The 144179-nt window shown below is 40.3% G+C and overlaps 1 protein-coding gene across 1 annotated transcript; it reads left to right on the plus strand.

Moving 5' to 3' along the window:
- Window positions 1–16895: 16895 nt before the first annotated feature.
- Window positions 16896–86538, plus strand: KCNRG (potassium channel regulator). Its single transcript, XM_053705028.1, has 2 exons — window positions 16896–17570; window positions 86286–86538. Exons 1-2 carry the CDS (start codon window positions 16990–16992, stop codon window positions 86536–86538), a joined length of 834 nt encoding a protein of 277 aa, XP_053561003.1. The 5' UTR covers window positions 16896–16989.
- The last annotated feature ends 57641 nt before the right edge of the window (window positions 86539–144179 follow it).

The following is a 144179-nucleotide window of genomic DNA, read 5'->3' on the forward strand; positions in this document are numbered from 1 at the left end:
GAAAGAATTTTTTTGGGTTTAATGTCCCTTTAATGAATTAAACATTTGCACCTATACTAGATGTGCTGGACGCATTAAAGGGACATGAAACCAATTTTTTTTTCTTTCCTAATTCAGATAGAGAATACAATTTTAAAAAAGTTTCTAATTTACTTCCATTATCAAATTTACTTTGTTCTCATGTTATTTTGTTGAAGAGATACCTAGGTACGTAGCGTGCACATGCCTGAAACATTATGTGACAGGAAATAGTGCTGCCATCTAGTGCTCCTGCTAATGTATAACATTGTTGTAAAATTACTGCCATATAGTGCTGCAGACACGTGCACACTCCTGAGCTTATATCTCTGCTTTTCAACAACTGGTAACAAGAATATGAAGAAAATTTGAAGTCAATTGTTTAAAATTGTATGTTCTATCTGAATCATGAAAGAAAAAAATTGCTAAAAAGTAAATAACATAATTTATGTAATAACTTACCTGATAAATTAATTTCTTTCATGGTGGCGAGAGTCCACAAGATAGTTACTAATGGGATATACATTCCTACCAGGAGAGGGCCAAGTTTCCCAAACTTCAAATGCCTATAAATACACCTCCCACCTCACTCATACCTCAGTTTAACGTATAGCCAAGTTAGTGAGGTGTATAAGGAGTAAAAGCAGAAAAAAGAGGAACAGGATAAATTAATGTGCTTTATAAAAAAAAAAATCATAACCCCCCAAAAATGGGTGGGTCTCGTGGACTCTCGCCACCATGAAAGAAATGAATTTATCTGTAAGTTCTTACATAATATATTATTATTTTGTTTTCTTTCATATAGGTGGTGAGAGTCCACAAGCTAGTTACTGATGGGATATAATAGCCAAGATGTGAAAGTCCACAAGTAACTATGGAGGGAGGGATAAATAAAAACAGCTATTTCCACTGAGAAATTAAATTTAAAAAATTAATAATTATGTTTTCTTAAAAATTCAAAAAGGGGGGGGGCGTGTCTACGCTGCGGCCATGGACGGTCGCAATTTCAGGAGCTCCTGACAAGATGTTGAAGATCCGCCAATCATCTTCACCACATGAAGACATCTTTACATAAAACTGCTATATACACTCACCTCATACTGTTCATGATTGCAGATCCCTGAACTAGACAGCTGAGGCCTAAGGCGGCAGACATAACCAGTTCTCAGCACCCCCCCTGGAACATAAGAGCGGGGTACCACAGTAGCTAGACTGCTGCAACACCTCAAAGCTTCAAACATATTGCCACTATCAGACCTGAGGAACAGAATTCTAAGATTGAGCTGGTGAGCATCGCAAATACCACCAATATGGCGGCGCTGGAAATATGGGAACAACATGTACAATCTCTTCTAGACCTACATTTCTGGGAGCTAAAACAAAGCCTGCAAAAAGTGTTTTGCCTATGGATTCAACCCCACACACTACTTCTGGACTCTATTTTAATTATCCCAAAGACGGATTGCGGATCCTATGCTAGGGATCAAAGGATTAAAGATGGGTCACTGCAACATAATACAGAGAGACCGCAAGTATAATCCACCACGCTTAGCATCTCCCAAGCTGAATATAAAACGGTGAGCGTGAATCAAAGTCCTGTTATCAAGTTGTAAACGGCTAATAGGGACAAAAACAGCGCTTACCCTATTAAGGATCCTGAGACAACAGGGCTTAGCATGTCAGAAGTGCTTCTCTATGCTGTTGATTGGAACATCTTTTACACAGTACTGGCCTGCCTAACTTTAACATATGGCCACATTGTAATGGTGAAACACCAGTGGTGCATTTTAATTACACCGCATGCAGCAGGTGTAGGCTAAATAACACTTTCCTCCAGTGATCCCAAGCTCACTCATAATGGTGAGACTTTTCCACTTGAACACTATGCTCCTCTTTCAAAAGGATAACATTCTGAGTCTGAAATGCCACCATAGGGAGCCCCTACCTAGGCATGCCGACTGAGTCTTTGTCAGTACATTGTGGGGCAATTTAATATTCAATGTTCAAATATTGCTGGTTAATAAATGTGATAGAGATAACAGTTTTATATGCACGCTATTGGCTAGGATAATGCATATGTTAAATCTTATACTGATATGAGGGACTTTTATTTTTATCATACACCATTCTCCCTTACTCCACTAGCAAGGAGTACTCATCCGATAGTTTACTGCACCAGTTAGATATCAAGAACTTATATCTTGCTGTTCATATCTTCTTGGACACGATAGCTATTGTTACTTAGAGAATCTTACACATTGCAAATAAGTAATTGTTTAATGTTGTTACCTCGGCTGCAACATCCTCTTTTGTGAGTTATATAAGATAGTTCAGTGTTTTTTAGAGTGATCTATGGCTAGCTATAACAGGAGTTTATACCACCCTAAGATTCTTTGTCTCTAATCACTAAGTTGTACCAACATTAAGTTCCATACTACTATATACATATATTGAAGCCTTACCTGTTCACTATACCTGTCCTATTTTTGAGTGTAATAAGACAATATCTTAGAGTTCCTTACGATAATCTATGGAGAATGTTATCCGTTTATCCTATAGATCTTCTTATATCCTCCCTCCTCACCCACTGTACATTATAACACTGTATAATGGTCATAATTTTCCAATAGGTCATTGGTTTAATAAGTTCATCTGCACTTGGTTTCCTAATTTTGCTCCATCAATGGCCGAGATGGAGTGAAATATGTATTTGAAGCCATGTCCTTTTCATACTGATACTCACAATATACTACTAGATACTAATTGTAAGATAGAGAAGACCTTACACAGAACATCACATCAATATAGGACATCTTCAAAGTGATTTAATGGAAACACATGTACATAAGGTTTTATTGTCTGATTTCTTTATTTTTTTCTTTTTATAACAAAAGAGCTTCATGAGAGTGATAATTGAACAATGTATCCTCATATTCAATATGCTAATTGCTCTTCACTGTTTTGATAAAGTAGTGTAGTTATTTACTAAATTGTGATTAGAGGAACACATATTACTCCAGTCTTGGTTACACGGAACAAAAATCGAGGTAATACGCTGGCATATTTCTACACCTTAATTGCACATTGATCATTGGTCCATCAGCCACAAATGGCTTACCTATCTCAGCGTACTAGCTGACAGCTTGTAGTCCCTTACATATGCATATGTCCTAGCTAATTCCTGATAGATCTTTATATGTCATTATATAAGTACATTGTTTAAGTGTTATTTTTGCAACTGTTGGCGTCTAATTTGACAGCTTAGTTATACGTTTGCCCTACATATCTATACAATTTAACATGCATTGTGTTCATAAAATAGCTTCCAGTTTGTAAGTTTTGGGTTTTGGTTGCTACTGGATCTATATATCAGTTTTTAATATATACGACTGCAATCTTACCCATTCATTTAGCCATGTTAGTTAACGCAACTAACTGGAAGATATGAAACTCATTACCCTCCAGACAACACCAAACATTGTTTATATTACCATGTTCCCAACTAGCTTGTACTCCAACATATGATCTAGCTAAACCATGATAAATCCCTATATGTTATTATATATGCACATTGTCTAGGGATCTACGTACACTAGATATGATCTTTTGAAACAGCAGATCATAGCAGATATTAAGATATATTCATCTCACTTATATTATTGTTTGTTTCTATATATATCCATAGTTTATGTGTTTTTTGATAGGCTTTATATTATATATACTATTTCTTTCTGGGGATTCTATATTTGTAAGGCATAATGATTATACGCAAGGGTTTACTATACTCTTCCATCATAGAAAAATAAATATAAAATCTGAGGTTACCATAATGAGACCCAAGAGCGGTCTCCTCATTCTATTATACCCTTCCTTACATTAATTTATGTTCCTTCATTTAAGGTCCAAAAGTGGCCTTCTAGGTTTGTTATGGAAGGTTTCCTTATAAACAGGCACTATGTATTAATCCTGCCATTTATAACTGTTAACTATTCCTTTGTTGAGCTGTGTTAAAAGGTACAACTTATAATTATACAACAAAGTTATAATGTATATTCTCTTTTTTGTGCTATATGGCAATTTACTTTGTACATTTCAATTGTTTGTATGCCTGACTTAAGTACCTGAATAAAAATTAAATAAAAAAAAATAAAAAATAAATAAAATTAAGTCATAGGCAATAGAATCAAACTGAGACAGCTGCCTGAAGAACCTTTCAACCAAAAGCTGCTTCCAAAGAAGCAAAAACGTAAAAATGGTAAAATTTAGTAAAGGTATGCAAAGAAGACCAAGTGGCTGCTTTGCAGATTTGATCAACTGAAGCTTCATTCTGGAAAGTCCAAGATGTAGCAACTGATCTTGTAGAATGAGCTGTTATTCTCCGAGGCGGAGACTGCCCCGCCTCCAAATAAGTTTTGTGAATCTGAAATTTCAACCAAGATGCCAAAGAAATGGCAGAGCCTTTCTGACCTTTTCTGGAACCAGAAAAAATAACAAATAGACTAGAAGTCTTTATGAAATCTTTAATAGCATCAACATAATATTTCAAAGCTCTTACCACATCCAAAGAATGTAAAGATCTTCATTCTTAGGATTAGGACACAAGGAAGGAACAATAATTTCCCTATTAATGTTGTTAGAATTCACAACTTTAGGCAAAAAATTTAAATAAAGTCCTCAAAACAGCTTTATTTTGATGGAAAATAAGATAAGGAGACTCGCAAGAGAGAGCAGACAATTCAGAAACTCTTCTAGCCAAGAGGAATAATACTTTCCAAGAAATTAGTTTAATGTCCAAAGAATGCTTAGGCTCAAAATGGGGAGCCTGCAAAGTCTTTAATACCAAATTTAGACTCCAAGGAGGAGAGATAGATTTAATATCAGGTTTGATATGAGTCAAAGCCTGTACGAAACAGTGAACACCAAGTAGATTTGCAAACTTTCTGTGAAATAAAACAGAAAGAGGAGATATTTGTCCTTTCAAAGTATTGGTTCGACAAACCTTTATCCAAACCATTCTGAAGAAATTGAAGAATCCTAGGAATTCTAAAAGAATGCCAAGAATAACCATGAATGGAACACCATGAAATATGTTTTCCAAACCTTGTGATATATTTATGATACAAGCTTGTAAGCCTGTTTCAAGGTAGTGTTAATCACAGTGTCAGAGAAACCTCTATGACTAAGGACTAAGTGTTAATTTTCCATGTCTTCAAATTTAGAGATTTCAGATGCAGATGGAAAATTGGGCCTTGAGACAGAAGGTCTGGTCTTAAAGGAAGTGACCAAGGTTGGCAACTGGACATTCAGACAAGATCCGCATACTAGAACCTGTGAGGCCATGCTGGTGCTATCAGAAACACATAAGATTGTTCTATTATGATCTTTGAGATCACTCTTGGAAGAAGAACCAGAGGCGGAAAAATGTAAGCAGGTTGGTAAAACCAAGGAACTGCTAGAGCATCCATCATTTTCGCCTGAGGATCCTTGAACCTGGAGAGGTATTCAGGAAGTTTCTTGTTCAGACAAGAGGCCATCAGATCTATGTCTGGAAGACCCCACATCTGCACAATCTGATAGAATACATCTGGATGGAGAGACCACTCCCCCGGATGTAGAGTTTGACGGCTAAGATAATCTGCTTCCCAATTGTCTACACCTGGTATATGAATCACAGTAATAAGACAAGAGTTTGATTCCATCCAATAAAGTATTATAGATACTTCTTTCATTGCTAAGGGACTGCGAGTACACCCTTGATGATTGACATATACCCCTGTTGTGACATTGTCTGTTTAAAAACCGAATATACGATTCTCTCTTTAATAGAGACCAAGCCTGAAGAGCTCTGAAAATAGCACAGAGTTCTAAGATATTGATTGGTAACCTCGCCTTTCGAGGATTCAAAACTCCTTGTGCTGTCAGAGACCCCCAAACAGTCAGAGAGAGTTGAGTGTTGGGATTTAAGTATATAATTTGTGATATCTGAGTATAATCCCTGCACCATTGGTGCAACATGCAAAGCTGTAGAGGTCTCATATGAAAACAAGCAAAAGGGATGGCATCCGATGATGCAATCTTGAGACCTAAAACTTCCATGCACATAACCACTGAAGAGAATTATAAAGACTGAAGGTTTAGACAAGCTGAAACCAATCTCAAACATTTCTTTTCTGTTAGATTCAGTGTCAGGGTTACTGCTTGCTAATGATCTGTCCCTTTAAGAGCCTCCTATATCAAGCACTTCCCCCCAGCATTCATTGCTGGTTAATTGAGAAAGGATTCACAGCACAAGCGTTACACTGAGAGTTTTCCTCACTCTCCAACAGCCTCATAAATTCTTATTTGAAGAGTTACTAATAACATCTCTTATTTTTCATTCCTACATCTAGCAGCTCTTCTACTCAATTCAACACTGGAAGATATTTCATACTATAAGGAAATCAAACTAACTCGACATCAAACCTTGAAGCATTTACAAGGTAACAGGATTCAAGCAGCTTCATACACAGCACAGCAAGTAGCGGTGACGTCATCAGCTGCAGCCGCAACCGCTCTCCCTCTGAGTACCACGCTGCTGTTCATAACAAACGGACAAGTAACAATTCCTGTGTTCTCAGGTCAGACCTAATTATTTTATTATTAATCGTTATCCTTACTTAATTTGATGAACTTTACCTGCCTAATTAAGGAATACTATATTTTACGTTACTGCTTAATTTGAACTGTTTGCATTATCAAATGCCCTGAAAGTAATACAGTTTATGAAGTTAATAAACTGTCACTTATTGGGCAAATAGTAATACATAATATGAAGCACTGACAACGAATTCATCAAGCTTCTTTTATGTTACAAACCTACTTTTGAGGAAATTGTTGGTTCTTATTTATAAAACAAAATTAAATGCTTGTTCAAATTGCTACAAATACAGACTATTACAGAATTAACCAGCCATAAGGAAGAAAGGATTTAGTGTTTGTGTACACAGAATTATCCTATACTAAACATATACTTTCAACAGCAATTATGGAACAAGATCTTTTAAGTGATAAAGTTCAAGTCCTGTCAGACAGATTAGAAGCTCTATCAGGTTCTTTCCATGAATTACAAGTGGAAAATCAGGCTTTGAAGGCCTGTTTAAGAGAGACTCTGGCACCTAAACCTGCAAGTGCAGATTCTATCCCTGAACCTATGGTCTCCCCCCCAGAAAAATTCTCTGGTGACCGTTCAAGATTCAGAGAGTTTAAAAACTCCTGCTTGTTGCTTTTTCAATTAAAGCCACGTACTTATCCCACAGAAAGATCAAGAGTGCTCACTGTGATATCATATTTGAGGGGGGAACCTAGGGCTTGGGTTGACTCTTTTTTTTAAAATGATGATGCAATACTGGGATCTCTAGATGAATTCTTTAATCAAATGTCAGCATTATATGATGACCCTTTCAAACAGGTCACAGCTGAAAACTTACTTAGATCTTTAAAACAAAAAAAGAACCCAGTGGAGTCTTACATCACACAATTTAAAATTTCTGCCCGTGATTCGGGATGGAATGAGGTCTCCCTTAAAACTCAATATATCGTTTAGGATTGTCTGAGGATATAAAGGATGAACTTTCACGCACAGGTATTCCAGATTCATTGGAAGATTTCTTTTCTCTCACTATTAACATAGATAGACGGCTTAGGGAACGCCGCTCTGAAAAGGCTAGCGGTACAAAAAGCTTTCTCTCCACACCTGTTTATCAAACTAAGGAATCACCACAACCTATGGACATAGGCTTCATAAAGGGTCCCCTCTCCTCTCAGGAAAAGACTAGGAGGAAGTTGCATAGTTTGTGCATGTATTGTGCCTGCCCTACACATGAAGTAAAGGACTGCCCAGTTCTGGCTAGGAATAAGAAGGGTAGGTTGCCTAACATCTCTGAATCCCTGTTGATGAAAACCATTAAACCATCATATTTAACTATCCCTATTATTTTACAGTGGGATCAAATCAGGATAACAACTGAAGCTATCCTGGACACCGGTTCATGTAGAAATTTTGTTGATTTTTCTTTTGTGAAACAGAATAAAATACCTCTGGTCTCTAAGAAAACTCCAGTCTCTGTGAAGGTCATTGATGGCTCTTTTTTAAAATCAGGTCCTGTCACACACCAAACTACACCATTACAGGTAATATCTTGCACACACATCACAGAAACACTCACTTTCGATGTCATATCTTCACCAATGTTTAATGTAATCCTTGGTATAAATTGGTTTTGTAAACACAAACCAACTATAAACTGGAATGACCTCAGTTTATCTTTTCCTCATCTCACTCAAAATAGTGAGACATCATCAGATTTAATTATGCTACAGGTTGAGGATAATATTTTACCCAAACAATATGCAGACTTCTCAGATGTTTTTAATAAAAAAGAAGCTGAATGTTTGCCCCCTCATAGGGATTACGATTGTCCTATTGATTTACTCCCAGGAGTTTCAATTCCCTATGGACATATCTACCCCCTTTCTAAACCAGAACTAGAACACCTTAAAAATTATATCGATGAGAACCTCCGAAAAGGTTTTATAAGACCTAGTACCTCTCCTGCAGGTGCAGGCATATTTTTTGTTACCAATAAAGATGGCACGTTAAGACCAATTATTGATTACAGGGAATTGAACAGGCGTACCAGAAAAAACAGGTACCCCCTACCTTTAATCCCTGAATTAATTGAAAGATTAAGGGGGGCCTCAATTTTCACTAAATTGGATCTTCGAGGTGCCTATAATCTTATACGAATGAGAGCTGGCGACGAATGGCTCACTGCTTTTCGGACTAGATATGGGCTATTCGAATATACAGTGATGCCATTCGGTCTGTGCAATGCCCCAGCAACATTCCAATGCTTAATCAATGATCTTTTCAGAGATATTTTGGATGTATATGTTGTTGTCTATTTGGACGATATTCTAGTTTACTCACAAAATTTAGATCAACATAGAATGCATGTTAGAGAGGTTCTCACTAGGTTACGAAAAAATAACCTATACGCTAAACTAGAAAAATGTATATTTGAATCAAATAATATCTCTTTTTTGGGTTATAACATCTCTCCTGAAGGAATCAAGATGCAAGATGACAAGGTTCAGGCCATTCATAATTGGCCAACTCCTCAATGTAAGAAAGATGTTCAACGTTTCCTTGGCTTCTCAAATTATTATAGGAAATTCATTCCTGGATTTGCTGCTATTACCAAACCTCTTACTGAACTCACCAAATTGAATCATCCTTTCAGGTGGACAAGCCATACTCAACAGGTATTTGACCTTTTAAAAAATAAATTCACTACAGCACCCATTCTCCAATACCCGGATTTAGAAAAGCAATTCATCCTGGAAGTTGACGCTTCTGAGTTCGCAATAGGGGCAATCCTCTCTCAAAGGAAATCATTCAAAGAACCCTTACATCCGGTCGCATTCTTCTCTAGATTGATGCAACCAGCAGAGTTAAATTATCCAGTTGGCGAGAAAGAATTACTTGCAATAAAGTGTTCCTTCAATCACTGGAGGCACTTGCTTGAGGGTGCAACACAACCAACTGTCATATATACTGACCACAAAAATCTGCAATATCTTCAGTCTAATCGAACTCTATCCTCCAGACAATTACGCTGGAGTCTTTACTTCTCTCGTTTCCATTACATCATTACCTACAGGCCTGGTACAAAAAATGGCAAGGCTGACGCCCTCTCTAGACAAGGTCCTAAACCTATAATACCATGCATTCCTACTACTATTGTTCCTAAGGACTCTATCATTGGAGTTATAACAAGTCTAACTACAGTGATAAAAGATGCTACTGCTATTGATCCATCAGTACCTCATACAGATCTTACTTACAATTCTGATGGCTTACTCTATAAGGACGGGAAGCTATACATACCTCCAAATCTTAGATCTTCAATCTTGAAAACAGTTCATGAGTCCCCCCTTGCTGGACACATGGGAAGGGATAAAACTTTGGATTTACTTAAGAGATCTTTTTGGTGGCCTACTCTTAACTTCGATCTCAAAGAATATATTTCTAAATGTGTTATATGTGCAACCTCCAAACCTTCTAAACAACTCCCTGTGGGTCTTTTACAGCCTTTACCTGTACCTCAAGTACCCTGGGAGGCGGTATCCCTGGACTTTATCGTGGACTTACCTGTCTCTAACAAATATACCACTATAATGGTTGTCACCGATCTATTCTCAAAGATGGCACATTTCATACCGGTTACCTCCCTACCCACTTCCAAGTTCACCAGTGAATTGTTCATTCAAAACATTGTAAGACTGCATGGAATACCTAAAACCATCCTTAGTGACCGTGGAACCCAATTCACATCTAAGTTCTGGAGAAATTTGTGTGCTGCTCTGCATATAGAACAAAAACTCACCACTGCTTACCATCCTCAGACGAATGGGCAGACGGAGAGGGTGAACCAGTGGCTAGAGCAATACCTACGTTGTTTCTGCTCTCACCAACAAGATTCTTGGGCCACCTACTTGCCCCTAGCAGAATTTGCCTATAATAATAATAAGAGTTCTACAACTGGCACATCACCATTTTTTATAAATTATGGTTTACATCCAAATTTCACACTACTTCCGAAGATTGACACCCCATGTCCTCAGGTGAATGATCTGGTTAATGACATTTCTGCTAACTTTTCTTCAATTCGTGAACATATTCTTCAGGCACAGGCATCACAACGCAGGTACTACGATCTTCGCCACAGACCTAGTCCTCAATATTCCGTAGGACAACAAGTATGGCTCTCCACTAAGAACCTCAAGATACCTTATCCTTGTAGGAAACTAGGTAAACTCTTTTTGGGTCCTTACCCTATCGTCAGGGTAAATGGTCCAACAACAGTTACACTCCAACTACCATCAACTTTTAAGATACATCCAACTTTCCATGTGTCTCTTATCAAACCTTGCAACCTACCCATAACAAATATTACATCAGAAGACCCAATACCTTCTGCTAATCTTGATTGCCAGTATGAGGTTCATAGCATACTGGATTCTAGACTACGTCGTGGGAATCTTTTCTATTTGGTTCATTGGAAAGGTTTTGGCCATGAGGATGATTCCTGGGAGCCTGCCTCGAACATATCTGCTCCACGTCTGATTTCCCTCTTCCATAGACGTAACCCTGATCGTCCTAGGCCTTGAACCTCGCTGTGGTTCTTTTTGTGGGGGGCTCTGTCAGGGTTACTGCTTGCTAATGATCTGTCCCTTTAAGAGCCTCCTATATCAAGCACTTCCCCCCAGCATACATTGCTGGTTAATTGAGAAAGGATTCACAGCACAAGCGTTACACTGAGAGTTTTCCTCACTCTCCAACAGCCTCATAAATTCTTATTTGAAGAGTTACTAATAACATCTCTTATTTTTCATTCCTACATCTAGCAGCTCTTCTACTCAATTCAACACTGGAAGATATTTCATACTATAAGGAAATCAAACTAACTCAACATCAAACCTTGAAGCATTTACAAGGTAACAGGATTCAAGCAGCTTCATACACAGCACAGCAAGTAGCGGTGACGTCATCAGCTGCAGCCGCAACCGCTCTCCCTCTGAGTACCACGCTGCTGTTCATAACAAACGGACAAGTAACAATTCCTGTGTTCTCAGGTCAGACCTAATTATTTTATTATTAATCGTTATCCTTACTTAATTTGATGAACTTTACCTGCCTAATTAAGGAATACTATATTTTACGTTACTGCTTAATTTGAACTGTTTGCATTATCAAATGCCCTGAAAGTAATACAGTTTATGAAGTTAATAAACTGTCACTTATTGGGCAAATAGTAATACATAATATGAAGCACTGACAACAAATTCATCAAGCTTCTTTTATGTTACAAACCTACTTTTGAGGAAATTGTTGGTTCTTATTTATAAAACAAAATTAAATGCTTGTTCAAATTGCTACAAATACAGACTATTACATTCAGTGTCCATGACTCTATCCCTATCTGGAAACCTAAAAAGGTGACCTTTGTCTGAGGAATCAAGAAACCCTTTGGTAAATTGATCCTCCAAACATGTCTTTTTAGAAAAGAGAATCTCAGAAATCTATAGTGTACCTTAATAAAGCCTTATGGATACTTCTATTATACTGCATAAAAATGTGATTATCAACATTCAATGAGACTAACATAATACTTAGCATCCTAATTTATAAATAAATTACTAGCTCCAAAAAAATCCTGTATGTTTCACAGACTCCACAATCCTTGACAAATATTTAGCCACCAAAATAAAGTCGCTAAAAAAGAGCACTGAATTACTGACTCAAGGCATGTATACAAACAGCATATAACAACTTTACTTAAAAAATACCCAATCCATAGCGGAGTGTCTTATATAATAAAAGTATATACTTACCGTGTAAGACACCCATACCAGCACTTTTTTTTTATGGTTCATACCAGACTGCTGATGTGACATGTCAAAAGTACTTTGCTTATATATATATATATTTTTTTTTTTTAAACTGTGCCAGACCGTGCCGGTGTCATGTGACATGCCAAGCTATTGCCATGTGCTGTTTTACATGTGCACTGTGGTGCAATGAATGCAAAGCCCTAACTCGGCATCCAGCCATTTCCACTGCATCAGAAAAGGTCCGACTGGGGTTACCACTGTTACCAGGTAACTGCTCTGGTTGTGGGGAGTGTTTCTGGGTAGGGCTGACTGTAACCGCATGCAGCTGGAGCGGCAGGCACGTGAGAATTTGAGCATCTGTGCAGCTGCATACACTGCTCTCTTCAGTCTTGAGGCTGTGTGACTCATCTCACACTGTATCCATGCAGCCTTGGACAGACAGCATTCAGTCTACTGGTCCCCTTAGCCCTGCTCTTTCTGCTGTGGCCCTAAGATCAACTAACTGAAGTTTGTTAGGGGAACAGTGCTTTGTAGAAAGGTGTCAGTGGGAAGAATAAGTGAGTGCACACACGCCCCTCCCCATACAGCATTGTCTAGTGCAGGGTGAGAGGGAACTTGTTCCTAGCAAAGAAGCGGCATGTGCTGCTGTGGCTGATGTATATTGTCATGCTGATACTTCACACATTAATGTAAGGTTTATTTTTATAGTTTTTATTTTCTCTCCGTCTCAGATTTTACAGCTTCCCATAGTAGTTCTGCTGTTCCAGTCAGTAAACTTATATTTGTCTGCACCTCCATGCTTCCTCCTCAGTCTTTACCTTGCTTTGCTCCTGTTGGCTGCCCTAAATTTCTTTAACCAGCAAACCTCACACCAGAATCACATTCAAAAGAATATTAAATGAATCCACAGTGGAGGAAATTATATATTTATTTACTTATTAGTACTGCTTAGGTCCAGTTTCACATATTGCAATTTATTTCATTTTTTTAAAATGATTAGCCCAGCAGTGGATGATCCACCGCTGGGCTAATAATAAAAATAAAAAAATTGATTTTGTTGTTTTTTGGGATGTTGGGGTGGAGAGCGAAATTGCGTGGGGTGGGGGGGGGGGGGAAAGAACATTTTTGCCCACACATACATTTGTATATATACACACATACATACACATATACAGTATACATTTATATATATATATATATATATATATATATATATCCACCATGTGTGTCTGCACTCCCAATGCTGTAGAGTCATCGACCAGGGTGCAAAGTCAATCAAGTACACAGTCTTTATCCAATAAGGGACTGCACTCGCTGGGTTTAGTTCAAAGAACCTTTTAAGTCTTTATTACGGTAATGTTTCGGGGTTCGCAGACCCCTTGCTCAGACCAGACAACAATGCAAGTGAACAAAGTGTGCAATATATAGCACTAGCCCCACCCATCACATAATTAGTGAACATTGCGCCAAAAACACAATCACCATGGTAACACATAAACAAGGCCTAATACCCATAAAACCAACATAAAACTACATACAATACAAATATCTAAAATTACCTCAATCATATTAGACAATAGTAAATACATATATTGAGTTAAATATATAGACATATGAAGGCTTGGTATAAGTCAGTGGTAATGTAAGCAAACAAGCATGAATTTTCAAACCACAGATCAAAGCAAGCACCATAGAAAAAGAATGTCTGTTTAAACTTGATGGTACATTACTAGAGAATCATCCCTGTGTCTAGACGCAAGGATCAACAGATCAGATGTAGTTGTAATAAACATACGAATACTATCACTGTAATGGCCAAAGGAGCCTAAATGTTATGTGGAAAAAATAACCTCTTGTAGGATCGCAAATAACCCGCTGCTGCGGTAGCAATGTATTTAGAATAAGGCCCAGATGAGACCTGTGTATGTATTAAGCTAAAAAATGCATCAGCTGTCTGTAGTGTATCAGGAACACTTATGTAGACCTAGGCAACAAAGAATAAAATGCAGTGTGAGTTTACTATGAGAGTGAGAGTACTTTTAAAAGTAAAGGGATGATATGGTATATGAAAAGGAGCAGGACTGGGAAGAGATCAAAGGGGAATGTGTTTGTGTGTATATACTGTATATATACATTTTTATATATATGTATGTGCATGTTTATATATGTATGTATGTGTATATATGTGTGTGTGCACGTACGCATATTTGTATGTATGCATATGTGTTTGTATGAACATATATATATATATATATATATATGTATGTGTGTGTGCGTGCGTGTATATATGTGTGTATGTGTGCAAAGTCGTTTGTGCTTAAAGGGATAGCAAAAGCCAAATTTAAACTTGCATGACTCCAGTAGAGTATGTAAGAGACACTGTTACACACAATTATAAATATTATATATATTATATATTTTGAATCTATTTTGAATCTATTGGGCCTGCTAAAAAATATATATACATCACTCAATGAAATATGACTTACATTAGTGTTTTACATTTAAGCAGCAAAAAAGATCAACAGGGTCAATCCATTTCAATAATTGTCAAGTTGGTTGCTTGATCATTATTTTGGGGTGATTACCTCTATGTATTGGTATCACAAAACCCCCAGTTTTTAAATGTTATTTTAATCGCGGCGGCCATCTTTGTGTCATGGAGCACGACAACTTTTAGATGTTTATGGAAATCTCAATATCTCAACTCAGGATGGCAATGCAAACATTTTAAAGCTGTATCTTGGATTGTGCATGAGATCAATATTTACCTGACCACTTATATTACAAGCACAGTGAGAGCACTAATGCCTTTGCATTATAAATATCGGGTGCACTAAAAAGGTTTCTTATCATCCACTTGTAATACAAAGTGTGCCTTATTGTGTTTGTGAGGCAAAGATAATGCTCCCATGCAATACATTGTGCTACAGTTGAATTCTAGCCCAGTATTTGTACTTGAAAAATGTCCTCTATAAATGTGATTGTGACGCAAAATAAATATTAGATTATAAAATAAAAATAAAAAATTCTCAATATGTTCCTATAGGAAACAAAAATATAGAAAATGACTTTCTAGTATCAATTATGAAAGCTTTGTGCATTATACATTATGTAGTGGCAGATGTGTTCCTACTTGATGGTGTATACATATGTAAAATAAATTACACATCTGTTGCATAAATACAATAGATATGTGCTCTGCACCAGAGATATAGGGGTCTATCACAAACATTTAGAAAAACATCAACTGATTTATATTTCTTTATCTTTGCTAAAATGGATATAGATGAGCCCTCAGTAGGTTGCAGTTTGCACAGATTGCTAATCTGATAAAAAGGAGGATGTTTTTTATTTTGTAATTTATTTTTTTACTGCAGTTTGTGTTTTGAACTATACTTATAATGATGCATCCATGTAAAAAAGCTTAAAGGGACCCTCAAGTCAAAATTAAACTTTCATTTTTCAGATAGAGCATGCCATTTTAAACAACTTTTCAATTTACTTCCATTAACAAAATGTGCACAGTTTTTATATTTTAACTTTGAGTCACCAGCTCCTACTGAGCATGTGCAAGAATTCACAGAATAAGTATGTATGCATTTGTTATTGACTGATAGCTGTCACATGGTATGTGTATGCATTTGTGATTTGCTGATGACTGTCACATGTACAGGGGGAGTGGAAAAAGACATAACTTAAAACTGTCAGAAAAATAATTCTACTACTCATTTGAAGTTCAGACTAAGTGCTATTACATTGTTTTGTTATCTTGCATTTGCTGATTATGCAAATCTACTGTATTGACTGGTCCTTTAAAGGGAAGTGAAAAGCAAAATTAAACTTCCGTGATTCAGACAGAGCATGCAGTTTTAAGATGTTTCAATTTACTTCTACTATCAAATGCACTTTGTTCTCTTGGTATTCTTTGTTACAAAGCATACCTAGGTAGGATTAGGCGCAATAGTGCACTTCTGTGAGCTAGCTGGTGATTGGTGGTCACACACATATACTTATTGTCATTGGCTCAGTAGATGTTTTCAGATAGCGCCCAGTAATGTATTGCTTCTCTGACAATGTGGTAATCCTTTTGTAGGGGATGAGCACATAGTTATATACAAGCACTAGTGCAGTAATGAGTTTAGAATGTTAGAGCATCCCCTTGTTGCACTTTTATATCCCTTTTAAACCTAGGTTTTTTTTAATGCCTGGAACTTTCCAAATAGTGGCAATTCTGTGGGTTGTATGAAGGGTTAAAACAAAAAATGCCATTAACTCTACACCTGTTTCAGTATTTTTGTGGCTTTATAGTCTTGAGTAGTGAATGTTTTATGTAAAATAGCTTTTACTTTGTTAGTGAACTGATGTCAGTAAACTGCCCAGGCAACTTGTAAACAGCTTTACAGCTCTGCTTTGTTGTGCGTATAGTTGCCTAGCAAAGATAAGAGTGGCATAATGGTAGCTCTGTATCTTGCACTCAACCTTAGTAACTTTAGTGTTCGTCTATAAAGAAAGTTCTCTTTGCACCTGAGAGAAATGAGTAATCAAGAGGTGGTCACCCTAAACGTGGGGGGCATGAAGTTCAGTACTCTTTCTTCAACCCTCCTGCGGTTTCCAGAGTCCAGATTTGCGCACATGGTAGATGGCAGCGATAGAGAGTTCAGAATGGTAAATGGACACTGTTTTATAGACAGAGATGGGACTCTCTTCAGCTACATCCTGGATTATCTGCGGACTTCTCAGCTGTCGCTGCCATCGGATTTCAGTGATTACGAGAAACTGCAGAGAGAAGCAGAATTTTATCAGCTCCCTAACCTGTCAGAGCAACTGAGCCAGGACAGCGTGTTTCGTCCTAGGTTGGAAATCCTAGAAGTTCGCTTTGTGGTGCAGGAAACCCATGCATTTTTCCGCCTTTTTTGCTCTTGTAACAGCACAATCGAGACGCTGGCGGACAGAATACTAATGTTTGCAGAGCAGCCGCTGGGGGGACAAGGCTGGAACTTCCCCTTCTCTTCTCAGAAGCCTCTGGTCCCTGTCCCTCTGCAGAGACCTTCGCACCATGACCTGGTGTTTCAGTGTGGAACAGACTTCTCCGCTGGAGAGCAGTTTGGAGCCAGGTGACAGCATTTATATTCCCATTTACTTAAATTGTTTTACTTAAAACTCTATGAGAAACAGTAACATTAGAGTTTATCTTACTGTGCTATATCATCTGACAAACACCCCGTCTGACAAACATCTCCAACACAGACAAGAATGAGAACACATTTAGTTCTAGCAGGTGTAATATTGCAAAGTGAGTTTAGTTTAAAGGGACATAAACCCCCCCCCCCCAAAAAAAAAAAAAAAATCTTTCATTATTCAGATAGAAAATACAACTTTAAAAAAAGTTTTCCATTGACTTCTATTATTAAATTTGCTTTGTTCTCAGGTTATTCTTTGTTGAAGAGATATCTAGATATGTAGTGTGCACATGCCTGGGGCACTACATGACAGGAATAGTGCTGCCATCTAGTGCTCTTGCAAATGTACAGCATTGTTGCAAAACTGCTGCCATATATTGCTGCAGAGAAGGAGCTTACATCCTTTCTTTTCAACAAAGGATAACAAAACAAAAATGAAGACAATTTGATAATAGACATAAATTGTAAATTTATTAAAAATTGTATTTTCTACCTGAACCATTAAAGAAATATGTTGGTGTTTTATGTCCCTTTAATACTACCTGCTGTAGAACCGGTTTAATGGGGCAACAGTGTAAAATATTTAAAGGGACCCTTAACACCTGACTTCTAATAATCCCAAAAACCTACTTTTTCTTATTAAACAAAATAAAGTAATCACTGCTGCCTATTTTATCTGTTCCTCTTAGCCCAAACTTTTGAAGGAGATTGTTTTAAAATACAGTGTTGAGGCAGTGCTTGATTTCCTATGTAAGCTGCCATATTGTAGCGTGCGTTACAGGGCTCAGTAGTCACATGATACACACACCATATTATCTATGCATACACAGTACTTAGAGGAAGGAATCACATCTCTCTCTCCCTGCAGCGTGTGAGCTGCAGTGTCTGAAAAGTTATTTCTCAGTGAGGGTATAAATATATTTCATAATTTCCCTGTTAATGTATATAAAACATGTTATGCAGAAATTTAAATAAAATACTTATAACTACTGTGTTTATGTTTTTAACTCCCCCCACACACACAGGTTTTTTCTCTCCTCAAACTCTGTCCGTAAAGTTTTATGCTCAGTAAGCACTTACCAGAGCCGGTTCCTGTGTTATTATTGTAAAACTACTGACTGCTCTGGGAGGGAGGGGGATAGGGAGGAGGAAGCTCCCACGGACTGCATGCTGCATATCATTAGTTCAAAAGACTTCTTCTTTTCATGACCTCTCCTCCTGAATGTAAATCACTAAGGACTGACACCCAGCATAAGACGTTTAGCAAGGATCGTATGCATTATCTATCTAGTGAGCACACTGCTAGCTAATGCATACGATCCTTGCTAAACGTCTTATGCTGGGTGTCAGTCCTTAGTGATTTACATTCAGGAGGAGAGGTCATGAAAAGAAGAAGTCTTTTGAACTAATGATATGCAGCATGCAGTCCGTGGGAGCTTCCTCCTCCCTATCCCCCTCCCTCCCAGAGCAGTCAGTAGTTTTACAATAATAACACAGGAACCGGCTCTGGTAAGTGCTTACTGAGCATAAAACTTTACGGACAGAGTTTGAGGAGAGAAAAAACCTGTGTGTGTGGGGGGAGTTAAAAACATAAACACAGTAGTTATAAGTATTTTATTTAAATTTCTGCATAACATGTTTTATATACATTAACAGGGAAATTATGAAATATATTTATACCCTCACTGAGAAATAACTTTTCAGACACTGCAGCTCACACGCTGCAGGGAGAGAGAGATGTGATTCCTTCCTCTAAGTACTGTGTATGCATAGATAATATGGTGTGTGTATCATGTGACTACTGAGCCCTGTAACGCACGCTACAATATGGCAGCTTACATAGGAAATCAAGCACTGCCTCAACACTGTATTTTAAAACAATCTCCTTCAAAAGTTTGGGCTAAGAGGAACAGATAAAATAGGCAGCAGTGATTACTTTATTTTGTTTAATAAGAAAAAGTAGGTTTCAGCAATTTTTATCAGGTGTTTAATGTCCCTTTAATTTAAAGGGATATTGTGCATGCACATCCCTAACTGAATGTTAAATATTTTAGAGTAAAAAAAGTGATAGGAACGTGCACATTATGCATGATTCAGATTTACTATTTTCAAATTTAGTTTGTTCTCTTGGTATCCTTGGTTGAAAAATAATATGTACATATCCTATACTACTGGGAAATACCTGGCGATTAGTGGCTACACACTATTCTTGTCATTGGCTCACCAGATGTTTTCAGATAGCGCCAAGGAATGCATTGCTGCTCAAGAGCTCACTTTAACTATGTGTTTAATCCAGGTGAAATAGTGCAATGATAAAAAAACATAGAGCATGCACTTTTTGCACTTTTATATCCTTTTAATTAAAAACTGATAAAATGTAAGATTACTGGATGAGTCTTCCAATTCCCATTGTGGTATTCGCTTGACTGAGAAAACCACAGCACAAGTCTGAGACAGTTTATTAAAAAAATGCCTGCAGCACGTTGTAAATATTCTGTTTAGATGAAAAAAATAAAATAAAGGGAAAGAGATGGGGAGCTACACTACAGAAAAAAGGGGGATCCCTAAATAATGATCGCGGGAGGGGTGGAAAGGGGGGGGACCACTACAGAAAAATAAAACATTTAAAAAAAAAACAAACATTTTATAGGTACTGAGACAGCTGCCAGTACCTAAGATGGCGGGCACTAGTTAGAGGGAGGACGTTAGGGAGCTGTTTGAGAGGGATCAATGAGGTCGGAGGGTAGGGGGAATTCGACATTGCCGAAAACAAAACAAAAAATTAATAAAATTAAAAAAAAATTGTTTAAATTATCATATTGGCAGACTGTCTGCCAATACATAAGATAGGGTGACCTGTGTGTGTGTGTGTGTGTGTGTGTGTGTGTGTGTGTGGGGGGGGGGGGTGAGGAAGGAGAGCTGTTTAGGAGGGATCAGGGGGTGGGAAGTGTTAGGTGGGAGGGTAATCTCTACACTAAAGCTAAAATTAAAGGGACAGTTCACCCAAAAATTGTCTCCCCTTTAAATTGTTCCCAATGATTCATTTTACCTGCTGGAGTGTTTTAAATTGTTTACCAGTAGCTCCTTTACCCCTATTTTGGCATTTGAAATAGCTGATTTAGCCTGTGGTATCCCAACCTATACTGAAAGTTTATATACTGGAGTATATTTTATTGAATAGCCTAAGTAAACACAGCCAGCAGAATAGATTACACTCTCAATGGGGGGCATGATCGTTAAGTAATAAAATTATAAATTTCCATTGTTCTCTCTAAGTATTGAGCTTTGGATTTCTAGAGAAATATAAGATAAGGAAGCAAGTCTGTGTAGATAAAAGTGATAACATAATGAGATCTGATATTACCTGAAGCTCAACCCTTTGCAACAGACTGTGGTTTAAAAGAACAAAACCAGCTACTTCATATACAAAAATAAACCCGAAAAATTAAATTTCTCATAAATTTTATGCTCTGCAGCTGGTATAACAAGTCATTGAAAATACATTCATATAAAAACAATTTTACAGTGTACTGTCCCTTTAACCTTACAAGCTACCTAAATAACCCCTTCACTGCAGGGAATAATAGAAGTGTGGTGTGCAGCTGCAATTAGCAGCCTTCTAATTACCAAAAAGCAATGACAAAACCATATATGTTTGCTATTTCTGAACAAAGGGGATCCCAGAGAAGCTTTTACAATCATATGTGCCATGATTGCACAAGCAATTAGTAAATCATTTCTGTGAGAAACCCAAAGTTTCTAAAAAAAAAAAAATGTACAATTTATTTTTTTATTTGATTGCATTTGGCAGGGAAATGGTTGCATGAAATATACCAAAATGGGCCTAGATGAATAACTTGGGTTGTTTACTTAAAATATATATATAGTGGAAATAACCAGGTCTAAATAAATTCTTCCTTGAAAAGGAAAGATAAAAATCTATCTTTGGAGACCCTGTCTGCTGACAATGGCTTAAAGTGAATGTAAAGTTTGTGGAACGAGTGCCTGGTTTTTAAAAATCCAATTAAAAACAGGGGCACTTTCATTCATTAAACGTTACATTTCACTGGTTTTGTTAAAATACTTACCTTTCCCTCTTGAAAGCCGCTCCAGGGCTTCTCCAGCCCGTCACAAGCCTCTTCATATGTCAGCAATGACGATTCCGGCATCCTCCAATCACGGCTTTCCCCCTGGGGAATCATTGCCTAAAGCAACGCCGTGATTGGAGGAAGGCCGGGATCGTCATTTCTGACGTAGAAAGAGGCTTGTGACGGGCGGGGGAAGCCCTGGAGCAGCTTTCATGAAGAAAAGGTAAGTACAGTATTTTAACAAAACGAGTGAAATGTAAAGTTTGATGAATAAAAATGCCCCTGGTTCATCAAAATTTACATTCACTTTTAAATCATAAAGCCTTCTGGTCAGTGCTGCTAAAGTCATATACTTAGCATAAAAAAAAAAAAAAATCACCTACAGATAACAACCTGAGGTGTTTGCGTCGGAAACTATAAGGGCATCCTAAGTAGTTCTGATCTCTGATGATATAGAAGAACCTGATAATGTAACTTTAGGATGGCTTTCAGACACAGAACATTTGCACATACTTGGAGGAGGTATAGCCACCACAACTACAGAGCGCACAAACCTTTACATCCTGGAGCAAAATCTAAAACACTCCCTTGTATTGAGGAAACAGAGGGAGAACAGATTTCTTTAGAGGCAAGAGCAGCATTAGACTGTTAGGATGCCGAATGTGATCTATTCAGGAATTGCAAAGCTGAACTGGAGCACAAGTGAAATAATCAGCTGATTACTAAACATGGTTATTTTACCTGCTCTAATTCATGGTAATCCTGAAAATCTGGCCTGTTGGGGAGGCCTGAGAACAGGTTTAAAAACAAGTGCTCTAAGGATAATGTAAGGTAGTCGGGACAAATTTCTATGCTCATTGAAATACACAGACAAATAAAATAAATGAAGACAGTCACCAGATTTCTTATTCTACTGTAAATACATGTTAAAATAGTAAATAAAATAGCTATTGCCACATAATAAAGTTTCCATAATTACTAGACCAAGTTTGAAAAATCTAAGTAATAAAGGTGGAATTAGTCTGTTACATGTGTATGTCCCCTGGCTATGATAAATCTCGGAGTGAGTGCATGAAAATGTCTTCACTTACATTAAGATGCACCCACTCTACAGTGCATACCAGCCGCAGAAATAACTGCTTCCAGTAGAAAACTGTAAACCTAACAGCGGAGGATCTGTGTTTGGAGTATATTGATGACCTAACAGGAGGAGTCTAAGGGACCGGTCTCCACGACTCCTGTGGCAGGCTTGTGACTAACTAGTCACTGGATGTAACTGTGTCACTGCTCAATAATCCAATCTCCCCCTCTGTCTGAAGTAGCAGCTGAGGGGAAAATGGGCCTCAAATAAGTCTGTGGACCCCTCTAAACGAAGAACCTAGAACACCTCAATTCTTCACCTTCCTCCTGTGGAGGCAATGATAAGGCTGGAATACCAGATAAGTGGGAAGGACCCTTAGAGCTATTGGAATTTTGCCTCCTCCTAGTGGCCAGGAGCTGAATCTCAGGAGTAATGGTTTGTGGACTCATCACTTTATGAAAGAAATATAAATAAATAAAACTATAGCCAAGACAGAAGCTGAACAAATGATAACAGGAAGAGGTGTAATCCTTGAACATATCTGTTACTTTTCGCTTTCTCTACGGATTTAAGCAATTTCTAGATCTTGGCCCATATTCCTGGGTAATACCAGACTCCCGTCCTACTTTGTTTGTCCACTTTCTTGGTTGGACATTATTAAGAGTAATATAGCTTTCTGAAGAATAGATATGTTTCTGATTAATTATACTCTTTTGGGAACAGAGATTAATAATGATATCAAGGATATTATAATCTCAGACCACGCTGTTATTGCTTTTCATTTAAAAATAAGCCTCTAAAAGAAAAACAAGCTGGGAATCTGTTTTCCCTACATTTAGATTTAGAAATTGGCTGATCCATAAGTGGAGGGAGTTTTATCATTTTAATGCTGCAGACTTTCCCAAAACATTTTGGGAAACCATTAAACGGATACTAAACCCAATTTTTTTACTTTCATGATTCAGATAGAGCATGCAATTTTAAGCAACTTTCTTATTTACTCCTATTATCAATGTTTCTTTGTTCTATTGCTATCTTTATTTAAAAAGCAGGAATGTAAAGCGTAGGAGCCAGCCCATTTTTGGTTCAGAACCTGGGTTATGCTTGCTTATTGGTTGGCTGAATGTAGTCACCAAAAAAGCAAAAGCTATCGAGGGTGCTAAACCTAAAATGGGCCGGCTCCTAAGCTTTACATTCCTGCTTTTTAAATAAAGATATCAAGAGAACAAAGAAAAATTGATAGCATAATTAAATTAAAAAGTTGCTTAAAATTGTCTGAATCATGGAAGAAAACATTTGAGTTTAGTTATACCTTTAAGGCCTTATGTAAGGGAGAAATTAAGGCATATTTGATAAAAAACATAATTTATGTAAGAACTTACCTGATAAATTCATTTCTTTCATATTAGCAAGAGTCCATGAGCTAGTGACGTATGGGATATACATTCCTACCAGGAGGGGCAAAGTTTCCCAAACCTTAAAATGCCTATAAATACACCCCTCACCACACCCACAATTCAGTTTAACGAATAGCCAAGAAGTGGGGTGATAAGAAAAAAGTGCGAAAGCATACAAAATAAGGAATTGGAATAATTGTGCTTTATACAAAAAAATCAAAACCACCACAAAAAAGGGCGGGCCTCATGGACTCTTGCTAATATGAAAGAAATGAATTTATCAGGTAAGTTCTTACATAAATTATGTTTTCTTTCATGTAATTAGCAAGAGTCCATGAGCTAGTGACGTATGGGATAATGATTACCCAAGATGTGGATCTTTCCACACAAGAGTCACTAGAGAGGGAGGGATAAAATAAAGACAGCCAATTCCTGCTGAAAATAATCCACACCCAGAATAAAATTTTTAATGAAAAAACATAAGCAGAAGATTCAAACTGAAACCACTGCCTGAAGTACGTTTCTACCAAAAACTGCTTCAGAAGAAGAAAACACATCAAAATGGTAGAATTTAGTAAAAGTATGCAAAGAGGACCAAGTTGCTGTTTTGCAAATCTGATCAACCGAAGCTTCATTCTTAAACGCCCAGGAAGTAGAAACTAACCTAGTAGAATGAGCTGTAATCCTTTGAGGCGGAGTGTTACCCGACTCAACATAGGCATGATGAAATAAAGATTTCAACCAAGATGCCAAAGAAATGGCAGAAGCTTTCTGGTTTTTTCTAGAACCGGAAAAGATGACAAATAGACTAGAAGTCTTTCGGAAAGACTTAATAGCTTCAACATAATATTACAAAGCTCTAACAGCATCCAAAGAATGCAATGATTTCTCCTTAGAATTCATAGGATTAGGACATAATGAAGGAACCACAATTTCTCTACTAATGTTGTTAGAATTCACAACCTTAGGTAAAAAATTCAAAAGAAGTTCGCAGCACCGCCTTATCCTGATGCAAAATCAGAAAAGGAGACTCACAAAAAAGAGTAGATAATTCAGAGACTCTTCTGGCAGAAGAGATGGCCAAAAGAAACAAAACTTTCCAAAAAAGTAATATAATGACCAAAGAATGCATGGGTTCAAAAGGAGGAGCTTGAAGAGCCCCCAGAACCAAATTCAAACTCCAAGGAGGAGAAATTGACTTAATGACAGGTTTTATACGAACCAAAGCTTGTACAAAACAATGAATATCAGGAAGATTAGCAATCCTTCTGTGAAAAAGAACAGAAAGAGCAGAGATTTGTCTTTCAAGAAACTTGCGGACAAACCTTTATCTAAACCATCCTGAAGAAATATAAGTCTTCCAGACTCTATAATATATCTCTCTAGATACAGATTTACGAGCCTGTCACATAGTATCAATCACAGAGTCAGAGAAACCTCTTTGACCAAGAATCAAGCGTTCAAACTCCACACCTTAAAATTAAGGTTTTGAGATCCTGATGGAAAAAAGAACCTTGAGACAGAAAGACTGGTCTTAACGGAAGAGTCCACAGCTGGCAAGAGGCCATCCGGACAAGATCCGCATACCAAAACCTGTGAGGCCATGCTGGAGCTACCAGCAGGACAAACGAGCATTCCTTTAGAATATTGGAGAATACCCTTGGAAGAAGAACTAGAGGCGGAAAGATATAGGCAGGATGACACTTGTAAGGAAGAGATAATGCATCCACTGCCTCCGCCCGAGGATCCCTGGATCCGGACAGATACCAGGGAAGTTTCTTGTTTAGATGAGAAGCCATCAGATCTATTTCTGGGAGTTCCCACATTTGAACACTCTGAGGAAATACCTCTGAGTGAAGACCATTCGCCCAGGTGCAACGTTTGGCGACTGAGATAATCCGCTTTCCAATTGTCCATACCTGGGATATGAACCGCAGAGATTAGACAGGAGCTGGATTCCGCCCAAACCAAAATTCGAGATACTTCTTTCATAGCCAGAGGACTGTGAGTCCCTCCTTGATGATTGATGTATGCCACAGTTGTGACATTGTCTATCTGAAAACAAATGAACAACTCTCTCTTCAGAAGAGGCCAAGACTGAAGAGCTCTGAAATTGCGCGGAGTTCCAAAATATTGATCGGAAATCTCACCTCCTGAGATTCCCAAACCCTTTGTGCCGTCAGATACCCCCACACAGCTCCCCAACCTGTAAGACTTGCATCTGTTGAGATTATAGTCCAGGTCGGAAGAACAAAGAAGCCCCCTGAACTAAACGATGGTGATCTGTCCACCATGTCAGAGAGTGTCGTATAATCGGTTTAAAGATATTAATTGAGATATCTTTGAGTAATCCCTGCACCATTGGTTCAGCATACAGAGCTGAAGAGGTCGCATGTGAAAACGAGCAAAGGAGATCGCATCTGATGCGGCAGTCCTAAGACCTAAAATTTCCATGCATAAGGCTACCAAAGGGAATGATTGTGACTGAAGGTTTTGACAAGCTGAAATCAATGTTAACTTCTCTTGTCTGACAAGGACAGAGTCATAGACACTGAATCTATTCTAGAAACCTAAAAAGGTTACCCTTGTCTGAGGAATCAATGAACTGATTGGTAAATTGATCCTCCAACCATGAACTTGAAGAAACAACACAAGTTGATTCGTATGAGATTCTTCGAAAATGAGAAGACTGAGCAAGTACCCAGATATCGTCCAATAAGGAAATACCAAAACCCTGTTCACTGATTAAGGAAAGAAGGGCACCGAGAACCTTTGAAAAAAATTCTTGGAACTGAGGCTAGGCCAAACGGTAGAGCCACAAAACTGGTAATGCTTGTCTAAAAAGAGAATCTCAGACACTAAAAGTGATCTGGATGAATCGGAATATGCAGATACACATCCTGTAAATCTATTGTAGACATATAATGCCCTTGCTAAACAAAAGGCAGGACAGTCCTACAGAAACTGAATGTTGGTATCCTTACATAACGATTCAATATTGATAGATCCGGAACTGGTCTGAAGGAATTGACCTTCTTTGGTACAATGAAGAGATAAAATAAAACCCCAGCCCCTGTTCCAGAACTGGAACTGGCATAATTACTCCAGCCAACTCTAGATCTGAAACACATTTCAGAAATGCTGAGCCTTTGCTGTGTTAACTGGGACACGGGAAAGAAAAAAATCTCTTAGCAGGAGGCCTTAACTGAAGCCAATTCTGTACCTTTCTGAAACAATGTTCTGAAACCAGAAATTGAGAACGGAATTGATCAAAATTTCTTTGAAGAAAACGTAATCTGCCCCATACCAGCTGAGCTGGAATAAGGTCCGCACCTTCATGGGTACTTAGGAGCTGGCTATAGGTTTTCTATAAGGCTTGGATATATTCCAAACTGGAAATAGTTTCCAAACTGATACCGCTCCTGAGGATGAAGGATCAGGCTTTTGTTCCTTATTGTGAGGAAAGGAACGAAAATGATTATTAGACCTAAATTTACCTTAGATTTTTTATCCTTTGGTAAAAAAGTTCCCTTCCTTCCAGAAACAGTTGAAATAATAATTTATTACCCTGGAAAGAAAAGGAAAGCAAAGTTGACTTAGAAGACATATCAGCATTCCAAGTTTAATCCATAAAGCTTTTCTAGCTAAAATAGCTAGAGACATATACCTGACATCAACTCTAATGATATCAAAAGATGGTATCACCAATAAAATTATTAGCATGATATAGAATAATAATAATGCTATAAAATTATGATCTGTTACTTGTTGCGCTAAAGCTTCTAACCAAAAAGTTGAAGCTGCAGCAACATCCGCTAAAAATATAGCAGGTCTAAGAAGATTACCTGAACATAAGTAAGCTTTTCTTAGAAAGGATTCAATTTTCCTATCTAAAGGATCCTTAAATGAATTACTATCTGCCGTAGGAATAGTAGCACATTTAGCAGGAGTAGAGACAGCCCCATAACCTTAGGGATTTTGTCCCAAAAAAACTCTAATCTGTCAGATGGCACAGGATATAATTGCTTAAACGTTTAGAAGGAGTAAAAGAATTACCCAAATTATTCCATTCCCTGGAAATTACTTCAGAAATAGCATCAGGGAGATTAAACACTTCTGGAATAACTACAGGAGATTTAAAAACCTTATTTAAACGTTTAGATTTAGTATCAAGAGGACCAGAATCCTCTATTTCTAATGCAATTAATACTTCTTTAAATAAAGAACAAATAAATTCCATCTTGAACAAATAACATAATTTATGTAAGAACTTACCTGATAAATTCATTTCTTTCATATTAGCAAGAGTCCATGAGCTAGTGACGTATGGGATATACATTCCTACCAGGAGGGGCAAAGTTTCCCAAACCTCAAAATGCCTATAAATACACCCCTCACCACACCCACAATTCAGTTTAACGAATAGCCAAGAAGTGGGGTGATAAAAAAGTGCGAAAGCATATAAAATAAGGAATTGGAATAATTGTGCTTTATACAAAATCATAACCACCACAAAAAAAGGGCGGGCCTCATGGACTCTTGCTAATATGAAAGAAATGAATTTATCAGGTAAGTTCTTACATAAATTATGTTTTCTTTCATGTAATTAGCAAGAGTCCATGAGCTAGTGACGTATGGGATAATGACTACCCAAGATGTGGATCTTTCCACACAAGAGTCACTAGAGAGGGAGGGATAAAATAAAGACAGCCAATTCCTGCTGAAAATAATCCACACCCAAAATAAAGTTTAACGAAAAACATAAGCAGAAGATTCAAACTGAAACCGCTGCCTGAAGTACTTTTCTACCAAAAACTGCTTCAGAAGAAGAAAATACATCAAAATGGTAGAATTTAGTAAAAGTATGCAAAGAGGACCAAGTTGCTGCTTTGCAGATCTGGTCAACCGAAGCTTCATTCCTAAACGCCCAGGAAGTAGAAACTGACCTAGTAGAATGAGCTGTAATTCTCTGAGGCGGAGTTTTACCCGACTCAACATAGGCAAGATGAATTAAAGATTTCAACCAAGATGCCAAAGAAATGGCAGAAGCTTTCTGGCCTTTTCTAGAACCGGAAAAGATAACAAATAGACTAGAAGTCTTACGAAAAGATTTCGTAGCTTCAACATAATATTTCAAAGCTCTAACAACATCCAAAGAATGCAACAATTTCTCCTTAGAATTCTTAGGATTAGGACATAATGAAGGAACCACAATTTCTCTACTAATGTTGTTGGAATTCACAACTTTAGGTAAAAATTCAAAAGAAGTTCGCAATACCGCCTTATCCTGATGAAAAATCAGAAAAGGAGACTCACAAGAAAGAGCAGATAATTCAGAAACTCTTCTGGCAGAAGAGATGGCCAAAAGGAACAAAACTTTCCAAGAAAGTAATTTAATGTCCAATGAATGCATAGGTTCAAACGGAGGAGCTTGAAGAGCTCCCAGAACCAAATTCAAACTCCAAGGAGAAGAAATTGACTTAATGACAGGTTTTATACGAACCAAAGCTTGTACAAAACAATGAATATCAGGAAGAATAGCAATCTTTCTGTGAAAAAGAACAGAAAGAGCAGAGATTTGTCCTTTCAAAGAACTTGCGGACAAACCCTTATCTAAACCATCCTGAAGGAACTGTAAAATTCTCGGTATTCTAAAAGAATGCCAGGAAAAAAGATGAGAAAGACACCAAGAAATATAAGTCTTCCAGACTCTATAATATATCTTTCGAGATACAGATTTACGAGCCTGTAACATAGTATTAATCACAGAGTCAGAGAAACCTCTTTGACCAAGAATCAAGCGTTCAATCTCCATACCTTTAAATTTAAGGATTTCAGATCCTGATGGAAAAAAGGACCTTGTGACAGAAGGTCTGGTCTTAACGGAAGAGTCCACGGTTGGCAAGAGGCCATCCGGACAAGATCCGCATACCAAAACCTGTGAGGCCATGCCGGAGCTACCAGCAGAACAAACGAGCAGTCCTTCAGAATCTTGGAGATTACTCTTGGAAGAAGAACTAGAGGCGGAAAGATATAGGCAGGATGATACTTCCAAGGAAGTGATAATGCATCCACTGCCTCCGCCTGAGGATCCCGGGATCTGGACAGATACCTGGGAAGTTTCTTGTTTAGATGGGACGCCATCAGATCTATTTCTGGAAGTTCCCACATTTGAACAATCTGAAGAAATACCTGTGGGTGAAGAGACCATTCGCCCGGATGCAACGTTTGGCGACTGAGATAATCCGCTTCCCAATTGTCTACACCTGGGATATGAACCGTAGAGATTAGACAGGAGCTGGATTCCGCCCAAACCAAAATTCGAGATACTTCTTTCATAGCCAGAGGACTGTGAGTCCCTCCTTGATGATTGATGTATGCCACAGTTGTGACATTGTCTGTCTGAAAACAAATGAACGATTCTCTCTTCAGAAGAGGCCAAAACTGAAGAGCTCTGAAAATTGCACGGAGTTCCAAAATATTGATCGGTAATCTCACCTCCTGAGATTCCCAAACTCCTTGTGCCGTCAGAGATCCCCACACAGCTCCCCAACCTGTGAGACTTGCATCTGTTGAAATTACAGTCCAGGTCAGAAGCACAAAAGAAGCCCCCTGAATTAAACAATGGTGATCTGTCCACCATGTTAGAGAGTGTCGAACAATCGGTTTTAAAGATATTAATTGAGATATCTTCGTGTAATCCTTGCACCATTGCTTCAGCATACAGAGCTGAAGAGGTCGCATGTGAAAACGAGCAAAGGGGATCGCGTCCGATGCAGCAGTCATAAGACCTAGAATTTCCATGCATAAGGCTACCGAAGGGAATAATTGTGACTGAAGGTTTCGACAAGCTGCAATCAACTTAGACGTCTCTTGTCTGTTAAAGACAGAGTCATGGACACTGAATCCATCTGGAAACCCAGAAAGGTTACCCTTGTCTGAGGAATCAAAGAACTTTTTGGTAAATTGATCCTCCAACCATGATCTTGAAGAAACAACACAAGTCGATTCGTATGAGATTCTGCTAAATGAAAAGACTGAGCAAGTACCAAGATATCGTCCAAATAAGGAAATACCACAATACCCTGTTCTCTGATTACAGACAGCAGGGCACCGAGAACCTTTGTAAAAATTCTTGGAGCTGTAGCTAGGCCAAACGGCAGAGCCACAAACTGGTAATGCTTGTCCAGAAACGAGAATCTCAGGAACTGATAATGATCTGGATGAATCGGAATATGCAGATATGCATCCTGTAAATCTATTGTGGACATATAATTCCCTTGCTGAACAAAAGGTAAGATAGTCCTTACAGTTACCATCTTGAACGTTGGTATCCTTACATAACGATTCAATATTTTTAGATCCAGAACTGGTCTGAAAGAATTCTCCTTCTTTGGTACAATGAAGAGATTTGAATAAAACCCCATCCCCTGTTCCGGAACTGGAACTGGCATAATTACTCCAGTCAACTCTAGATCTGAAACACATTTCAGAAATGCTTGAGCTTTTACTGGATTTACTGGGACACGGAAAAGAAAAAATCTCTTTGCAGGAGGTCTCAACTTGAAACCAATTCTGTACCCTTCTGAAACAATGCTCTGAATCCAAAGATTGTGAACAGAATTGATCCAAATTTCCTTGAAAAAACGTAACCTGCCCCCTACCAGCTGAGCTGGAATGAGGGCCGCACCTTCATGTGGACTTAGAAGCAGGCTTTGCCTTTCTAGCTGGCTTGGATTTATTCCAGACTGGAGATGGTCTCCAAACTGAAACTGCTCCTGAGGATGAAGGATCAGGCTTTTGTTCTTTGTTGAAACGAAAGGAACGAAAACGATTATTAGCCCTGTTTTTACCTTTAGATTTTTTATCCTGTGGTAAAAAAGTTCCTTTCCCACCAGTAACAGTTGAAATAATGGAATCCAACTGAGAACCAAATAATTTGTTACCCTGGAAAGAAATGGAAAGTAAAGTTGATTTAGAAGCCATATCAGCATTCCAAGTTTTAAGCCATAAAGCTCTTCTAGCTAAAATAGCTAGAGACATAAACCTGACATCAACTCTGATAATATCAAAAATGGCATCACAGATAAAATTATTAGCATGCTGTAGAAGAATAATAATATCATGAGAATCACGATGTGTTACTTGTTGCGCTAAAGTTTCCAACCAAAAAGTTGAAGCTGCAGCAACATCAGCCAAAGATATAGCAGGTCTAAGAAGATTACCTGAACACAGATAAGCTTTTCTTAGAAAGGATTCAATTTTCCTATCTAGAGGATCCTTAAACGAAGTACCATCTGACGTAGGAATAGTAGTACGTTTAGCAAGGGTAGAAATAGCCCCATCAACTTTAGGGATCTTGTCCCAAAATTCTAATCTGTCAGACGGCACAGGATATAATTGCTTAAAACGTTTAGAAGGAGTAAATGAATTACCCAAATTATCCCATTCTTTGGGAATTACTGCAGAAATAGCATTAGGAACAGGAAAAACTTCTGGAATAACCACAGGAGCTTTAAATACCTTATCCAAACGTTTAGAATTAGTATCAAGAGGACCAGAATCCTCTATTTCTAAAGCAATTAGTACTTCTTTAAGTAAAGAACGAATAAATTCCATTTTAAATAAATATGAAGATTTATCAGCATCAACCTCTGAGACAGAATCCTCTGAACCAGAGGAATCATCAGAATCAGAATGATGATGTTCAGTTAAAAATTCATCTGTAGGGAGAGAAGTTTTAAAAGATTTTTTACGTTTACTAGAAGGAGAAATAACAGACATAGCCTTCTTTATGGATTCAGAAACAAAATCTCTTATATTATCAGGAACATTCTGCACCTTAGATGTTGAAGGAACTGCAACAGGCAATGGTACTTTACTAAAGGAAATATTATCTGCTTTAACAAGTTTGTCATGACAATCAATACAAACAACAGCTGGAGGAATAGCTACCAAAAGTTTACAGCAGATACACTTAGCTTTGGTAGATTCAGCACTTGACAGCGATTTTCCTGTAGTATCTTCTCACTCAGATGCAACGTGAGACATCTTGCAATATGTAAGAGAAAAAACAACATATATATAAAGCAAAATTGATCGAATTCCTTAAATGACAGTTTCAGGAATGGGAAAAAATGCCAAAGAACAAGCTTCTAGCAACCAGAAGCAATAAAAAAATGAGACTTAAATAATGTGGAGACAAAAGTGACGCCCATATTTTTTCACGCCAAATAAGACGCGCACATTATTTGGCGCCTAAATGCTTTTTGGCGCCAAAAATGACGCCACATCGGGAACGCCGACATTTTTGGCGCAAAATAACGTCAAAAAATGACGCAACTTCCGGCGACACGTATGACGCCGGAAACGGAAATAGAATTTTTGCGCCAAAAAAGTCCGCGCCAAGAATGACGCAATAAAATGAAGCATTTTCAGCCCCCGCGAGCCTAACAGCCCACAGGGAAAAAGTCAAATTTTAAGGTAAGAAAAATGTTAAATTAAAATGCATTATCCCAAATATGAAACTGACTGTCTGAAAATAAGGAAAGTTGAACATTCTGAGTCAAGGCAAATAAATGTTTGAATACATATATTTAGAACTTTATAAACAAAGTGCCCAACCATAGCTAGGAGTGTCACAGAAAATAAGACTTACTTACCCCAGGACACTCATCTACATATAGCAGATAGCCAAACCAGTACTGAAACGAGAATCAGCAGAGGTAATGGTATATATAAGAGTATATCGTCGATCTGAAAAGGGAGGTAAGAGATGAATCTCTACGACCGATAACAGAGAACCTATGAAATAGACCCCTTAGAAGGAGATCACTGCATTCAAATAGGCAATACTCTCCTCACATCCCTCTGACATTCACTGCACGCTGAGAGGAAAACCGGGCTCCAACTTGCTGCGGAGCGCATATCAACGTAGAATCTAGCACAAACTTACTTCACCACCTCCATCGGAGGCAAAGTTTGTAAAACTGAATTGTGGGTGTGGTGAGGGGTGTATTTATAGGCATTTTGAGGTTTGGGAAACTTTGCCCCTCCTGGTAGGAATGTATATCCCATACGTCACTAGCTCATGGACTCTTGCTAATTACATGAAAGAAACAAAGATTTATCAGCATCAACCTCTGAGACAGAAACCTCTGAACCAGAAGAACCATTATCAGTATCAGAATGATGATGTTCATTTAAAAATTCATCTGAAAAAAGAGAAGTTTTAAAAGACTTTTATGTAAACTAGAAGGAGAAATAACAGACATAGCCTTCTTAATGGATTTAAAAAATAAAATCTCTTATGTTTATCAGGAACACTCTGAAAATTAGATGTTGACGGAACAGCAACAGGTAATGTAACAGTACTAAAGGAAATTTTATCTGGATTAATAAGTTTGTCATGACATGCAATACAAACAACAGCTGGAGAAACAGATACCAAAAATTATAGCAGATACACTTAGCTTGGTAGCTCCAGCACTAGACAGCGATTTTCCTGTAGTATCTTCTGACTCAGATGCAACGTGAGACATCTTGCAATATGTAAGAGAAAAAACAACATATAAAGCAAAATTGATCAAATTCCTTAAATGACAGTTTCAGGAATGGGAAAAAAATGCCAAAGAACAAGCTTCTAGCAACCAGAAGCAATGAAAAAATAAGACTTAAATAATGTGGAGACAAAAGCGACGCCCTTATTTTTTAGCGCCAAATAAGACACCCACATCATTTGGCGCCTAAATGCTTTTGGCGTCAAAAATGACGCCACATCCGGAACGCCGACATTTTTGGCGCAAAATAACGTCAAAAAATGACGCAACTTCCGGCGACACGTATGACGCCGGAAACGGAAAAATAATTTTTGCGCCAAAAAAGTCAGCGCCAAGAATGACGCAATAAAATGAAGCATTTTCAGCCCCCGCGAGCCTAACAGCCCACAGGAAAAAAAGAGTCAAATTTTTGAAGGTAAGAAAAAATTATTAATTCAAATGCATTTATCCCAAATATGAAACTGACTGTCTGAAAAATAAGGAAAGTTGAACATTCTGAGTCAAGGCAAATAAATGTTTGAATACATATATTTAGAACTTTATAAATAAAGTGCCCAACCATAGCTTAGAGTGTCACAGAAAATAAGATTTACTTACCCCAGGACACTCATCTACATGTTTGTAGAAAGCCAAACCAGTACTGAAACGAGAATCAGCAGAGGTAATGGTATATATAAGAGTATATCGTCGATCTGAAAAGGGAGGTAAGAGATGAATCTCTACGACCGATAACAGAGAACCTATGAAATAGACCCCGTAGAAGGAGATCACTGCATTCAAATAGGCAATACTCTCCTCACATCCCTCTGACATTCACTGCACGCTGAGAGGAAAACTGGGCTCCAACTTGCTGCGGAGCGCATATCAACGTAGAATCTAGCACAAACTTACTTCACCACCTCCATCGGAGGCAAAGTTTGTAAAACTGAATTGTGGGTGTGGTGAGGGGTGTATTTATAGGCATTTTAAGGTTTGGGAAACTTTGCCCCTCCTGGTAGGAATGTATATCCCATACGTCACTAGCTCATGGACTCTTGCTAATTACATGAAAGAAAGGAGAAAAGTCTTAAGAGAAAGTGAGACTCAATTAGCGAATTAACTAACAAATTTATTTTTAAGCTATGTTGAGAACTCACTGGGAGAAATATCAAAAGGCAAAAGTGGAAAGAGAGACTTTCCTTAACCAACAATTAATGCACACAGAACTTACAAATAAAGCACTGTTTCCTACTTTTAACTAGATTGGCCAAAAATGTATTAAAGAGAAAAACTATATAGGAGCAATAAGATGTTAACCCAAAAGACATCCAAAAACAATTTCACTCTCTTTCAGAAGTTATATTCAGCAGATAAAATACTTTACTGTAGTAAAGATATACAAAATTGTAACTTCTATTGCTCTCAATTTCTATTGGGGAAATTCATATTAAAGAAAGATGGAGACCTACAGGCCCATTTATCAAAGGGCTTGCGGACCTGATCCGACACTGCGGATCAGGTCCGCAAGACCTCGCTAAATGCGGAGAGCAATACGCTCTCCGCATTTAACATTGCACCAGCAGCTCACAAGAGCTGCTGGTGCAACGCCGCCCCCTGCTGACTCGCGGCCAATCGGCCGCCAGCAGGGAGCTGTCAATCAACCCGATCGTATTCGATCGGGTTGATGTCCGGCGATTCCTGTCCGCCTGTTCAGAGCAGGCGGACAGGGTTATGGAGCAGCGGTCTTTAGACCGCTGCTTCATAAGTTGTGTTTCTGGCGAGTCTGAAGACTCGCCAGAAACACGGCCCTTCAAGCTCCGTACGGAGCTTGATAAATGGGCCTGTTAGCATTTCCTTATATTAAATTATATAATTGGGCATGTATGGCCCTTGATTAAATAACTAAAGCTTACTATATTTCCCACTATGACAAAAAAGAGGCCTTGATTTCTCCCTATTCTGTTAAAGGAATAGGGTAGTCAAAATTAAACTTTTATGATTCAGATAGAAAGTTGTTTAATTTTGCATGCTCTAATTTACTGTAATTTTTCTTTGTTCTCTTGCTATCTTCATTTGAATGCAAGCATAAGAGCCGGCCCATTTATGGTGCAGAACCTGGGTTATGCTTGTTTATTGGTGGTTACTAGTGATGTTGCGAACCTAAAAATTTGGGTTCGCAAACTGCGAACGTGAACTCCCGCAAAAGTTTGCGAACCAGCGAACCGGGCGAACCCCCATAGACTTCAATGGGCAGGCGAATTTTAAAACCCACAGGGACTCTTTCTGGCCACAATAGTGATGGGAAAGTTGTTTCAAGGGTACTAACACCTGGACTGTGGCATGCCGGAGGGGGATCCATGGCAAAACTCCCACGGAAAATTACATAGTTGATGCAGAGTCAGGTGATTTATGCCCTTTATGGATTAAAACCAAACATTCCTAAATTGTTTGGAATAACGTGCTTTAAAACATCAGGTATGATGTTGTATCGATCAGGTAGTGTAAGGTTTACGCCCGCTTCACAGTGACAGACCAAACTCCCGCAGCGGGTACAACATCAACATCATCATAACGTACGTCCATGTGTGTAATGCTGCCTGACAGACATATCCCTGTTATCTACATCCTCTGGCAATAATGGTTGCGCATCACTCATTTCTTCCAACTAATGTGTAAATAACTCCTCTGACAGATCAAGTGAAGCGGCTGTGGTGCTAGTGTTGGTGGTGGCGGCAGGCGGGCGAGTGGTAACTTGAGAGGTGCTACCCAAAGATAAGCTGGAGGAGGATGGTGCGTCAAGGTTCGGAGCGGAAGCTATAGAAGATTGGGTGTCCTGTGTTAAAAAGTCAACTATGTCCTCAGAACTTTTCGAGTTCATGATACGTGGGCATTATTCTAGGGCCAAAGGGAATCACAGCACCACGACCACAACGGCACCTGCGGGGTGGCCTGCCTCTGCCTGTCATTTATTTTTAAATGTACACTTACACTACTGTTAAACAAGATATGAGTGGTGCCACTGGGCAAGTGGGCACAGTATACGCTGTGAGCCTGACACAAAAAAGCAGACTGATGTTTCACAGTCCAAAAAGTTTTTATTTTTTTAAATGTACACTTACACTACTATTAAACAAGATATGAGTGGTGGAACTGGGCAAGTGGGCACATTATACGCTGTGAGCCTGACACAAAAAAGCAGACTGATGTTTCACAGTCCAAAAAGTTTTTATTTTTTTAAATGTACACTTACACTACTATTAAACAAGATATGAGTGGTGGCACTGGGCAAGTGGGCACAGTATACGATGTGAGCCTGGCACACACGCTGGCAGGCAGGCAACTGCAATTAGATTACACAAGCAGACTGATGTTTCACAGTCAAAAAAGTTTTTTTTTTTAAATTTACACTACTGTTACACCAGATATGAGTGGTGGCACTGGGCAAGTGGGCACAGTATACGCTGTGAGCCTGGCACACACGCTGGCAGGCAGGCAACTGCAATTAGATTACACTAGCAGACTGATGTTTCACAGTCAAAAAAGTTTTTTTTTTAAATTTACACTACTGTTACACCAGATATGAGTGGTGGCACTGGGCCTGGCACACACGCTGGCAGGCAGGCAACTGCAATTAGATTACACTAGCAGACTGATGTTTCACAGTAAAAAAAGTTTTTTTTTTTATAATTTACACTACTGTTACACCAGATATGAGTGGTGGCACTGGACAAGTGGCTTGGCAGGCAGGCAGGCAGGCAGGCAACTGCAATTAAATTACACAGGAAAAAAACAAAAAAACAGACTGATGTTCTAGCCCTAAAAAACATAATTTATGTAAGAACTTACCTGATAAATTCATTTCTTTCATATTAACAAGAGTCCATGAGCTAGTGACGTATGGGATATACATTCCTACCAGGAGGGGCAAAGTTTCCCAAACCTTAAAATGCCTATAAATACACCCCTCACCACACCCACAAATCAGTTTAACGAATAGCCAAGAAGTGGGGTGATAAGAAAAAAGTGCGAAGCATATAAAATAAGGAATTGGAATAATTGTGCTTTATACAAAAAAATCATAACCACCACAAAAAAGGGTGGGCCTCATGGACTCTTGTTAATATGAAAGAAATGAATTTATCAGGTAAGTTCTTACATAAATTATGTTTTCTTTCATGTAATTAACAAGAGTCCATGAGCTAGTGACGTATGGGATAATGAATACCCAAGATGTGGATCTTTCCACACAAGAGTCACTAGAGAGGGAGGGATAAAATAAAGACAGCCAATTCCTGCTGAAAATAGTCCACACCCAAAATAAAGTTTAATGAAAAACATAAGCAGAAGATTCAAACCGAAACCACTGCCTGAAGTACCTTTCTACCAAAAACTGCTTCAGAAGAAGAGAATACATCAAAATGGTAGAATTTAGTAAAAGTATGCAAAGAGGACCAAGTCGCTGCTTTGCAAATCTGATCAACTGAAGCTTCATTCCTAAACGCCCAGGAAGTAGAAACTGACCTAGTAGAATGAGCTGTAATCCTCTGAGGCGGAGTCTTACCTGATTTAACATAGGCAAGATGAATTAAAGATTTCAACCAGGATGCCAAAGAAATGGCAGAAGCTTTCTGGCCTTTTCTAGAACCAGAAAAGATGACAAATAGACTAGAAGTCTTTCGGAAAGATTTAGTAGCTTCAACATAATATTTCAAAGCTCTAACAACATCCAAAGAATGTAACGATTTCTCCTTAGAATTCTTAGGATTAGGACATAATGAAGGAACCACGATTTCTCTACTAATGTTGTTGGAATTCACAACCTTAGGTAAAAATTCAAAAGAAGTTCGCAACACCGCCTTATCCTGATGAAAAATCAGAAAAGGAGACTCACAAGAAAGAGCAGATAATTCAGAAACTCTTCTGGCAGAAGAGATGGCCAAAAGGAACAAAACTTTCCAAGAAAGCAATTTAATGTCCAATGAATGCATAGGTTCAAACGGAGGAGCTTGAAGAGCTCCCAGAACCAAATTCAAACTCCATGGAGGAGAAATTGACTTAATGACAGGTTTTATACGAACCAAAGCTTGTACAAAACAATGAATATCAGGAAGAATAGCAATCTTTCTGTGAAAAAGAACAGAAAGAGCAGAGATTTGTCCTTTCAAGGAACTTGCGGACAAACCCTTATCTAAACCATCCTGAAGAAATTGTAATATTCTCGGAATTCTAAAAGAATACCAAGAAAAATGATGAGTAAGACACCAAGAAATATAAGTCTTCCAGACTCTATAATATATCTCTCTAGATACAGATTTACGAGCCTGTAACATAGTATCAATCACAGAGTCAGAGAAACCTCTTTGACTAAGAATCAAGCGTTCAATCTCCATACCTTTAAGTTTAAGGATTTCAGATCCGGATGGAAAAAAGGACCTTGCGACAGAAGGTCTGGTCTTAACGGAAGAGTCCATGGTTGGCAAGATGCCATCCGGACAAGATCCGCATACCAAAACCTGTGAGGCCATGCCGGAGCTATTAGCAGAACAAACGAGCATTCCCTCAGAATCTTGGAGATTACTCTTGGAAGAAGAACTAGAGGCGGAAAGATATAGGCAGGATGATACTTCCAAGGAAGTGATAATGCATCCACTGCCTCCGCCTGAGGATCCCGGGATCTGGACAGATACCTGGGAAGTTTCTTGTTTAGATGAGAGGCCATCAGATCTATCTCTGGAAGCCCCCACATTTGAACAATCTGAAGAAATACTTCTGGGTGAAGAGACCATTCGCCCGGATGCAACGTTTGGCGACTGAGATAATCCGCTTCCCAATTGTCTACACCTGGGATATGAACCGCAGAGATTAGACAGGAGCTGGATTCCGCCCAAACCAAAATTCGAGATACTTCTTTCATAGCCAGAGGACTGTGAGTCTCTCCTTGATGATTGATGTATGCCACAGTTGTGACATTGTCTGTCTGAAAACAAATGAACGATTCTCTCTTCAGAAGAGGCCAAAACTGAAGAGCTCTGAAAATTGCACGGAGTTCCAAAATATTGATCGGTAATCTCACCTCCTGAGATTCCCAAACTCCCTGTGCCGTCAGAGATCCCCACACAGCTCCCCAACCTGTGAGACTTGCATCTGATGAAATTAGAGTCCAGGTCGGAAGAACAAAAGAAGCCCCCTGAATTAAACGATGGTGATCTGTCCACCACGTTAGAGAGTGTCGAACAATCGGTTTTAAAGATATTAATTGAGATATCTTCGTGTAATCCCTGCACCATTGGTTCAGCATACAGAGCTGAAGAGGTCGCATGTGAAAACGAGCAAAGGGGATCGCGTCCGATGCAGCAGTCATAAGACCTAGAATTTCCATGCATAAGGCTACCGAAGGGAATGATTGTGACTGAAGGTTTCGACAAGCTGTAATCAATTTTAGACGTCTCTTGTCTGTTAAAGACAGAGTCATGGACACTGAATCTATCTGGAAACCCAGAAAGGTTACCCTTGTTTGAGGAATCAAAGAACTTTTTGGTAAATTGATCCTCCAACCATGATCTTGAAGAAACAACACAAGTCGATTCGTATGAGACTCTGCTAAATGTAAAGACTGAGCAAGTACCAAGATATCGTCCAAATAAGGAAATACCACAATACCCTGTTCTCTGATTACAGACAGAAGGGCACCGAGAATCTTTGTGAAAATTCTTGGAGCTGTAGCAAGGCCAAACGGTAGAGCCACAAATTGGTAATGCTTGTCTAGAAAAGAGAATCTCAGGAACTGAAAATGATCTGGATGAATCGGAATATGCAGATATGCATCCTGTAAATCTATTGTGGACATATAATTCCCTTGCTGAACAAAAGGCAATATAGTCCTTACAGTTACCATCTTGAACGTTGGTATCCTTACATAACGATTCAATAATTTTAGATCCAGAACTGGTCTGAAGGAATTCTCCTTCTTTGGTACAATGAAGAGATTTGAATAAAACCCCATCCCCTGTTCCGGAACTGGAACTGGCATAATTACTCCAGCCAACTCTAGATCTGAAACACAATTCAGAAATGCTTGAGCTTTCACTGGATTTACTGGGACACGGGAAAGAAAAAATCTCTTTGCAGGAGGTCTCATCTTGAAACCAATTCTGTACCCTTCTGAAACAATGCTCTGAATCCAAAGATTGTGAACAGAATTGATCCAAATTTCTTTGAAAAAACGTAACCTGCCCCCTACCAGCTGAACTGGAATGAGGGCCGTACCTTCATGTGAACTTAGAAGCAGGCTTTGCCTTTCTAGCAGGCTTGGATTTATTCCAGACTGGAGATGGTTTCCAAACTGAAACTGCTCCTGAGGACGAAGGATCAGGCTTTTGTTCTTTGTTGAAACGAAAGGAACGAAAACGATTGTTAGCCCTGTTTTTACCTTTAGATTTTTTATCCTGTGGTAAAAAAGTTCCTTTCCCACCAGTAACAGTTGAAATAATAGAATCCAACTGAGAACCAAATAATTTGTTTCCCTGGAAAGAAATGGAAAGTAGAGTTGATTTAGAAGCCATATCAGCATTCCAAGTCTTAAGCCATAAAGCTCTTCTGGCTAAGATAGCTAGAGACATAAACCTAACATCAACTCTAATAATATCAAAAATGGCATCACAGATAAAATTATTAGCATGCTGAAGAAGAATAATAATATCATGAGAATCACGATTTGCTACTTGTTGCGCTAGGGTTTCCAACCAAAAAGTTGAAGCTGCAGCAACATCAGCCAATGATATAGCAGGTCTAAGAAGATTACCTGAACACAGATAAGCTTTTCTTAGAAAGGATTCAATTTTTCTATCTAAAGGATCCTTAAACGAGGTACCATCTGACGTAGGAATGGTAGTACGTTTAGCAAGGGTAGAAATAGCCCCATCAACTTTAGGGATTTTGTCCCAAAATTCTAACCTGTCAGGCGGAACAGGATATAATTGCTTAAAACGTTTAGAAGGAGTAAATGAATTACCCAATTTATCCCATTCTTTGGAAATCACTGCAGAAATAGCATTAGGAACAGGAAAAACTTCTGGAATAACCGCAGGAGCTTTAAAAACCTTATCCAAACGTATAGAATTAGTATCAAGAGGACTAGAATCCTCTATTTCTAAAGCAATTAGTACGTCTTTAAGTAAAGAGCGAATAAATTCCATCTTAAATAAATATGAAGATTTATCAGCATCAATCTCTGAGATAGAATCCTTTGAACCAGAAGAGTCCAAAGAATCAGAATGATGGTGTTCATTTAAAAATTCATCTGTAGAGAGAGAAGATTTAAAAGACTTTTTACGTTTACTAGAAGGAGAAATAACAGACAAAGCCTTCTTTATGGATTCAGAAACAAAATCTCTTATGTTATCAGGAACATTCTGCACCTTAGATGTTGAGGGAACTGCAACAGGCAATGGTACATTACTAAAGGAAATATTATCTGCTTTAACAAGTTTGTCATGACAATTATTACAAACAACAGCTGGAGGAATAGCTACCAAAAGTTTACAGCAGATACACTTAGCTTTGGTAGATCCAGCAGGCAGTGATTTTCCTGTAGTATCTTCTGGCTCAGATGCAACGTGAGACATCTTGCAATATGTAAGAGAAAAAACAACATATAAAGCAAAATAGATCAAATTCCTTATAAGACAGTTTCAGGAATGGGAAAGAATGCCAAATATCAAGCTTCTAGCAACCAGAAGCAAATGAAAAATGAGACTGAAATAATGTGGAGACAAAAGCGACGCCCATATTTTTTAGCGCCAAATAAGACGCCCACATTATTTGGCGCCTAAATGCTTTTGGCGCCAAAAATGACGCCACATCCGGAACGCCGACATTTTTGGCGCAAAATAACGTCAAAAAAATGACGTAACTTCCGGCGACACGAATGACGCCGGAAACGGAAAAGAATTTTTGCGCCAAAAAAGTCCGCGCCAAGAATGACGCAATAAAATGAAGCATTTTCAGCCCCCGCGAGCCTAACAGCCCACAGGGAAAAAAGTCAAATTTTTGAGGTAAGAAAAATATGATAATTCAATGCATAATCCCAAATATGAAACTGACTGTCTGAAAATAAGGAAAGTTGAACATTCTGAGTCAAGGCAAATAAATGTTTGAATACATATATTTAGAACTTTATAAATAAAGTGCCCAACCATAGCTTAGAGTGTCACAGAAAATAAGACTTACTTACCCCAGGACACTCATCTACATGTTTGTAGAAAGCCAAACCAGTACTGAAACGAGAATCAGTAGAGGTAATGGTAAATATAAGAGTATATCGTCGATCTGAAAAGGGAGGTAAGAGATGAATCTCTACGACCGATAACAGAGAACCTTATGAAATAGACCCCGTAGAAGGAGATCACTGCATTCAATAGGCAATACTCTCTTCACATCCCTCTGACATTCACTGCACGCTGAGAGGAAAACCGGGCTCCAACTTGCTGCGGAGCGCATATCAACGTAGAATCTAGCACAAACTTACTTCACCACCTCCCTTGGAGGCAAAGTTTGTAAAACTGATTTGTGGGTGTGGTGAGGGGTGTATTTATAGGCATTTTAAGGTTTGGGAAACTTTGCCCCTCCTGGTAGGAATGTATATCCCATACGTCACTAGCTCATGGACTCTTGTTAATTACATGAAAGAAAGGGTTACAGCAGAGATCAGATGAGTCCTTCAGGACTGTAGTGGACACTGAATACACTAGCCTAGCTATCAATTTCCCTATTAAATCAGCAGCAGCTACACTGTCCCTCCTCTCACTAAGAATGCAGCTTCCAAATGAATCTAAAATGGATGCTGTCCAGGAGGTAGGAGGGTCTGGGAGGGAGTGTCTGCTGCTGATTGGCTGGAATGTGTCTTCTGACTGTGAGGTAGAGGGTCAAAGTATTACTCAATGATGACGAATAGGGGGCGGATCGAACATCGCATATGTTCGCCCGCCGCGGCGAATGCGAACATGCTATGTTCGCCGCGAACTATTCGCAACATCACTAGTGGTTACATTTAGATACCAATCAGAAAGCGCTATCCAGGTGCTGAACCAGATTTGGGCTGTCTCCTATGCTTACATTCTTGCTTTTCAAATAAAGATAGCAAGAGAACGAAGAAAAAATTATAATAGGAGTAATTTAAAAAGTTCCTTAAAATCGCATGCTCTATCTGAATCATGAAAGTTTAACTTTGACTAGACTATCCCTTTAAGGCTTTACTACATATGCCTAAAATTGAGCATTTTAAGAAAATGGTGCCCAGATATACTGGAATGAAATGTGTAATGATGTTCAGATTGATAATTCTGTCTATCGATAAGGGGCAACCCTGGATTTGATCCAGGACTTAGTTTTATTGTGTTTAGAATATGGTCTCAAATGATTAAAATATTTCTCTTAATTTATAGATCCGCAGACCAAAGTAATTTGATCTGAATAATGAGGATTTTTTTTTGCCTACTTACAAGTAAGACATTACATAGTTGGAGAAGAATACCTGGTCCTTGGAGATTCTGGAGCCTATTTTTAAAATGTATAACTCTGTGCTCCATTCCATGGGGGAGATTTATCAAGTAGCCGATGCTGCTTGCTCTGGCTGATGTTTCTGGCTCATTAAGAAGAAGCGGTCATAACATACAATCGGGATAATTGACATCCCCTGCTAGAGGCCGATTCAACGTAAATGTGCAGGGGTCGGCATTGCACAAGAAATGCTTGTGCAATGTTAAATGCCGACAGCGCCATTTGTTAAATCAGCCCCCATATACAGGGAGTGCAGAATTATTAGGCAAATGAGTATTTTGACCACATCATCCTCTTTATGCATGTTGTCTTACTCCAAGCTGTATAGGCTCGAAAGCCTACTACCAATTAAGCATATTAGGTGATGTGCATCTCTGTAATGAGAAGGGGTGTGGTCTAATGACATCAACACCCTATATCAGGTGTGCATAATTATTAGGCAACTTCCTTTCCTTTGGCAAAATGGGTCAAAAGAAGGACTTGACAGGCTCAGAAAAGTCAAAAATAGTGAGATATCTTGCAGAGGGATGCACCACTCTTAAAATTGCAAAGCTTCTGAAGCGTGATCATCGAACAATCAAGCGTTTCATTCAAAATAGTCAACAGGGTCTCAAGAAGCGTGTGGAAAAACCAAGGCGCAAAATAACTGCCCATGAACTGAGAAAAGTCAAGCGTGCAGCTGCCAAGATGCCACTTGCCACCAGTTTGGCCATATTTCAGAGCTGCAACATCACTGGAGTGCCCAAAAGCACAAGGTGTGCAATACTCAGAGACATGGCCAAGGTAAGAAAGGCTGAAAGACGACCACCACTGAACAAGACACACAAGCTGAAACGTCAAGACTGGGCCAAGAAATATCTCAAGACTGATTTTTCTAAGGTTTTATGGACTGATGAAATGAGAGTGAGTCTTGATGGGCCAGATGGATGGGCCCGTGGCTGGATTGGTAAAGGGCAGAGAGCTCCAGTCCGACTCAGACGCCAGCAAGGTGGAGGTGGAGTACTGGTTTGGGCTGGTATCATCAAAGATGAGCTTGTGGGGCCTTTTCGGGTTGAGGATGGAGTCAAGCTCAACTCCCAGTCCTACTGCCAGTTTCTGGAAGACACCTTCTTCAAGCAGTGGTACAGGAAGAAGTCTGCATCCTTCAAGAAAAACATGATTTTCATGCAGGACAATGCTCCATCACACGCATCCAAGTACTCCACAGCGTGGCTGGCAAGAAAGGGTATAAAAGAAGAAAATCTAATGACATGGCCTCCTTGTTCACCTGATCTGAACCCCATTGAGAACCTGTGGTCCATCATCAAATGTGAGATTTACAAGGAGGGAAAACAGTACACCTCTCTGAACAGTGTCTGGGAGGCTGTGGTTGCTGCTGCACGCAATGTTGATGGTGAACAGATCAAAACACTGACAGAATCCATGGATGGCAGGCTTTTGAGTGTCCTTGCAAAGAAAGGTGGCTATATTGGTCACTGATTTGTTTTTGTTTTGTTTTTGAATGTCAGAAATGTATATTTGTGAATGTTGAGATGTTATATTGGTTTCACTGGTAAAAATAAATAATTGAAATGGGTATATATTTGTTTTTTGTTAAGTTGCCTAATAATTATGCACAGTAATAGTCACCTGCACACACAGATATCCCCCTAAAATAGCTATAACTAAAAACAAACTAAAATCTACTTCCAAAACTATTCAGCTTTGATATTAATGAGTTTTTTGGGTTCATTGAGAACATGGTTGTTGTTCAATAATAAAATTAATCCTCAAAAATACAACTTGCCTAATAATTCTGCACTCCCTGTATTTGACATATAAAACACTGATTGCAAAGACTGCTCATCTAAATCTGATTAGGTTGTATCAAAAATGGGTTAAAGATTTTGAGGATTTAAATATGGACGATTTTAGGAAAAAAAATCTTCTTAACTGCCAAAAATACCACCTCTATCACATGGAAAGAAACACATATGAGATTGTTATATAGATTATATTTTACCCTTAGTATGATGTCCAAATTGCATGCCCAAGAGAAAATGTTGTGTGCTCTGGCTGCAGTGCCCCTGAAGCAGATTTTATTCATTCTTTTTGGTTTTGTCCCAAGCTTCAGAAGTTTTGGCTGCAGGTAGCCTTTTGGTTGAACAGATTCTTTACTACAAAAAATAGATTTAGTTGCTTTCATGTTTTTTTTCTTAGTTAATGAGCCTTTTTACCAGAACAAGCATTTAATTAATACTGCAATATTAATGGCCAGCCAGATGATCCTTAGATCATGGAAGAAGAAGGGCACTCCTAGCCTTTCTGCCTTTATTAAAAATATGACGTATGAAATGATTATGGAACAATATGATCCATTAATCTTTACAGAGAATAAGATGAAAGCCTCTCTCGCTAACTGGGAAAAGGGGATCATGTCCATATCCCATTCCGTACATCCCTTCTTTTTCTACAACAGATACAATCGAGGTGTTACCCCACATCTTGGAGACTGTCGTGAATGTGATATTATGCCTTTTCTCCCCACTTCTCTCTCTCTTTTTTGTTGTTTGAGTTAATAAAAATGGAAAAGAGAAAACAGGGGAGATTAATATTCAGACTGATAAGCATTTAAAAATGTTTCCGTGTATAAGCCTTTGGATACTTATTGAATACTTGGTTATTTATACTCTTATTTGTCTAATTAAATTTATATGAGCTATCTGATTGATATTGTTTGTTAAACTACATTCTCCTGATTTAAAAAAAATATATATATATATAACAATTTATGTAAGAACTTACCTGATAAATTCATTTCTTTCATATTAGCAAGAGTCCATGAGCTAGTGACGTATGGGATATACATTCCTACCAGGAGGGGCAAAGTTTCCCAAACCTCAAAACGCCTATAAATACACCCCTCACCACACCCACAATTCAGTTTAACGAATAGCCAAGAAGTGGGGCGATAAGAAAGATGCGAAAGCATCAAAATAAGGAATTGGAATAATTGTGCTTTATACAAAAAAATCATAACCACCACAAAAAGGGTGGGTCTCATGGACTCTTGCTAATATGAAAGAAATGAATTTATCAGGTAAGTTCTTACATAAATTATGTTTTCTTTCATGTAATTAGCAAGAGTCCATGAGCTAGTGACGTATGGGATAGTAGATACCCAAGATGTGGAACTTCCACGCAAGAGTCACTAGAGAGGGAGGGATAAAATAAAGACAGCCAATTCCGCTGAAAAAATAATCCACAACCCAAATCAAAAGTTTTAATCTAAATAATGAAAAAAACTGAAATCATAAGCAGAAGAATCAAACTGAAACAGCTGCCTGAAGTACTTTTCTACCAAAAACTGCTGAAGAAGAACAGAAAACATCAAAATGGTAGAATTTAGTAAAAGTATGCAAAGAAGACCAAGTTGTAAAAACCTAAATCACTGAAGGGGGCGCTCAAGATGCAGTATAATCATTAATCTAGAACAAAAGTATATATGATGGGGCAATGTTAAGCTATCATAGATGAGTATATACACAATAAAGGCAGAAAACAGTAAATTCTTAGATACTGTAGTGAAAATACACTTGCAATTGTGAAAAATTAAACAGTCCTTTATATGTTCTTCAAATGATAACGATTGCTGTAGCGGCTGCCTCCTCCTCACTGGATGGTCCAGGTGGTACTATATGAGATAAAACAGAATGGAGGGGCGCCTCATGTGTGGTATCATCTATTAATTAACAACGAGTCACAGAACTATTGCCAAATGGGTACTCACAAATTTGGAGAGCACACTTATGTGCTGGTAGGGGCAGGCTGCAGAATTAGAAAGGTGTGACAGCTCACCCACTTGAAGGCGCTCTTGGCGTAAGATGGTGGTGCTATAAGGGAGACAAGAAATACGGGCACCACATGTGCAGACTATTAGTGGTACAACCACAACAGATTCCTTAATGTGGAGGGTACTCACATATTCCCAGAGCACACCAATGTGCTTGTAGAAGCAGGCTGCAGATTGGTAGAGGTGTGGCAGCTCACCCAAACTCTAGGTATCTTGATATTTGTATGATAATGTGTTCCCTCAGGTGCTGGGCTGGTCTCTCATAGGTGAACAATGGCAGATGGTGGGTAGAAATGAATCCACTCAAAGGATAAAAGATATATCCAAATTTATTTAAAAAAGCATAAACGTTTAAAAACAACAGCACAATGATTGCTGATGAGAGTGGATAACAGGGTGTCCAATAATCACCCAATCATGCAACGCGTTTCACGGTTCACAGACCGTTTCATCAGGCATAAAAAATCATAATAAATCATGCTACCCTTCACTGCCTTATATACCTCACTAATGAACAGAACAAAACACCTCTTTTTGCTGGAGAATGATTGATGTGGTACACCTGTGTGGGTTAGTCCAAATCACTGGCCTAGAGGTGAAAAATCCCTCTTGACTCTGTAAACACTCACCTATGTTTGCATTTATTAATCTATTCTCTGCAGTACAATTATCTGGTGGAATAAACTTCATAACTAATAATTGTTATTAAAAAAGCTCCAAACTGGTGAACATGTAAATAGGTTCCCTTACTGGGATAGATGATCCCTCCCACCCCTTTTATTTTACATATTTGAGGTGGTATAACCCTTCCAAAGATATTTTGGGAGTCTGTATTTGACAACACTATGATTGATGTGGTACACCTGTGTGGGTTAGTCCAAATCACTGGCCTAGAGGTGAAAAATCCCTCTTGACTCTGTAAACACTCACCTATGTTTGCATTTATTAATCTATTCTCTGCAGTACTATTATCTGGTGGAATAAACTTCATAACTAATCATTGTTATTAAAAAGCTCCAAACTGGTGAACATGTAGATAGGTTCCCTTACTGGGATAGATGATCCCTCCCACCCCTTTTAATTTACACATTTGAGGTGGTATAACCCTTCCAAAGATATTTTGGGAGTCTGTATTTGACAACACTATGTAATGAAAAGTTATATCGAAATTCGTGTCAATTTAAATGTTTACTTCAATTTGTCTAGTTTAAACTACTAGTAGCAACTAAAACTGTATAATTCCTACTTTGTTATGAACACATACAGATCGTGTAGCGGTTCTATGTTGTTATTTACTAGCCTGAACACTCTTATTCTATTGGTCAAAGCTGCTATGTGGGCAGTGGCCGCGTGACGTGGAGGCTGACCGCCACCACCCACTTGTTACCCAGAACCAGTAATTGTTCATATTGTCATTTGACAGGGTGCCATCTATGATAGACGCCCCCTGAGTCTCTAAGATTTGACAGTCTGCCTTGTAGCCATCTCAACGGTCCAATGACCGAACATGACGGCTAGAGTTCTGTTTACAAGCCCCAATCGCAACAGCCAAAAAGCCCTTCTTATAGAAGTATAGAGATCGTCAGCCTCGCAACCGTAGTTGCGGAAATATCTGATTTGTATGCAATGATAACCCAACCGAGGACCTGCTTACAGTTTTCCTCAAAAGTGTGTGTGTGTGTAGCCTGGCCAATCACTTTCTTAATCCAGATTGCAGTTTTCCTCAAAAGTGAGTGTGTGTAAACTAGCCCATCACTCTCTTAGTGCAAATTAGTGTGTGATTGGCTGACATGTCAGTATGTGCATAGCGATTGTTGCGATACTCACAACAGTGTCACTCTAGTTCTTTATTGTAGAGTGTGTTATATTGTTTGTATGGATCGGGAGTAAGTGATTTTCCTTTTTTACTACGTGTGTGTTACGAATTTCGATATAACTTTTCATTACATAGTGTTGTCAAATACAGACTCCCAAAATATCTTTGGAAGGGTTATACCACCTCAAATGTGTAAAATAAAAGGGGTGGGAGGGATCATCTATCCCAGTAAGGGAACCTATCTACATGTTCACCAGTTTGGAGCTTTTTAATAACAATGATTAGTTATGAAGTTTATTCCACCAGATAATTGTACTGCAGAGAATAGATTAATAAATGCAAACATAGGTGAGTGTTTACAGAGTCAAGAGGGATTTTTCACCTCTAGGCCAGTGATTTGGACTAACCCACACAGGTGTACCACATCAATCATAGTGTTGTCAAATACAGTCTCCCAAAATATCTTTGGAAGGGTTATACCACCTCAAATGTGTAAAATAAAAGGGGTGGGAGGGATCATCTATCCCAGTAAGGGAACCTATTTACATGTTCACCAGTTTGGAGCTTTTTTAATAACAATTATTAGTTATGAAGTTTATTCCACCAGATAATTGTACTGCAGAGAATAGATTAATAAATGCAAACATAGGTGAGTGTTTACAGAGTCAAGACGGATTTTTCACCTCTAGGCCAGTGATTTCGACTAACCCACACAGGTGTACCACATCAATCATTCTCCAGCAAAAAGAGGTGTTTTGTTCTGTTCATTAGTGAGGTATATAAGGCAGTGAAGGGTAGCATGATTTATTATGATTTTTTATGCCTGATGAAACGGTCTGTGAACCGTGAAACACGTTGCATGATTGGGTGGTTATTGGACACCCTGTTATCCACTCTCATCAGCAATCATTGTGCTGTTTTTAAACTTTTATGCTTTTTTAAATAAATTTGGATATAGCTTTTATCCTTTGAGTGGATTCATTTCTACCCACCATCTGCCATTGTTCACCTATGAGAGACCAGCCCAGCACCTGAGGGAACACATTATCATACAAATATCAAGATACCTAGAGTTTGGGTGAGCTGCCACACCTCTACCAATCTGCAGCCTGCTTCTACAAGCACATTGGTGTGCTCTGGGAATATGTGAGTATCCTCCACATTAAGGAATCTGTTGTGGTTGTACCACTAATAGTCTGCACATGTGGTGCCCGTATTTCTTGTCTCCCTTATAGCACCACCATCTTACGCCAAGAGCGCCTTCAAGTGGGTGAGCTGTCACACCTTTCTAATTTTGCAGCCTGCCCCTACCAGCACATAAGTGTGCTCTCCAAATTTGTGAGTACCCATTTGGCAATAGTTCTGTGACTCGTTGTTAATTAATAGATGATACCACACATGAGGCGCCCCTCCATTCTGTTTTATCTCATAAAGAAGACCAAGTTGCTGCTTTGCAAATCTGATCAACAGAAGCTTCATTCCTAATAGCCCAGGAAGTAGAAACTGACCTAGTAGAATGAACCGTAATCCTTTGAGGCGGGGACTTACCCGACTCCACATAAGCATGATGAATCAAAGACTTTAACCAAGATGCCAAAGAAATGGCTGAAGCTTTCTGACCTTTCCTGGAACCAGAAAAGATAACAAATAGACTAGAAGTCTTTCTAAAATCTTTAGTAGCTTCAACATAATATTTCAAAGCTCTTACTACATCCAAAGAATGTAAAGATCTCTCCTTTGAATTCTTAGGATTAGGGCACAATGAAGGGACAACAATTTCTCTACTAATGTTGTTAGAATTCACAACCTTAGGTAAAAATTGAAATGAAGTCCGCAACACTGCCTTATCCTGATGAAAAATCAGAAAAGGAGATTCACAAGAAATAGCAGACAACTCAGAAACTCTTCTAGCAGAAGAGATAGCCAAAAGGAACAAAAAACTTTCCAAGAAAGTAATTTAATATCCAGAGAATGCATAGGTTCAAACGGAGGAGCCTGTAAAGCCCTCAGAACCAAATTAAGACTCCAAGGAGGAGAGATTGACTTAATGACAGGCTTGATACGAACCAAAGCCTGTACAAAACAATGAATATCAGGAAAATTAGCAATCTTTCTGTGAAAAAGAACAGAAAGAGCAGAGATTTGTCCTTTCAAAGAACTTCTAGATAAACCTTTATCCAAACCATCCTGAAGAAACTGTAACATTCTAGGAATTCTAAAAGAATGCCAAGAGAATTTATGAGAAGAACACCAAGAAATGTAAGTCTTCCAGACTCGATAATAAATCTTCCGAGACACAGATTTACGAGCCTGTAACATAGTATTAATTACTGAGTCAGAGAAACCTCTATGACTAAGAATCAAGCGTTCAATTTCCATATCTTCAAATTTAATGATTTGAGATCCTGATGGAAAAAAGGGCCTTGAGATAGGTCTGGTCTTAACGGAAGTGTCCAAGGTTGGCAACTGGCCATCCGAATGAAATCCGCATACCAAAACCTGTGAGGCCAAGCTGGAGCCACCAGCAGTACAAACGAACGTTCCATTAGAATTTTGGAGATCACTCTTGGAAGAAGAACTAGAGGCGGAAAGATATAGGCAGGATGATAATTCCAAGGAAGCGACAATGCATCCACTGCTTCCGCCTGAGGATCCCTGGATCTGGACAGATACCTGGGAAGTTTTTTGTTTAGATGAGAGGCCATCAGATCTATTTCTGGAAGTCCCCAGATTTGAACAATCTGAAGAAATACCTCTGGGTGAAGAGACTATTCGCCCGGATGTAACGTCTGGCGACTGAGATAATCCGCTTCCCAATTGTCTACACCTGGGATGTGAACCGCAGAAATTAGACAGGAGCTGGATTCCGCCCATACAAGTATCCGAGATACTTCTTTCATAGCTTGAGGACTGTGAGTCCCACCTTGATGATTGACATACGCCACGGTTGTGACATTGTCCGTCTGAAAACAAATAAACGATTCCCTCTTCAGGAGAGGCCAGAACTGGAGAGCTCTGAAAATCACACGGAGTTCCAAAATGTTGATTGGTAATCTCGCCTCCTGAGATTCCCAAACCCCCTGCGCTGTCAGAGATCCCCATACAGCTCCCCAACCTGAAAGACTCGCATCTGTTGAGATCACAGTCCAGGTTGGACGAACAAAAGAGGCCCCTTGAATTAAACGATGGTGATTCAAACACCAAGTCAGAGAAGATCGAACATTGGGATTTAAGGATATTATTTATGATATCCTTGTATAATCCCTGCACCACTGGTTCAGCATACAAAGCTGAAGAGATCTCATGTGAAAACGAGCAAAGGGGATCGCGTCCGATGCAGCAGTCATGAGACCTAGAATTTACATGCAAAAAGCTACCGAAGGGAATGACTGAGACTGAAGGTTTCGACAAGCTGAAACCAACTTCAGACGTCTCTTTTCTGTTAGAGACAAAGTCATGGACACTGAATCTATTTGAAAGCCCAAAAAGGTTACCTTTGTCTGAGGAATCAAGAACTCTTTGGTAAATTGATCCTCCAACCATGTCTTTGAAGAAACAACACAAGTTGATTCGTATGAGATTCTGCAGAATGTAAAGACTGAGCAAGTACCAAGATATCGTCCAAATAAGGAAATACCGCAATACCCTGTTCTCTGATGACAGAGAGAAGGGCACCGAGAACCTTTGAAAAGATCCTTGGAGCTGTTGCTAGGCCAAACGGAAGGGCAACAAACTGGTAATGCTTGTCTAGAAAAGAGAATCTAAGAAACTGATAGTGATCTGGATGAATTGAAATAACATAATTTATGTAAGAACTTACCTGATAAATTCATTTCTTTCATATTAGCAAGAGTCCATGAGCTAGTGACGTATGGGATATACATTCCTACCAGGAGGGGCAAAGTTTCCCAAACCTTAAAATGCCTATAAATACACCCCTCACCACACCCACAATTCAGTTTAACGAATAGCCAAGAAGTGGGGTGATAAGAAAAAAGTGCGAAAGCATATAAAATAAGGAATTGGAATAATTGTGCTTTATACAAAAAAATCAAAACCACCACAAAAAAGGGCAGGCCTCATGGACTCTTGCTAATATGAAAGAAATGAATTTATCAGGTAAGTTCTTACATAAATTATGTTTTCTTTCATGTAATTAGCAAGAGTCCATGAGCTAGTGACGTATGGGATAATGATTACCCAAGATGTGGATCTTTCCACACAAGAGTCACTAGAGAGGGAGGGATAAAATAAAGACAGCCAATTCCTGCTGAAAATAATCCACACCCAGAATAAAATTTTTAATGAAAAAACATAAGCAGAAGATTCAAACTGAAACCACTGCCTGAAGTACGTTTCTACCAAAAACTGCTTCAGAAGAAGAAAACACATCAAAATGGTAGAATTTAGTAAAAGTATGCAAAGAGGACCAAGTTGCTGGTTTGCAAATCTGATCAATCGAAGCTTCATTCTTAAACGCCCAGGAAGTAGAAACTAACCTAGTAGAATGAGCTGTAATCCTTTGAGGCGGAGTGTTACCCGACTCAACATAGGCATGATGAAATAAAGATTTCAACCAAGATGCCAAAGAAATGGCAGAAGCTTTCTGATCTTTTCTAGAACCGGAAAAGATGACAAATAGACTAGAAGTCTTTCGGAAAGACTTAATAGCTTCAAAATAATATTACAAAGCTCTAACAGCATCCAAAGAATGCAATGATTTCTCCTTAGAATTCATAGGATTAGGACATAATGAAGGAACCACAATTTCTCTACTAATGTTGTTAGAATTCACAACCTTAGGTAAAAAATTCAAAAGAAGTTCGCAGCACCGCCTTATCCTGATGCAAAATCAGAAAAGGAGACTCACAAAAAAGAGTAGATAATTCAGAGACTCTTCTGGCAGAAGAGATGGCCAAAAGAAACAAAACTTTCCAAGAAAGTAATATAATGACCAAAGAATGCATGGGTTCAAAAGGAGGAGCTTGAAGAGCCCCCAGAACCAAATTTAAACTCCAAGGAGGAGAAATTGACTTAATGACAGGTTTTATACGAACCAAAGCTTGTACAAAACAATGAATATCAGGAAGATTAGCAATCCTTCTGTGAAAAAGAACAGAAAGAGCAGAGATTTGTCTTTCAAGAAACTTGCGGACAAACCTTTATCTAAACCATCCTGAAGAAATATAAATCTTCCAGACTCTATAATATATCTCTCTAGATACAGATTTACGAGCCTGTCACATAGTATCAATCACAGAGTCAGAGAAACCTCTTTGACCAAGAATCAAGCGTTCAAACTCCACACCTTAAAATTAAGGTTTTGAGATCCTGATGGAAAAAAGAACCTTGAGACAGAAAGACTGGTCTTAACGGAAGAGTCCACAGCTGGCAAGAGGCCATCCGGACAAGATCCGCATACCAAAACCTGTGAGGCCATGCTGGAGCTACCAGCAGGACAAACGAGCATTCCTTAGAATACTGGAGAATACTCTTGGAAGAAGAACTAGAGGCGGAAAGATATAGGCAGGATGACACTTTTAAGGAAGAGATAATGCATCCACTGCCGCCGCCCGAGGATCCCTGGATCCGGACAGATACCAGGGAAGTTTCTTGTTTAGATGAGAAGCCATCAGATCTATTTCTGGGAGTTCCCACATTTGAACAATCTGAGGAAATACCTCTGGGTGAAGACCATTCGCCCAGGTGCAACGTTTGGCGACTGAGATAATCCGCTTTCCAATTGTCCATACCTGGGATATGAACCGCAGAGATTAGACAGGAGCTGGATTCCGCCCAAACCAAAATTCGAGATACTTCTTTCATAACCAGAGGACTGTGAGTCCCTCCTTGATGATTGATGTATGCCACAGTTGTGACATTGTCTATCTGAAAACAAATGAACAACTCTCTCTTCAGAAGAGGCCAAGACTGAAGAGCTCTGAAATTGCACGGAGTTCCAAAATATTGATCGGAAATCTCACCTCCTGAGATTCCCAAACCCCTTGTGCCGTCAGATACCCCCACACAGCTCCCCAACCTGTAAGACTTGCATCTGTTGAGATTATAGTCCAGGTCGGAAGAACAAAGAAGCCCCCTGAACTAAACGATGGTGAACTGTCCACCATGTCAGAGAGTGTCGTATAATCGGTTTAAAGATATTAAGTGAGATATCTTTGAGTAATCCCTGCACCATTGGTTCAGCATACAGAGCTGAAGAGGTCGCATGTGAAAACGAGCAAAGGAGATCGCATCTGATGCGGCAGTCCTAAGACCTAAAATTTCCATGCATAAGGCTACCAAAGGGAATGATTGTTACTGAAGGTTTTGACAAGCTGAAATCAATGTTAAACTTCTCTTGTCTGACAAGGACAGAGTCATAGACACTGAATCTATTCTAGAAACCTAAAAAGGTTACCCTTGTCTGAGGAATCAATGAACTGATTAGTAAATTGATCCTCCAACCATGAACTTGAAGAAACAACACAAGTCGATTCATATGAGATTCTTCGAAAATGAGAAGACTGAGCAAGTACCCAGATATCGTCCAATAAGGAAATACCAAAACCCTGTTCTCTGATTACAGAAAGAAGGGCACCGAGAATCTTTGAAAAAAATTCTTGGAACTGAGGCTAGGCCAAACGGTAGAGCCACAAAACTGGTAATGCTTGTCTAAAAAGAGAATCTCAGACACTAAAAGTGATCTGGATGAATCGGAATATGCAGATACACATCCTGTAAATCTATTGTAGACATATAATGCCCTTGCTAAACAAAAGGCAGGACAGTCCTACAGAAACTGAATGTCGGTATCCTTACATAACGATTCAATATTGATAGATCCGGAACTGGTCTGAAGGAATTGACCTTCTTTGGTACAATGAAGAGATAAAATAAAACCCCAGCCCCTGTTCCAGAACTGGAACTGGCATAATTACTCCAGCCAACTCTAGATCTGAAACACATTTCAGAAATGCTGAGCCTTTGCTGTGTTAACTGGGACATGGGAAAGAAAAAAATCTCTTAGCAGGAGGCCTTAACTGAAGCCAATGCTGTACCTTTCTGAAACAATGTTCTAAAACCAGAAATTGAGAACGGAATTGATCAAAATTTCTTTGAAGAAAACGTAATCTGCCCCATACCAGCTGAGCTGGAATAAGGTCCGCACCTTCATGGGTACTTAGGAGCTGGCTATAGGTTTTCTATAAGGCTTGGATATATTCCAAACTGGAAATAGTTTCCAAACTGATACCGCTCCTGAGGATGAAGGATCAGGCTTTTGTTCCTTATTGTGAGGAAAGGAACGAAAAATGATTATTAGACCTAAATTTACCTTAGATTTTTTATCCTTTGGTAAAAAAGTTCCCTTCCTTCCAGAAACAGTTGAAATAATAATTTATTACCCTGGAAAGAAAAGGAAAGCAAAGTTGACTTAGAAGACATATCAGCATTCCAAGTTTAATCCATAAAGCTTTTTCTAGCTAAAATAGCTAGAGACATATACCTGACATCAACTCTAATGATATCAAAAGATGGTATCACCAATAAAATTATTAGCATGTTATAGAATAATAATAATGCTATAAAATTATGATCTGTTACTTGTTGCGCTAAAGCTTCTAACCAAAAAGTTGAAGCTGCAGCAACATCCGCTAAAAATATAGCAGGTCTAAGAAGATTACCTGAACATAAGTAAGCTTTTCTTAGAAAAGATTCAATTTTCCTATCTAAAGGATCCTAAAAATGAATTACTATCTACCGTAGGAATAGTAGCACATTTAGCAGGAGTAGAGACAGCCCCATAACCTTAGGGATTTTGTCCCCAAAAAAAACTCTAATCTGTCAGATGGCATAGGATATAATTGCTTAAACGTTTAGAAGGAGTAAATGAATTACCCAAATTATTCCATTCCCTGGAAATTACTTCAGAAATAGCATCAGGGACATTAAACACTTCTGGAATAACTACAGGAGATTTAAAAACCTTAATTAAACGTTTAGATTTAGTATCAAGAGGACCAGAATCCTCTATTTCTAATGCAATTAATACTTCTTTAAATAAAGAACGAATAAATTCCATCTTGAACAAATACAAAAAGATTTATCAGCATCAACCTCTGAGACAGAAACCTCTGAACCAGAAGAACCATTATCAGTATCAGAATGATGATGTTCATTTAAAAATTCATCTGAAAAAAGCGAAGTTTTAAAAGACTTTTATGTAAACTAGAAGGAGAAATAACAGACATAGCCTTCTTAATGGATTTAAAAAAATAAAATCTCTTATGTTTATCAGGAACACTCTGAAAATTAGATGTTGACGGAACAGCAACAGGTAATGTAACAGTACTAAAGGAAATTTTATCTGCATTAATAAGTTTGTCATGACATGCAATACAAACAACAGCTGGAGAAACAGATACAAAAAATTATAGCAGATACACTTAGCTTGATAGCTCCAGCAGTAGACAGCGATTTTCCTGTAGTATCTTCTGACTCAGATGCAACGTGAGACATCTTGCAATATGTAAGAGAAAAAACAACATATAAAGCAAAATTGATCAAACTCCTTAAATGGCAGTTTCAGGAATGGGAAAAAAATGCCAAAGAACAAGCTTCTAGCAACCAGAAGCAATGAAAAAATAAGACTTAAATAATGTGGAGACAAAAGCGACGCCCTTATTTTTTAGCGCCAAATAAGACGCCCACATTATTTGGCGCCACATCCAGAACGCCGACATTTTTGGCGCAAAATAAAGAAGAAAAAAAATGACGCAACTTCCGGCGACACGTATGACGCCTGAAATGGAAAAGAATTTTTGCGCCAAGAATGACGCAATAAAATGAAGCATTTTCAGCCCCCGCGAGCCTAACAGCCCACAGGAAAAAAAGAGTCAAATTTTTGAAGGTAAGAAAAAATGATTAATTCAAATGCATTATCCCAAATATGAAACTGACTGTCTGAAAAATAAGGAAAGTTGAACATTCTGAGTCAAGGCAAATAAATGTTTGAATACATATATTTAGAACTTTATAAACAAAGTGCCCAACCATAGCTTAGAGTGTCACAGAAAATAAGATTTACTTACCCCAGGACACTCATCTACATGTTTGTAGAAAGCCAAACCAGTACTGAAACGAGAATCAGCAGAGGTAATGGTATATATAAGAGTATATCGTCGATCTGAAAAGGGAGGTAAGAGATGAATCTCTACGACCGATAACAGAGAACCTATGAAATAGACCCCGTAGAAGGAGATCACTGCATTCAAATAGGCAATACTCTCCTCACATCCCTCTGACATTCACTGCACGCTGAGAGGAAAACCGGGCTCCAACTTGCTGCGGAGCGCATATCAACGTAGAATCTAGCACAAACTTACTTCACCACCTCCATCGGAGGCAAAGTTTGTAAAACTGAATTGTGGGTGTGGTGAGGGGTGTATTTATAGGCATTTTAAGGTTTGGGAAACTTTGCCCCTCCTGGTAGGAATGTATATCCCATACGTCACTAGCTCATGGACTCTTGCTAATTACATGAAAGAAATGAAGATATGCATCCTGTAAATCTATTGTGGACATATAATGCCCTTGCTGAACAAAAGGCAGATTAGTCCTTATAGTCACCATTTTGAATGTTGGTATTCTTACATAACGATTCAATATTTTTAGATCCAGAACCGGTCTGAAAGAATTCTCCTTCTTTGGTACAATGAATAGATTTGAGTAAAACCCCAGACCCCGTTCCAGAACTGGAACTGGCACAATTACCCCAGCCAACTCTAGATCTGAAACACATTTCAGAAATGCCTGAGCCTTTACTAGGTTTACTGGAATGCGAGAGAGAAAAAAATCTTCTCACAGGAGATCTTATCTTGAAACCTATTCTGTATCCTTGAGAAACAATGTTCTGAATCCAAAGACTGTGAACCGAATTGATCCAAATATCTTTGAAAAATCGTAACCTGCCCCCTACCAGCTGTGCTGGAATGAGGGCCGCACCTTCATGCGGATTTGGGAGCTGCTTTTGACTTTCTAAAAGGCTTGGATTTATTCCAGACTGGAGAAGGCTTCCAAACGGAAACCGTTCCTTTAGGGGAAGGGTCAGACTTCTGTTCCTTGTTCTGACGAAAGGAACGAAAACGATTAGCCCTGAATTTACCTTTAGATTTTTTGTCCTGCGGCAAAAAGGATCCTTTCCCCCCCAGTAACAGTTGAAATAATAGAATCCAACTGTGAACCAAATAATTTATTACCTTGGAAAGAAAGAGAAAGCAAAGTTGACTTAGAAGTCATATCTGCATGCCAAGATTTAAGCCATAAAGCTCTTCTAGTTAAAATAGCTAAATACATATACCTGACATCAATTCTAATGACATCAAAAATGGCATCACAAATAAAGTTATTAGCATGTTGAAGAAGTTTAACAATGCTATAAACATTGTGGTCTGACACTTGTTGTGCTAAAGCCTCCAACCAGAAAGTTGAAGCTGCAGCAACATCAGCCAAAGAAATTGCAGGTCTAAGAAGATTACCTGAACATAAATAAGCTCTCCTTAGAAAGGATTCAATCTTCCTGTCTAAAGGATCCTTAAAGCAAGTACTATCCGCCGTAGAAATAGTAGTACGTTTAGCAAGAGTAGAAATAGCCCCATCAACTTTAGGGATTTTATCCCAAAATTCTAATCTATCAGATGGCACAGGGTACAATTTCTTAAACCTTTGAGAAGGAGTAAATGAAGTACCCAGACTATTCCATTCCCTAGAAATTACTTCTGAATTAGCATCAGGAACTGGAAAAACTTCAGGAATAACTACATGAGGTTTAAAAACCGAATTTAAACGCTTAGTAGATTTAGTATCAAGAGGACTAGACTCTTCCATATCTAATGCAATTAGCACTTCTTTAAGTAAAGAACGAATAAACTCCATCTTAAATAAATATGAAGATTTATCAGTGTCAATATCTGAGGTAGACAGAGCCTTCCTAATAGATTTAGAAACAAATTCTTTTACAGTAACAGGGACATCCTGAACATTAGATGTTGAAGGAACAACAACAGGTAATGGATTATTACTAATGGAAATACAATCTGCATTAGAAAGTTTATCATGACAGTTATCACAAACAACAGCTGGAGGAACAGATACCAAAAGTTTACAACAGATGCACTTAACTTTGGTAGAACCAGCATCAGGCAGCGTCTTTCCAGAAGTAGATTCTGATCCAGGGTCATGTTGAGACATCTTGCAATATGTAATAGAAAAAACAACATATAAAGCAAAATGATCAAATTACTTAAATGACAGTTTCAGGAATGGGAAAAAAATGCCAAATGAACAAGCCTCTAGCAACCAGAAGCAATGAAAAATGAGAATAATGTGAAAAAAAAGGTGGAGACAAGAATGACGCCCCATTTTTTGGCGCCAAGAATGACGCCCACATTATTGGCGCCAAGTACAACGCCCATATTTTTTGGCGCCAAGTATGACGCCCCTTCCTGTGACGCCAAAAAAAAGACGCCCACAATTTTGGCGCAAAAAAACGTCTGAACGTCAAAAAAATGACGCAACTATGCATAAACTTCCGGCATCAATTAGGGCACCGGAAATGAATTTTTTTGCGCCAAAAAAGTCTGCGCCAAGAATGACGCAATAAATTGAAGGTCAATTGAAAAAAATTCTTTAAAGGTAAGAAAAAAATATTTCATAAGCATTATCCCAATAATGAAACTGACTGTCTGAAAATAAGGAATACTGATTATCCTGAATCAAGGCAAATATAAGTTTAAAGACATATATTTAGAACTTTACATATAAAGTGCCCAACTGTATATATATATATATATATATATATATATATATATATATATATATACATACACACACACACACACACACACAGAGAGAGAGAGTGTAATAGAGCTTTCTGACAGGATATAAGATCTTGTTGTCTGTGAAGATCTTGATTGCTGGCGTCTGTTGTCACTATCACTCACGAGGGTCTGCGGAAGGAAGTCCCCTGGGACAGATGATCCAGCGACAACCACCAGAGAATCTCTGATTTCTTGATCTAGATTTATCTGAGGAGATAAATCCGCATAATCCCCATTCCACTGTCCGAGCATGCACAGCTGCAGCGGTCTGAGATGAAAGCGAGCAAACGGAATGATGTCCATTGGCGCTAGCATTAATCCGAATGGACTGAAGTGCTCGGCAAGTATTTAGAATCTTTGACTTTCTGACCTCCGTCAGAAATATTTTCATGGCTACCGAGTCAATCAGAGTTCCCAAGAAAGGAACCCTTGTCTGTGGGACAAGTGAACTTTTCTCTATGTTCACCTTCCAGTCGTGAGTTCTCAGAAAAGACAGCACTGTGTCCATGTGAGATTTTGTCAGATGATATGTTGACGCCTGGATCAGAATATCGTCCAGATAAGGCGCCACCACTATGCCTCTCGGTCTGAGAACCTGATGGAAAAACGGACCTTGAGATAGTAGGTCCGGCCGTAACGGAAATGGCCAAGGCGGGCAACTGGACATCCGAACCAGATCCGCATACCTAGCTGTTGCTAGGCCAAATAGAAGAGCAACAAATTGGTAATGCTTGTTTAGAAAAGAGAATCTCAGAAACTGATAATGTTCTGGATGAATCGGAATATGAAGGTATGCATCCTGCAAGTCTATTGTGGACATATAATGTCCTTGCTGAACAAAAGGCAGAATAGTCCTTATAGTCACCATCTTGAAAGTTGGTACTCTTACATAACGATTCAAAAATTTTCAGATCCAGAACTGGTCTGAATAAATTTTCCTTCTTTGGTACAATGAATAGATTTGAATAAAACCCCAAACCTTGTTCCTGAAGAGGAACTGGCATGATTACCCCTGAAGACTCCAGGTCTGAAACACTTCAGGAAAGCCTGAGCTTTTACTGGATTTACTGGGATACGCGCGAGAAAAAATCTTCTCACAGGAGGTCTTACTCTGAATCCTATTCGATACCCTTGAGAGACAATGCTCTGAAACCATTGATTTTGGACAGATTTTATCCAAATATCTTGAAAAACCTTAATCTGCCCCCTACCAGCTGAGCTGGAATGAGAGCCGCACCTTAATGCGGACTTAGGGGCTGACTTGGTTTCCTAAATGGCTTGGATTTATTCCAATTTGAGGAAGGCTTCCAATTGGAAGCAGACTCCTTGGGGGGAAGATTGAGTTTTTGTTCCTTATTCTAACGAAAGGAACGAAAATGGTTAGAAGCCTTATATTAACCCTTAGGTTTTTAATCCTGTGGCAGAAAAAACATAAAATTTATGCTTACATGATAAATTTATTTCTCTTGTGGTGTATCCAGTCCATGGATCATCCATTACTTGTGGGATATTCTCCTTCCCAACAGGAAGTTGCAAGAGGATCACCCACAGCAGAGCTGCTATATAGCTCCTCCCCTAACTGCCATATCCAGTCATTCGACCGAAAACAAGCAGAGAAAGGAGAAACCCTAGGGTGCAGTGGTGACTGTAGTTTAAAATTAAAAAATACCTGCCTTAAAATGACAGGGCGGGCCGTGGACTGGATACACCACAATAGAAATAAATTTATCAGGTAAGCATAAATTATGTTTTCTCTTGTAAGGTGTATCCAGTCCACAGATCATCCATTACTTGCGGGATACCAATGCCAAAGCTAAAGTACACGGATGAAGGGAGGGACAAGGCAGGTACTTAAACGGAAGGTACCACTGCCTGTAAAACCTTTCTCCCAAAAATAGCCTCCGAAGAAGCAAAAGTATCAAATTTGTAGAATTTTGAAAAGTATGAAGCGAAGACCAAGTCACCGCCTTGCAAATCTGTTCAACAGAAGCCTCATTTTTAAAGGCCCATGTGGAAGCCACAGCTCTAGTAGAATGAGCTGTAATCCTTTCCGGAGGCTGCTGGCCAGCAGTCTCATAGGCTAAGCGGATTATGCTTCTTAGCCAAAAAGAAAGATTTCCGAAGCCTTTTGACCTCTCCTCTGTCCAGAGTAGACAACAAACAAAGCAGATGTTTGACGAAAATCTTTAGTAGCTTGTAAGTAAAACTTTAAAGCACGAACCACGTCCAGATTGTGTAATAGACGTTCTTTCTTTGAAGAAGGATTAGGACACAAAGACGGAACAACAATCTCTTGATTGATATTCTTATTAGATACCACCTTAGGTAAAAACCCAGGTTTGGTACGCAGAACTACCTTATCTGCATGGAAGATCAGATAAGGAGAATCACATTGTAAGGCAGATAACTCGGAAACTCTACGAGCTGAGGAAATAGCTACGAAAAAAAGAACTTTCCAAGATAAAAGTTTGATATCTATGGAATGAAGAGGTTCAAACGGAACCCCCTGAAGAACTTTAAGAACCAAATTTAAGCTCCAAGGTGGAGCAACAGGTTTAAACACAGGCTTGATTCTAACTAAAGCCTGACAAAATGCCTGAACGTCTGGGACATTCGCCAGACGCTTGTGCAAAAGAATAGATAGTGCAGAAATCTGTCCCTTTAAGGAACTAGCTGACAATCCTTTCTCCAATCCTTCTTGGAGAAAAGATAATATCCTGGGAATCCTGACCTTACTCTATGAGTAGCCCTTGGATTCACACCAATAAAGATATTTACGCCATATCTTATGATAGATTTTCCTGGTGACAGGCTTTCGTGCCTGAATTAAGGTATCAATGACTGACTCGGAGAAACCATGCTTTGATAAAATCAAGCGTTCAATCTCCAGGCAGTCAGCCTCAGAGAAATTAGATTTGGATGGTTGAAAGGACCTTGAAGTAGAAGGTCCCGTCTCAGTGGCAGAGTCCATGGTGGAAAAGATGACATGTCCACCAGATCTGCATACCAAGTCCTGCGTGGCCACGCAGGCACTATCAAGATCACCGATGCTCTCTCCTGCTTGATTTTGGCAATCAGACAAGGGAGCAGAGGAAACGGTGGAAACACATAAGCCAGGATGAAGGACCAAGGCGCTGCTAGAGCATCTATCAGCGTTGCCTTGGGGTCCCTGGACCTGGATCCGTAACAAGGAAGCTTGGCATTCTGGCGAGACGCCATGAGATCCAGTTCTGGTTTGCCCCAACGATGAACCAATTGTGCAAACACCTCCGGATGGAGTTCCCACTCCCCCGGATGAAAAGTCTGTCGACATAGAAAATCCGCCTCCCAGTTCTCTACACCTGGGATATGGATAGCTGATAGGTGGCAAGAGTGAATCTCTGCCCAGCGAATTATCTTTGAGACTTCTAACATCGCTAGGGGACTCCTTGTTCCCTCTTGATGGTTGATATAAGCCACAGTCGTGATGTTGTCCGACTGAAATCTGATTAATCTCATTGTCGCTAGCTGAGGCCAAGCCTGAAGAGCATTGAATATCGCTCTTAGTTCCAAAATGTTTATTGGAAGGAGTGACTCCTCCTGACTCCACGATCCCTGAGCCTTCAGGGAATTCCAGACTGCACCCCAACCTAGAAGGCTGGCATCTGTCGTTACAATTGTCCAATCTGGCCTGCGAAAGGTCATACCTTTGGACAGATGGACCCGAGATAGCCACCAGAGAAGAGAATCCCTGGTCTCTTGATCCAGATTTAGTAGAAGGGACAAATCTTTTTTTTTTTTTACAGTGTGTATAATAAGCTAACAGAGCATTGCACCCACTTGCAAATGGATGATTAACCCCTTAGTTCAAAAAACGAATCAAGAAAACGATAGACATTTTTTAACAGTCACACCAAACTGCCACAGCCTTGCTGTGGGCCTACCTTCCCCAACAAATGATTTTGGAAAGCCTAAGAGCCCTTTAGAGATGTCCTATAGCATTCAGGGGGCTCCTGGAGGAAGCTGGATGTCTCAGTCTGTAAAAGTTACTGCGCAAAAAAGCGCTAAATTAGGCCCCTCCCACTCATAGTAACACAGTGGAAAGCCTCAGGAAACTGTTTCTAGGCAAATTTAAGCCAGCCATGTGAAAAAAACTAGGCCCCAATAAAGTTTTATCACCAAAGTATATATAAAAACGTTTAAACATGCCAGCAAACGTTTTATATTGTAAATATAAAAGAGTATTACCTCAGAAAGTAAGCATGATACCAGTCACTATTAAATCACTGTATTCAGGCTTACCTTACATAGATTTGGCATCAGCAGCATTTTCTAGCATTCACATCTTCTAGGAAAATCTTAACTGCACATACCTCATAGCAGGATAACCTGCACGCCATTCCCCCGCTGAAGTTATCTCTCTCTTCAGTCATGTGTGAGAACAGCAATGGATCTTAGTTACAACCTGCTAAGATCATAGAAATCACAGGCAGATTCTTCTATTTTTCTGCCTGGAACAAAATAGTACAACTCCGGTACCATTTAAAAATAATAAACTCTTGATTGAAGCAAAATAACAGCTACATTTCACCACTTCTCTCTTACGACCTCCATGTTTGTTGAGAGTTGCAAGAGAATGACTGGATATGGCAGTTAGGGGAGGAGCTATATAGCAGCTCTGCTGTGGGTGATCCTCTTGCAACTTTCTGTTGGGAAGGAGAATATCCCACAAGTAATGGATGATCCGTGGACTGGATACACCTTACAAGAGAAAACTCCCTTCCCCCAGTGACAGTTGAAATAATAGAATCCAACTGAGAACCAAATAAATTATTACCTTGGAAAGAAAGTTATAGTAATCTAAATTTAGATGTCATATCAGCATTCCAAGATTTAAGCCACAAAGCTCTTCTAGCTAAAATAGCTAAGAACATGGATCTAACATCAATTTTGATATCATCAAAAATTGCATCACAATAAAATGATTAGCATATTGCAATAGACGAATAATGCTAGATAAGTCAGAATCCAATTGCTGTTGCGCTAAATTCTCCAACCAGAAGGTTGATACAGCCGCAACATCAGCCAAAGAAATTGCAGGTCTGAGAAGATGACCTGAATATAAATAGGCCTTCCTTAGATAAGATTCAAGCTTCCTATCTAAAGGATCCTTAAAAGGAAGTACTATCTTCCATAGGAATAGTGGTACGTTTAGCAAGAGTAGAAATAGCCCCATCAACTTTGGGGATTTTTCCCCAAATTTCTATAGATTTTGCTGGTAAAGGATACAATTTTTTAAACCTTGAAGAAGGAATAAAAGAAGTACCTGGCTTATTCTATTCCCTAGAAATCATATCAGAAATAGCCTCAGGAATAGGAAACCCCCCCCCTGGAGAATCCACAGGAGGTTAAAAACAGCATTTAAACGTTTATTAGACTGAACGTCAATAGGACTGGTTACCTAAATATCCAAAATAATTAACACTTCTTTTAATAAATAACGCATATACTCTATTTTAAATAAATAAGTAGATTTGTCAGTGTCAATGTCTGAGGAAGGATCTTCTGTATCAGACAGATCCTCATCAGAAAAGGATAAATTATGATGTTGGTCATTTGAAATTGAATCAACTAAATGAGAAGTTTTAAAAGACCTTTACGTTTATTAGAAGGTGGAAATACAGACAAAACCTTCAAAATAGAATCAGAAACAAATTCTTTAAAATTTACAGGTATATCATGCACATTAGAAGTTGAAGGAACTACAACTAGCAATGTGCTATTACTGATGGATACACTAACTGCATGTAAAAGTTTATCATGACAACTATTACAAATGACATTCAGCGAAATAATTTCAACAATTTTACAACAAATGCACTTAGCTTTGGTAGGACCGATGTCAGGCAGCAATGTTCCAGCAGAAACTTCTGAGGCAGGATCAGATAAAGACATCTTGCAAAATGTAAGAGAAAAAAACAACATAAAAAAGCAAAATTATCTATTTCCTTATATGACAGTTTCAGGAATGGGATAAAAGGCAAATAGCATAGGCCTCTGATAGAGAAAAAAATCAAGAGGCAAACATCAATGGGGTATTGAAATAATGAAAAAGTTTGGCGCCAAGTATGACGCACAACGTAACGTAAACTTTTTGGCGCCAAAAATAACCGGAAATGACACACTCGCGTCACTAATGACGCAACCGTGTGAAAGGTCTCTGCGTCAAGTATGACGCCGGAAATGACGAAGTTTCGTCATAGACTTATTTTTCCACGCCAAAAATAATAAAACTGAATTGTGGGTGTGGTGAGGGGTGTATTTATAGGCATTTTGAGGTTTGGGAAACTTTGCCCCTCCTGGTAGGATTGTATATCCCATATGTCACTAGCTCATGGACTCTTGCCAATTACATGAAAGAAATTCTGGTATTGACTATTCCCTTTAATGATTATGCCCCTTTAAGGTCTATTTCTTTAAACAAAACATTTGGGTTTCAGGTAGAGCATACAAGTTTTAGATTTCAGATTGTTTGGAGTGGAATAGGTCTGTGCAAGGAGGGAGGGGCAAGCATTAAAACTGAAATATGTTATTGTTTTAGTAAAATAAAACTATTTAAATTGTTCTTAATAACGTAATAATTGTTCTCCTTCCAATAAAGTATAGTTGAAAAGTTGATCAAATATGAATGATTAACCTATTAAACTGGAGAGAGTTCACCTCCCAATAATTTTTTTTTAAAAAATACATTTTTTATTGAGGTTTTGCGCATGAAAAGAAAAACATACAATAAATGTTGTAATAAGAATGACAGCATTTTCAGAGTATACAATATAAATATATAAACAGAAAGTAAACTGATTGCTAAAATATAGATACCTGGAACCTCTACTCTATATTTGTAAGTATTGTGAGTGACTAATTAGCTGGCCTCATGTGGGCCCTTAAATTTATGAAGGACTGTTGGAGTATGCTAGTCTTATTGATAACTCTATTGGGTCTCAGCGGACAAGAGCTTCTCTAAGTTGAGGGGGGAGGGGGTGGAGCCTTCTAATGTTACCATAAGAAAAATTATGAAGGGGGAAATGAGAGGAGGATATGCAGCAAGGATATAGGGGTAGGTGTGTCTGATTAATATTATCTGGAAAGGTATGGGAAAAAAGTGCGATTCTAATAAGGTTTTTACTAGGGGTATATGAGAGGTCTAGATTCTCAGACTATTGTGTTGAGGCTTTTATAAAATGTAACCCAGATTAAATATCCATATATAAGAGATGCCTGTTAACATATCTATTCCAGATTACTAGTCTAGGAGCAGCTTCAGAGTGTGTTGTAAACATAATATATTGTTAACACAGAAGTACCTTCTATAACCATAATCTACTTCTATGATGCATATGGAACAATAACATACACAACATCTCGACTTGAAATTGTGAATATATACGTAAGAGATAAAACTTAATAATAATATTGATGCTTATCAATATTATTCCCCAACTATCTTTATCTTTCTGAAGAACCAATAGGGATAGCTGTTCAGGCTTAAGAGGCAGGAAGTAGGGGTAGCTGGTCATGTTCATGATTAAGGAATTGACCGAAACATGTAGGACAGACTGGTTCCTGAAAATGTGCTGTCTATTCTTTTGCTTTTAAAACCCTGTTGCCTTTTATGGATACTTTGCATTGTATGGAGATAATGAAGAATTAAAAGTTTATGCTTTTAAGGATCGCAGTGTATCTTTTTCTATTTTGTCTGTTATTCTATTACTTACACACTGCTGGATCCTTGAAGACAGAGGACAGAGCTGCAAGGCGAATGAGACGCTGAAAATTGGAGCTGCATGTTGAGAGCACAGCAGGAGCAGCTGATTGCTAACTACGGTGGCCTGGATGCGACACGCTGACGTCACACGCCGGCTGGCGTGGTGCAGTGGAGAACAGACTGATTCCCGGGTGATTGGTTTGGATCCGACAGCTACTAGCAAGAAGTATTTGACGCGGCCCGGACTAGGAGACGGAGGAAGCGGTAAGCCTGAAGAGAGTAAACTGAATCAGGTGAGCGATCCGCAAATCTCAGTGTGTGTCTCCCAGAATGTCCGGAGCTAGAAAGTAAAAGTGTCGATTGGCTTGCTACGCTGTAAGTGGATTCTCACAAGCTGGGGACAATTTGTTTATTAGCAGTGTCTGGAGGGGAAACAAAGATTTTTCTCTATACCTTTTGAGCACAACCCTGTGAGTCTGTTGGGGGCAACATTGTTAGGAGTGGCATTGAACTGTTTTGCATTATATCCCTCTAAGACTCGGGTTGTTGCTGTCCTCAATTCATATATCCATATTATTTGGTACACATAGTTTCAAGTGGCCAAGTGTTACTAGCAAAGATGGCAATAGGGTTATTTTCTTTGAAATCTATCTCTGATTTGGACTCAGAAAGATTAACATTGGAGGATACGTTTGTTAAACAAACTGAACTGCTTTCTATCAGTGATGTGTTTTTGGCTATGGAGCGCACCTTAATTAAAGAGTACAGAATATGGTGGGACCAGAGAGCATTGGAGAAATACTTGACTTTGGACTTGATCCCTAGGGGGTTAAGAATGCGTAAATTCCCCACCTTCCAGGTTGAAGACCCTGAGTTTATGCAAGAATGGAACGATATATTGAGTGATTGCTCTAAGAGACTCATGCAATTGATTATTAAGTTTAAACAATGTCAGTTGATTAAAATCAGGGAAGAGTTGAATCATATACAGACACAATTGAATGAGTACTTGGAGCATCCTAAATATAAGGATTTTGATAAATTATTGAGTGAAACAATTGTCAAGTTTAGGGGTGAGATTGATAACTTTAAACTTAAGAAATTTGTAAGAGACAATAATGACTACACCAATAATAAAGTTTATACTTGGAACAGTAGGTCAGGCTCCAGAACAAACAGACATAGGGCTAGAAAGAATAAAAGTGCCATGAAGGTGGTAACTGGAGGGGAAGGTAAAAAAGTGACCTTTTCAGATAAGGACAGCACAGATGAGGATAATGACTGTAGGTCTGATGATTATGGTGCAGGTGACTCTAGTGGATACTCAGGCGATGAAGTGCAAATTATGGTACCTAAGGGTGTTCTAAAGAAGGTAGATACAGCACAAAGCTCAAATTTGAGAACGCCAGGGGGTACAGGTAGGGTCCCAAGCACCAGGAAGAGTCAAAACAATGCAGATATAAGACAGCAGGAATTCCTCAGCGACAGTGAGAGTGATGTTAGACCACCGGCATTTGTACCCCAGACAGCAGAGACTAGTCAGGAACAGGTTTTTCGGCTAAGCCCAAAAACAATAGAAGGAGGCAGAAACATAGGTCTAGGAGAGAAAGGGAAAGCCAGGGCACAACCAAGAAGAAATGCACGCAACAAATACAAAATATGACTGTCATTAATTTATCTGATGTTGTACTTACTGACCCACAGATTGAAGTGCTTAGTTTGGGTTTGGGGTTTGTTCCCACCAATAAATTTGACTTATTTGAAACCATTGTTGACATAAACCGATTAGTGAGAGATTTGACCCTCAAAAAGTTTTTCTGGGGGTCTGCCGATCAAGAGGGAGAATTAGAGAGTGAAAGTAATGTTAACACACAGGATACTGTTGAAGCTCCCCCCAATATCTCTGATATCATAGACTTCAGAGAAGGTGTTGATTTTTTGACCCTACATGAGCTGGGTACTTTAAGCTCCCAGCCTGATTTAGCAGTTAAGAAAACCCATGCGGGGTTCAAACCCCGATCAATTTTCTATCCCACCAGAACCAGAGGACCCTTTATTGAAGCTTTTCACCGCAGGGTAGAGGAGGATTTAGTCAAACTTTCAGAACAGAGCCATAGGGCTATATATAATCTGAATCGAACCCAGAAGTTGGCATTGGAACAACTTGGGAAGCAGGATGACATTGTCATCAAGCAAGCGGATAAGGGGGGCTCAATAGTGGTGATGGGGAGAGAAAAATATGTTGAAGAAGCTTTGAGACAGTTGACAGACACCCAGGTTTATCAGGAACTCAGCTTTAATCCCACTGAGCGATTTGGGATTGAGCTGAGACATCTTTTGGATGATGGGCTGATGAAGGGAATCATTGACCATGAGACTTTTGAGTATTTGATGGTATCAAAACCAGTTATACCGATCTTCCATCACCTCCCCAAGGTCCATAAGACCTTGGTGGGGGTGAAGGGCAGACCAATTGTCTCAGGTATAGGGTCACTCTTTGAGAAACTCTCAGGTTGGATTGAGTCCCTTCTACAGCCTGTTGTACATCTTTTACCATCCTATTTAAAGGATACTACACATCTTATTAGGGCTATGGAAAGCATTAAATGGGAAGAGAACTATACATGGTTAACGGTGGATGTGGTGGGCCTCTATTCAGCCATTCCTCATGAATATGGCATTGAGGCCGTTGGGTATATGCTAAGACATTTCAGTAATTACCATGAGGAATTGATTAAATTTGTGATAGAGGCCCTCACATTCCTTTTGACACATAATTACTTCCGCTTTGAACGCACCTTTTATCTCCAGAGACGTGGGACAGCGATGGGGGCAAAGTTTGCCCCATCATACGCCAACCTTTTTATGGGTTGGTGGGAGCTGTCCCACGTCTTTGGGGTTAATAACCCATTTAGAGATAAGATCAGATCATATAAACGCTTTATAGATGATCTCCTTTTCATATGGGTAGGCGAGGCTGTTGAAGTGCAGGATTTTTTGACCTATCTTAATTCCAATAGAGTGGGTTTGGAATTCACTGCCCAAGTAGGGACAAATACGATACCTTATTTGGATGTAGAACTTAGGGGGAATATCGCCAGTGGTGAAGTTTCTACTTCCCTATATCGTAAACCGATCACATCTAACTCCTTACTCCATGCTAGGAGTAACCATCCCCGTCATACGGGGTTTGGGGTGGCCAAGGGACAGTTCATGAGAATAAGGCGGAACTGTTCCTTGGAGGAGGATTTTGTGAAAGAAAGTGAAACACTCAAGAGTCTTCTGGCTGAGAGAGGCTATTCCCAGAAAACCATTAATAGAGCTCATCTGGAAGTAGCTAGAATGGATAGGGGTGAGATATTGAGGGGTAACACCAGACAAAGGAGGAGTTATGACTCAAGTAGACCTACCCTGGTTACTACCTATAGCCCACAATTTAAGGAAATTACTAACGTAGTAAGTAAACATCTGCCTATTTTAACAGCGGAGGATAGTTTGAAGGACTATGTGTCCAAGGGCTGTAACTTTGTATCTAAAAGAGCATGCACAATTGGAAACCTGGTGGCACCAAGTGTACCAAGGGAGAAGGATAGGGCCAAAAGTAGTTGGCTCAGTGTGAAAGGGCACTTTAAATGCCATTTCACAAAATGCATAGCTTGCCAACATAGCAGGGTTACATCCACCTTTCAATCTGCAACAACAAATCGGGTGTTCAATTTGGCTAATTGCACAAATTGTAGAACCTCCTTTGTGGTATATTTGGTAGATTGCACTCAATGCAATGGGCAGTACATAGGATGTACCACTAGGGAGGTTCGCTCCAGAATCAGAGAGCATCTAAATGACATTTCCCACGATAAAGACAGCTCAGGCCTCTCACAACACTTCATTTCTGTACATGGGGGTGATGTAACTACACTCTCATGGCAGGTAATAGAAAGTGTACATAACCCCCCAAGAGGGGGCGATAGGGCAGCACGGTTGATGCTGCGTGAAGCTTTTTGGATCTTCAAAATGAAGTTGAGAAGACCAAATGGCTACAATATAGAGGGGGATGTGATAAACTTTTGGAGGAAGTAGAAGTTCAGTGATTTTAATTAACCTCCTAAAGTTCCCTACTTTAACTAGTTTTGTAGAATTTAGTCACTACTAACATGTATGCACTGGTTGAGGGAAGGATAACCAAAAATCTAGTAAATTCAAATAGATGAATGTGATAGGACTGACACTAGTGTAGTTAACTGGAAATTGTTGCCATAAAACCAATTAAGGTACTGGATATTAGTGCAATTATATACTTATAAATCGCTAAAAATGTTAATAGTGTATACATGTATTATAAAGTGTACATGTTCACATGTTTCACTCTTTGAAACTTAAAAGGAGTGTATTTGCAATGTTAATTTCCAAAATATAGCAGCTGTTAACTAAACTGGAAGGGGTTAACTTTATCTTTCTGAAGAACCAATAGGGATAGCTGTTCAGGCTTAAGAGGCAGGAAGTAGGGGTAGCTGGTCATGTTCATGATTAAGGAATTGACCGAAACATGTAGGACAGACTGGTTCCTGAAAATGTGCTGTCTATTCTTTTGCTTTTAAAACCCTGTTGCCTTTTATGGATACTTTGCATTGTATGGAGATAATGAAGAATTAAAAGTTTATGCTTTTAAGGATCGCAGTGTATCTTTTTCTATTTTGTCTGTTATTTTATAAAATGTAACCCAGATTAAATATCCATATATAAGAGATGCCTGTTAACATATCTATTCCAGATTACTAGTCTAGGAGCAGCTTCAGAGTGTGTTGTAAACATAATATATTGTTAACACAGAAGTACCTTCTATAACCATAATCTACTTCTATGATGCATATGGAACAATAACATACACAACATCTCGACTTGAAATTGTGAATATATACGTAAGAGATAAAACTTAATAATAATATTGATGCTTATCAATATTATTCCCCAACTAAGATTACTAATAATAAAATATGAGAACCGGGGGGCGGGGCTAGGCAACAGCAGAGCTAAGACGCAAAAACTAGGAGCTCCTCATGTACTACTAATATTTTAATGAATATCTGATTATTTTGGAGACATTGCTATACTAACTATAGCATTTAGATTCTAACAGAGGATTCTGCATCACTGGATGTCTATATTATATATTTCTTTTCACTGGAAGCCCTGGATTGGATTGTTGAAGATTTTTACGGCCTTCATACTAATTTTCGACTTCCTTTCCCCCCGGTGACTCGGGTAACGCAGCTCCAACTAAACTATAGCACTTCGCTTCTGATCTGAAGATGAGGGAAGCCGATAGCACAATATTGCAACTACTGATGCGCCTAGACCAGAAGATGAGTAAGAGATTTGACAATCTCCGGTCCCTTGTGAAATCTGCGTTCCAGAGTACAGAGGCATCGGAGGATGGCGCAGTTGTCACTACCGATACTGAAGTACACTCACTTAAATTGCAGGAGGAGATCGCTACTACTCGGAGATTACCACATATGGCTGTGAAACCTGGGTCTCCTAGCTTGATGTTATCTATGGGGGATGCGGCCGGCCCCCTGTTGGAAAATGGACGCCATCTTGAGACGCAGCAGGAACTCACCATAGAGAGCCTGACACAGCCGATTATAATCTGCCCTGTCTTAGCAGAGGAGACGCCTGACAGTGAGGTTCAGCACAGTGCGATTCTCTCTAAAACCTTTAGCACTCGGCTTCGCATGGAATGTCCGTGCCAGCTTACCGGGACTTTTACGGGGAGCACAGTGTCCCGCCGGGATCTTGAGGTGAAAGCTTCCTTAAGCCATCTGTTCCTTCCAGTAGAGGATTTCACATATGGCCTGATCTGGCGGAGACTGGATGCAGTTTGTGAGCTGGAGGATGAACACGCTGCACTTGATGTATACATAGCTTCCTTTCTACAGTCACGCCGAGTTGGCATAGGTTAGAAATGCAAACATTGGACTGTAGTGGAGAGCGACTTGAGACAGACAGCTCTTCTATGTGTGGTCATTATGTATGTACTCTGGTAACACAGCACGGATCAATATTTTGACTGTCTGCAACAAACTTTGTATATGTTTAGGTGTGTATTTCATATAATGTTGCGAGCTGGGGATCCAGTGCACAATATATTTCGACAACCCTTTTACCTCTCTAAGCACTACACTTATAAGTCACAATTTCAGTGTATTTTTGCTTGAGTAACATCACTATATATCCTTAGCCAAACATGGGTGAGAATAGTGGAATTGGATTCGCAGAGGTCATGTGACATTACCTGTAATACTCAAAATTAGGGGAGCTGGTTTAGAACTCCATAACCCATATTGTGCCATCTTATGGCCTTCTTGAGGCCCTTGAATGAAGATTAATTAATATCTAAGTGCCACCCACTACTCATAGATGCCCTCACGATCTGAAAGCTGGTATTGCGGCTTTTTGCCGTATATATTAGTACTCCTTACACTTGGTGACTCCAGGTATTTGTATTTCCCTGATAGAGTATAGTGGTTCCATTTGTCACATACTTCGGTTGTCCATTTTCACTACTATATCTCAGGATATCCCGGTGTGAGGCTTCGGTCTTATTCTACTTTGTCAGGCGCTCCATATATTATCTATTACTGCTGTTATAAATATTGAGCTCATGTGGGGAAGTACTTCTATTATACCAAGTTTATTACTACATACTATATAAACAATACTAACTGTACTAGTATTATAGCTACAAAGAGGAGTTAGATTATTGTTCAGTGCACGCATCTTCATGAGTTTCTACTTTTAAGCCTCAAGTATTTACTTCTCGCTACCCTTACTAAGTCTCCACATGCACTGTTTCCACCTATATAACCTTTTATTATTGCATATGCCCATACTAGTTATGTATCTCTCTCTATACACAAACTCAAAGGTTTATTCTGAATTGTTCATTTACACCCTTATGCGCTGTTGCACCTATTTTGCAAACATACTCCACAAGCAACATACAGATGAATTATTCTGGGGTACATTTCAAGGAGCTGAATCTCATTTATATGTTCTCCCTATATATGAATTCCACCTTTTATATACCAAAGCTACATGTGAGGGATTCATTGTAAGCCTTATTATATTTATACTTCTAGATAATGATGCCCCCCATGCTGAATTTCTTGTTAGAACAACTCAGATGTTCCTGTTGGGCTCCTCTCCTTCCTTTCCCGCCGGTACTTGTTGCCTGCGGGTCATACCCCTACTCCTTTTCCCCACATCGCATATTGTTGGCACTTCCCTAGGAGTGGAGCTCATCTAGAAGCCCCCTATATTTTATATTTCATATATATTAATACCCCCCATGCACATAGTTTTATCAGGAGCTTCCCTCATCCATTATATACATAAAAATCTAGAGACCCAAGACATTACCGGGCAGTCGTACTATCTAGCCCTACCCCCCTCATAAAAGCGGTGTTTATCCGCTATTGATACTATAATGATATAAGTTGCTCTTATTTTTTTTGTTTACAGAGAAACTGAGGACGATTTTCTCAACTCACCCTCTAATTTTGTGCATTTAGTAGGAGCAACTTGTTATGACTCCACATAATTTGTAAATTTTCAGATAATAAATACATCTATTTTATAATTAACATATCATTCTATAAGATGTATAAGTTGTTATGGTTGTTCAAGTTTTATAACTTTGTTGTGTGTTTATATAGGAAACAAAAGGAAAAATGAGGTAATACTTGATTATGTGTATTTTATTTTGTATTCGCATACAATGTCCTTTATTTTCATTATGTTTTATGTACTTATGGAGAGATACATATATAATGTAGGAATTAAGATTTTTTTCACTCTCTTATATGAAAAGGTTTCATTGTCCAATGGGTAAACAATGTCTTGTATGCAAAATTTATCAAAATGATACAGAATGTATATTATGTTTATGCTTTTTCTTTCTCTTATTGCCTCAATAAAAAACTTTGATTTAAAAAAAAAAAAAAAATATGAGAACCATTCATGTAGTGTGACAATATAATAAAGATCAGTCGGCTCCTATTAAGGAGCATATGTAAAGTCCTATGAATGATCTGTTAGTTTAGCAGCCTAAGCTTTATATCTTATTCCCTCTTTAAGCTAATGAAACAGGGAGATAGCTTTAATAAACCTAAATAAGGTTGCAAATATCTAGAAGGATCCTGAAAGTGTGTAGATGCTGTTGTAGATAAGACATTATTGTATTATCCTTGTATAGCGTTAAATATGTCAAATGTATAGCTAGTCAGATAGAGGGGTCACATATCTATTGGTCAGGTTTCCCTAATTTATAACCTGGGCAAATGGAGGGTAGGGGACAGGGTATAGGTAGTGTTAATTATATAGGGGTCCCTTGGTAATAACTAAAGGGAAGCAGTCGCCATTTGATCTCGGACCAGACAGACTATTATGTAGAATGCAAGCCTGTGTCATATCTCCTGTATGAAATAGTGAAAAGACATAACATTGGGGTATTCTTTCCAGTACGATTAAGGAAATTAGTCTTTAATACATGAGCTAATAAATTGCTTAGGGTGTTGTTCTAACCTTTATATGTTGCAATTGTTATTTAGGCGTCCTGACAATATCAGTATCTTGCATCAAATGAGGACAGCTCTATATTGTGATAGCTAGGACTACATTAATAGGTGAATGCTGGCTGTAGGTATCCATATAGAAGTATTAGTAACTGTTCATGTATGTGAAAAGCCTAAATCCCAACAATGAGGTTCCTCTTGAAGCTCAAAAGTGATGAGGCTTATGTGGGGAATAGAGTGGCATGCAATAAATATAAATTTTATATCTGACATACCAGGAGCACAATTTTTATACTGTCACAGATAGTGAAATAAACAATAAAAACAATGTTTTGTGTTAAACAAGGTACAGGTATGAGTTCCCTTAACAACCTAAGAGTTCTCTCAACATATATAATTAATTAAAATACTGAGAAGCAAATATGTAGAACAATAAAATACCTGGTGTTTCAGAGTGTAATGGGTGCATATAGGTCAGTCTGTAGTAGTACCACCGGGCTCAGGACCACAGCTCCACCAGGTAGAATCTAAAGATTAGCTAGCCCATAACAAATCTGTATAGGTGATGGTAAAATAGGGGGTCCCTATGTATAAAAGATAAAGCACATATACTTGGGGAGGACTAAAATAAATCTGGTCATATAGTTGTAGTAATTGCTAAAGGGCTTAAATAAATAAAAGGGGACAATAATCTGCTTAACTGATTGCATGTATCAGCTAAGGGAAGGAGTAGGATATAAATAAATTAACCCCTATAAAGATAAAAGTAACTGGGTTATACCATTTGGAGTCAAAACCAGCAATAAACAATACAAATTGAGATAAGTATCACAATAGTACTATAAATATAAAATTAACTATTAAAGAAAGCAGAGTAACTGTGTTAAACAACAACAAAAAAAATGGTGGTTTCAAGAACTGGATAATCGTGTATATATATATATATATATATATATATATTATAAACAGATAGTAGTAGAGAACATAACACTTAGGAGTTTATATAATACCCTCACTTATCTAATGCCACTTCGGATGAGACATATGTATATGTGAAAGTTCCCTTCAAAAGAAACCCGGTTCACTAGTGTCCCACTCCTATTTTTCCTAGTAACAACCCAGTAGCTCAGGGAATTGCTAACAGGGTAGACTTATCATCCAGACTTTTGGAGATCATATATGCAACTTCATGTTGCCGAACAGGTACCCCACTCCGGGTTGTAGAAACATTCAAAAGGAACAACCTCCAGGAACCCAATGTAGTTGCAGTGTCACTATGAACTTTAAGCCATGAAGTCCATACATCATATACCTACGAATTGTAGAAGTTAGACAGCGTTTATCCCCTTTCTGTCGCTCTAGTGTCGGTAGGAGTCAGAGGCGGGTTAGCAGGGCTAGATATGACTTTTAAATTAGGTAAGTTTGGGTCTGCAGATTTAGCGATGACGCTTCTCTGTGTCAGATTCAAACGCCACAATAGCATATTAGTTGTGGGCTGAAGCCTTCACCCCCACACCGTCAGTACCGTTTTGTAAAGTCTCAGTATCAAGCTGACTGCTTACCGGATTCAATAGCGCTCTCAAGTGTCTCAATGTCTCCTCCTTTATCCAGGGGTTCTGTAGGATTACTGTATGTTAACAACTGTTTAAGATCAACATCCCGGGAACTAACACTGTATGATAGGATATACTCCTTATAGCTCTGATCATCTTGTGCTTTCCGCAATTTGCGCCGAGTTGCGAGCACCCTACAGGACTAAGGATATTTTCTAATGCTCACAGGTGAATCATAAGCTGACATCCGTTCATTTGATTCCTGGAGTGTAGTTAACCCAGTCATTATCTCCACATGGGAAGACCCATTCAGTTGCGAGGACAGATTGGAGTTCACAGAAGTGCATATCTAATAACGCTGCGACTTGTTGCAAGTGGAGTATAATCTCTGCCTCTATCTTTGTTAAGGCCTTGTATAGCTGTAAAACACTTCTGGGTGGTTTAGATTGTTTTTCGGTAAACTCTATAAACCTTATGATTAAGTGTGTGCCTTTTGGTATAGATTATCTGGGCACAATGCTTACTGTCTTGTCTTTGATGCTGGATGGATCCCTCCTGAGCTGAACACGGTATATAGTTGTATGTGGTGCTCGCGGTCCCAGCCGCGTGGTCTATGTGCGACAATGCGGTTGTCAATTTTACAGCTGTCTGGGACTCTGTCTTATTCTGGTGTTGTTCCCCTGTGCACAGCGTAGTTTAATCCTTACCGGCCAGGGTCTTGGAGGCTATGTTTTGATGGTCTCAGGCATTAGTTGCAGCCATGTGATGCTGGTGGTGAAGGCCCCAGACCCCGTCTCTCAGTTGAGCTCGTTGCTGCTGAGATAAAGTTGACTCAGGTGCTCCATGGTATGCTGAGGTGTTAACACATATTAATTAACCTTCTAGGACGTGTATCTAGGCTGATATTATAACATTTATGCTGGCTTGGTAGCGGAGCCTCAGTGAGATGTGACCATCTTGGTCGGCTGTTCGCTCCGCCCCCCACCCAATAATTTAATTAATTTTAATGATATATAACCAAATCAGTAATAGTCTGATATAACCGGAAAAATAATCTGAAAATGTATTTTATTATTATTCTTTATTTATAAAGCGCAAAATTCCTCAGCATTGTCTATCAGTACAAAAGATAAAAGTACAACGATTATGCAATATTTTTTAAGAGACAGGACAAAATGAATCAAACAAATACAGGAGGAATTGAGAGCCCTATTTCAATGGGAACTTACAATCTAGAAGGGTAGGAGGGTGAGAAACAGGAGGTGGGGACTGCAAAAAGGTGAGCATGATATTAGTGTGGAGTTAGATGAGGGAAATTATTAGGCAAGTGGAATTAATTTGTTACAGAGTTGGGTGATAGGCTTCCTTGAACAAAAATGTCTTCAGGGAGCATTTCAAGGAGGACAGATTAGGAGAAAGTCTGACAGCACGAGGAAGTGCGTTCCAGAGGCTAGGTTCCTCATGAGAGAAGTCCTGCAGTCTAGTATAGGAGGCGATGGTAGAAGAGGCAAGCAGGTGGTCATTGGTGGACCTTACGGCGCGGGTTGGAGTATATTTGTTGATTAGTCAGGACAGGTGGGCGGGCAGCATTGCTAAGAGCTTTGTAGGTCAGGGTGAGAGGTTTTTAATTCAATTAATTCTGCTGTGAATGGGGAGCCAGTTAAGGGACTCGCAGAGAGGTGCAGCAGATACAAAGCATTGGGAAAGGTGTATTAGCCTGGCAGAGGCATTTAGGATAGATTTAAGTGGCTTAGCTGCTTAGTGATGTCAGTGTTCAGAAACTAACACATTTTGGAGATATTGTGTAGGTGGTTATGGCAGGATGAAGAGAGCAATTGGATGTGGGGTCAAGTGTAACTCAGAGGCAGCAGACTTGAGTTGATGGGGAGATATTAATGCTGCCAACATTGATAGAAAAGTTATGGGAGGGGGGGTTAGAAGGAACTCAGTTTTGGACATGTTAAAGGGACAGTCTAGTCCAAAATCAACTCTTAAAGATATACATAAAGTAGACAGCCAAACCAGTACTGAAACAAAAATCAGTAGAGGTAATGGTATATAAGAGTATATCGTCGATCTGAAAAGGGAGGTAGGAGATGAATCTCTACGACCGATAACAGAGAACCTATGAAATAGATCGCTGTTAGGATGACCATTGCATTCAATAAGTAATACTCCCTTCACATCCCTCTGTCATTGACTGCACTCTGAGAGGAACCGGGCTTCAGCATGCTGAGAAGCGCATATCAACGTAGAAATCTAGTACAAACTTACTTCACCACCTCCATAGGAGGCAAAGTTTGTAAAACTGAATTGTGGGTGTGGTAGGGGGTGTATTTATAGGCATTTTGAGGTTTGGGAAACTTTGCCCTCCTGGTAGGATTGTATATCTCATATGTCACTAGCTCATGGACTCTTGCCAATTACATGAAAAAAATTATTTTTCAGATACATTAAATTGTGTCATTTTTAATACATTTGCAAAATAGCCTCAGAAACAGTAAAAACTTATAAAATGTCTGACTTAGTCTTAAACCAATCTGAGGAAGTTGGAGCAGGGTTTTCTATAATACCCAGAGTCTATAATACTTTTAGTTAAGTCTGGTACTATAGCAGAATCCATTGCAGCAGGGTCATCCATATAATCAAATATATTTTCCTTCACAGCTAGTCTCACTATAGTACACATCAGGTTTTGACACTTCCACAGAAGTAGTGGGGGTTTAGAAATGCTTCCACCATGTATTTCAGATTTCAGCAATACAGACTTTGCAAAATTCCTTGCTCTGAAAACAGGCTTAGATTTATCCTCAGGGCTAAAAAAAAAAAAAAAAAAAAGTATATACTTTAGGCTACTGAAATCCCCTGGGCAGCAATCTCAATCTGAACAGCCAAAATAAAAAAACAAATATTTGACTGTTTACAAAATGCAGTATAAAAGTGCCAATAAGACTATAAATAATATATACTTACAAAACTGTTATTCTTCCAACAAATGACAAATACAAATGGTGGCATTAAGCAGTACTCTATTCACTTCCCTCAGACAAACACTGCACTTAGAGAGGAACTGGGCTTCAATATGCTTAGAAGCACCTGTCACTGAAGAAATCAAGCACATCATGCTTCACCACCTGCTAAGGAGGTAACGTTTTTAAAACTGAGGTATGAGTGAGGTGGTCGGGGTATTTATGGGCTTTTGAGGTTTGGGAAACTTTGCCTCCTCCTGGTAGGAATGTATATATCATCAGTAACAAGCTTGTGGACTCTCGCCACCTAATGAAAGAAAATATTGCCTTAATTTTGCAGCATAAACTGTGTAAAAAAACTCTGAGATTAGCAGGACACAGAGTAAAAACATATACTACAATAAAAAATGAATTATTATTCAATAGCCAGCATTATACAAATGGACACATTGAGTCTTAGTGGGGAGGTAACGATGCACTATCTAGCACTGCGATCAGCAGCAGGAACTCCACATACAAGTCTGGATAGATGCTGGTAAATATCAAACCACGTAACCTCTCATAACATCACTTCCACTTGATTTAAGACCTACACATGGCTCCCTACACACTCCATTCGGAATGAAGCCCTTAATTGATCTGCTCAGGAATCGACCATACAGGAGACTTTGAAGGAAGCATGTTGTTGACTAAATATATGTAGTCTAGTAATTGAGCACAAAGGGTCGGAAAGGAAGTTTCCTAGTCCTTGTCCACATAACAATTGGACAGAACTAGAAGTAGCGACAGAGTGTTTGTTTTTTTTTATTCAAGGCGGGTTGGAACACGCATATTTTAAAATCTTTGTCACTAAACTGCACCACTACAAATACTCCACTGCTACAAATCACATGCTCACCTACTCTTTCTCCATCTTGCTGCTGTTAGTATCAGGGGACATCTCTCCTAATCCTGGACCCTCCCTCACTCACAATCTTACCCAGTCACACACACCTTACAGAAACTTTAACCAAAAGAACACAAATAACTATTTCTATCCGATGCCTCCCAAACGTGCACACTCCTTTCCTTTCACTTGTGCACTATGGAACTCTTGCTATATCTGCAACAAACTGTGTTGCTTTCCCATTTGTGACTGTAGCTGTGATTTAACTTATTTTTTTTGTTGCTTAAAACACAGTAAACAAGGGACAAGGAGGTACAAAAAATGCATACCTTAAAAGGTACACTAAACCCAAAAATATTCTTTTGCGATTCAGATAGAGCATGAAATTTTAAGCAACTTTCTAATTTACTCCTATTATCACATTTTCTTTATTCTCTTGGTATCTTTATTTGAAATGCAAGAATGTAAGTTTAGAGGCCAGACTATTTTTGGTGAACCTGGGTTGTTCTTGCTGATTTGTGGATAAATTCATCCACCAATAAAAAAAGTGCTGTCCAGAGCCTGAACCAAAAAGAAGCTTAGATGCCTTCTTTTTCAAATAAAGAAAAAATGATAATAGGAGTATTATAAAGTTTCTTTAAATTGCATGCTCTATCTGAATCACGAAAGGAAAAATTTGGGTTCAGTGTCCCTTTAATGAATTAGAGCATGCCATTTTGTATTAGTCTCTTTATAGAGAAATAATACCCATACATGCCAAATAACATGATGCAAGAAAATATCACCTGATCAACTCTTGTAAAAAGGAAGTTATTTCACCTCAACATTCCTTCAGCTTACCAGAACAAGTTCATTGTGATCCAGAGCTACTCCTTTTACTGTCATTTGCATAATGAAAAGCAACCCCCCCCCCCAAAAAAAAAAAAAAAAAAAACTTTGCAATGGGATGTGGCGTCTGAGGAAATTTTGAGGTAAAACATTTTGCTCTTTTACATATAGATGTTCAGGTGATATTTTCTAGTCAGCGTTTTTCAAATATACTGCATCACTTTCAAGTGATTTAAAATTTGGATATCATATTCATCTTATGGATCTGCTGGAGGTTTTTTTATTTTAATTTAGGTTTTGTTTTTTCAAGCACTCCAATAGAAATTTAACAAATACAAACTGACAAGTAGGACACTATGACAGTACCCAGTGAGATTTGATTAATATCCAGACAATATGGTATAGCTGTAATTAGGCACAATTCACTTGATATATGTCGAAAAGTCCAAGTTATAGTCCAGTGGAGTGGCGCTTGTATTGACCTAGGAATTTTTAATAAGCAATCCATACAAAAAAATAAAAAATTCTGCAACAGAGACTGATGTTTCCAATCATCAAGTATGTACGAGTTAATTTGGCCAGTACAATACATCATCCAATTTTTTTAGAAGAAAACCGGTACATCTAAATGGACAATGTTGCTTGCGTACATACTTACAGGAACCTGACACACATCAATTTATCTCAAAACATTTTTGCAACAATTATGCATTTCCTATCTTTGCCTAACTGACACCATAGATACAATATTGGGGCTTTGGTTGTGCTTGGGGACATGGATGAAAGGTTGTGGGGTATTAGATAAGTGAGTGTTAACTTGCATAATATTAATAAGGCTACCTATATCACACACTGCCTTATTCATGCTTTAGTAGCTGTAAAAATTAATCCTTGTTTTTTTAATTTAGGTACGTGTCTATAAAGCCTGACCAAAGAAAACTCATAAATGGAACCAATGTCCTTGGACTTCTACTAGACATTCTACTAAAAGAAGGGTTCTGTCTGATAAGCACCAGGTCTGGATCAGCTGAAGAAAAAGTGGAATGTTATACATTTGAGCGAAAGAAGAGGCCAGAAGTCCTCACTATTAACGAAGCTCACAAATCAGAAAAATATGTTACAGTCCAAGTTAAACAATCAAAATCAAACAAAAAAAGATGAAGGTGTGCTGATGGCCCACATAAACAAGAAGTGTTAAATTATTTTCTAGGTGTATCTCACGCATTACACCAGAAGGGTTAAAATTCTTGGTGAATGGAATGTCATTTTCATTAACATTTTGTTATATAAAAATGGCTTATTTAATATAACTGTTAACATAATCTTTTGTGTTCTTTTTGTCACCTTGAAATTATGGAACAAGCCTGGATTTTAAGTGTAACAGACAGTTGGCTTAGGCACTGTAAATGTTAAATCACAAAATTACCAGAAATGAAACCATACTTACCAACATTTTTGTATTTTGGTTTATTGTCTCTATGTAGCACTCCTCAACAGAAATTGGTCATTTAAAGAGAGAAAAAAAACAACATAATTTATACTTAACTGAGTGTCCACAATCCCTTACTCATGGGAATTACTTCTCTACTGCTAGAAGGAGGCAACATTTCCCAAAACCCAAGAGATCTATATAAACCCTTCCCACTAACACATACCTTAGTCTAATGTATAGCCAAGTTAGTGAGGTAAAAAAGGATTAAGTTACAAATGCTAAGATCATCAAACCTCAGGGCAGAAATCTTCTTCCATATCCCCCTGAGGAAAATAGTACGCACCAGTACCATTTAAAATAAAAAACTTCTTGATTGAAGAAACTAAAACTAACACCTCACTTTACCATGTCTTCCTAGTATAACACAGGCAAAGAGGATGACTGAGGGTTGAGGGGAGGGAGGGGCTATAAATACAGCTCTGCTGTGGTGCTTTTTGCCACTTCCTGTTAGCAGGAGGTTAATATCCCACAAGTAAGGATGAAATCCGTGGACTCGTCATATCTTTGTAAAAGAAAGTTAACTATTTTTTTAAAATTTGATCACAGTTGGGGAAATGGTGGCATGAAATATACTAAAATGGGCCTAGATCAATACTTTGGGTTCTCTACTAAAAAAAAATATATACTGTATATATAGTTTTGATAGGTAAATTAATAAAAAAAAAAAAAGGCTCTATTTCTTTTTAAATGGAGTGATGGCAAAAATGTTCAGGTCTTTTGGGGAAGTTTTAGTCTGAAATGCCCTGTCCTTAAAGTGAAGGTAAAGTTACGCTATTTGCTATCAACTATTATACTCAACGAATGAAATAAATATGTTTAATTCATCATTTTTTTTCCGAAACTAAACTAAGTTATAAGCTTTATAAATGACTTTTTTATTTGTCAGATATGCAGCCCGTTTTTTTTTTTTTTAACACAGCGGTCACGTTTTTATTTCAACCAGATGAAAATAAGGCCGTTAGGCGTCCGTGACTCTATGTCATACGTGTAATGCTCGTGGGATATTCCACTATCAGACCAAACTCGGCCAGTAGTCTTCTTAACTCGGCGTCAAGCTGGAATGATAGGGAATATCCCAGAGCAGAGAAAGTTTGCAAAATGAGGTAAGTAGTACTCACAATATGCAGGGTAGTCTTTGTCGGCAGCAGGTAGGAATCAGCGGTTAGGCAGTTCAAGGGTAAACCACTTGAAGGACTGGAAACAGATAGGATAGTCTTTGATGGCAACAGGCAGGGAATCAGTGGTTAGGCAGTTCAAGGGTAAACCACTTGAAGGACTGGAAAACAGACAGGATAGTCTCTGACGTCAACAGGTAGGGAATCCAGGGGTAAGGCAAGCAGAGTAATCAAAATAGACAGAGTGGTAAAGCAATCCAGCAATTCAGGGGTTAAGGCAAGCAACGTAGTCAAACAGGCAGAGTTCAGCAACAGAGAATCAATACAGCAATTCAGCATAAAGATATACAGCACCCAGGAGCACAAGAAGTAACACCTATACTTGGGCACAGGTGAGAGAGACTGAGGCCTTTATATAGGGAAGACAGGGCAGGTGGTGATGATGTCATCACCGTGCTGCAGTTACACTTCTTTATTCCTAGCAACAGGAGGAGTGCCTGTGTCCTTTGCAACGGCCACAGTAGAGCAGAGAGCAGCGTGAAAGAGCCACCTTCTCAAAGGGTACCTCCGTGACCCTACATAGGCTTGGTGGGATGTGCAGCATGAAATCTGGAGACCAAAGATCGAGCATGCACATCACGGGCAGGAACCCAGGAACGATCTGCCACGGAGTAGGACTTCCAGTGTACGAGGTACTGTAGTTGCCTGCTCCTGTATCTGGAGTCCAGGATCTTAGCAACCTCATACTCAGTGTCACCATGAACCAGGACCGGAGGAGGAGGTGGTTGGAGCCGAGTATCTGTTCTTGATGCAAGACTTGAGTAACGAGATGTGGAAGACAGGGTGTATGTGCAGGGTTCTGGGCAAGGCCACTTTGTAGGCAACAGGAGACAGTCTTTTAAGGACCTTGTAGGGGCCGATAAACCTAGGCCCTAATATGTGACTGGGTTGACGTAGACGAATATGTCGAGTAGAGACCCAAACACGGTCACCTACCGAAAAGGCACGAACAGAAGCTCTATGATGATCAGCAAACCTCTTGTATCTGGAGACAGCTGAACATAACAGAGAGCGAATATATTGCCAATGAGTAGTGAGGTTAGTAACGTGTGGTCTGCAGAAGAAACCCCTGTGGACTGAGCAGAAAGAGGAAAGACACGAGGTTGGTAACTTGCTGCGGCTTGAAATGGAGAACATCGTAGAGTAGAGTGCCAATGAGTGTTCTTTGCCAGCTTAGCTAGGGTCAACAATTCAGACCAGTTGGTATGGAGAGAATAAACAAAAGTTCTGAGATAGGCTTCAAGATCTTGATTCACTCTCTGTCAGCCCATTAGTTTGAGGATGGTAGCCGGACGACAAGGAAATGTTGGTTCCAATTAACTTGCAAAAGGTTTTCCAAAAGGCAGAGATGAATTGTGAAACTCTGTCGAAAACAATATTCACGGGAATGCCATGTAGTCGTACCACATGTAACAGAAAAAAGAGATGATAACTCTTGGGCAGATGGCAGTTTCTTTAAGGGTACAAAATGGGCAAGTCTGGAAAATCGATCTACCACAACCCAGATAATCATATGATGGTCAGAAGGAGGGACGTCCACAATGAAATCCATTCTTATTTGTGTCCATAGTTGTTTGGGAATGGACAACGGTTGGAATAAACCAGGAGGCAAGGATCAAGGAGTCTTGTTGGCAGCACAAGTCGTGCAGGCTTTCACATAATCCTGAGCTTCGGTCTTCATGGTAGGCCACCTTACATGCTTGGAAAGAAGTTTAAAAGTTCTTGTTAAACCAGGATGTCCTGAAAGTTTACTATCATGAGCCCAGGATAGTACAGGTTCAGAGGTACAAAGATGATATCGGGAGCCGTGGGGGCTTCAGGAGGCTTTCTAGACTGGGCACATTGAAGTCTTTTAAGCAACCACACAGGAGAGGGGAAACTGACGGGAAAGGGCATCAGCCTTTTTATTTTTGGTCCCAGGAAGATAAGAGACCACAAAGTTAAAACGGGAAAAGAACAAGGCCCACCTGGCCTGTCGAGGATTGAGTCTATGAGCAATCTCAAGGTACGTCAGATTCTTGTGGTCAGTGAGAATCTGAATGGTATTGGCGGTACCCTCTAGCCAATGACACCATTCAGTCAGAGCCATCTTAATGGCTAAGAGTTCAAAATTACCCACGCCATAGTTCTTCTCTGCAGGAGTAAAAAGGCTACATAGTGCAACTTGGAGGATAAAGGATCCCTTTGGGTTAGGACGGCTCCAGCTCCAACCTCGGAGGCGTCAACCTCTAAAGTGAACTGCAGGTCAGGATCAGGATCGTGGAGCACAGGTGCAGAACAAAAGGCCATTTTCAGGTGAGAGAAGGCATCCATGGCTTCGGGAGGCCAGTTTTTGCAGTCTGTTTCGTTTAGTTAACTCAGTGAGGGGAGCAACTATTTGGGAGTTTTTTTTAATAAACTTGCTGTAATAATTAGAGAACCCCAAGAATCTCTTTAGTTCCTTTAATGAGGTGGGTTGAGGCCATTCCAGGACTGCGGTGAGCTTAGAAGGATCCATGGCAAAACCCTCCTTGAGATAACATAGCCAAGGAACTGGATCTGAACTTGGTCAAATTCACATTTCTCCAGTTTGGCTACCAGGGAATTGTCTGAGGCAAAGAAATACCTGTCTCACATGTTCATGATGATCCTCAAGGGTGGAGGAGAAAATAAGGATGTCATCCAGATAGACAATGACAGTGTGATTGAGGTCGTCACGGAAGACATCATTGACAAATGCCTGGAAGACAGCAGGGGCATTACACAGCCCAAAAGGCATTACAAGGTATTCATAATGCCCTGATCTTGTGTTGAAGGCAGTCTTCCATTCATGCCCTGGGAATATACGAAGAAGATTATATGCCCCACGTAGATCCAACTTAGTGAAGTAGCAAGCATTCTGGAGCGAATCATAAAGTTAAGTGATTAACAGAAGTGATTCTTGATAGTGATGTTGTTAAGGGCTCTATAGTCGATACAGGGTCTGAGCCCACCATCCTTCTTACTGATAAAAAAGAAGCCAACCCCGACTGGAGAAGAGGAAGGGCGAATAAAACCTTTAGCTAGGTTCTCTTGAATATACTCCTCCATGGCCTTGGTTTCAGCTTTGGAGAGTAGATAAGTCCTCCCCCTTTAGGAAGTGGGGCTCCAGGAAAGAGGTCAATTTTGCAGTCGAAAGGACAGTGGGGTGGGGTGGCAGCACATCTGCTGCTTTCTTTTCAAACCCATTAGTAAAATCTGCATAAATTGAGGGTAAGCTTGAAGGGGTCTGTAGGCTGGCAATGGGGATGTGGCGTAATGGAGTAAATTTAGCCAGACAGGAGTGGAAGCAGGATGTACCCCAGGAGGCCAACTGTCCCTCAGTCCAGTCGAACTGTGGATTGTGTATATGGAGCCAAGGAAGACCAAGAATTACTTGTCTTGCTGGAGAATGAATGACATTGACCTGCAACTGTTAGGTATGAAGGACTCCCACGGTCATGGTTGGGGGTGCCGATTCAAAATGAATTAAACCTGATCCAAGGGTAGTGCCATCCAGAGCAGTTAATTTTAAGACAGTGTTTTTTATGCAGAAGAGGTAACCCTACCTGAATCATGAAACTGATCAAAAAAAAATTCCAGCTGCCCCTGAATCAATAAAGGCCTGAGTGTGGACAGAATTTTGAAGAAAGGAGAGGGTAACAGGTACCAAGGTTCGAGAAGATTGAGGGGATTTAGTAGTGACCACACTTAGAGTTACCCCAGTTGTATCCTCTAAGCATTGGCTTTTCCCGGCAGGGTATCACAGTTCTTTAGCTGGTGTAAGTTAGAACCACAGTAGACACTCAGAGGCCTATTTATCAAAGGTCTTGCGGACCTTATCCGACAGTGCGGATCAGGTTCGCAAGACCTCGCTGAATGCGGAGAGCAATACGCTCTCCATATTCAGCATTGCACCAGCAGCTCACAAGAGTTGCCACCCCTTGCAGACTTGCGGCCAATTGGGGTTGAATTGTGGCGACAGGGTTATGGAGCTTGATAAATGGGCCTCTCAATCTCCTTCTCTGTCTTTCAGTTTTTGTGGGTTTGAGGAAGGAGGAGAGATCCATGGGTTCCTCTACTGAGGTAACTGGAGGTGCTGAAGGGGTAGAGGATTGTCTAGAGACCGGACGAGTAGGAGGATGGGAAGGAAGGATTCTACGAGTTCTGTCTCTCTCAGCTTGTCTCTCCTGAAAGTGAGAGTCCAGTATAATAGAGAGGGCTTTGAATTTATCCAGGGAAGTAGGGACATCACGATAGGTTAGCTCCTCCTTGATGCGTTCATGCAAACCTCTACTAAAGGCCTCCTTGAGAGCACTGCCATCCCAACTGGTCTCGAGTGCCAAAGTGCGAAACTCGATGGCATATTGTGCCACAGTTCTATTACTCTAGCGGAGATACAAGAGTGAGTACTCTGAAGCAGCAGTGCAGCCGGAGGTCCAGAATACAGAAGATAATGCAGAAGTGAAGGCATCAGCATCATTCAGGAGTTGAGCACTCTGTTCCAGAAGAGACCCAGGCTAGGGCCTTTTTTTCAGTAAGGAAATAATAAAAGTGACCTTTGACTGATGAGACTGGAAGGCGTGGGGGTCATTGCAAAAGTGCAGCCTGCACTGGTTCAGGAAACCCCTACAGTTGGTAGTACCATCATACTTGTCAGCCAGTGGTATTTGGGGTATACTTCCAGAAGCAGGGGAAGGAGCTGCAGCAGTAGCAGCAGGTACTGGCTGTGTAACAGGAGCAGCGTTCTTTTCAGCAACCAGTGAGGAAAGCATAGTGATTATAGCCTGTAGTTTTGAATGCCCCCTCTGCAATTGTGCAGTATGAGTTCCCAGCGTCAGACCCAGACGAGTAACTGCATTTGCTACCTCATGGCCCAAGTATAATGTAATGCTCATGGGATATTCCACTATCAGACTAAACTCGGCCAGTAGTCTTCTTATCCTGGCATTGAGCTGGAATGATAGGGAATATCCCAGAGCAGAGAAAGTTTGCAAAATGAGGTAAGCAGTACTCATAATATGCAGGGTAGTCTTTGGCAGCAGCAGGTAGGAATCAGCAGTTCAAGGGTAAACCACATGTAGGACTGGAAACAGACAGGATAGTCTCTGATGGCAACAGGTAGGGAATCCAGCGGTAAGGCAAGCAGAGTAATCAAAACAGAGTTCATAAATAGTTGAGCAGTCCAGCAATTCAGGGGTTAAGGCAAGCAGCATAGTCAAACAGGCAGAGTTCAGCAACAGAGAATCAATACAGCAATTCAGCATAAAGATATACAGCATCCAGGAGCACAAGAAGTAACACCTATACTTGGGCACAGGTGAGAGAAACTGAGGCCTTTATATAGGGAAGACAGGGCAGGCGGTGATGATGTCATCACCGTGCTGCAGTTACACTGCCGAATCCCTAGCAACAGGAGGAGTGCCTGTGTCCGTGGCAACGGGCAGAGCAGAGAGCAGTGTGACAATACGTCCACTAAATAAACTGAGCATGCGTGATTTTCTTATTCATCGGCTTGAACATCATGCGTGCTCCTGTAACCACTAATTTATGTCTTTGATTCACAATAGTAAACGCTGAATCTTGTGATTCATTTTTTACATTGCGACGTTGTTTTGCGCATGCACTTAATTCATTAAAAGGTGACGTTGCCATTTGTTTGCGCATGCGCAAAGCTGGTCTCACGGGAGCGAGCCTTTAGTTGTGATGTAGGGAGTGGGTGGGACGCTCTCTAGTCTAAGGCGATATCGAAGCAGGAAGTGGGAGGAGCGAAGAACAGTAATATACTTTTTAAAAAATTGCGATCTCTTATTAACAGTTATATTGAAGTTTTAAAAAGTTAGAGGGTTTAAAAACTATTTTTTCACCGAGAAAATGAATCCACAAAATGTTTTTTTTTTTATATAAATGCACTTAAAAACAGATACAAGTCTCAAGTAGAGACAACTGCCTGCAGAACTTTTCTAACAAATGCTGCTTTGGACCCCCTTTGTTTCAGGTCCACCTGAAACGGAAGTTAAGAAGCAGCGGTCATAAGACCGCTGCTCCTTAACTTCTCCACCAACTTTTAGGTGGCGGACTGAAATCATCCCAAGCCACTTGGCTTTCAGTGAGCAGGAGCGGCATTGCACAAGCATTTCACTAGATAAATGCCTACAGCGTATGATGTTGGCATTTAGTGCGGTCGAGCGGATATGATTCGACCCTTAGTAAATCTACTGGCTTAATACGGACCAAAACCTGAACAAAACAATGAACATCACAAAGATTAGCAATCTTCTTGTGACACAAAACAGAAAGGGCAGAAATCTGTCCATTCGAAGAGCTGGCAGATAAACATTTATTTAAACCATTCTGCAAAAATTGAAGAATTCTAAGGATTCGAAAAGGATGCAAAGAGAAACACTGATCCACAAACCAGGAAATGTAAGTCTTCCAAACTTTGTGATAGATCTTCCTATACACAGGCTTATGAACCTGTATAAGAGAGTGTCAATAACAGAATCTGAGAAACCTCTATGTTTCAGAACTAAACATTCAATTTCCATGCAATCAAGTTGAGAGATTTTAGATCCAAATGGAAAAAGGGACCTTGGGACAGAAAGTCTGGCAGAAGAGGAAAAGGCCAAGAAGAAAAACTGGACAACTGTTCCAGATCTGCATACCAAATCCTGCATGGCCATGCTGGGGCAATCATGATTACAAATTTCTCCTGTTTTATTTTGAAAAATCAGGAGGAAAAATATAAGCAAGCTGAAAATACCAAGGAAGTACTAGATAATCCACTGCTACTGCATGTGGATCCCTGTGCCTTTCAAGTACCTGGGAAGTTTGTTGTTCAAACGAGAGGCCATCAGATCCATCTCTGGTAGACCTCAAAGGTCCACTATCAGACTGAATACATCTTGATGAAGAGCCCACTACCCTGGGTGAAGAGACTGGCGACTAAGGAAGTCTGCTTCCTAAAAGACCACTCCTGGAATATGAACAGCAGAAATTAAACAAGAATTGGTTTCTGCCCAAGTAAGAATTCGATGCACTTCCTTCATGGCCAGGGAAGTGTGAGTTCCCCCTGATGATTGAAATAAGCTACTGCTGTAACATTGTCTGACTGAAAGCAGAGAAAAGAGTCCCTTCTCAACAGAGGTCAAGCTTGAATGGCCCTGAAAATAGCATGGCGTTCTAAAATATTGATAGGAACCCTTGTCTCCTTTTGCTGTCAGAGACCCCCAAACTGCACCCCAATCTGAAAGACTTAAATCGGTGGTGATCACAGACCAGGTAGGATGAGCAAAAGAAGCCCCCTGAATATTGAACTGATGATTCAGCCACCAAGCCAAAGACTGATACTGGAATCTAGAAATATCCTTTGAGAATAATTCCTGCACCATTGGCACAGCATACAAAGCTGAAGAGGTCTCATGTGAAACCGAGAAAAGGGGATTGCATCCGAGGCTGCAATCATGAGACCCAAAACTTCCATACACTCAGCTACTCTGATCTGTAAGAGAAAGACTCATGTACACTGAATCTATTTGGAAACCAAGGAAATAAATCCTTGTCTGAGAAATCAAATAACTCTTCAGCAAATTGATCCTCCCACCATGATTTTGAAGAAATAACAGTTGTTTGGTATGAGATTCTGCTAAAGGAAAGGATAGTGCTTGAACTAAGATATCGTCCAGGTAAGGAAATACTGCAATACCTTGAGTTCTGATTACAGACAAAAGGGCACCCAGTACCTTGGTGAATATCCTTGGAGCTGTAGCTAGACCAATTGGAAGAGCAACAAACTGAAAATCTCGATCCAGCAAAGCAAACCTCAGAAACTGATGATCTGGGTGGATTGGAATATGAAGGTAAGCATCCTTTAAATCTATTGTGGACAAACTGACCTTGCAGAACAAAAAGGCAGAATAGACCTGATAGTATCCATTCTGAAAGATGGAATCCTTACAAACTTGTTAAGAGTCTTGAGATCTAAACAATTCCTATGGGAGGCCTAGATCTGAATCCTATCCGGTAAACCTAATATACAATACTCTGAACCCAAGGATCTGGGACAGACAAACCAAGCTTCTTGTAAAAGCTTTAATCTGCCCCCTACCTGAATATCTGGAACAGGGGCTGCACCTTCATGCAGATTTGGAAACTGGGATTAATTTTCTTACCCTTCTTAGATTAGTTCCAGTTGACAGTGGGTCTCTAAACTGCACTGAAATTACCTTGTCTCTAGGAAGAGTCCGATTTCTGAACTTTGTACGGACGAAAGGGACAAAAATGTCTAGGCACCTTAAACCTCCCTTGGGACTTGTCCTGAGGAAGAAACTCGCCATTACCACAGGTAACAGTAGAAATAAAAGAATCAATCGGAACCAAAAAGCTTATTTTCTTGAAAAGCAAAAGAGACAATAATCTAGTCTTAGAAATCATGTCAGCATTCCAGGATTTAAGCCACAAGGCCCTCCTGGATAGAACAGACAGAGACATACTCTCAACATTGATTTTTCATAATATCAAATATAGCATCACCAATAAAAGAATTTGCATTTTTGAGCAAATTGAACAAATTAGAGGTAGCAGAATCAGAATAATACTGCTGAGCAAGACTATCCAACCAATAAGAGGTAGCTGCAGATACATCAGCAATAGCAAGTCTAAGAGTATAAACAGAATGTAAAAAGGACCTTCTCAAAAAAAGATTCTAAATACATATCAAGAGGGTCTTTAAAAGTGGTACTATCTTCCAAAGGAATAGTAGTAAGTTTTTGCCAAAGTAGCAATAGCCCCATCCACCTTAGGAATGGTTTCTCATAACTCCAAATTAGCAGATGGCAAGGGGTATAATTTTTCAAACCTTGCCGAAGGAATTAAAGACACATCTGGTCTAGACCATTCTTTAGAAACTAAATCAAACATCATCACGAAAAATCTCAGGGAGATTATACACAGATTTATAAACTGAATTTAAAACTACTACAAGGTTTAGAATCAGTAGGCTTAGGGTTCTCAACCTCTAAGGAATTCAAAACTTCCTTTAAAAGAGAATGAATATACTCAATTATAAATTAAAAAACAAACAAATTTATGCTTAGCAGATGTTACAAACTATTTGTAACTGGCCCTTTATATGGAAAATTGCCCTGCTTCACTGAATTGTGGAGAAGCCTATTTGCCAGCCTCCTTCCTCATGACTATGGCCCCTGGAAGATTGTGCCCCTGAAAACGTATTAACTTTTATTGGGTGTGTATGGCCCTTTAAGAACCGTCTGGGGACATATTGTGACTTTGCTGAACAAAAGCATTAGTTTTCATTGTGTACCATTAAGTGCTATGTGACAGACCCTTCGGTCAGAACTGAAAGAGTTAACTTTGTTCAGCTTCAAGAAGCTATTTTCTAAATACAAGTTTGCTGGCATCAGCTCTAATTAAGTTTAGTGATAAACATTTCCATTGTCTAATCACCTCCAGAGTCAGACTGCTAGTTGATAAGATGGACTGCATTGTTTTCTTGTGTGTAACTTATCTGCTGAAGTAATGTAATTCTATTCTGGCCTGTCAAAGGGCGTTGTCTCTATCTAAATGTACCAAATGTGTGATTGGTGATTTTATGCCTCCCCCTGAGAGTGTCCTGTTTGCATGTAACCTCAATAAAAACCAGGCTGGGTGTTCCAGCACCTCAGACCTCTTCTGACCCTCTAACCTGCAGCCTTGACTCATGTTTGTAGGGGACAGCTATAATCACTACAGGGATTGCTATCCTCTTCATACTCCCTTAGCTACTGAGCTCTTGTAAGAGCTCTTGTTCCTGATCCTGCTTCGCCCTACAGAAGGAAGAGGTTCACCTACTGGAGCCTGGTCGTAGGTCCAGGGCGCAGAGCAGACGGCGAGATACCAGCCCAGCAGCGGTGGTTCGTAGAGTCTGCATTACTTATGGTGGCTACGCAGTAGTTATGGTGTCTACGGTGCTGATGATCCTTTGGTGAGCGCTAGGAGCATCCTTTTCTATGGTCCAACTTCCAGCAAGCCTGGAGGTAACCGTAACATTTGGCGGCAGCGGTGGGATGGCATCCTAGCGCAAGGAGCAGCACCCCAACAGCACTGGTATCGTATGAGAGTTATTGAGGGCAACGCTAGCCACTGCGCAGCGTCCCTACCTACAGCAGCATGGAGCTGACAAGACACTGGTCAGAACCCTGTGAAGAGCACCTCAACCTGATCCGTCGCTATGAGGGCGCTGATTTCGTTCCAGTGGTAAAGAGGCGGCTAGTCCGATATGGTCCAGACCCTGCGCAGGAGGTAGTCAGTCAAATCATCCGCGAATTGGATACTGAGAACGAAGCGGCACGAGCCTTTGAGCGCCAACTGTGGAGTTTGGGGGTATGGACACCTGGTCTCCAGCGAGAAAGTGAGTTACAGGGAGCGGAGAGCAACGACCTCCCTTCCCAGCGGCAGCCTGAGTTACAGGTAGAGGAGAGCAGCGACCTCCCTCCCCAGCGGCAGTATACCGTGCAGAGGGAAGAGACAACCGGTCTCCTTCCCCAACCCCAACCAGAGATACCCGAGGCAGCAGGCCTCATAGACTGGTCCTGGGAGGACCCCCAGCAGGCAGGTGGAGATGGGACCGCAGTCTCTCTACCGGCCCTACAGGGATGCTGGGCAGGCGGCCCAGATCCCCAGCAACAGACCCAGCTCCAGGGAGGGGAGAGCATCGACCTCCCTCCCCAGCCGGAGTGTGCCTTCCAGGGAGAGGAGACAACCGGTCTCTCTCCCCAGCAGCAGCATGTTCCACAGGGAGCGGGAGAGCATCGACCTCCCTTCCCAACGGCCGCCGGAGTATCAGGAGGAGGAGGCAAACCAATCTCCCCCTCCCCAGCTAACTCCTAACTTGGGCCCAGGGTTAACAGTGGAGATGTTAACCCCCACGTTCCCTTTGCCACCGGGCAGGACTATGCCCCAATTCCCCCAGCAGAAGAGCTGGCATCAGGACAGAGCGCTGCTGGCCTCTGCCCTACAGACCCCCTTGTTACAGGACTGGCCTGCAAACCCCTCACCCCAGCAGAAGCGCTGGCACCAGGGTCGAGTGCCGCTGGCCTCTGCCCCCCAAGTACCACCAGCTATTTGCCCAGCTGTGCCAGGAAGGCCGAGGATGCTACACTTTCATCCTACAACCTGGAACCTACAGGCCAGTACTACTTATTGTGGGGGGGCTACTTTGCTGCTAATGTTTATTTGTGGGTGGGTTGCGAGACTAACTTAGGCACTGACCGACAGAAGGTCAGGTGCCTGGTTAGTCTCCCTCCAAAAGGGGAGATATGTTACAAACTGCTATTTGTAACTGGACCTTTATATGGAAAATTGCCCTGCTTCACTGGATTGTGGAGAAGCCTATTTGCCAGCCTCCTTCCTCATGACTATGGCCCCTGGAAGATTGTGCCCCTGAATACGTATTAACTTTTATTGGGTGTGTATGGCCCTTTAAGAACCGTCTGGGGACATATTGTGACTTTGCTGAACAAAAGCATTAGTTTTCATTGTGTACCATTAAGTGCTATGTGACAGACCCTTTGGTCAGAACTGAGTTAACTTTGTTCAGCTTCAAGAAGCTATTTTCTAAATACAAGTTTGCTGGCATCAGCTCTAATTAAGTTTAGTGATAAACATTCCCATTGTCTAATCACCTCCAGAGTCAGACTGCTAGTTGATAAGATGGACTGCATTGTTTTCTTGTGTGTAACTTGTTATCTGCTGAAGTAATGTAATTCTATTGTGGCCTGTCAAAGGGCGTTGTCTCTATCTAAATGTACCAAATGTGTGATTGGTGATTTTATGCCTCCCCCTGAGAGTGTCCTGTTTGCATGTAACCTCAATAAAAACCAGGCTGGGTGTTCCAGCACCTCAGACCTCTTCTGACCCTCTAACTTGCAGCCTTTACTCATGTTTGTAGGGGACAGCTATAATCACTACAGGGATTGCTATGCTCTTCATACTCCCTTAGCTACTGAGCTCTTGTAAGAGCTCTTGTTCCTGATCCTGCTTCGCCCTACAGAAGGAAGAGGTTCACCTACTGGAGCCTGGTCGTAGGTCCAGGGCGCAGAGCAGACAGCGAGATACCAGCCCAGCTGATGATCCTTTGGTGAGCGCTAGGAGCATCCTTTTCTACGGTCCAACTTCCAGCCAGCCTTGAGGCAACCGTAACACCAGATAAATTTATTTCTTTCCTGGCAGGGAGAGTCCACGACTTAATTCCTTACTGTTGGGAATAACAACACCTGGCCACCAGGAGGAGGCAAAGACATCCCAGCAAAAAGCCTTAATATCCTCCCCACTTCCCCCATCCCCCCAGTCATTCGGCCGAGGGAACGTGGAAAAGTAGGAGAAACATCAGGGCATAAAGGTGCCAGAAGAAAAAAAAATAGGGAGTTGTCATGGACTCTCCTTGCCAGGAAAGAAAGGAATTTATCTGGTAAGCATACATTTTGTTTTTTTTCCAAAGGCAGGGAGAGTTCACGACTTAATTCCTTACTGTTGGGAAACAATACCCAAGCTCCAGAGGACACTGAATGAATTAACGGGAGGGAAACTAAAGAAAAAGGCAGACCCTAATCTGAGGGCACCACAGCCTACAATACCTTTCTCCCAAAAACTGCTTCAGCCAAAGCAAACACATCAAATTTGTAGAACTTAGAAAAAGTATGTAAGGAGGACCAGGTAGCCGACTTATAAATCTGATCCATAGAGGCTTCATTCTTAAAAGCCCAGGAAGAAGCAACTGCCCTAGTGGAATGAGCTGTTATCCTCTCAGGTGGCTGCTGACCCACTTTCTCATAAACTAAGCTGACGATACTCCTCAACCAAAAAAAGACAAGGAAGTCGCAGTGGCCTTCTGGTCCTTGCATCTACCTGCATAAAGAACAAACAAAGATGAAGATTGTCTGAACTCCTTTGTATCCTGAAGGTTAAACTTCAAGGCACGAACCACATCCAGATTATGAAGCAAACGTTCCTTCGTGAAAGGATTGGGACAAAAGGAAGGAACAACAATCTCTTGATTAATGTTATGATCTGACACCACCTTAGGAAGGAAACCTAACCTAGAAAACAACCTTATCGGCATGGAAAACCAGGTAAGAGGGGGGGGGGGTCACACAGTCTCAGAGAATCAGAGACTCTGCGAGCAGAGTAGGGTTGCCACCCGCCTCTCAATGACCCGGACTCCTACCTCTCCATCTTCTTTTTATAATTGGTGATAGTAAAAACATAATTTAATTTATGTAAGAACTTACCTGATAAATTCATTTCTTTCATATTGGCAAGAGTCCATGAGCTAGTGACATATGGGATATACAATCCTACCAGGAGGGGCAAAGTTTCCCAAACCTCAAAATGCCTATAAATACACCCCTCACCACACCCACAATTCAGTTTAACGAATAGCCAAGCAGTGGGGTGATAAAGAAAGGAGTAGAAAGCCTCAACAAAGGAAATTTGGAAATAATTGTGCTTTATACAAAAAATCATAACCACCATAAAAAGGGTGGGCCTCATGGCCTCTTGCCAATATGAAAGAAATTAATTTATCAGGTAAGTTCTAAATTATGTTTTCTTTCATGTAATTGGCAAGAGTCCATGAGCTAGTGACATATGGGATATCAATACCCAAGATGTGGAGTCTTCCACTCAAGAGTCACTAGAGAGGGAGGGACTAAAACAAAAACAGCCATATTCCGCTGAGAAAATAATCCACAACCCAAAAATAAGTTTATTTTCACTTTCGAAAGAAAAAAACTTAAATCAAAAAGCAGAAGAATCAAACTGAAACAGCTGCTTGAAGAACTTTTCTACCAAAAACTGCTTCCGAAGAAGCAAATACATCAAAATGGTAGAATTTAGTAAATGGCCAAGTGGCTGCTTTGCAAATCCGATCGACTGAAGCTTCATTCTTAAAAGCCCATGAAGTGGAGACTGATCTAGTAGAATGAGCTGTAATTCTCTGAGTAGGGGTTTGACCCGACTCCAAATAAGCTTGATGAATCAAAAGTTTCAACCAAGAAGCCAAGGAAATAGCAGAAGCTTTCTGACCTTTCCTAGGACCAGAAAATAAAACAAATAGACTAGAAGTCTTCCTGAAATTTTTATTAGCTTCCACATATTTCAAAGCTCTTACCACATCCAAAGAATGTAAGGATCTCTCCAGAGAATTCTTAGGATTAGGACATAAAGAAGGGACAACAATTTCTCTACTAATGTTGTTAGAATTCACAACCTTAGGTAAAAATTGAAAAGAAGTCCGCAAAACTGCCTTATCCTGATGAAAAATCAGAAAAGGAGACTCACAAGAAAGAGCAGATAGCCAAAAGGAACAACACTTTCCAAGAAAGTAGTTTAATGTCCAAAGAATGCATAGGTTCAAATGGAGGAGCCTGTAAAGCCCTCAGAACCAAATTAAGACTCCAAGGAGGAGAAATTGACTTAAGTCTGTCATTAATACGAACTAAAGCCTGTACAAAACAGTGTATATCAGGAAGTATAGCAATCTTTCTGTGAAATAAAACAGAAAGAGCGGAGATTTGTCCTTTCAAGGAACTTGCAGACAAACCCTTATCCAAACCATCCTGAAGAAACTGCAAAATTCTAGGAATTCTGAAAGAATGCCAGGAGAATTTATGAGAACAACATGAAATGTAAGTCTTCCAAACTCTATAATAAATCTTTCTAGAGACAGATTTACGAGCTTGTAACATAGCATTAATTACTGAATCAGAGAAACCTCTATGACTCAATTTCCATACCTTCAAATTTAATGATTTGAGATAGTAAGTCCGGCCGTAACGGAAGTGGCCAAGGCGGGCAACTGGACATCCGAACCAGATCCGCATACCAAAACCTGTGTGGCCATGCTGGAGCCACCAGCAACACAAAATACTGTTCCATGATGATTTTGGAAATCACTCTTGGAAGGAGAACTAGAGGCGGGAAGATGTAAGCAGGTTGATAACACCAAGGAAGTGTCAGCGCATCCACTGCTTCCGCCTGAACATCCCTGGACCTGGAAAGGTATCTGGGAAGTTTCTTGTTTAGATGAGAGGCCATGATATCTATCTCTGGAAGCCCCCACATCTGAACAATCTGAGAAAATACATCTGGATTGAGAGACCACTCCCCTGGATGTAAAGTCTGGCAGCTGAGATAATCCGCCTCCCAATTGTCTACACCTGGGATATGTACCGCAGAGATTAGACAGGAGCTGGATTCCGCCCAAGCAAGTATCCGAGATACTTCTTTCATAGCTTGGGGACTGTGAGTCCCACCCTGATGATTGACATAAGTCACAGTTGTGATATTGTCTGTCTGAAAACAAATGAACGGTTCTCTCTTTAGCAGAGGCCAGAACTGAAGAGCCCTGAGAATTGCACGAAGTTCTAAAATATTTATTGGTAATCTCGCCTCTTGAGATTTCCAAACCCCTTGTGCTGTCAGAGATCCCCAAACAGCTCCCCAACCTGAAAGACTTGCATCTGTTGTGATCATAGTCCAGGTTGGGCGAACAAAAGAAGCCCCTTGAACCAAAGGATGGTGATCTATCCACCATGTCAGAGTGTCGTACATTGGGATTCAAGGATATTAATTGTGATATCTTTGTATAATCCCTGCACCATTGATTCAGCATACAAAGCTGTAGAGGTCTCATGTGAAAACGAGCAAAGGGGATTGCGTCCGATGCTGCAGTCATGAGACCTAAAACTTCCATGCACATAGCCACTGAAGGGAATGACTGAGACTGAAGGAGCCGACATGCTGCGACCAATTTTAAACGTCTCTTGTCTGTTAGAGACAGAGTCATGGACACTGAATCTATCTGGAAGCCTAAAAAGGTGACCCTTGTCTGAGGAATCAAGAAACTTTTTGGTAAATTGATCCTCCAACCATGTTTCCGAAGAAACAACACTAGTTGATTTGTGTGAGATTCTGCAGTATGTAAAGACTGAGCTTGTACCAAGATATCGTCCAAATAAGGAAACATCGCAATACCCTGTTCTCTGATTACAGATAGTAGGGCACCCAGAACCTTTGAAAAGATTCTTGGAGCTGTTGCTAGGCCAAATGGAAGAACAACAAATTGGTAATGCTTGTCTAGAAAAGAGAATCTCAGAAACTGATAGTGTTCTGGATGAATCGGAATATGAAGGTATGCATCCTGCAAGTCTATTGTGGACATATAATGTCCTTGCTGAACTAAAGGCAGAATAGTATTTATAGTCACCATCTTGAAAGTTGGTACTCTTACATAACGATTCAAAATTTTCAGATCCATAACTGGTCTGAACAAATTTTCTTTCTTTGGTACAATGAATAGGTTTGAATAAAACCCCAAACCTTGTTCCTGAGGAGGAACTGGCATGATTACCCCTGAAGACTCCAGGTCTGAAACACACTTCAGAAAAGCCTGAGCTTTTACTGGATTTACAGGAATGTGTGAGAGAAAAAATCTTCTCACAGGAGGTCTTACTTTGAATCCTATTCGATACCCTTGAGAGACAATGCTCTGAATCCAATGATTTTGGACAGATGTTTTGGACAGATTGAGTTTTTGTTCCTTATTCTGACGAAAGGAACAAAAACGGTTAGAAGCCTTAGATTTACCCTTAGGTTTTTTATCCTGAGGCAAAAAAAACTCCTTTTCCTCCAGTGATAGTTGAAATAATAGAATCCAACTGAGAACCTAATAAATTATTACCTTGGAAAGAAAGAGATAGTAATCTAGATTTAGATGTCATATCAGCATTCCAAGATTTAATCCACAAAGCTCTTCTAGCTAATACAGCTAAAGACATGGATCTAACATCAATTTTGATAATATCAAAAATGGCATCACAAATAAAATGATTAGCATGTTGCAGTAAGCGAACAATGCTAGATATGTCAGAATCCAATTCATGTTGCGCTAAATTTTCCAACCAGAAAGTTGATGCAGCCGCAACATCACCCAAAGAAATAGCCGGTCTGAGAAGATGACCTGAATATAAATAGGCCTTCCTTAGATAAGATTCAAGCTTCCTATCTAAAGGATCCTTAAAGGAAGTGCTATCTTCCATAGGAATAGTGGTACGTTTAGCAAGAGTAGAAATAGTCCATCAACTTTGGGGATCCTTTCCCAAAACTCTATAGATTTTGCTGGTAAAGGATACAAATCTCTTAAACCTTGAAGAAGGAATAAAGGAAGTACCTGGCTTTTCCATTCCCTAGAAATCATATCAGAAATAGCCCCAGGAATGGGAAAAACACCTGGGGAAACCACAGGAGGTTTAAAAACAGCATTTAAACGTTTATTAGACTGAACGTCAATAGGACTGGTTACCTCAATATCCAAAGTAATTAACACTTCTTTTAATAAAGAACGCATATACTCTATTTTAAATAAATAAGTAGATTTGTCAGTGTCAATATCTGAGGAAGGATCTTCTGTTTCAGATAGATCCTCAGCAGAAGAGGATGAATTATTATGTTGTTGGTCATTTGAAATATCATCAGCTAAAAGAGAAGTTTTAAAAGACCTTTTTCGTTTATTAGAAGGTGGAAATGCAGACAAAGCCTTCATAATAGATTCAGAAACAAATTCTTTAAAATTTACAGGTATATCATGCACATTAGAAGTTGAAGGAACTGCAACTGGCAATGTACTATTACTGATAGAAACACTATCTGCATGTAAAAGTTTATCATGACAACTATTACAAATGACATTCAGTGGAATAATTTCTACAATTTTACAACAAATGCACTTAGCTTTTGTAGAACCCATGGCACTTGGGAGGCGAACTTGGTGCTCTATCGGAGATTTATAGACAATATTTTTATCATTTGGGAAGGGGATTTAGAATTATTTGAGTTACTTTTAGATGACCTCAGCACAAGCACTTTTGGCCTCAATTTTACTTATGAACATAGTAAGCATTCACTTAGTTATCTGGACATTAAAATTTAAATAAACAATGGTGAGATTCACACGAAAACACACTTTAAGGAAGTTGAATCCAATAATTATGTACATAGTCAAAGTTGTCACTATAGAAAATGGATAGAGAATATTCAACCCAACCAATTCTCCAGAATAAGAAAGAATTGCACTACACTAGCCAATTATGATGAACAATCATCATATCTAGAGAGGAAGTTCCTTGAGAAGGGTTATAATAAAAGTAAAATAGAGTCAGCTAAAATCGCAGCTCGAGATAAAAATAGAAGTGACCTTTTAAAGAGAAGTGATAAGACCAATACAAATAGAAACAATACAGGTGTGGACCCTCTTTGGATACCATTTATAACAGATTATAACATTCACCATAATCACATTAGATCAATTCTCAATAAACACTGGTATATTTTGCAGAGAGACCCAATTATCGGTGAATTATTACCTGATAAACCAGCAGTGGTATTTAAAAAGGCAAGAAACCTAAAAAACATATTAGCCCCCAGTGCTTTTAAAGATTCAAAGAAAAGATTTATTGAAGGTGATTTCGAATCACACAAATTAAAAGGGTTTTACCCCTGCATAAATTGTAAAGCCTGTAAATTCAGCAATAAAACAAAGTGGATAAAGTCTACTAACACCAATAAAGACTTTGAAATAAGGGACTGTATCAGATGTACTGACATCAATGTGGTATATCTGATACAGTGTCCATGTGATAAACAGTACTTGGGGGAGACCTCACGCCCCCTTAAAGACAGAATCCGTGAACATCTTTTAAACATCGAACACGGATTCACGGGGCACTTACTATCTAGACATTTTAAAGAATGTCATAATCAAAACACAAAGGGTCTAAAATACTGGGGCATCAGAAAAATCACTAATAATTGGAGAGGAGGTGATCTCAATAAGAAGTTGCTACGTGCTGAAGCTGAATTGATATTTCAATTCAAAACCTTAGAACCATTTGGTTTAAATGCAGAGCTAGACTTAAATTCTGTCAATGCATTAATAAATCCCATAAAATTAAAAACTTTTTAACATATTATATTTGTGTTTTAAATTAAACATAAATTATATTTAAAATGAGCATGATTTTCTATTCATTATTTATTATATATTCTTTTAACAGACAATAGAATAATATTAAAAACCACTAAATATCTCAAAACAGCTAGCAAGTCTAAATGAGTTATGGGTTTATACACCATTAGGTGAGATCAATTCAAGTATATAATCTTCCCCAATCATAATACTCACTAAACATAAGAATAAAAAGATACCACTAGATTGAACATTCCCAAAATATAATTTTTATACATATTGATAATATATTTTTCTTTATACATTAGATAATTTTCACTCTCATTGATTATATATTAGTCACGCTGGTAAGATTAGTCACCACAATTTATTAATTTTATTTATTTATTTATTTACAACACAATAAGGTCCAGTTCACATTATAGATCACTGCAAGATAAACACGTTTTCCCTAGAAATGAACTTTTACAGGATTTTTATATTTATTTATGTATATTCCATAATTACAGTATTTGCTTTTTATTCACATTTTCTACATGTTTTCATATATGTATATATATTATTTATGTTTCACTTTTAATAATGAGATTTTGCTAGTAATGGAGAGATAAGGATTATTTTAACCATAGAAAGGAGATATCCCTTTAAGAAAAAACTGAGCACTTAACAAGGAGTCCAAAACAATTATTCTCAATAAAAGGTGAGCAGCAAGCAGTCAGAATTCATCTTGAAAAAGGCTGCATCAGCTGAAACGCGTTGATCCGCAACACTGTGATTGTTTATTATCAAGTCAATATTAACATACAGAGCGCTGTTGTTTTTACTTTGGAACTCTATGAAAACAATCTAAACTGCAATGTAACATTGTTTCCTATTCTCTATCATCAAGCTCGGCTAACTGTGACTCTTAGAATTTGCAGACATCGTCGACACGCTGATCTACAGACCACCCGGTAATCCATACATCTGATTGGATCAAATTATCACGTGACCTCGCATACGCTGCACAACCAAGCAAATCACAGTATACGTTGGAGCGATACTGTTCACCTGAAAGGTAATCTCCTGTCTATCAAGGGTCTTACGTGTTTACACCTAAACCAACTAAACTTGTACACTGAGAAGCATAACAGAATATAGCTTCGTATTCTGGGTGAGTCAATCCTGTAAAACGAATTATCTATGACAGACTTTTCTACTTGAACGCAGATTGTCCTTTTAGCCACCTACAAAGCTTTAACTTGAATGTTACATTGATCCAGCCACACAGACTGACTCAGCTGCTTTCCTTGTTTTTAACTGAACTTTGCTGTTTTTTCCTGCATTTTTAATCATTGAACTTTATTCTCTTGGACACATTTTTTCAAGCTCATAACGGACTTTTGTTTCATTCCACAATCCTTCATACCACCGGTGGTTTTTTATTCAACAATTTATTATGTATTTTTTAGGCTAGTTATCATGTATTAGGGTTTATTAAATATATTTTATTGAATATACACATTTTATGAGCAATTCTTTGTTACTAGCACATTTTTGTAACTACCAGCTTTTTCCTATCCTCTATTGCATTGTATTAGCAGCTTTCACTAGCGCTCCCTGTATTTTTGTTTTTAATAGTCATTGTTTGGAGGTACTTTGGAACTAACCTCTTTTTTTCAGGGTAGCCATATTTTGTGCTAATCTATAGACCTCCTTTTTTACCTTATTTTGTAGAATCCATGTCAGGCAGCAATGTTCCAGCAGAAACTTCAGAGACAGGATCGGATTGGGACATCTTGCTCAATGTAAAAGAAAAAACAACATATAAAGCAAAATTATCTATTTCCTTAAATGACAGTTTCAGGAATGGAAAAAAATGCAAAAGCATAGGCCTCTTGATAGAGAAGAAAGCAGGAGGCAAACATGAATGGGGTATTGAAATAATGAAAAAAATTTGGCGCCAAGTATGACGCACAACGTAACGTAAATTTTTTGGCGCCAAAAATGACCGGAAATGACACACTTGCGTCACTAATGACGCCGCCGTGTGAAAGGTCTCGGCGTCACGTATGACGCCGGAAATGACGAAGTTGCGCCATAAACTTATTTTTTCGCGCCAAAAAAGTTTGCACCAAAAATGACGCAATAAAGTCTAGCATTTGACGCACCCGCGGGCCTAACACCCGCAATTGCAAAAAGTAGTCAAAATGAAAAAAAGACTAAACCCCAGGTAAGAAATAAATTTCTTAAAGTGTTTACATTCCCAAATATGAAACTGACAGTCTGCAGAAGGAAATACATGAACCTGACTCATGGCAAATATAAGTACAATACATATATTTAGAACTTTATATAATTGCATAAAGTGCCAAACCATAGCTGAGAGTGTCTTAAGTAATAAAAACATACTTACCCAAAGACACCCATCCACACATAGCAGATAGCCAAACCAGTACTAAAACAGTTATTAGTAGAGGTAATGGTAAATTGAGAGTATATCTTCGATCTGAAAAGGGAGGTAGGAGATGAATCTCTACGACCGATAACAGAGAACCTATGAAATAGACCCCCGTTAGGGAAATCATTGTATTCAAATAAGTGATACTCCCTTCACGTCCCTCTGACATTCGCTGTACTCTGAGAGGAATCGGGCTTCAACAATGCTGAGAAGCGCATATCAACGTAGAAATCTTAGCACAAACTTACTTCACCACCTCCATAGGAGGCAAAGTTTGTAAAACTGAATTGTGGGTGTGGTGAGGGGTGTATTTATAGGCATTTTGAGGTTTGGGAAACTTTGCCCCTCCTGGTAGGATTGTATATCCCATATGTCACTAGCTCATGGACTCTTGCCAATTACATGAAAGAAATAGTCTGCCCGTATAAAAAATGGCCACACAAAACCAATTTACATTATGTCTGCCCGTATAAAAAATGGTCACACAAAACCAATTTACATTAAACAGCCAGAAAGTGACAGCAACCTACCCATACGTATCGTCCAATCAGCTTTGCGTTCTCATTGCCCAGTAGTATGACACCTAACTACATGAGTTTAAACCTGCGTTACTCGGGGGAACTTCCGGCAGCGGCCATGATAGGTCGCATAACTGTGTGCTGCTACAGCATTCTCCTGATAAATGCAGAAAATCATCTCATAACAGCTTGATCTATCTAATATTTCTCTGGAGCTAACCTCTATTTTGGACTCTGCATACATTTTATCTAGTGTTTCAAGAATTGCTGCTGGCATCGGTGCCTGGAGCCGTTTCAAGATCTTGGCCTACATCATACCCCCCGGCAGGGTGCCTTTGGCCCTGTCGTTACGTGGCACTTTTAGTGCTAAAAATTTGCAGCAGATTGCCTGGGATTCTACACCTACACTAATGTTCTTTACTCCTGTGAGCGCTTACTATGGATGCCGCTAAAGCTATTATCGAGGATATCTGCTACCTGCTAGAGGGTTATTTTAATGCATATGAGGCAGCATTTTATGAAGATCCCGCGTGTGGCAAAGTCGGAGCATTTGAACAGCCTGAGTTTGTTGATCTACCCTCACATTGTGAGGGAGGAGGTGGCGCCCTGAGGGCTCAAAATCCGTTACTCACCAATAATGGACTTTTACCCGATACTAAAGCTGGCTTGAAAGAGCCGGAGTCAAGTGTGCCTAACAGATTCGGATGACAACCACCTAACTATGAGCAGCTCCCCCCGTATGTTGTCATTAGTAGTCTGGACACTCAGATTTAACAACACCTCTGCCGGAGCCCCTGGAAACGCACCGCTACGGTTAATAACCATACTGAGATCTCTACCTACCAAGCATGACAGCTTCTTCTTTGCAGCTCCATTCAGTGTCCGGCTGCAGGCGGCGAAAAGGTCATTGAAGTGGAGTCCATGCAGTTCACCTTGGGGAGGTTCTGCTTGTTTTATCCTCACTGACCGCAAACGAATGGTGAGATCTGGAATCGGCTGACCTACATTTTATTCTCTGATATCACATCCCGTTTGTTGATATCGCTATTTGGGGCCCACCATACTGAGACAAATTTCTTTAACTGTCACATTTACGTATTATAACTTTATTATATTTTTGGGGTTTACCTTTCCAACATAATCTTATGGTCAGTTTTTACCAATAACTCTGAAAAAATCAGGATCACTGAAGAAGCTCAGAGACATTTTGGCTCACATGCTGATGTCCTGTTTGTTTTTCTTATTTCTATAATTCTTATATATTTGTTGGACCTTTGCAGTGAACTTATATTCTATCAATATGTTAGCAAACATTGTATGGCTCACAAATACATTTGGTCTAGATTAGGATGTCGTGAGTTTTTCTGAACTTGACCTAATACAGTTAGTTGTTATTTATTGAGGAAAAACATAATGCACAATGTTGTTCTATGAGGACTATTACCTTTATCTCTGCCTGCGGCCGGGGCGGGAATTTTGGTTCGCACTGTAATGGATGATAATGTATTAAGTTACCTCACTGCTTCTCTTTATTCCACTAATCATAATTAGGTCTCTTGACCCTGTAATGGGCAACTCCAGGTTACCACGAATTCCTACCATATTATACTATATTTACATATCTGTGTTTTATAAATTTTAACCAGTCAAATATTATATACATTATTGTTTGAAGGTTTAAGGCGTCAAGACTGGTAAAATTTAATTTATGTATCCTAGTATTAAGTATGGTATCTGAACACGACAATGACTATTTGCTGTCCAAGTCTTGGGCTATATGTATAATTATTAGTTGGCGTATAGGCTATGGTCCAATTTAGAAGAAAGGAATCTGACTATATTGTATGGTGACCAAATTTATATCTTTTATAGGTCCCCAACTTTTATCTGAGAGTTTCTAATTAGTAATAATGGATATAATGAGAATTAAGTCTCACTCTTTACAGGATAATTTTGGTTAGCCCACTTATTAGTATAATTAAACTCTGCACCATGCCTCAGAATATAATTATTTTTACCTTGCTTTACGATAAAATAGAAATTCAATGAGATTCGTACATTGGCTTCTCTTGCGCAGTATTTGACAGGATAGCTAAATATCTTAGCAGTGCACCCCTATGAAGACATGGGTCTATTATGGTAAGCTCACTTTACTATTGTGTAGTCTCTCAATATTTACTCTCATGGTTATTTGTTCAAACATACCTAGATTGTTAATATTTATAACTATTAGTAAAAAATTTTAAAAAAAAATGAAGTTCTTGATTAGAAATCCAAAAGTGGTTTCTATTACTAACAGTTATCTTCCATATAGTTTCGTATGCACGTGTGAGGTCCAAGAGTGGCCTCTTGTATGATCTGGGAGATATTCAAAAATAATAGGCATTCTATTTGCATATTGTATCTCTAAAATGCCCTTTTGAAGTATTCATGGATTTGTACCATATGACGCTTGTACGTTACTATTATTATGCTTGTTTTCTTTTTTATTTGTTCATGTATGCCTTGCATGGAACTTCAATAAAAAATATATAAAAAAAAAACCTGCGTTGCTCATGGTCATTTTTGCAGCTCTATGGCAGGCGGTCTGCTTTTTAACAATATTTGTTGCGCAGTATGGATAAAGATTTGGTCTGACAGTGCCTTAGTTATAACGGCCCCACCTTACTGTCTTTACTAAAATGTGAACAGAACGAACATGCAGGATTTAAGCAGCTGTTGGGGGATTTGTCAGTAGCCTCAGTACAGGTATGAGAGGGGCACGCACGTTTAAAGAACCTTTAACCCTATGGGGGCCACAATTGATTTGTAAGCACATATATATATATATATATATCTATCTCTCTCTCTCTCTACAGGTAGTGCAGAATTATTAGGCAAGTTGTATTTTTGAGGATTAATTTTATTATTGAACAACAACCATGTTCTCAATGAACCCAAAAAACTCAATATCAAAGCTGAATAGTTTTGGAAGTAGTTTTTAGTTTGTTTTTAGTTATAGCTATTTTAGGGGGATATCTGTGTGTGCAGGTGACTGTTACTGTGCATAATTATTAGGCAACTTAACAAAAAACAAATATATACCCATTTCAATTATTTATTTTTACCAGTGAAACCAATATAACATCTCAACATTCACAAATATACATTTCTGACATTCAAAAACAAAACAAAAACAAATCAGTGACCAATATAGCCACCTTTCTTTGCAAGGACACTCAAAAGCCTGCCATCCATGGATTCTGTCAGTGTTTTGATCTGTTCACCATCAACATTGCGTGCAGCAGCAACCACAGCCTCCCAGACACTGTTCAGAGAGGTGTACTGTTTTCCCTCCTTGTAAATCTCACATTTGATGATGGACCACAGGTTCTCAATGGGGTTCAGATCAGGTGAACAAGGAGGCCATGTCATTAGATTTTCTTCTTTTATACCCTTTCTTGCCAGCCACGCTGTGGAGTACTTGGACGCGTGTGATGGAGCATTGTCCTGCATGAAAATCATGTTTTTCTTGAAGGATGCAGACTTCTTCCTGTACCACTGCTTGAAGAAGGTGTCTTCCAGAAACTGGGAGTTGAGCTTGACTCCATCCTCAACCCGAAAAGGCCCCACAAGCTCATCTTTGATGATACCAGCCCAAACCAGTACTCCACCTCCACCTTGCTGGCGTCTGAGTCGGACTGGAGCTCTCTGCCCTTTACCAATCCAGCCACGGGCCCATCAAGACTCACTCATTTCATCAGTCCATAAAACCTTAGAAAAATCAGTCTTGAGATATTTCTTGGCCCAGTCTTGATGTTTCAGCTTGTGTGTCTTGTTCAGTGGTGGTCGTCTTTCAGCCTTTCTTACCTTGGCCATGTCTCTGAGCATTGCACACTGTGTGCTTTTGGGCACTCCAGTGATGTTGTGATGTTGAAATATGGCCAAACTGGTGGCAAGTGGCATCTTGGCAGCTGCACGCTTGACTTTTCTCAGTTCATGGGCAGTTATTTTGCGCCTTGGTTTTTCCACACGCTTCTTGCGACCCTGTTGACTATTTTGAATGAAACGCTTGATTGTTCGATGATCACGCTTCAGAAGCTTTGCAATTTTAAGAGTGCTGCATCCCTCTGCAAGATATCTCACTATTTTTGACTTTTCTGAGCCTGTCAAGTCCTTCTTTTGACCCATTTTGCCAAAGGAAAGGAAGTTGCCTAATAATTATGCACACCTGATATAGGGTGTTGATGTCATTAGACCACACCCCTTCTCATTACAGAGATGCACATCACCCAATATGCTTAATTGGTAGTAGGCTTTCGAGCCTATACAGCTTGGAGTAAGACAACATGCATAAAGAGGATGATGTGGTCAAAATACTCATTTGCCTAATAATTCTGCACTCCCTGTATATATCTATCTATCTATCTATATATATATCTGTCTCTCTCTATCTATATCTCTCTCTGTGTTACAAACTGCTATTTGTAACTGGCCCTTTATATGGAAAATTGCCCTGCTTCCCTGGATTGTGGAGAAGCCTATTTGCCAGCCTCCTTCCTCATGACTATGGCCCCTGGAAGATTGGGCCCCTGAAAACGTATTAACTTTTATTGGGTGTGTATGGCCCTTTAAGAACCGTCTGGGGACATATTGTGACTTTGGTGAACAATGCCCCGAAAAGGGGTCAGACCGTGTCTGCCAGAGTGTTCCACAGAAAGGGAGCACTGTTACAAAAGCATTAGTTTTCATTGTGTACCATTAGGTGCTATGTGACAGACCCTTCGGTCAGAACTGAAAGAGTTAACTTTGTTCAGCTTCAAGAAGCTTATTTCTAAATACAAGTTTGCTGGCATCAGCTCTAATTAAGTTTAGTGATAAACATTTCCATTGTCTAATCACCTCCAGAGTCAGACTGCTAGTTGATAAGATGGACTGCATTGTTTTCTTGTGTGTAACTTATCTGCTGAAGTAATGTAATTCTATTGTGGCCTGTCAAAGGGCGTTGTCTCTATCTAAATGTACCAAATGTGTGATTGGTGATTTTATGCCTCCCCCTGAGTGTCCTGTTTGCATGTAACCTCAATAAAAACCAGGCTGGGTGTTCCAGCACCTCAGACCTCTTCTGACCCTCTAACTTGCAGCCTTGACTCATGTTTGTAGGGGACAGCTATAATCACTACAGGGATTGCTATGCTCTTCATACTCCCTTAGCTACTGAGCTCTTGTAAGAGCTCTTGTTCCTGATCCTGCTTCGCTCTACAGAAGGAAGAGGTTCACCTACTGGAGCCTGGTCATAGGTCCAGGGCGCAGAGCAGACGGTGAGATACCAGCCCAGCAGCGGTGGTTCGTAGAGTCTGCATTACTTATGGTGGCTACGCAGTAGTTATGGTGTCTACAGTACTGATGATCCTTTGGCGAGCGCTAGGAGCATCCTTTTCTACGGTCCAACTTCCAGCCAGCCTGGCGGCAACCGTAACATTTGGTGGCAGCGGTGGGATGGCGTCCTAGCGCAAGGAGCAGCACCCAAACAGCACTGGTATCGTATGAGAGTTATTGAGGGCAACGCTAGCCACTGCGCAGCGTCCCTACCTACAGCAGCATGGAGCTGACAAGACACTAGTCAGAACCCTGTGAAGAGCACCTCAACCTGATCCGTCACTATGAGGGCGCCGATTTCGTTCCAGAGGTAAAGAGGCAGCTAGTCCGATATGGTCCAGACCCTGCGCAGGAGGTAGTCAGTCGAATCATCCGGGAATTGGATACTGAGAACGAAGCAGCATGAGCCTTTGAGCGCCAACTGTGGAGTTTGGGGGTATGGACACCTGGCATCCAGCAAGAAAGTGAGTTACAGGGAGAGGATAGCAGCGACCTCCCTCCCCAGCAGCAGTATACCATGCAGAGGGAAGAGACAACCGGTCTCCTTCCCCAACCAGAGATACCCGAGGCAGCAGGCCTCATAGACTGGTCCTGGGAGGACCCCCAGCAGGCAGGTGGAGATGGGACCGCAGTCTCTCTAACGGCCCTACAGGGATGCTGGGCAGGCAGCCCAGATCCCCAGCAAAAGACCCAGCTCCAGGGAGGGGAGAGCATCGGCCTCCCTCCCCAGCCGGAGTGTGCCTTCCAGGGAGAGGAGACAACCGGTCTCTCTCCCCAGCAGCAGCATGTTCCACAGGGAGCGGAGAGCATCGACCTCCCTTCCCAACGGCCACCGGAGTATCAGGAGGAGGAGGTAAGCCAATCTCCCCATCCCCAGCTAACTCCTAACTTGGGCCCAGGGTTAACAGTGGAGATGTTAACCCCCACGTTCCCTTTGCCACCGGGCAGGACTATGCCCCAATTCCCCCAGCAGAAGAGCTGGCATCAGGACAGAGCGCTGCTGGCCTCTGCCCTACAGACCCCCTTGTTAAAGGACTGGCCTGCAAACCCCTCACCCCAGCAGAAGCGCTGACACCAGGGCAGAGTGCCGCTGGCCTCTGCCCCCCAAGTACCACCAGCTATTTGCCCAGCTGCGCCAGGAAGGCCGAGGATGCTACACTTTCATCCTACAACCTGGAACCTACAGGCCAGTACTACTTATTGTGGGGGGGCTACTTTGCTGCTAATGTTTATTTGTGGGTGGGTTGCGAGACTAACTTGGCACTGACCGACAGAAGGTCAGGTGCCTGGTTAGTCTCCCTCCAAAAGGGGAGATATGTTACAAACTGCTATTTGTAACTGGCCCTTTATATGGAAAATCGCCCTGCTTCCCTGGATTGTGGAGAAGCCTATTTGCCAGCCTCCTTCCTCATGACTATGGCCCCTGGAAGATTGGGCCCCTGAATACGTATTAACTTTTATTGGGTGTGTATGGCCCTTTAAGAACCGTGTGGGGACATATTGTGACTTTGGTGAACAATGCCCAGAAAAGGGGTCAGACCGTGTCTGCCAGAGTGTTCCACAGAAAGGGAGCACTGTTACAAAAGCATTAGTTTTCATTGTGTACCATTAGGTGCTATGTGACAGACCCTTCGGTCAGAACTGAAAGAAAGAATTAACTTTGTTCAGCTTCAAGAAGCTATTTTCTAAATACAAGTTTGCTAGCATCAGCTCTAATTAAGTTTAGTGATAAACATTCTCATTGTCTAATCACCTCCAGAGTCAGACTGCTAGTTGATAAGATGGACTGCATTGTTTTCTTGTGTGTAACTTATCTGCTGAAGTAATGTAATTCTATTGTGGCCTGTCAAAGGGCGTTGTCTATCTAAATGTACCAAATGTGTGATTGGTGATTTTATGCCTCCCCCTGAGAGTGTCCTGTTTTGCATGTAACCTCAATAAAAACCAGGCTGGGTGTTCCAGCACCTCAGACCTCTTCTGACCCTCTAACTTGCAGCCTTGACTCATGTTTGTAGGGGACAGCTATAATCACTACAGGGATTGCTAAGCTCTTCATACTCCCTTAGCTACTGAGCTCTTGTAAGAGCTCTTGTTCCTGATCCTGCTTCGCTCTACAGAAGGAAGAGGTTCACCTACTGGAGCCTGGTCGTAGGTCCAGGACGCAGAGCAGACGGCGAGATACCAGCCCAGCAGCGGTGGTTCGTAGAGTCTGCATTACTTATGGTGTCTACGGTGCTGATGATCCTTTGGTGAGCGCTAGGAGCATCCTTTTCTACGGTCCAACTTCTAGCCAGCCTGGAGGCAACTGTAACAGCCACAAACTGAAAATGTTTGTCCAGAAAGGCAAACGTCAGGAACTTGTGATGATCACTGTGGATAGGAACATGAAGATATGCATCCTTTAGATCCACCATTGTCATAAATTGACCCACCTGAATCAATGGAATAGTACGAATAGTTTCCATCTTGAAAGATGGAACTCTGAGAAACCTTGTTTGACTCTTGAGATCTAAGATAAGTCTGAAAGTTCCCTCTTTTTTGGGAACTACAAACAGATTTGAATAAAACCCCTGTCCCTGTATTGGAATGGGACAGATTACTCCCATGGAGGAAAGGTCTCTTACACAACGGAAGAACGCCTCTTTATCTGGTCTGCAGATAATCGTGAAAGAAGAAACCTTCCCCCGGGGAGAGAATTTTTGAACTCCAATTTGTATCCCTGAGCCACTATTTCTATTGCCCATGGATCCTGAACGTCTTGTATCCAAGCCTGGATGAAGGAGGAAAGTCTGCCCCCTACTATAACCGGTCCCGGAACGGGGGCCAGCCAGCTGACTTGGGAGCAGCCGCAGGCTTCTTGGATTGTTTACCCTTGTTCCAAGACTGGTTGGGTCTCCAGGTAGACTTGGCTTGTGAACAGTTCCCTTCCTGTTTAGAGGAAGGGGGGATTCCCTTGAGATTTCGAAAGGAACGAAAATTACTCTGTCGACCTGTTTGGATTTTTTTATCATGAGGGAGGAGATAGCCCTTGCCTCCCGTGATGTCAAATAATTTCCTTCAAGTCAGGACCAAACAGGGTCTTCCCCTTGTAAGGAATAGCCAAAAGCTTAGACTTGGATGACTCATCCGCAGACCAAGATTTCAACAACAAGGCTCTGCGTGCTAAGATGGAAAAACCCGAACTCTTAGCCGCCAATTTGGTAATCTGCCGTAATAAATGAATTAGCCAATTTAAGAGCTTTAATTCTATCCTGTATCTCTTTTAAAGAAGTCTCAATTTTCAGAGACTCTTCCAGAGCATCAAACCAATAAGCATTCACACTTGTAACCGTAACAATGCAGGCCGCCGGTTGCAACAGCAACCCCTGATGAACATAGATCTTCTTAAGAAGACCCTCCAATTTCTTATCCATAGGGTCTTTGAAAGCACAACTATCCTCAATAGGAATAGTAGTTTGTTTAGCCAAGGTGGAAATGGCTCCTTCCACCTTAGGGACTGTCTGCCAAGAATCCCTGATAGTGTCAGCTATAGGGTACATTTTCTTGAAAACGGGAGGAGAGAATGGAATACCTGGTCTCTCCCATTAGCAATAATCTCTGAAGTTCTCTTAGGAACTGGAAAAATCAGAATAAGAAGGGACTTCCAGATATCTATCCAAATTGAGAAATTTTTCTGGAGGAACCACAATTGAATCGCAGTCATCCAGAGTCACCAAAATAGCAAACCTTGGAGAACAGATCTTTTAAGTTAGACCCTCCAACCTCCATAGGGTCTTAGAAGGCCCAATTATCCTCAATAAGAAGAGTAGATTGCTTGGCCAATACGGAAATAGCCCCCTCCACCTTAGGGACCATCTGTCCAGATTCCCTGACAGCGTCAGCTATGGGAAACATCTTCCTGAAAATCGGAAAATCCCAAAGCATCTCCCTACTTCAGTAATATGGAGGAAGCATTGGAAATCTTAACTACTGAAAAAAACTTCCTCAAGGAATGCTCCTTACCTCGTGGAAACAAAACATATAAGGCACCATGACTCCTAATGGAGTGTAAAAGAAAGCGCAGGGCACCGTATGTGGGCCATAAAATTCCATGGAACACTATAGGAGAAAATAATGGCATAACTTGACCATTGTCAACCTGTTCCTAATAGCAATCTCCTTAGAGAGAGAAGGTTTTTTTTTTTTTTCAAAATAATTTTTATTGATTTTCAGAACAATGATAACAGGAATAGAGAAATTTTGACATAATGGTGCATAATTTGTACGTACATTGTATAAGTTACACTGTTTGGTTGAATAGGAAAGTCTCTTGTAAAATTATATCCATGAAACCACCAGTGTATTTGTATTGAAGTCTCTTGATAGTCGTACTTATCTTTACGCTCCAGTTGGCAAGTACTTATACATTGTAGTCGAAAGCCTGTATCTTTGTTACACCATTGCCGCATATGTAGATGAAACCACAACAAAACAATTAACAATATTAAACTTAATAAACTATGTAATAACATTCGTATCAAGAAAATAGCATGGGTTACAGTACCAGGGCCACCTGACGAATGGGTATTCGTGCAATGTTTACAGTATTGGAGCAGGGTAGGGGCTATATTCACCTTAGGTTTATTGAGTGATCGGACAGAAAAGTAACACAATTTATGCTTACCTGATAAATTTATTTCTCTTGTGGTGTATCCAGTCCACGGATCATCCATTACTTGTGGGATATTCTCATTCCCAACAGGAAGTTGCAAGAGGACACCCACAGCAGAGCTGTAATATAGCTCCTCCCCTACCTGTCATTTGACCGAAAACAAGCCGAGAAAGGAGGAACCATAGGGTGTAGTGGTTACTGTAGTTTAAATTTAAAAATTACCTGCCTTAAAATGACAGGGCAGGCCGTGGACTGGATACACCACAAGAGAAATAAATTTATCAGGTAAGCATAAATTGTGTTTTCTCTTGTAAGGTGTATCCAGTCCACGGATCATCCATTACTTGTGAGATACCAATACCAAAGCTAAAGTACACGGATGAAGGGAGGGACAAGGCAGGAACTTAAATGGAAGGAACCACTGCCTGTAAAACCTCTCTCCCAAATATAGCCTCCGAAGAAGCAAAAGTATCAAATTTGTAAAATTTTGAAAAAGTATGAAGCGAAGACCAAGTCGCCGCCTTGCAAATCTGTTCAACAGAAGCCTCATTTTTAAAGGCCCAAGTGGAAGCCACAGCTCTAGTAGAATGAGCTGTAATCCTTTCAGGAGGCTGCTGTCCAGCAGTCTCATAGGCTAAGCGGATTAAGCTTCTTAGCCAAAAAGAAAAAGAGGTTGCCAAAGCCTTTTGACCTCTCCTCTGTCCAGAGTAGACAACAAACAAAGCAGATGTTTGACGAAAATCTTTAGTAGCTTGTAAGTAAAACTTTAAAGCACAGACCACGTCCAGATTGTGTAATAGACGTTCCTTCTTTGAAGGAGGATTAGGACACAAGGATGGAACAACAATCTCTTGATTGATATTCTTGTTAGATACCACCTTAGGTAAGAACCCAGGTTTGGTACGCAGGACTACCTTATCCGTATGAAAAATCAAATAAGGAGAATCACATTGTAAGGCAGATAGCTCAGAGACTCTACGAGCCGAGGAAATAGCTACCAAAAAAAAAAAAGAACTTTCCAAGATAAAAGTTTGATATCTATGGAATGAAGAGGTTCAAACGGAACTCCTTGAAGAACCTTAAGAACCAAGTTTAAGCTGCATGGTGGAGCAACAGGTTTAAACACAGGCTTGATTCAAACTAAAGCCTGACAAAATGCCTGAACGTCTGGAACATCTGCCAGACGCTAGTGCAAAAGAATAGACAGAGCAAAAATCTGTCCCTTTAAGAAACTAGCTGACAATCCTATTTCCAAACCTTCTTGGAGAAAAGATAAAATCCTAGGAATCCTGACTTTACTCCATGAGTAACCCTTGGATTCACACCAATAAAGATATCTACGCCATACCTTATGGTAAATTTTCCTGGTGACAGGCTTTCGTGCCTGTATTAAAGGTATCAATGACTGACTCGGAGAAGCCACGCTTTGATAAAATCAAGCATTCAATCTCCAGGCAGTCAGCCTCAGAGAAATTAGATTTGGATGGTTGAAAGGACCCTGAAGTAGAAGGTCCTGTCTCAGAGGCAGAGACCATGGTGGAAAGGATGACATGTCCACTAGATCTGCATACCAGGTTGAAAGACCAGGGCGCTGCTAGAGTATCTATCAGTGTCACCTTGGGATCCCTGGACCTGGATCCGTAACACGGAAGCTTGGCGTTCTGGCGAGACGCCATGAGATCCAGTTCTGGTTTGCCCCAACAGAGAATCAGTGCAAATACCTCCGGATGGAGTTCCCACTCTCCCGGATGGAAGGTCTGACGACTTAGAAAATCCGCCTCCCAGTGCTCTACACCTGGGATATGGATAGCTGATAGGTGGCAAGAGTGAATCTCTGCCCAGTGAATTATTTTTGAAACTTCTAACATCTCTAGGGAACTTCTTGTTCCCCCTCGATGGTTGATGTAAGCTACAGTCGTGATGTTGACCGACTGAAATCTGATGTACCTCAAAGTTGCTATCGCTCTTAGTTCCAGAATATTTATTGGAAGGAGAGACTCCTCCTGAGTCCACGATCCCTGAGCCTTCAGGGAGTTCCAGACTGCACCCCAACCTAGAAGGCTGGCAATTTGTTGTTACAATAGTCCAATCTGGCCTGCGAAGGTCATACCTTTGGACAGATGGACCCGAGATAGCCACCAGGGAAGAGGATCCCTGGTCTCTTGGTCCAGATTCAGTTGAGGGGCCAAATCTGTGTAATCACCACTCCACTGACTGAGCCTGCATAGTTGCAGCGGTCTGAGATGTAAGCGTGCAAAACGGCACTATGTCCATTGCCGCTACCATTAAGCCGACTACTTCCATACACTGAGCCACCAAAGTGCGCGGAATGGAATGAAGAACCCGACAGGAATTTAGAAGCTTTGATAACCTGGACTCCGTCAAGGTAAATTTTCATTTCTACAGAATCTATCAGAGTCCCTAGAAAGGAAACTCTTGTGAGTGGGGATAGAGAACACTTTTCCTCGTTCAGTTTCCACCGATGCGACCTCAGAAATGCCAGTACTACGTCCGTATGAGACTTGGCAATTTGGAAGTTTGACGCCTGTATCAGGATGTCGTCTAAATAAGGGGCTACTGCTATGCCCAGCGGCCTTAGGACCGCCAAAAGCGACCCTAGAACCTTTGTAAAGATTCTTGGGGCTGTAGCTAATCCAAAGGGAAGAGCTACAACTGGTAATGCCTGTCTTGAAAGGCAAACCTGAGAAACCGATGATGATCTTTGTGTATCGGAATGTGAAGATAAGCATCCTTTAGACCCACTGTAGTCATATATTGACCCTCCTGGATCAGTGGTAGGATGGTACGAATAGTTTCCATCTTGAACGACGGAACTTTGAGGAATTTGTTTAAGATCTTTAGATCCAAAATCGGTCTGAAGGTTCCCTCTTTTTTTGGGAACCACAAACAGATTTGAGTAAAAACCCTGTTCCTGTTCCTCCTTTGGAACTGGATGGATCACTCCCATAACTAGGAGGTCTCGTACACAGTGTAAGAATGCCTCACTCTTTATCTGGTTTGCAGATAATTGTGAAAGGTGAAATCTCCCTTTTGGGGGGGGGGAAAGCTTTGAAGTCCAGAAGATATCCCTGGGATATAATTTCCAACGCCCAGGGATCCTGAACATCTCTTGCCCACGCCTGGGCGAAGAGTGAAAGTCTGCCCCCTACTAGATCCGTTACCGGATAGGGGGTCGTTCCTTCATGCTGTCTTAGAGGCAGCAGCAGGCTTTTTGACCTGCTTACCTTTTTTCCAGGTCTGGTTTGGTCTCCAGACCATCTTGGATTGAGCAAAAGTTCCCTCTTGTTTATTATTAGAGGAAGTTGATGCCGCACCTGCCTTGAAGTTTCGAAAGGCACGAAAATTAGACTGTTTAGCCCTAGATTTGGACCTGTCCTGAGGAAGGGCACAACCTTTTCCTCCCGTGATATCAGCAATAATCTCCTTCAAACCAGGCCCGAATAGGGTCTGCCCCTTGAAGGGAATGTTAAGTAGCTTAGATTTTAAAGTCACGTCAGCTGACCATGATTTAAGCCATAGCGCTCTGCGCGCCTGTATAGCAAAACCAGAATTCTTAGCCGTTAGTTTAGTCAAATGAACAATGGCATCAGAAATAAAATAATTGGCTAGCTTAAGTGCTCTAAGTTTGCCAAGTATGTCATCCAATGGAGTCTCTACATGTAAAGCCTCTTCCAGAGACTCAAACCAGTACGCCGCAGCAGCAGTGACAGGGGCAATGCATGCAATGGGCTGTAGGATAAAACCTTGTTGAATAAATATTTTCTTAAGGTAACCTTCTAATTTTTTATCCATTGGCTCTAAAAAAGCACTGTCCTCGACAGGGATAGTAGTATGCTTTGCTAGAGTAGAAACTGCTCCCTCCACCTTAGGGACTGTCTGCCATAAGTCCCGTGTGGTGGCGTCTATTGGAAAACATTTTTCTAAAAATAGGAGGGGAAGAGAACGGCACACCTGGTCTATCCCATTCCTTTTTAATAATTTCTGTAAACCTTTTAGGTATTGGCAAAACATCAGTACACACCGGCACTGCAAAGCATTTATCCAGTCTACAAAATTTCTCTGGCACTGCAATGGTATCACAGTCATTCAGAGCAGCTAAAACCTCCCTAAGTAACACGCGGAGGTGTTCAAGCTTAAATTTAAATGTAGAAATATTAGAATCTTTCCTGAGTCATTAACATCACCCACTGACTGAAGCTCTCCTTCCTCAGCTTCTGCATATTGTGAGGCAGTATCAGACATGGTTCTTAAAGCGTAAGTATGCTCTGCATTTTGTCTCACCCCAGAGCTATCTCGCTAACCTCTAAGTTCAGGTAGTCTGGCTAATACCGCTGACAGTGTATTATCCATGACTGCCGCCATGTCTTGTAAAGTAAACGCTATGGGCGCCCTAGATGTACTTGGCGCCATTTGAGCGTGAGTCCCTTGGGCGGGAGTCAAAGGGTCTGACACGTGGGGAGAGTTAGTCGGCATAACTTTCCCCTCGTCAGATTCCTCTGGTGATAATTTTTTAAAAAACAGAATATGATCTTTATTGCATAAAATGAAATCAGTACATTTGGTACACATTCTAAGAGGGCTTTCCACCATTGCTTTTAAACATAATGAACAAGGAGTTTCTTCTATGTCAGACATGTTTATACAGACTAGCAATGAGACTAGCAAGCTTGGAAAACACTTTAAATCAAGTTAACAAGCAAATATAAAAACGGTACTGTGCCTTTAAGACAAACAAATTTTGTCAGAATTTGAAAAACAGTGAAAAAAAGCAGTAAATCAAACAAAATTTTTACAGTGTATGTAATAGGCTAGCAGAGCATTGCATCCACTTGCAAATGGATGATTAACCCCTTAGTTCAAAAAACGGATAAAAAAAAGAGACTTTTTTTTTGTTTGTTTTTTTAACAGTCACAACCAACTGCCACAGCAAGCTGTGGTCCTACCTTCCCCAATAAACGACTTTGGAAAGCCTTTGAGCCCTTTAGAGATGTCCTATAGCATACAGGGGACTCCTGAGGGAAGCTGGATGTCACAGTTTGTAATTTTAACTGCACCAACTGTAACTTTTATACTATAACAGTGGAAAGCCTCAGTAAAACTGTTTCTAGTCAAAATTTAAGCCAGCCATGTGGAAAAAACTAGGCCCCAATAAAGTTTTATCACCAATGCATATATAAAAACGATTAAACATGCCAGCAAACGTTTATATTGCAATATCATAAGGGTATTACCCCTGGGAGTAAGTATACCACTAGTCGTTATTAAATCACTGTATTCAGGCTTAACTTACATTAATCCGGTATCAGCAGCATTTTCTAGTGTTTTCCATCTCTAGAAAAAATTATAACTGCACATACCTGATAGCAGAATAAATTGCACGCCATTCTCTCGCTGAAGTTACCTCATCTGTGTAATCCCCTCAGACATATGTGAGAATAGCAATGGATCTTAGTTACAACCTGCTAAGATCATAGAAACCTCAGGCAGATTCTTCTTCTATTTACTGCCTGAGATAAAATAGCACAACTCCGGTACTATTTAAAAATAAACTTTTGATTGAAGAAAATAAACTAACTATATTTAACCACTCTCTCCTACAACATCCTAGCTTGTTGAGAGTTGCAAGAGAATGACTGGCTATGACAGTTAGGGGAGGAGCTATATTTCAGCTCTGCTGTGGGTGTCCTCTTGCAACTTCCTGTTGGGAATGAATATCCCACAAGTAATGGATGATCCGTGGACTGGATACACCTTACAAGAGAAATGTGGGTTTGCTTATTACACCTCTCGTTTCTATCTATTTTTGTATGGAGTCCCAATAGAGTTTCATGTCTAGGAACATAGATAATTGATGTCTCTTAAAATAGCCATATTGTTCTAAAGGTAGAGTCTCGGTAATTCTCGCGAGCCACTGCTGTTTCGTGGGGATGTGTGCTGATTTCCAATTTAAAGCTATTAGCGCCCGAGCACTATTCAGACATATTTGTATTAGATTTTGTCTAATTTTACATCTACAATTCGAGGGGTAGTTTAATAGCGCTATTATAGGTGTTAATGCGCATTCTGTACCTACTATTTCACACAGCAGGTGTTCAACTATTTTCCAGAATGGAACTATTTTGAGGCAGTGCCACCAAATATGTGCCATGGTACCTATTTCGCTGCACCACCTCCAGCATAATGGAGTGGAGACCGGATATATTCTATGGAGTCTATGAGGTGTAAGATACCATCTTTTAAAGTTCATTTCTATTAGTTTCGTGGATGTTGAGGACTTAGAAGTGTTAAGAAAGATTTTTTCCAAGCTTCCTCGTCTAATTGAATGTCTAAGTCTTGCTGCCAATGTGATGTGTATGTCGGTAGACAAGTCTGTGTGTGGCACTCTCCAGTACTTTCTTAGCAATGGAGAGAGTTCCCTTGACAGGTGTAGTCATGAGGCACAGGTGCTCAAATTTGGTGGGGGATCTCGTCAGATCTTTACGGTAATGTACGTTGTGTAGGAAATGTGAAAGTTGACTGTATTTTAACCATGAAGTAAAGGCACCATTCATTATGGTTGTCATACTCTGCTTGGGCTTAAGTGTTTGGTTATCCAATAAACTAATAATTGGCATTGAATCTGGTAGTTCCCATGTGACTAATATTCTGCAGGGGTTCGTAACCTCCTATAAGTTCCATATTTCGCGAGATTGGTGTGAGAGGGGAGTATGGTGAAGAGAGCAGTGGGTGTCCTTGGACTAGAGAATTCCATGTTTCGAATATATGTTTGTAGAAGAAAGATGTGTGGTATATTGTGGGTCTGAGGCTTTTGTTAATCCAGCAAATGGGGCCTGCCTTAGGGGCTCTAATAATTTGGGAGTCCAACGACACCCACGCCTTATCGTCTTTTTTCAGGTGCCAGTCCAATATATGTTGAAGTGTTGTTTCATGGTAGTAGGATTCTATTTTCGGTACTCCCAGACCTCCCTCCCCAACTTACCTGTGCATTGTAGTTGCATTAATGCGTGGTCTGGACTTACCCCAAATAAAGGTGTGTATATTTCTCTGGAGGAGTGTAAGGAATAGTTTAGGGAGGGAAATGGATATTGTTTGGATAACATAGAATCTTTGGAAGGATTGACATTTTTAGTGCTTGAATCCTACCCCACCACGATAGGGGCTTATCTTTCCAGTTTTGCAGGATGTGTGAGATTGTAGATTGCATTGTTTTATAGTTGGCATCAAACAGGTGCGTAACTTTAGGGGTTAAATAAATCCCTAGGTATTTCAACTTTGTTTGTTGTATATAATATGGGCATGTAGTTTTGAGAATCTGGGCGTCTCTTTGTGGCATGGATATATTCATTATCATAGACTTTTGTTGGTTGATTGAGAAGTTTGACAGGGAACTGAATCGGTCAAATTCGGCAAGGAGGGCCGGTAATGAGCGTGTAGGAGAAGTTAGAGTCAGCAAGATATCGTCTGCAAACATGGATAATTTATACTAATTTGGTCCTATTTGTATCCCTGTGATATGTGGGTTATTACGTATGTGGGAGGCTAGGACTTCCATCACTAGGACAAACAGGATTGGGGAGAGTGGACATCCCTGTCTCGTTCCATTGCTAATTGGAAACCCTTGTGAGAGTACTCCATTTACTCTTACTCTGGCTGAGGGGTGTGTGTAAAGTTGGAAAATTCTACTGATCATGGTGTCTCCAAACCCGAAACCCCTTAAAGTTTCTCTAAGAAAGGGCCAAGCCACCCTATCAAACGCTTTTTCCGCATCTGTGGAGACCAGGGACATTGGGATGTTGTGGGTGGTCGCGTACTCAATTAGGCGTGTTGTTCTTATTGTATTGTCCCTGGCCTCCCTGCGCGGAACAAAGCCAGCCTGGTCTAGGTGTAGTAGTGAGGGCAATACTGAGTTGTCGTGACGCCAGTATTTTTGCATAGAGTTTTATGTCCCCATTAAGAAGGGAGATAGGCCTATAGCTACCTGGATCTGTTTCTGGTTTTCCCTCTTTATGGATGACTGTAACATGCGCTTCCAAGAGCAAGGGAGAGAAACGATTTGTAGTGTCAAGTGAGTTATATAGGTTTGTTAAGTGGGGGATTAGGGATTGTTGAAACTTTTTATAGTACATATTTGTGAGTCCATCAGGGCCTGGGCTTTTCTGGGTCGGTAGGCGTTTAATGGCTAGAGCCACTTCATGGTCTTTTATGGGATTACTCATGGCAGTGGCAATTGCTTCAGGGAGTGTCGTGAGGTGTGCTTCCTTAATGTATTCCCTTATCCTGTCTAAAAAAATTGGGTCTACACTAGATGGGAGATTGTATAGAGCTTTGTAGTAGTTACTAAAAGAATCGGCTATTCTCTTGCAGTCGTAAATTTCTTTATTTGTCTCATCTAGTATTTTGTGGACATGGTATGCACGGGTGCGTTTATTTAGGGCTTTAGCTAATAATGAACCTGATCTATTGCCTTCAGTGAAATATAACTTCTTCAAATAATACGCCTTTTTAAGCGTTTCTCTGTTTAATAAGTTATTTAGTTCCCTTCTAGCTGTTGTGAGACTTTTAAAGTTATCTAACATTTCTGGGTCTTCCATGTGCTTTGCCTCCGCTTCCTTGAGTTTATGTGATAACTGATAGTATTCCTGATTATAAAGCTTTTTTAGGTGGGCCTTCTGTTTAATGAGTTCCCCTCTTATAACGGCTTTATGAGCTTCCCATATCAAAGTGGGGGTGGAATGTGGGGTTTGATTGAATCTAAAGTATTCTGTTAGAGTACGTGAGATTTTGTCATATATCTGGTTGTAAAAGGAGGGTGTTGTCTAGTCTCCAGCAGTGATCTCGTAACGGTTTATTTGGCCACTCTAGTGTTATTGAGATCGCAGAGTGATCTGACCAGGGGGTCGGTGTGATATTAGAATCTTTCGCAAGTGCTAAACTATACTGATCTAAGCAGATGTAGTCTAATCTAGAGTGTGACTTACTTGGGTTGGAATAGAAGGAGTAAGTTTTTTGGGCTGGGTGTTGTATTCTCCAGACATCAAGCATAGAGGAGAGTCTTAGGCTCTGAGTTATTGATTTAATTGTGGAGTTTGGCAAGTAGCTTTTGGCTAAGGAACAATCTAATTTAGGGTTTAGTGTTGTATTGAAGTCTCCTGCCAAAATTGTGGTTCCTCTTGAAACTTCCAGGAGTTTACCTGTAAATTTTTTAAAGAATTTGGCCTGGCCTCTATTTGGGGCATACACATTCGCCAATGTAATTGGCTTATTATAGAGGTCACCTACGATTATTATACATCTCCCTTCCGTATCCAGGTGTGGGGTGACATTTTGTAATTGTAAGTGTTTGTTAATAAGAATTCCTACTCCGCATTTCTTTTTATGGGCATGTGAGCAAAAGTATCCTGTGGGGTATTGTTTGGATGAAAATTTGGGTTCAGCCATGCGTTTAAAGTGAGTTTCTTGGACGAATACTACCCCCCCCTTGTGTCTAGAAAACCAATTAAGTGCTATAGATCTCTTCGTTGGTGAATTTAAACCCCTAACGTTCTGAGAAATAATGTGTATGTGTCTAGTGTCTAACATAATGTCTGATTAAAGTCTTAGTGCAAATTAGGTACTCTAGTGATAGATGGGATAGAATTAGGTGTACGTTGATAAACTGGTTAGTCAGGTAGGCCTGTAATTCAGCAAGTGCAAACAATGTGATGATACAAACTTCAACATAAAGAAAAATCAAAACAACAATTGTATATTGACATTTACAATATATCCAAACTAGGGGGATACTGCCCCGTTCGCCTGAAACTGCGAACATGAGAGTATCAGCCTCTTCCATCATGGTAAAGCAGCAGTGTTACTCATCAGTACAATTATAACAAATAGAGACTTACAGAATTTTTTTAAAGAGCTAAACTAAATGAAAACAAATGGAGCCAGCTTTCTGGCTAAACATGTATCTACAGATATACTCACAATGGCGAAGTCTCTGGATGTGGATACAGCCTAAATAAAAAGGTAGTTAAAAAGGGGAATAATAATCTAACAAGGGAGAAGGAGACCTCAAAGTTAAGGTCCAGTAAGGTGTGCAGGCCTTCTTCAATATTACGGCTACGAAGCAACCTCAGGTCTGGTTAAAGTCTGTACCAGACACGCAAGGGGATGGTTGAGACAGTTTCCTGTTGACTTTAGTCCAAGAGTCTCTCTGTGGTTTTGGACCTCTAGTAAGGCTATTTTGGTGTTGTGATGGTTGAATTTCCAGCCTGGGTAGTGTAGGTTCAGGAATGTTTAGTTGCTTGCAGAATTCGGTTAGGTCATCCGGGGCTCTGTAGGTGGCTGTGATTGTGCCTTTAATTACTTTTAAGCAGAACGGGCACCCCCACCTATATGGGATCTTCAGGTCCTGCAAGTGTAGTGTCAGATATCTGGCTTCACTTCTTCTATTTAGGGTGATATTACTTAAGTCAGCATATACTTGTATGTTGTCTCCTTCATAGGTTATTTGCCTTTTTCTTTCTTGAGGCCTCCATTAATCTTTCTTTATCGTTAAAATCTTGAAGTTTCAGTATAATGTCTCTGGGAGGTTTACCCTCAGGAGGTTTCGGCCTGAGGGCTCTGTGTGCTCTCTCGACGGGAATGTTAGGAGGTTCAGGCGTTTGGAGGAGGAATAAGTTCTGCAGGTACTGCGGAAGTTGTATTGTCGTCATTTTGTCAGTTACACCCCTAATTCTGATGTTATTTCGCCGTCCTCTATTGTCAATGTCTTCTAGATGGACCTGCATTTGTTGAATTAATACATCTTGTGTTTCCAGTGTTTTACTGTGTAGGTCTGAATCTTGTTGGACGTGTTCTAGATCTTCTAGGTGAAGCATTCTCTCTCCAAGCTCAGAAATATCTTTCTTCACCTCTTTGAGGCCATCAGTAATCATTTTACCAACTTGCGTGATAAGAGAGGCAAAATCAGCTTTAGTTGGGAGGTTTTCTATATCAGCTCTTGTAAGAGGTTTTTTAGTCGAGTACCCTGCATCTGAGGACTCAGTATCGGAATGTGCGATATCTGGCTCCTGTGAGGGAGACGGGGTATCTTCTGCGACATCCCGTACTTTGAAGAAATTTTTTAATTTTGTTGCTGAATTTGTCAGTTTCCTGACAACTCTGTCATGCTTAGGTGGTTTTTTTGAGGCCATTTTGACTTGATTATATTGGATGTTTATCTTAGTATAGTGATGGGAGGCTTACGGGAAATATTTTTGACTTTATTAGCTGTGTACTCACATATATTTTACTTTGGACAGTGTTTGTGGTTATTTCTACAATTATATGCAATTTAGTGCTTTTTTAGCACTCCCTGGCAGAGACCTGGAGGTTAAAGATCAGATCTGTCTGGTACTGCGGTTTATTCCCTGTCTGTAAGATAATGTTGTAGCTTCTGTTAAAGTCTGGCTCCAACCTCCATGTCATCAGTTTAGGATACTGTGTGCAGATATGGGCATCCTAATGTAGCCAGGATTTAATGTGAGATCAGTTGTGGACAGGAGCGATTTTGTGGTCAATAAAAGGTTTTCCCCATAAGATGCCTACTCCTAAGTGTGGAAACAGCGAGATATGGGTTGTTTATTTACTATATTGTAACGTCTGTTACGCTGTGCAGGCGTCGCCATCTTTAGTCATTTTGCTGCAGGCCTGTGATGCTTCTTATCAGATCAACACTACAGGTTGATTAACGTGAAACTAAAAAAAAAATTTTGTCTTAAAGGGACAGTATACACTCATTTTCATATAACTGCATGTAATAGACACTACTATAAAGAATAATATGCACAGATACTGATATAAAAATCCAGTATAAAACTGTTTAAAAACTTACTTAGAAGCTGTCAGTTTGGCTCTGTTGAAAAGGTAGCTAGAAAGCCCACTGCAAGTGACAAATAAGACGCTCCCCCCCCCCTCCCCCTTCTTTTTCATATGAAAAGACCCTTTACACAAACAGGAGCAAGCTGGAGTAGGTAGTCGAGCGTATTCACATAAAACTTTGGGGCTTGGTTAGGAGTCTGAAAATCAGAGCAATGTTATTTAAAAATAAGCAAAACTATACATTAATTTAAAAAAAAAAAACTTTATGGGCTATATAAATAGATTATCTACAAAACATTTATGCAAAGAAAAAAATGAGTGTATAATGTCCCTTTAAGCCTGCTATTTGCAGGCCAGCAGAGCGGTCAGCAAATCAGCCGGTTTTCTGTCGGGTACGTAGCGCTCTGGCCTATTACATTTATGGAGGCTGTTACCTTTAGGCCATGTGATTACCGCAACCGGAGGAGGCACAGACCCGCTAAGCTGTCTTAGTATTCTGCGCTAATTCAAGTATTAGGAGGGTCTGCTAGAAAGTTTCATGCGTGCTCACTGTGCTTACCTACTCCGGTATGCGGCTCACACTGGCGGCGATGCTGTTCTTGTTAGGCGCAGGATCTGGAGCATCAGGCCCTGCCTTATGACTCGCCTGGAGCGCCACGCTGGATCCCGTATTCTACGGGTAGTCTTGAGAAGGAGGCTTCTACTGGATCTCCATTACATCCTGAGGAGGTAGATTCTTTTTCTCAGTTTTTACACTGCTGATATAGGTGTTTTTAAGTGCTCGGGAAGAGCTTGGAAATGCGGAGCATTAGCTTTGCGCAGCCATTCTGGACGGTGGCTGGCTCCGCCCCCCCGAGCAGTTTTTTATTTATTTATTTTTATTTAAAAAGGTACACACAAAAAATTAAGTCTTAACAAGAAACCTCATTATGTACACTTTGTGTTCCATTACAAATTACAAAGGATGAATAAACAAACAAACAACTGAAAGTCTGATAAAATGTGTACAGAAAAAGACAGTACTGTCTCTTTAAATCTTGAAAGAAACTCTTATGCATGCATTTGTTCCATCCTAAGACAAAGAATGAAACAAATAAACAGCTGATATCTTAATAAAAACAACAAATGAAAAAAATGTTACTGTCACTTTAAATACTAAACGGTAACTTTTTCTTTAAACATGCAGGGTTGTAATGATTAACTGCAGCAGCTCTCAGAAATCATTCTGAAGTGCCCAACCAAAATGGATATAACATAAGGCTCATTAAGTACTTAGAGTGATGCCTATTAACCCCTTATTACCCTTTTGTGAAACAGTGAGCAAAACAAGTTATAGAAAAGCAAACTGCACTCACAGTGTGTTATACCCGCAATGAAAGGGAAACCAAACTGGGCTGTGTGAGATGCTCTGCCCCCGGTATACTACATGGAGAAGAGCGAAATCCCAGTCGTCACAGAGCTCCGCCCCTCGTGGGCGTGAAGACGCTCCAACTGCCGGGACTTGCATGAGTATACCCCATTGAGAGAGAAAGCGCCCGATAACTGCGTGAACTAGTAACTCCGCCCATCGTGGGCGTATAACAAACAATCTCCCGGTCACCATTAAAACTTTGTATAGATAGGCCACCGGGAGCTAGCGAAACACGTATTGGGAACAATCAGGCTACCGCATGTCATGTAGCACAATAAACCAACAAAGAGTGATCCATACACCATTTCAAATGTGATAGCATCACCATCTTAACATATGCAGTCTGTAAAATCAAAAACTGAACCAGCTCCTGGACATTAGAGCCATGAACTGATATTAATTTCAGTGTCTGCCTAAAAGTAGCTGCTATAGACCTCTCCTACTAGGAGAGGTGACTTGTCCCATAACAGTAAGAGCCCTATTTCTTAGCCCTTGCTTATGTGACTGTCCAGTACCATAGTGTTCACGTAACTACATTTTTTTAGCCCCTGCTAAGAATGTGTTGAACCTCCTTTTACATGCAGGAGTCCAAACCACATAAAGTGCTCCACTTCTGAGATCCCCCAGAACAAAAAGTCAGCACTTACCTTGAAAGCTGTGCGACAGTATGGCAGTCCAGCAGGTTTTCAGAGGTCCTCTCCCTCCCATAGCCCTGTGGACCAAGATTAGCCTGAGTTAAAAAAAAAAAGTGCTTAGGCTGTCTGTATTAGGGCAGCAAATATGTATAGGAGGCGCAGTGAGAATTATGTCCCACCAGTTCCTATTGCTTTAAAGCCAACAAATGCCCTACTGAAGAGGCTGATCTGGTCTAGGCTACACCCTAGAACAAAGTAGCACTCACTGGCACTACTTTAAAAAAAATAAACTCTTGATTGAAGAAGCTAAACTAACACCTCACTTTACCTCTTCCTATCACTAACACAGTCAGAGAATGACTGGGTTGGGAGGGAAGGGAGGAGCTATTTATACAGCTCTGCTGTGGTGCTCTTTGCCTCCTCCTGCTGACCAGGGGGCAATATCCCACAAAGATGAAATCCGTGGACTCTTATCTTGAAAAAGAAAATGTGTCGACTGAAGTGTCCTCCCACGAAGTATCAGTCTGGTGTTGCTGCTCCAGAGCAGTGCGGGTACAGGGCACACCTGCCGGAAAGAGAAATGGTGCAACAAACTGCTCACAATGTGAGCGCGACCATCCTTCACACTAAGACATGCCTCTCCAGCTGGAAAAGACCGTCAAATGGCACCATACTTCGCACGCCATAAAAACACACAAAAAAACAACCAGGGTATAACCTAAGATCCGTGCCGCTGCTAAGGAGTTATGCCCCACTGATTTTATATATATAGCAAAACAGGAAACAGCACTCTCTGGACTTAAGTAAAAAACAAGTAGTTTATTCAGTAACGTTTCGGGGAATGCTCCCCTTCATCAGACCAACAACATACAAGTGAAGCAAACATTTAAGCATACACAAACCCCTCCCCCTAGTGCAAAAAAACGCCAAAATGGTTGCCATAGCAACCAAACAACCAGTTCAAAGTAAATACATTTACCAATGCAACAATGACATCAAAGAAACCAGATTATGGTTAATTAGCATCAGGTCAATTAGCAAATCAACACATCATCCTACCACATAATACACCTGCTGTATATTAGTACTTCTAATACCCCAGTGGCAGTGTGTCCTTTTAAAGAGACATATCACAATATTATTAGCTAAGTACAGGAAAACAAGAATGTGTAGAAAAACATAATTTATGCTTACCTGATAAATTCCTTTCTTCTGTAGTGTGATCAGTCCACGGGTCATCATTACTTGTGGGATATTAACTGCTCCCCTACAGGAAGTGCAAGAGGATTCACCCAGCAGAGTTGCTATATAGCTCCTCCCCTCTACGTCACCTCCAGTCATTCGACCAAGGACCAACGAGAAAGGAGAAGCCAAGGGTGTAGTGGTGACTGGAGTATAATTTAAAAAATATTTACCTGCCTTAAAAAACAGGGCGGGCCGTGGACTGATCACACTACAGAAGAAAGGAATTTATCAGGTAAGCATAAATTATGTTTTCTTCTGTTAAGTGTGATCAGTCCACGGGTCATCATTACTTGTGGGATACCAATACCAAAGCAAAAGTACACGGATGACGGGAGGGATAGGCAGGCTCTTTATACAGAAGGAACCACTGCCTGAAGAACCTTTCTCCCAAAAATAGCCTCCGAGGAAGCAAAAGTGTCAAATTTGTAAAATTTGGAAAAAGTATGAAGCGAAGACCAAGTTGCAGCCTTGCAAATCTGTTCAACAGAGGCCTCATTCTTAAAGGCCCAAGTGGAAGCCACAGCTCTAGTGGAATGAGCTGTAATTCTTTCAGGAGGCTGCTGTCCAGCAGTCTCATAAGCTAAACGAATTATGCTACGAAGCCAAAAAGAGAGAGAGGTAGCAGAAGCTTTTTGACCTCTCCTCTGACCAGAGTAAACGACAAACAGGGAAGACGTTTGTCGAAAATCTTTAGTTGCCTGTAAATAAAATTTAAGGGCACGAACTACATCCAGATTGTGCAAAAGACGTTCCTTCCTCGAAGAAGGATTTGGGCACAAGGATGGAACAACAATCTCCTGATTGATATTCCTGTTAGTGACTACCTTAGGTAAGAACCCAGGCTTAGTACGCAGAACTACCTTATCCGAGTGAAAAATCAAATAAGGAGAATCACAATGTAAGGCTGATAACTCAGAGACTCTTCGAGCCGAGGAAATAGCCATTAAAAATAGAACTTTCCAAGATAACAACTTTATATCAATGGAATGAAGGGGTTCAAACGGAACACCCTGTAAAACGTTAAGAACAAGGTTTAAACTCCATGGTGGAGCCACAGCTTTAAACACAGGTTTAATCCTGGCCAAAGCCTGACAAAAAGCCTGAACGTCTGGAACTTCTGACAGACGCTTGTGTAACAGAATGGACAGAGCTGAGATCTGTCCCTTTAAGGAACTAGCGGATAACCCCTTTTCTAAACCTTCTTGTAGAAAAGACAATATCCTAGGAATCCTAACCTTACTCCAAGAGTAACCTTTGGATTCGCACCAATAACAGAATTTATGTTTACCTGATAAATTTCTTTCTCCAACGGTGTGTCCGGTCCACGGCGTCATCCTTACTTGTGGGATATTCTCTTCCCCAACAGGAAATGGCAAAGAGCCCAGCAAAGCTGGTCACATGATCCCTCCTAGGCTCCGCCTACCCCAGTCATTCGACCGACGTTAAGGAGGAATAATAGCATAGGAGAAACCATATGGTACCGTGGTGACTGTAGTTAAAGAAAATAAATTATCAGACCTGATTAAAAAACCAGGGCGGGCCGTGGGCCCGACACACCCTTGGGGAAAGAAATTTATCAGGTAAACATAAATTATGTTTTCTCCAACATAGGTGTGTCCGGTCCACGGCGTCATCCTTACTTGTGGGAACCAATACCAAAGCTTTAGGACACGGATGAAGGGAGGGAGCAAATCAGGTCACCTAAATGGAAGGCACCACGGCTTGCAAAACCTTTCTCCCAAAAATAGCCTCAGAAGAAGCAAAAGTATCAAACTTGTAAAATTTGGTAAAAGTGTGCAGTGAAGACCAAGTCGCTGCCCTACATATCTGATCAACAGAAGCCTCGTTCTTGAAGGCCCATGTGGAAGCCACAGCCCTAGTGGAATGAGCTGTGATTCTTTCGGGAGGCTGCCGTCCGGCAGTCTCGTAAGCCAATCTGATGATGCTTTTAATCCAAAAAGAGAGAGAGGTAGAAGTTGCTTTTTGACCTCTCCTTTTACCTGAATAAACAACAAACAGGGAAGATGTTTGTCTAAAATCCTTTGTAGCATCTAAATAGAATTTTAGAGCGCGAACAACATCCAAATTGTGCAACAAGCGTTCCTTCTTTGAAACTGGTTTCGGACACAGAGAAGGTACGATAATCTCCTGGTTAATGTTTTTGTTAGAAACAACTTTTGGAAGAAAACCAGGTTTAGTACGTAAAACCACCTTATCTGCATGGAACACCAGATAAGGAGGAGAACACTGCAGAGCAGATAATTCTGAAACTCTTCTAGCAGAAGAAATTGCAACTAAAAACAAAACTTTCCAAGATAATAACTTAATATCAACGGAATGTAAGGGTTCAAACGGAACCCCCTGAAGAACTGAAAGAACTAAATTGAGACTCCAAGGAGGAGTCAAAGGTTTGTAAACAGGCTTGATTCTAACCAGAGCCTGAACAAAGGCTTGAACATCTGGCACAGCTGCCAGTTTTTTGTGAAGTAACACCGACAAGGCAGAAATCTGTCCCTTCAGGGAACTTGCCGATAATCCTTTTTCCAATCCTTCTTGAAGGAAGGATAGAATCCTAGGAATCTTAACCTTGTCCCAAGGGAATCCTTTAGATTCACACCAACAGATATATTTTTTCCAAATTTTGTGGTAAATCTTTCTAGTTACAGGCTTTCTGGCCTGAACAAGAGTATCGATAACAGAATCTGAGAAACCTCGCTTCGATAAAATCAAGCGTTCAATCTCCAAGCAGTCAGCCGGAGTGAAACCAGATTCGGATGTTCGAACGGACCCTGAACAAGAAGGTCTCGTCTCAAAGGTAGCTTCCAAGGTGGAGCCGATGACATATTCACCAGATCTGCATACCAAGTCCTGCGTGGCCACGCAGGAGCTATCAAGATCACCGACGCCCTCTCCTGATTGATCCTGGCTACCAGCCTGGGGATGAGAGGAAACGGCGGGAACACATAAGCTAGTTTGAAGGTCCAAGGTGCTACTAGTGCATCCACTAGAGCCGCCTTGGGATCCCTGGATCTGGACCCGTAGCAAGGAACTGTGAAGTTCTGACGAGAGGCCATCAGATCCATGTCTGGAATGCCCCAAAGTTGAGTGACTTGGGCAAAGATTTCCGGATGGAGTTCCCACTCCCCCGGATGCAATGTCTGACGACTCAGAAAATCCGCTTCCCAATTTTCCACTCCCGGGATGTGGATAGCAGACAGGTGGCAGGAGTGAGACTCCGCCCATAGAATGATCTTGGTCACTTCTTCCATCGCTAGGGAACTCCTTGTTCCCCCCTGATGGTTGATGTACGCAACAGTCGTCATGTTGTCTGATTGAAACCGTATGAACTTGGTCCTCGCTAGCTGAGGCCAAGCCTTGAGAGCATTGAATATCGCTCTCAGTTCCAGAATATTTATCGGTAGAAGAGATTCTTCCCGAGACCAAAGACCCTGAGCTTTCAGGGATCCCCAGACCGCGCCCCAGCCCATCAGACTGGCGTCGGTCGTGACAATGACCCACTCTGGTCTGTGGAATGTCATCCCTCGTGACAGGTTGTCCAGGGACAGCCACCAACGGAGTGAGTCTCTGGTCCTCTGATTTACTTGTATCTTTGGAGACAAGTCTGTATAGTCCCCATTCCACTGACTGAGCATGCACAGTTGTAACGGTCTTAGATGAATGCGCGCAAAAGGAACTATGTCCATTGCCGCTACCATCAACCCGATCACTTCCATGCACTGAGCTACGGAAGGAAGAGGAACGGAATGAAGTATTCGACAAGAGTCCAGGAGCTTTGTCTTTCTGGCCTCTGTTAGAAAAATCCTCATTTCTGAGGAGTCTATAATTGTTCCCAAGAAGGGAACCCTTGTTGACGGGGATAGAGAACTCTTTTCCACGTTCACTTTCCAGCCGTGCGATCTGAGAAAGGCCAGGACGATGTCCGTGTGAGCCTTTGCTCGAGGGAGGGACGACGCTTGAATCAGAATGTCGTCCAGGTAAGGTACTACTGCAATGCCCCTTGGTCTTAGCACAGCTAGAAGGGACCCTAATACCTTTGTGAAAATCCTTGGAGCAGTGGCTAATCCGAAAGGAAGCGCCACGAACTGGTAATGTTTGTCCAGGAATGCAAACCTTAGGAACCGATGATGTTCCTTGTGGATAGGAATATGTAGATACGCATCCTTTAAATCCACCGTGGTCATGAATTGACCTTCCTGGATGGAAGGAAGGATAGTTCGAATGGTTTCCATCTTGAAAGATGGGACCTTGAGAAATTTGTTTAAGATCTTGAGATCTAGGATTGGTCTGAATGTTCCCTCTTTTTTGGGAACTATGAACAGATTGGAGTAGAACCCCATCCCTTGTTCTCTCAATGGAACAGGATGAATCACTCCCATTTTTAACAGGTCTTCTACGCAAAGTAAGAACGCCTGTCTTTTTATGTGGTCTGAAGACAACTGAGACCTGTGGAACCTTCCCCTTGGGGGAAGTCCCTTGAATTCCAGAAGATAACCCTGGGAGACTATTTCTAGCGCCCAAGGATCCAGAACATCTCTTGCCCAAGCCTGAGCGAAGAGAGAGAGTCTGCCCCCCACCAGATCCGGTCCCGGATCGGGGGCCGATATTTCATGCTGTCTTGGTAGCAGTGGCAGGTTTCTTTGCCTGCTTTCCCTTGTTCCAGCCTTGCATTGGTCTCCAAGCTGGCTTGGCCTGAGAAGTATTACCTTCTTGCTTAGAGGACGTAGCACCTTGGGCTGGTCCGTTTTTACGAAAGGGACGAAAATTAGGTCTATTTTTTGCCTTGAAAGGCCGATCCTGAGGAAGGGCATGGCCCTTACCCCCAGTGATATCAGAGATAATCTCTTTCAAGTCAGGACCAAACAGCGTTTTCCCCTTGAAAGGAATGTTTAGTAGCTTGTTCTTGGAAGACGCATCAGCCGACCAAGATTTCAACCAAAGCGCTCTGCGCGCCACAATAGCAAACCCAGAGTTCTTAGCCGCTAACTTAGCCAATTGCAAAGAGGCGTCTAGAGTGAAAGAATTAGCCAATTTGAGAGCATTGACTCTGTCCATAATCTCCTCATAAGGAGGCGAGTCACTATCGAGCACCTTAATCAGTTCATCAAACCAGAAATATGCGGCTGTAGTGACAGGGACAATGCATGAAATGGGTTGTAGAAGGTAACCCTGCTGAACAAACATCTTTTTAAGCAAACCTTCTAATTTTTTATCCATAGGATCTTTGAAAGCACAACTATCCTCTATGGGAATAGTGGTGCGTTTGTTTAAAGTAGAAACCGCTCCCTCGACCTTGGGGACTGACTGCCATAAGTCCTTTCTGGGGTCGACCATAGGAAACAATTTTTTAAATATGGGGGGAGGGACGAAAGGAATACCGGGCCTTTCCCATTCTTTATTAACAATGTCCGCCACCCGCTTGGGTATAGGAAAAGCTTCTGGGAGCCCCGGCACCTCTAGGAACTTGTCCATTTTACATAGTTTCTCTGGGATGACCAAATTTTCACAATCATCCAGAGTGGATAATACCTCCTTAAGCAAAATGCGGAGATGTTCCAATTTAAATTTAAAAGTAATCACATCAGATTCAGCCTGCTGAGAAATATTCCCTAAATCAGTAATTTCTCCCTCAGACAAAACCTCCCTGGCCCCCTCAGATTGGGTTAGGGGCCCTTCAGAGATATTAATATCAGCGTCGTCATGCTCTTCAGTAACTAAAACAGAGCATCCACGCTTACGCTGACAAGGGTTCATTTTGGCTAAAATGTTTTTGACAGAATTATCCATTACAGCCGTTAATTGTTGCATAGTAAGGAGTATTGGCGCGCTAGATGTACTAGGGGCCTCCTGAGTGGGCAAGACTCGTGTAGACGAAGGAGGGAATGATGCAGTACCATGCTTACTCCCCTCACTTGAGGAATCATCTTGGGCATCATTGTCATTATCACATAAATCACATTTATTTAAATGAATAGGAATTCTGGCTTCCCCACATTCAGAACACAGTCTATCTGGTAGTTCAGACATGTTAAACAGGCATAAACTTGATAAGAAAGTACAAAAAACGTTTTGAAATAAAACCGTTACTGTCACTTTAAATTTTAAACTGAACACACTTTATTACTGCAATTGCGAAAAAACATGAAGGAATTGTTCAAAATTCACCAAACTTTCACCACAGTGTCTTAAAGCCTTGAAAATATTGCACACCAAATTTGGAAGCTTTAACCCTTAAAATAACGGAACCGGAGCCGTTTTAAGCTTTAACCCCTTTACAGTCCCTGGTATCTGCTTTGCTGAGACCCAACCAAACCCAAGGGGAATACGATACCAAATGATGCCTTCAGAAGTCTTTTATAAGTATCAGAGCTCCTCTCACATGCGATTGCATGCCATGCCTCTCAAAAACAAGTGCGCAACACCGGCGCGAAAATGAGACTCTGCCTATGCTTTGGGAAAGCCCCTAAAGAATAAGGTGTCTAAAACAGTGCCTGCCGATATTATTATATCAAAATACCCAGAATAAATGATTCCTCAAGGCTAAATAAGTGTTAATATCAATCGATTTAGCCCAAAAAATGTCTACAGTCTAAATAAGCCCTTGTGAAGCCCTTATTTACAATCGTAATAAACATGGCTTACCGGATCCCATAGGGAAAATGACAGCTTCCAGCATTACATCGTCTTGTTAGAATGTGTCATACCTCAAGCAGCAAGGACTGCAAACTGTTCCCCCAACTGAAGTTAATGCTCTCAACAGTCCTGTGTGGAACAGCCATGGATTTTAGTTACGGTTGCTAAAATCATTTTCCTCATACAAACAGAATTCTTCATCTCTTTTCTGTTTCTGAGTAAATAGTACGTACCAGCACTATTTGAAAATAACAAACTCTTGATTGAATAATGAAAAACTACAGTTAAACACTAAAAAACTCTAAGCCATCTCCGTGGAGATGTTGCCTGTACAACGGCAAAGAGAATGACTGGGGTAGGCGGAGCCTAGGAGGGATCATGTGACCAGCTTTGCTGGGCTCTTTGCCATTTCCTGTTGGGGAAGAGAATATCCCACAAGTAAGGATGACGCCGTGGACCGGACACACCTATGTTGGAGAAATAGGTATTTACGCCATATTTTATGGTAAATCTTTCTGGTAACAGGCTTCCTAGCCTGTATTAAGGTATCAATAACTGACTCAGAAAAACCACGCTTTGATAAGATCAAGCGTTCAATTTCCAAGCAGTCAGCTTCAGAGAAGTTAGATTTTGATGTTTGAAAGGACCCTGAATCAGAAGGTCCTGTTTCAGAGGTAACGACCAAGGTGGACAGAATGACATGTCCACCAGATCTGTATACCAAGTCCTGCGTGGCCATGCAGGCGCTATTAGAATCACTGATGCTTTCTCCTGTTTGATTCTGGCAATCAATCGAGGAAGCATCGGGAAAGGTGGAAACACATGAGCCATCCTGAAGGTCCATGGTGCTGTCAAGGCATCTATCAGGACCGCTCCCGGATCCCTGGATCTGGACCCGTAGCGCGGAAGCTTGGCGTTCTGTCGAGACGCCATGAGATCTATCTCTGGTTTGCCCCAACGTCGAAGTATTTGGGCAAAGACCTCTGGATGAAGTTCCCACTCCCCCGGATGAAAAGTCTGACGACTTAAGAAATCCGCCTCCCAGTTCTCCACTCCCGGGATGTGGATTGCAGACAGGTGGCAAGAGTGAGACTCTGCCCAGCGAATTATCTTCGATACTTCCATCATTGCTAGGGAGCTTCTTGTCCCTCCCTGATGGTTGATATAAGCTACAGTCGTGATGTTGTCCGACTGGAACCTGATGAACCCCCGAGTTGCTAACTGGGGCCAAGCCAGAAGAGCATTGAGGACTGCTCTCAATTCCAGAATGTTTATTGGAAGAAGACTCTCCTCCTGATTCCATAGTCCCTGAGCCTTCAGAGAATTCCAGACAGCGCCCCAACCTAGTAGGCTGGCGTCTGTTGTTACAATTGACCAGTCTGGCCTGCTGAATGGCATTCCCCTGGACAGATGTGGCCGATAAAGCCACCATAGAAGAGAATTTCTGGTCTCTTGAATGGAATGAAGGACACGGCATGCACTTTGAAGTTTTGTTAACCTGTCCTCTGTCAGGTAAATCTTCATTTCTACAGAATCTATCAGAGTCCCCAGGAAGGGAATTCTTGTGAGTGGAAAGAGAGAACTTTTCTCTTCGTTCACTTTCCATCCATGCGACCTTAGAAATGCCAGTACTATCTCTGTATGAGATTTGGCAGTTTGAAAGCTTGAAGCTTGTATCAGTATGTCGTCTAAGTACGGAGCTACTGAAATTCCTCGCGGTCTTAGTACCGCCAGAAGAGTGCCCAGAACCTTTGTGAAGATTCTTGGAGCCGTAGCCAGTCCAAATGGAAGAGCTACAAACTGGTAATGCCTGTCTAAAAAGGCAAACCTTAGATACCGGTAATGACTTCTGTGAATCGGTATGTGAAGGTAAGCATCCTTTAAATCCACTGTGGTCAAGTACTGACCCTCTTGGATCATGGGCAAAATTGTTCGAATAGTTTCCATCTTGAACGATGGAACTCTTAGGAATTTGTTTAGGATCTTTAAATCCAAGATTGGCCTGAAGGTTCCCTCTTTTTTGGGAACTACAAACAGATTTGAGTAAAACCCTTGTCCTTGTTCCAACCGCGGAACTGGATGGATCACTCCCATTAATAAAAGATCTTGTACGCAGCGTAGAAACGCTTCCTTCTTTGTTAGGTTTGTTGACAACCTTGACAGATGAAATCTCCCTCTTGGGGGAGAGGATTTGAAGTCCAGAAGGTATCCCTGAGATATGATCTCTAACGCCCAGGGATCCTGAACATCTCTTGCCCAAGCCTGGGCGAAGAGGGAAAGTCTGCCCCCCACTAGATCCGGTCCCGGATCGGGGGCCCTCAATTCATGCTGTCTTAGGGG

Source organism: Bombina bombina, chromosome 3 (genome assembly GCF_027579735.1).
Source record: "Bombina bombina isolate aBomBom1 chromosome 3, aBomBom1.pri, whole genome shotgun sequence".
In the NCBI taxonomy this organism is placed as follows: domain Eukaryota; kingdom Metazoa; phylum Chordata; class Amphibia; order Anura; family Bombinatoridae; genus Bombina; species Bombina bombina.

Bases quoted from the DNA above. Each gene is read 5' to 3' on its own strand.
- KCNRG (XM_053705028.1), top strand. From the start codon at position 16,990: ATGAGTAATCAAGAGGTGGTCACCCTAAACGTGGGGGGCATGAAGTTC. The intron at 17,571-86,285 runs GTGACAGCATTT...TTTTTAATTTAG, and splicing joins GGAGAGCAGTTTGGAGCCAG to GTACGTGTCTATAAAGCCTG.